The 138959-nt window shown below is 59.0% G+C and overlaps 1 protein-coding gene across 2 annotated transcripts; it reads left to right on the forward strand.

Annotated features, from left to right (window-relative positions):
- Positions 1 to 18475: 18475 nt before the first annotated feature.
- Positions 18476 to 111223, forward strand: LOC113199180 (putative RNA-binding protein 19). 2 transcript variants are annotated; one of them, XM_077795563.1, is made up of 25 exons: positions 18476 to 18614; positions 27078 to 27260; positions 28706 to 28825; positions 28946 to 28984; positions 29214 to 29406; positions 30807 to 31048; positions 32088 to 32168; positions 35010 to 35088; positions 36832 to 36903; positions 37691 to 37894; positions 39190 to 39320; positions 39912 to 40030; positions 40383 to 40479; positions 41407 to 41517; positions 42127 to 42327; positions 44191 to 44311; positions 50033 to 50211; positions 51927 to 51987; positions 54388 to 54467; positions 56082 to 56137; positions 57588 to 57704; positions 91094 to 91199; positions 100306 to 100426; positions 110224 to 110333; positions 110685 to 111223. In XM_077795563.1, the coding sequence occupies exons 1-24, from the start codon at positions 18579 to 18581 to the stop codon at positions 110319 to 110321; spliced, it is 2847 nt and encodes a 948-aa protein (XP_077651689.1). In that variant the 5' UTR covers positions 18476 to 18578; the 3' UTR covers positions 110322 to 110333; positions 110685 to 111223. The 2 variants fall into 2 exon arrangements, with proteins under 2 accessions (XP_077651689.1, XP_077651690.1); XM_077795564.1 differs by having other exon boundaries at positions 30810 to 31048.
- Positions 111224 to 138959: the final 27736 nt, after the last annotated feature.

A 138959-nucleotide genomic window follows, 5' to 3' on the forward strand; every position in this document is an offset into this window, starting at 1 on the left:
GCCCACGGTGCCACGTCACCCATGCACCAGTCACACCTGAACCTAAGGAGACCTAAAACAACTTCCTGCAGAGGACTGGGCCTCAGGAACTCGCCTTGTCCCTCCCCAGTGCTCCCTGGGCTCAGCTCCCAAGCACACACTTCCCCTCCTCCATCGTCTCCAGACCTGGTTCTGAGGAGCCCAGTCCAAGGGGCCTGCCACCTCTGCAGAGAGGGCTGGGGCTTTTTCCTGGGTGATGCTTGGCTGGGTTTGTCCTGGTCACACTGCTGATGCCCGGAGAGGGCAGTCCCCGCTGCTTCCTGAGCTATCCTGCACTTTGCAGCCTTCCTGTGAAGCTGAAGAAGCCCCCCTGCTCCTGTCCCTTCTCAAATAGGCAAAGAAAGAGCCAGTGGTTCTGCACATCCCAGGGCCTGGCTCAGAGCTGCTTGGGTCCGAGCCCTGTGCCAGCCTGGGCATGAGAGAGTGGATATGGCCAACTCCTCCTCCCCACATCCCACTGGAAAGGGAGTGGCCTTTACAGAATCTTATGGGGACAAGAGGAGGGGGCTAAATGGATATTCCCAGGATCCAGAGGTCACTGAGCAACACAGTGAAAAAATAATAATAATCTTCCCTAGAAGTTGGGAACAGAAAATCAAGTTGCCACGAGTCTCTACAAGCATCAGGGAGAGAGAGAGAGATCACTCCGTGTCAGCTTGCCCATACCTGGGCAGTCCCCAACCAATATGCATTTCCTCTGGCTCTAAGATTTGTTTTATGGGCTGTTTTTTTTTGGGAAAGAAGTAGAATAAGGTTTTTGAAATATCATCACTGAATGCTTCCAAGAAGACTCGGAACCCTGAGCAGAGAGGGAGGTGGGGTTGCTTCCCTGGGAAGGAGCCACAGGGAGTCCAGGACAGTCTGGCCAGCTCTGGATGGGGCTGGCCAAGCCCAGGGCAGAGGAGGTCATCTTGCAGAGATGCCAGTGGACCACCCTGGGCAGGGCTGCTCCGCAGGGCTCACAAGTGGCTTGTTCTCTCCCAGACAGCTGGGCACCGGGCTCGGAGGAAAGGTTGGAGACAGCGTGTGTCTTGGCAGAGCCGGCGAGGAGGGTCCTGGAGATAGTCCATTTATAAGAAGGGTGTTTGCATCTCCTGTGCTTATGCAGAAGAAAGCCAGCGTGGACTCCGAGAGGGCTAGAGCCTGGGGGGATTGGAAACGTGGAGAGAGAGATTATGGGGTAGGGAGATGGGAAAGTGGGAGGGCTGGGGGCCAGGTTTCTGCACCTCTTGAGCCGTCAGACAGCAGAGGGAGGAGGGCAGCAGCTTCTGTGCTTGCCCCATGTGACCGAGGCACAGAAAGCCAACCCAGGCCTCCCCTTCTTCCAGGCTGAGCCTTAGGTCAACTGCCACCGACCTACATTTTCCAATACCCTTAGGAGGAACCTAGGTGCATGCTCATTCAGCGGGCCCGATCACCACCACAGAAATACCAAGATGTGACCTGGCGAAGCATGCCACCCACCACCTGGAGGTGACGCTTGGCATCAGGATGCTTGCATATCAGCTGGTGTGAGCCGGATTCCTCTCAGAGGGGAACAACAGCCCCAGCTTGCCTGGAATTCTGCTGGCTTTCAGCCTCTGATGTCCTGCATCTTGGGAAAAAATCTGTCCGTCCTTGGAAAAACATTTTGGTTGGTAAATCATGCTGACTACACACAGAGCTCGCCCTGGGTCTTTTCAAGCACATTGGTGACTCCTTTGCCAAAATAAGTCCCACTCCCACTGTGGCCTGCCTAGCACCATGCTGAGCCCGTCAATGTGGTCCACGCGTGTCGTCGATGCTGTTATCCTGCCCCGCCTCCCCGGTGCACATACCCCTTAACTGCTGCCCGGGCCTCATGCAGGAAACTGACATGGACCTTCCTGGAGAACTGACCCGGGCTGCATCAAGCTAACCAGCTGGAGACGGGGCCTGCAGGGACCCAGGCCTCGGTTGAATGCAGTGGTTCTCAGCCAGGTGACACGGGGCACGTCTAGAGACGATTTCGGATTTCGGTGTCGTGTCTGGGGGCATGCTACTGAACTCAGGTGGGCAGAGGTCAGGGATTCTGCTTAGTCTCCTTCGGTGCCCAGGTTATCCCCCAAGTGTCACTAGTTCCAAGGTGGAGAAACCTCGGTGCAATATGGCATCAACTTCTCTGTCGCCTGATTGATTGACAGACGCCTTCCCTCTTGCTCCCCTCCCACAAATCTCGGTCCTCCCTCCTCAGACCACGCAAGTGCGGTTTGGACCCCAGAAGACAGCCCAGGATATTTAAGAAGAGACTTGGGCTGCTCCTGAGGGATTAAACCCCCTGCCTCCTGTCAGGTTCGCAGGAGCAGAGGCTGACAGGAGGAGTCGCCCAGAGTGATTGATTAAGGAAATGCACCAGGAGAAACCAGCGGAGGATGAGGGAAGAAGACGCCCAGCCAGGGTGAGATCTCAGCAAAGCCTCGGCTTAGCCTGATCCTGTGGGGGAGCCTTGCTCTGTAAATTATAGCTCAGAGCGGGGCCCAACATTCAAGGCAAAGTAGCGGGGACTCGGGCGCTGACCCTCCATGGCTGAGCTTCCTACAAAAGCAGTGCTGGGCTCAGATGATCAATGCTGTCCCCCATCAAGGGGCCATCAGCTCCTGGACTTGCAGGCAAAGCATCTTGTATCCTCTGAGCAGACTTCCAAAGACAGTCACAGCTGCAGCCACAGGATGCATGAGGTCATAGAGCTGAGGATGTTATCCCAGGAGGGGTAAGAGACAGGGACTCCCGGGTGGAGCTCCAACAGTGCAAATCTGCTGAAAACCCAGGTGACCCGGGTAAAACCAATCACCCACTTCTGATCTGCAAAGTGCCCGATTCTGCACATGTGTCCCTCCTCCCCAGGAGCCAGCAGACAGCCATAGTGGGTTGAGCACCCACGAGATAAGTGGGAAGCGTGGTGTGACACCCTTGCCACCAGTGTCTGCCATGCCTTCCCCTTGCCTCCTAAGAGGCTGCAGACGTCTCTCCCTGCTCGTGATTTATTTGTCTCTAAGGTTGTTCATTAAAGGAAGCACATCTGCGCATCAAATCCACCCGGCTTCATCAGCTGAGCACTCGCCACTCCCCGGCAGACAGCCCTGCCTCCAAAGAACCATCTTCGGAATGCTCTTGAAGCCACGCGTGAGCTGGAGGATGCTTGAGAGCATCGGAATTTTCTTTCCAAAATTGGCTGCAGACCTTCATTCTCAGCAGGGCGAATTTCCCGTTCCGTGGGATTACCCAGGAGGACCCGGGCCCCAGGCAAGTGCCAAGACCGAGCACCTCTCCTTGGTGCCATGGAATTGCCGTACCCTTAGGTCTCCTCCTTGGCAAGGGATGCTTCGATAGTGTGCCACAGTGGACGGCTCATGCCACTGGCAGTATTGCCTCGCCATTCTGGAAGATGGACGTGTGGGATCACAGCATGGGCAAGGCTGGTCCTCCTGAGAGCCACGAGGCACGTCTGTTCCATGCCTCGCCCCTGCCGTTGGTTGGCAGACTTGGGCTACAGACCATGTGCCCCACCTCTGCCTTCACCTTGACGCGGGGGTCTCCTTGTGTGCACGTGTCTGTGCCCAAATTTCTCCTTGTGATGAGACACCCGCCATATTGAATTCGGGACCCCTCCTCTAATGTGGTCCGACGCCTTCAAGGACCCTGTTGGGAGGCCCTGGAGTTTAGGGCTTCAACAGGTGAGGATTTGGGAAATGCAACTCCGTCCCCTACAGGTGTCTCACGGCAGGACGGGCTGCCATCCCGTGTTGTCGGGATGATGTTGGAGTGAATGGTGGAGGGGAGTGTTCACAGGACAGAGGAAGGGAAGATGGCCGGGTGACAGACAGGTCAACTATGGTGAGAATGAGCCAGCCCTGGCCCACAGCCTCTGCCGAGCCTCCCGGTGGCACCAGTGTCTCCACACCCTCTGTGCACCTCTTCCTATCCGCCCACACCTGCCTTTCACCCCCGCGTGTTCCCTCCCCCCACCTGGGACACACACACACACACACACACACACACACACACAGATTGGCCCCAGTTCCAGGTCGGCTGCCCCCAGCTTGCTGCAGGTAACACCCTGACCGTGTCGTGGACATTCTCTCTGAAGACTCTGTCCCAAGGTTTGTGGATATCCTGGGCAAGGCGAGGCCCTTGACATCACTCCTCCTGGGCCACAGGCACCTTGACCAACAGAGGTGGGAGCCAACTGATAAGTGCTCCCGTCCTGGGGCCCTGGCAGACACTTCTGAGATGCATTTCATAGGACTCCTTGGGTCCAGCAGAAGAGGCACCGGACGCCTATGGTGTGGCCAGGTCCTCCGGCTCCTGCCCTGATCCTTTTCCTTCTCCGTGGGGTCAGGTCCTACGTTGCTCTCTGTGCATGAACCTTGCCTCCGGCTCTGCTCTCAGACTCAGGCTAAGACCTTCTGGGCACTTCCACAAAAGGGAGTGGGCTTCTGCCTGGTGCCAACAGCACATCCCACCTCCTCCAACCCCCTCCCATGGGGACAAAGAAAGCTTTCAGGGGACAGCACTGGGAGGGTGAGGAGAGGGGGTGGGCAGGGGCTGGGACACCTTCTCCTTCCTGTGAGCTGAGATGGGCTAGGGGCTTGCGGGAATCCCCTGGGCCACTGAGTAGCTCTATTCCCAAGAGCCCTGAGGCTTTCTGCAGCTAGTATTTGGAAGTGGGCTGGTCCTCCAAAAAATAAATAAAGCCACCCTCCCAGGAGCCCCATCCCCCATCCCCATCCCCCTCCCCCTCCCAGGAGCCCCACACCTGCAACCTGACTGGAGGGTGGAAACCCCACCTCGTCTCTCCTCCTCATGGTCAAAAGGGGTTTTATGGTGTGCTGAAGGGCTGGTCTTCCCCACCCCACCAGCCCTGGGATCATGTGGGCGCCTTGCTGGGGTGTGTGCTCTCTGCCCAGCTCTTTGCAGTGTTATTTGCAACAAGAGTTGTGGAAAGTGGGATTGTCCTGGGTTTGCCAGGTACAGAAATGGAGACGAGAAGAACCAGGAACTGTGGGTGCTGGAACCTGCACACACCAGCTTCTCCCTGCAGATCATTGCTCAGAAATTTCCAGAGTCAGTGGTTGAATGTGGCCACGATTATAAAAATTATGCATTAAGGCATAAGATTGCAGCTTCGTAGTTGGGCACCTGGCGATCGCTATACAGCAGGTGTTGTGGTTCAGACATGAGGTGTCCCCCCCAGAAGCTCGTGTGTCTGACAAGGCAAGAAGGTTCAGAGGTGAAATGATGGGGTTCTGAGAGCCTTAACCTAGTCAGCCTGTGAATCCAGGGGCATGGATTAGCTGAGGTCACCCTAGGCAGGGCGGGTGTGGCTGGAGGAGGCAGATTCCTGGGATTGTCTGTGGGGTGAATAGTGTCCTTGTTGAGCAGAGCTCTCTCTGCCCCCCGACTGTCATGTCCTGAGCTGTTCTCCTCCACCAAACTCTTCCCCTGGCACAGAGCAATGGAGTCGGCCGTCTATTGACTGAGACCTCTGAAAACCATGAGCCCCAAGTAAACTTTTCTTCCTCTAAGTTGTTCTTTTTTTTTTAAAGTGAGAGAGGAGAGAGGGGAGAGAGAGATCCAGAGAATTTTTAATATTTATTTTATTTAGTTCTCGGCGGACACAACATCTTTGTTGGTATGTGGTGCTGAGGATTGAACCCGGGACGCACGCATGCCAGGCGAGCGCGCTACCGCCTGAGCCACATCCCCAGCCCCATCTCTAAGTTGTTCTTGTAGGGTCTTTTGGTCACAGAAGCAAAAAAAAAAAAAAAAAACACAACTAATACAGCAGGAATTCCCTCTCCCCACAACATACTCTGTCCCATGGAAAACCATTGTTAAACATTTACCAGCTGAGACAGGAGGATCACAAGTTCAAAGCCAGCCTCAGCAAGGGCAAGGCACTAAGTAGCTCAGGGAGACCCTGTCTCTAAATAAAATACAAAATAGGGCTGGGGACATGGCTCAGTGGTTGAGTGCCCCTGAGCTCAAACCCTGGTACCAAAAAAAAAAAAAAAAAATTGGGGACAGAATGGTGAGGACAGAATTCAAAATACATTCACTCCTCCTTCATGCTTAGCTTCCTTTAAAATTGTCAAATAAAAATTGAACGTCTTGAAGATGTGGGACACGAGTTGACATACTAGACAGCACAGAATGACAAGCACAATCTCATGGACACCTACAAGCTCCCCCTCCCCAGCAACGGGGTGTTGAACCCAGGGGTGCCCTACCGCAGAGCTGCACCCCCAGCCTTTTTTACATTTTATTTTGCGACAGGATCTCGCTAAGTTGCCAAGGCTGCTCCTGCCTCAGCCTCCTGGGCCACTGGGATTACAGGCATGCACCACCACAACCAGAAGTACAAACAAGGGTCCCTACCCTGACTTTAGCCCTGAATGGGGCGTGCACACTGGCTTCCTGGGGCCCACAGCTGAGAGCTACACCTGGTGGCTGAGAACCATGACAGTCCTTACTGAGCACTTGTGCATACCGGGGTGCATACTTGTGCATACTTGGGCAAGTGCTTCAAGGTAATTATCCCATCTCTTCCCACCATAGATGCTTGGACATTGAAATATGCTGAAGAAAACCCACTTTATTTTTCTATTTCCCCCAGTCAAACATTACACAAACCATTCCAAGCCTTTGGAATAGAAGAGCAAAGAAAAATGAAAGCCCAATTCATAGATATCCTGGTTTCTCTTCTGTCACTCTCTGTCTTGAAACCGTCATGTAAACACCAATCCTGGCACTCAGCAGTCTGTCGGCCAGCAGGCCGGAGCAATACCCCCAAAACCAACCTTAACACAATCAGAGGGACCCTCCCCATAAAGATCTGGTCTCCATGCTGCGACAGCTGAGTCTCCCCTCTGCCTGCCTGTGCCTTCGTCACACAGTAACCGCCCACCGCCCTGATCTATCTGCATTTGCTGAGTGCTGAACAGACCCAGCTCCCCTGGTTGCCATCTCTGTGCCCTCAAACGGGTGGCTTGGCTTAAAGGGCAGTGCCTGTGAGCTCCCCGTGTGACCATTCCAGACAGCACTTGCTTGTCACTTGTGTGTGTGTTGGAGGTTATGGTTCCTGGTCAGCAGGGCAGTTCTCTCAGCACGGACAGACGCGGGAGAGGTGGTGGGGCGTCTGGAGGCACCCCCTGAGTGGCCCACGGCCCTGCCTCCACGATCCCGAGCTGCAGCCTCCCCCCTCCCTCCCTCCACCATGGCCCCTGAGAGCATGAGACCAGGGAGGGGCTGATCAATCACAGGACTTTAAAGGACTGCTGGCGTTTGGACACGGTGTCCTCCAGTGTTTCTCTTAGCTACGTGGTAACACCCGTTTGTTTAGAACTCACAGCAAATACATCTTGGAGAGGACTTTGATCCCTGGCAGCTGTGTACTTGTGAGTGAGGCCCAGTCCCAGGGCAGAGAGGACCTGGGAAGGAGGCGGGCTGGGCCAGTCTCTCTCATGCCCTCTGGGCTTGGCACCTCACCCCAGGCCCCACTCCAGCATGCCATGCTTGGAGACCAAAGTGAAAGCAATAGCCCAAGCTCCAATGTCAGAGGGTCCTAGGTTCAAGTCCCGGCTCTGCCACTTTCCAGCTACATGACCTTGCTCCAATGTCAGAGGGTCCTAGGTTCAAGTCCCGGCTCTGCCACTTTCCAGCTGCATGACCTTGGGCAAGTCACTCAACCTCTCTGGGCATCACTTTCTTCATCTGTAAAAATAGACATGATCATAGTTCTTGAAGTCAGTAGCTTGCACGGGTGTAAATGGGATCATGCACTTGAAAAGCCTGGGGTAAGGCAGGAACCTAACAAATCTTTGAATGACAAGACCTTTGGCTGTTCTTACTAGAAAGGCAGAGTAACCCTGTAACTGAAGTGTTACAGACTGCAGCCCTACAAGCTAGCCCCATGACCTGACCGCCTCTGAGTTACTCCCCTCTCTGAGTCTCAGTCTCCTCATCCACAAAAGGGAAATGATAAATCTCTCCCTAAATGAGCTGAGGCAGTACTTTAAAGTGCTTAGAACATACCTCAGCACATGGCGCCCTCTGTAGACATACCACCTCCCTTGCTAGTGTGATCAGCAGCAGCAGCAGCTACTGCTGTGTGACCACAGGTATTGCCCCTACCTCTCTGAGCAGCTTCTTATCAGAAAAGGGTAGTCATAAAAATAACAAAGAAGAAAAAGGGTAAACTTTCCTGCCTGGTAGAGTTGAGGAGGTCATGAAGTAAGATCACAGGGGGCGTGGGGGGGGGACGACAGCCACACATTGGGGTCATCCAAGGACAGATGGTACCACCTTTGCCTCAGTTTTCCACCTGGCACCTCAGATGCTTTCTCCCACCTAGTAATTCTGACACATGGCCCTGAAGGCTGTGGGTGGACAAAGACCCCTTTTCCTGCTGGCCTCCTCCACTGTGTCCCCTTTTTGTGGAGTAGCCTATGGCAGCCTCCTCCATAACCACAAAGACCTGCACTGCCTCCTCCTTCAGGTCCTGAGGTCAGGGGTGGGGTGGAGCCCTCTCTGTCTGCCTGGAGAACTACATTTCCCAGCATGCCATGCAGCTAGGAGGTCATGTGGCTGAGTCCTGGCCAATGGTAAGCAGGTATACCTTGCTGGGACCCTAAAGATGCCTCTGTGGGTGTCTGATGGGCAGCAAGGGCGCCTGCTCCTCCTCCTTGCCTCCTCCTTCCCATCTGTAATGTGGAGACATTGGCTGGAGCAGCACAGAGTATCCTCCATCCTGAACCACCCTGTGTCTCTCCCCCCTCTTATGAGGACACCAGTCCTACTGGATCAGGACTTATGTCCTCATTTCACTTTAATTACCTCCATAAAGTCCCTAATACAGCCACACTGGGGGCCACTAGGAATGCAGTGGGGACACAGTTCAGTCCCTGCTGTCCCCTCTCAGGCAGACAGCTGGACATGTACCTCCACAGCATGGCTGGCATGTTGGTGTCACGCTCCTGTGGCCAGAGAGAAGCCAGGGAGGCTGTGGACAGAGGCTGGCCTCCCCCCCCCCCCCCCGACACACACACACACACAAGCAGGGCCTGGCTGGAGGGGGAGGGAGAGGGGTTGTCTGCGTCCCCTCCCCCTCTGTATGGAATGGAACATGCCTCAAGTTCCCAGAAACTCAAATCCCACAGCTTAACCAAGAAAAAAAGAAATGATGCTTATGAATGCCCCCCCCCCAAAGAACAGCACATAGGAACATTGAGAGGGAAGGGAATCTGCTGAACCTCGAGGTGGCGGGATGCTGGCCGGCCACCACCCCCACCCCCACCCCCCACCCCCCCACCCCCCCACCCCGCTTCACTTTCCTTCTCACACTTGCTCCCAGGAGGCCAGCTCCTGCCCGGGGAGCCCGAAGAAACCACGTGGAGAAGTCATCAGGACATCAGGACACCTGACCAAGGGCATCTGCTCTTGAGACCCGGGGACCACCTCTGCCCAAGTGCGTCCCTGAGCATACAAATGGATGCTTGAGCCAGGGTCACCATCGGGATCCAGACTGTCCCCTGAGGCTCCTGTGGTCACCAATGCCACAGTGTTCAGAGGTGGGGCTGTGGGTGTGACTGGATCACCAGGGCTAGGAGTGGGTGGGTCCCTGGGGACATGGCCTTGGGGCTGAATCTTGTCCCTGGCCCCTTTCTTTCACTCTCTGCTCTGGGCTGCCTAGGGGTAAGCAGCCTTCCTCCCCCTCGCCCTTCCTCCATGATGCTCTGCTTCTCTGCAGTCGGGAAGCAATGGAGCCAGGGCCGAATGTGGAACTGAAACCTTTGAACCCATGAGACTAAATCCACCTTTCCTCCTCTAAGTGGCTTTCCTCAGGTATCTTGTCACAGCATCAGAAAGCTGACTGACGCCATGGCTTTGGGGATAATTCCTCACACAGCCTTTGTAACTAGAACCCTGGTTGTTCTCTCTTTAGAGCTGCTAAAAAGAAAGTACCACAATCTAGGGGACTTAACAATGGAAATGTATTCTCCCACGGTTCTGGGAAGTCCAAAACCAAGGAGTCAGCAGAGCCGTGCTCCCTCTGAAGGCTCTGGGGAGGATCTGTTCTGTGTCTTTCTCCATTTCCTCAATTGCTGGTGGTCCTTGACCCTCCTCACCAAGGACATGAATGCATGGCTCCACTCCATGCCTCTGCTGCCACAAGGTGTCCCCCTGAGCGTCTCTTATAAGAACAGCAGCCATATTGGACTAGAACCCCCTTCATCCAATACCAACCTATCTGAATTTGACTACATCTGCAAAGACCCTATTTCTCAATCAGGACAAATCCACAGACACTGTGAGTCAGGACTGCCAGGTCTCTCTGGGAGAACCCAGTTCAACCCCCTACACAAATAGTCAAGGTAGGTAGGACATTTTGTGGGTGAGCAAACCAAGGCTCAGAGAGGTGGAGTGACACCAGAGAGAGTTGGTGGGGGGGAGGGAGAGCAGCACCCCTTCCCCTTTCGTTGCCCACCATCCCCTCCTGGCATCTTCTCCATCCAGCATGGCACCCAGTAGAGGCCAGGGTGGCTCCGTCCTCTGGCGTCCAGGTGGGTACAACCAAAAGGAGACCCCCACATGGGGTCACAGGATGGGAAGCCCCTTGGGTTGGGTTGTTTGTTGCATGTCTCCCCTGCAGGGCCACCTCAGGCTGGTGGCATCCCTGAGGGTCCCAGCTGCCCCAGATAATGCCCTGTACACGCCCCCTCTGGGCTCAGGGCCCAGGCCCTCCCCTCCCCACCTCAGCACTAGAGATGGCCACTGCACTTCCCTGGGACCGTCCCTGGGCCCTGGGCGCTCTCAGTTTTACAAGTCACAGGGCTACACTTCCTCTGAAGGCCTCAGGAGGGACCATCCTTTGCGTCTTCCCATTTCGGGGGGCTCCCGCCATCCCTGGGGCTGTGGCCCCACCACCCCATCCCCCACTCCTCTGTGTGGCCAATCCCAGGGCCCACCTGGGAGATCCAGGACGATCCCAACTCAGGACCCTTGGCTTCTTCACACCACAATTTTTAGGGTGTGGACAGCCTATGGGGGCCACTTCTCGGGCTCCCCCATTGCAGGGCCTTGGCTTTCCCTTAGGCTGCCTGCACCTCTGGGGGCCATCTCTCCAGCCAAGTCCCTGAAGAGCCCCAGGGGCTGCTTCCCTGCCTGGGACCCTGCCCAGGACCTCCCCTGTCCCCCTCCCCACCTGACCTCCCTCTGGAGCCCCCTGCACTTAGCCGCCTTTGGCTCCTCCAACTTACAGGTTCAAATCTATGTGTGGACGCAGAAATGTTGACCAACTCTATAGCCTGGCGCTGCGTTGAGCTGGGTCCTTCTGGTGAGAAAGCAGGGTTCTGTCTCCCTGCAGCGGCAAAATCCAGAATAAACCTCACCACTGTGCACCTGGCCAGGTTGGGAAGGAGGCTCAGCCTCAGGGAGCCTCCCTGTTCTGCACCCTGGCTTATCCATGGTCCTCTCCCGCCACCTGCTGGCCAAGGTTTAGAACTGCGGGCAATTTTCTAGCATGGTCAAAGGTGGTCTGAGCCCAGATGCCTCCTGGTCACTAAGCAGCAGGGAATATGAGTTGGGGACAGTGGAAACCAAAATCTAAAGCAAGCAAAGAGGCATCGAGCTGGCCCGGTCCATGGCAGCTAGGATGCAGGCTCCAAACCTCGCCTCCTACTCTCAGCTTCATGAGCTCAGGGAAGTCATTACATCTCTCTGCTGAGTGTCTTCATCTGCAATAATTTGTCCCTATATCACTGGGTTGTTTTGAGGGGTTTTTGTGACCCAACAAAATATGATTTTGTGGTTGCTGTTATGGGTACTGTACTGGATGGTACAAATATATCATCTCTAATCCTCGCCACCACCCCGAAATTGGGTGTCAGTGGTTCTGCTTTATAAATGAGGCAAAAAGTTCAGAGAAGGTGACCAACTTACCCAAGGTCCCACAGCATGAAATGTCAACATTGGATTTTGAACCCAGATCTCCCCACTTCCTGTGTCTACCCACATCCTTTCCAGGGCTCTGTATCTCTGAGGATCTCAGGATTAGCTAATTCACGTCACCACGGTGTTCCAGGGTTCACCTTGGCCAGCACAAGGGGAGAGGACAGGTGAGTAGATGGTGGCGCTATTTATTCTTAAAGAAAAGCCAGGGGGCAGGAGGGCACATCTAGGAACAGACCTTAGATGTGACCTTGACGTCACAGCCGCCTTCTCTCCTAACATGGTGCCCACGATGGCAAAGCGCTTGCCCCACAGGGAATGTGTTCAGTGACAACCTTAAGGGTGTGTCTTAACTTCAGTCTCATCCACTAGATAGGACCCCACGGAGGCAGGGCCTTGTCTGTCCGATTGCCACCTCGTGCTCAGTGGCTGGCCATGGCTGCACAGGACAGGTTCTCCACAGTCACCCGAATGAATGAGCAGATTCACTCACGTGTGAAGGTGGTGATGGTCTTAAGGGGACGTGTTCCACCAATGGCCACTCTGTGGTCTGAGGACCTGGGGCTCCAATAACTTGAGAGGAAGCTGCTGCCCGTGGGCAGGATCTGTGGAGTAGGTGGAGGGCAGCGGGCAGTGGCTGCACCTGGAGGCTACAGTCAAGAAACGGACTCACCACAGGCAGCCAGGGTCACAGACGCACGGGGATTTGCAGCCTCCAGAGCCCAGGTCAAGGCACAACCAGCTCATCTTCTTCAAATGAGTTTGGCTTAGCTGGACGCCGCGGTGCACACCCGCAATCCCTGCAGCTCGGGAGGCTGAGGCAGGAGGATCACAGGTTCAAAGCCAGCCTCAGCAAGTTAGCGAGGCTTTAAGCATCCTGATAAGACCCTGTTTCTCAAAATTAAAAAATAAATAAAAAGGGCCGGGGATGTGGTTCAGTGGTGGAGCACCCCTGGGTTCAGTCCCTGTCCCACAAAGAGAGAGAAAGAGAGAGAGAGAGAGAGAGAGAGAGAGAGAGAGAGAGAGAGAATGAGTTGGGCCTTTCCCCAGCCCCACCCTGTGTGATGGACGGTCTGTGGTTTCTGCAGTTCCTGGTGGACATTCATGGTTTCCTGCCACGATCAGGAGGGGCCCCCCATCTCCACGGTTCAGCCCCGGCTGCGCCTATGGGGAGGTCAAGGCTCAGCTGCCTCCTGATCACACGAGTGTGGCCGAGACGGGTCACACCTGGTCTCCTGTGTGAGTTCCCTGGCCAGCTGGGAAGTTGTTGACCTAAGAGAGCCCCGGCTGACACCCCTTAAAGTCATGCAGTTTGTCTTGGGGACAAGTTGACATCACAGCCAAAGACTCATCAGCCAACCAGTCAGTAAACAAGCTAAGGCGAGGTGCAGAGCCCGCCCCCAGGGCCAGGCAGAGCGCTCCTGGGGTCCGTCCACGTCTAGGCCCACAGACCGCCTGCGCCCCTCCTTCCCTGCATTTAAAATATCTTCTAAAAACGTCGCACAAACTGCTTTTGAGTAGGTTTTAGATTGACAAGGAAAGTCATGGGAACGGTGTGGACAGTTCCGGCACGCCACCCCCGTGCAGTGTCCTTAGCTCTGCTCTGGTTCTTAGTCACAGTCAACCAGCGTGGACGCATCGTCGGTCACTAAGGTCTGGTGTCATTCAGATTTCCTTGGGTTTTACCCCGCGTCCTTTCTCTGTCCCAGGATCCCACGTTATGCCGAGTCCCCCCCCTCCCCGGGTCTCCATGGGCTCCTCCTGGCTGGGACGGGTTCGCAGTTGTCCCTCGTTGTTCGTGACCCTGACAGCTCTGGGGAGTGCTGGTAGGTTTTACGGAGTGTCCCTCACGGTGCCGTTGGTGTTCTCATGGGTGGACCTGATGATGAACTTGGGCAAGATGTCACAGAGGCTCAGATGCCATTGATGTGATGTCAAACCAGGGCCACGTGCGGTCACTGTGCCTGGTCACGGTTGACATTGACCTTGACCACTTGGTCTGAAAGGTGGGAGCAGACCCGTCCTGGGACCCCCAGAGGGAGGCAGCCTGGCCAGCCCCTGACTCGGACCCCCTTCCCCTGAGAATTGAAGACTGTGATGAGTGCGGTTCTCAGCCACTAAACCTGCAGCACCCGGGGTCACCCACAGGGTGCCAGGACCAGGTTAGGACAGTGGGGACAGGGGGAGAAGGGGTGGGTGACCGAACTGGCCAGCAGAGTAGACAGGCTGAGGACGAGGGAGGGGTCTCGGGACAGTCCCAGTTTCCTGGGGAATGTTGATCCCGTTCATTTGGCCTGAGACCCACCAACCTGTGCAGGACACCAAGAGTCCAGGCCCGGGAGCATCTCTCCCCCATGGGCCTTTCCCTGGTGGGACGTAGTTCCCTTGGGGACCAGCCCTGACTTCTCACATCCGTGGCAGGAGCTGGCCAGACCTCCCTGGTTGAAGCAGTCCCAAGGCACAGTCCCTGGTGGTGTCCAGGGACCCCTGGATTGTACTTGCAGGGACGGAACAGGAGTCAGGAGACCAGGAGGGCTAATAATAACGTCCAATAACGCGCGCGCTTATGAAGGGCCAGGAACACGGAGCCTCTGAATGGCCCTCTCCTCCCCACATGTGGTGGCCACATTTCCCGGGCAGGCCTGGGGACCTGGAGATCCATAAAGAGCATTCCATTTTCTTTTAATACCTTTCAAACACCTTCTGATTTGCGAATGTCTTTGGGGAAGGCTATATTTAGTCATAGGTTTTAATAAAGGCCATTCATGAGGATATAAAAAAACTTATGAAGCCAGCCAGGGCCGGTGGGCAGCCCCCATCTGACCTCTCATCCAAGGCTCATGCCTCGGAGCCACCCCCAAAAGGCATCCTGACAGGGCCACGGGCACAGAACCCCCCACCCCCCACCACCATGGTCATTTAATTAAAGACATCAATATATAGAAATAGCTGTTGAGTAAATGAACGACCTCGAAACAAGGACCCCCAAGTCATTTCCAGGGTGGAGGGTGTTCTTAAACTCAAACAAAATTTTAATTGACTCATGATAATTGTGCTTTTTGATGGGGTCACCATCAGATAACTGGCCTAGGTACCACCTCAGATATTTACCATTTCTTGGTGTTGGGAACATGTAAAATCCTCTCTCTCTCTCTGGCTGTTTTGAAGTAGATACTTGTTGTCTAGCATGGGTTGTGGAGGGTGCGTTGTTATGTGTGTGAGTTTTAACTGAACAGACATCCACGGAGGTCAGAGGCTGGGTGAGGTCTGGCCTTCCCCAACTTAATCCCCAGACTGATGATGTCACCTTATTTGGAAAAATGGCTTTACAGATGTAATTGAGGGTTAATTTAATTTTATTTTATTTTATTTTTGGTACCAGGGATTGAACTCAGGGTCACTTGACCACTGAGCCCCATCCCCAGCCCTATTCTATATTTTATTTAGAGACAGGGTCTCACTGAGTTGCTCAGGGCCTCGCTTTGGTTGAGGCTGACTTTGAACTCAAAATCCTCTTGCCTCAGCCTCCCAAGCCACTGGGATGACAGGCATGAGCCACTGCATCCAGACTAACTGAGGGTCTTGAGATGAGATCGTCCTGGATTTAAAGCATCCTCAGCCCAGTGGCAGGTGTGTCATCAGAGGTGAGGAGGGACATAGGGTGGACTCAGACATCAGAGAGGAGGGGCCTTAAGAAGACAGACACGGGGCCTGGAGCCATGCAGTCACAAGCCAAGGAGCCCTGGGGTCCCAGAGGCTGGAAGAGGCGATGGAGGGCCCTCCCCTAGAGCCTTCAGACAGCATGGCTGTGCCCATCATTTTGGGATTCCTGGCCTCCAGAACTGCCAGAGAACAATTTCTGTTATTTTAAGCTGCCTGGTTTCAGGTAATTTGTTACAGTAGCTCCAGGGAACCAGTGGGCCCCACAGTCCTTTCACTTAAAGACACAGAGACGTTGTGGCTGCCACATGGCTGTGCGTGCTGTCTTTGGGGGCTTGGAGTGAAAAAAAAATTAAAATTACAAAAGTTTTCTTAGTATGAAGGGTGTGTCCCTCCAGCCACACACCTGCTTCCTGGTCCCCTCCCAAATTCACAGGGCAGAGTCCCACCTTCTAGAACCCCTTGTGGTGACTCCATTTGGAGACTGGATGGTCAGTTAAAATGTGCTCATTAGGACTGCGCTAGCCACCATGGTGACGGCCACCATCCTGATGGGGCTTCTGTGAGCACAAGATTAGGCTGAGATGGGGTGATGTACCCACCACCCGGGCCACACCAAAAGTCACCCAGAAAGGAGGGGAGGGGAGGGGCAGATGTGCCCTTGAAGGACGCAGGAGGATCCGACCTCGCAACCTCGACCCACAGAGGACTGTTCCTAAGTGCACGGGGGCCCTAGCTCACAGGAACAGGGGGAACAGGAGGGACTGCACCCCGTGCTCCTCTGTCCACCCCAGTGACAGCACTTGTCACACACAAGTTAGCTCTTGACTTCAAGGCCATCCTGGGTGCTGCTCACTCTCCAGTGGCCAGTCTCCCGAGCACTGACCTGCTCCTCCACCCTGCTCTGCACCCATGAGCTACCTGTGTGTGCCTGGTGCTCACACAGGTCTCTGGTCTCTGGCTGGCTCAGCCTTTGGGAGGCCGCAACAGGAAACAGGAAGTAAGAGGAAAACAGGACGGGGCAGGGGACTCTCATACCCTTCTGGGACTCCCATACCTCTGCTTCTGTCTTTGCATGACTGAATTCTTGTGTCTCTCATAGGAACACTTGTCACTAGATCAACATCCACTCCGATGACACAGGACCCTCTCATTTTGAGATCCTTCATCACATGGGCAAAGACCCTTTTTCCAAACAAGGTGACAGTCACAGGTGCCAGGGGCCAGGATGAGGAGGTATCTTTGGAAGGGACACCTTCTCCTGGTGCCTGCTGCAGCATTTTGCAAAGACAGATCTGCTCGGGCCCCTTGGGCACCTTGAGGTGGGAAGACCATATGGTCCCATCCGTACCCTGGAATCAGCTAAGTATGTTCCTGGTATCGATATCTGTGTGCTTATGCCACGGCAGATGCATGAGCTCTGTGCATCTGGGACTCAGGGAGGAAGAGATGGGTTCAAGGACACTACGTCTGAGCTGGTCTTGGAGAATGGGGACAGGGGTTGCTTTAGAAAGATACACAAATGGCCCAAAGTTCACAAATAGATGCTCAAGAACAGGAGCCAACAGGGACCTGCAAACCCAAACCACAGCGAGACGTGGCTTTACCCCCACTAAGGTGTCCAGAATGGGTGGAGACCTAGTAAGAAGCCAGAACCTTCAAATGCCACTGATAGGGAGGTCACATGGTGCAGCTGCTGTGTGGCTTGGCGATGCCCCTCCCAGGAATACACCCTGAGAAAGGAAGACACACTTGCACACAAACACTTGAAAGCTCATAGCAGCGTTATCCACACTAGCCACCGGTGGAAACAGCCCAGATGTCCATCAGCGGAGGACTGGGTGATGAAATGCTCTTTATCCGCCCATGAGATATTATCCAGCAGGCATCAGAGGGAAGCACCAACTCACCTTGCTCGCTGATGAACCTCGAAAGCATGATGCTAAATGAAGGAAGCTGGTCACAAACCTCTGCGGGGGTTGCACAGGATCTGCTCTACTTGGAGCGCTCAGCAAGGGATGTGGTTTTGTGTCCAGTGTTGCCCCATTCCATTTGCATGGAATGTCCAGAGGGGGCAACTCCGGGGAGACAGAAAGTGGATCCGTGGTTGCCAGGGCCTGGAGGAAGGAGGAATTGGCCCGAGACAACTAAGGGTGCAGGTTTCCTCTGGGGGGAGGGGATACAGACATTTTAATATTGATAGTGATGGTGGTGGCTGCAAAACTTGGCAAATATACTAAAGACCATTGAGTTGTACATGTTAAGTGGGTGAATTGCAGGGAGTGTGGATTGTACCTCAATAAAGCTGTCAACGACAATCACAACCAAATCTCCGATTTTCTGTGAGGTAGCTTCACTCCTCAGGTCCCCCGTGTCCTGCCTGCAAAATGGGACTGTTCCCAAAATGCACTTTCTACTATTTTCCCTGCAGTGATTAGTGAGGCTTTTTCTCCACCTCCCAAAGGGAGGCAGGGATCCCTAGTCTAGCCCTCATTCTCAGGGCTGTCTTAGAAATCCATGGTAAAGTACAATAAGAAAGGGACACAAAAACACATTCCCTGCTTAGCGCTCCAAGTAGAGCAGATCCCGCGCCACCACCTCCCCCCACTTCGCAGAGGTTGGAATCCAGCGCCCCTTGCCGACTGGGCCACGGCATTGCGCTATCTCAGAGCTGCTTCAGAACCTGCGCCTGCGCAGAATGCAAGCACTCAGGCCCGCCTCTTAGGGGTGTGACCTCCTCCCGCAAGTCCGGCTTTGGCCACGCCCACTTCCTGGTGGGCGGGCTGAGAGCAGGACCACGTGACTTTGTTCCGGCTTGCTCAAGATGGCAGCGCCCACAGCAGCAGCGTGAAATTTGTCGTGGGCAGTCGCTGTCCAGAGGTGCTGGAATCAGAACAGAGGAACCTGGTGCCATGTCGCGACTGATCGTGAAGAACCTCCCAAATGGGGTGAGGAGAGAGCCTGGTGTTGGGAATCTGAAAATGGGACCCTTTAAGCCCTTTATCCCCGCCTAGCACAGAACCCAGCCTGTGGTAGGCTCCTAGCGAAATCGTGCCTGATTAGTGAGTGAAGAAACGGGTGGATAGTTGTGGTGATGTTTCTGGCTGCGGTGTATCCAAGTGGGTCGTCGTTCCTGTTTCCTTGTCGTTTTTCTTGGATAGAGAGGACCCACACCACCGGTGTGGCCAGAAAAACATGCCCCAAATACCAAGCCAGCCTTTTGGATGGTGTGAGAGTGTCTTCTGAACTCCTGTCTCCATCCTTGGGTGTCTCTTTCCCTAGACAGAGAATGTTAGGAGCCGTTTTGTTTTTATTGTGTGGTTTTTCTTTTTTTTTTAAGTTTTGTTTTTTTCTCTTTGTCATGTGGGAGGTGTTTATGCCACACAATTTAAAAAATCAAAACTGGACTGTGGTATGTAAAATGAGAAGCAAAATCTTTTTGCTACATCCTATTCTCCTTCTCTCTGAGAGTACCCATCTTCAAGTGGTTTGTTTTTAGAAGGATTCCCCAGAGGTTTCTCTACATAGCCAGGTACTTTGCTCACCCCTATAGTTGATCACAGGGACCATCTGCTGATTCCCTCTACTATGAAAGATGAGGACTTTACATAATCGATTCTTCTACATATTCTTGTTTTTAACTATCCTGCTCTTTACCTGAAGTGGTATATTTTTAAGGTATGTATTACTGATCCATCTATCAGCTTTTTGTTGGTACCAGGGATTGAACTCATGGGCACTCGACCACTGAACCCATCCCCAGCCCTATTTTGTATTTCATTTAGAGACAGGGTCCCACTGAGTTGCTTAGCGTCTCACTGAATTGCTGAGGCTAGCTTTGAACTCTGGATCCTCCTGCCTCAGCCTTCCATGCCGCTGGGATTACAGGTGTGTGCCGGCTCCCAGCCATCCATCAGCTCTAAACAGTGTCTCCTGATGCTTCACTTAGTTGGATGAGAGTTTCAGCATGGCCACCCTTCTTTTCCCTCCTAGTTTCATTTTGCACCTCAGTGTGGCTTCCTCTCCCATTGTTCATCTTTTTATTCTAATTTGTTACATGTGACAGCAGAATGCATTACAATTCATATTACACCTATAGAGCACAACTTTTTACATCTCTGGTTGTATACAAAGTATATTCACACCATTTCATCACATTCCACCATCATTTTTAAGCCCAGGCCCCCTCCCTTCCCCTCCCACCCCTTTGCCCTATCTAGAGTTCATCTAATCATCTAATCCTCCCATGCTCCCCCTCCCTACTCCACTATGAATCAGCCAACTTATATCAGAGAAAACATTCGGCTTTTTTTTTTTTTTTTTTTTTTTTTTGGTATTGGCTAACTTCACTTAGCATGATGTTCTCCAACTCCATCCATATTCCTGTAAATGCCATGATTTTATTCTCTTTTATTGCTGGGTAATATTCCATTGTGTGTATGTAACACATTTTCTTTATCTGTTCATCTGTTGAAGGGCATCTAGGTGGGGTCTATAGTTTAGCTATTGTGAATTGTGCTGCTATAAACATTGATGTGGCTGTGTCCCTGTAGTATGATGTTTTTAAGTTCTTTGGGTATAGACCAAGGAGTGGAATAGCTGGGTCAAATAGTGGTTCCATTCCAAGTTTTCCGGAATGTCCACACTGCTTTCCATATTGGCTGCACCAATTTGCAGTTCCACCAGCAATGTATGAGTGTGCCTTCCCCCCCACACACACATCCTCACCAACACTTATTATTGTTTGTATTCTTAATAGCAGCCATTCTGGCTGGAGCGAAATGAAGTCTTAGAGTAGTTTTGATTTGCCTTTCTCTAATTGCTAGAGATGTTTTCATCGTTCATCTTGCCTGATGAATGAAAGAATTAACAACAAGCATTAACAATAGTAGTGAGCCCTTAAAGAGTTTACTGTGTGCTAGGCGCTGTTCAGATGTGTTAGTGAAGTAATTCATTTACTCCTCACACAACCCTGCAAGTCGGCTTCTATACCCATTTTAAAAGTGAAGAAACCAGGGCACATCAAGGTAAAGTTATCGGCCTGAAGTCACTCACGTGTGATAACTTATACAACAGTGACAGAATTGAGGCGTCTGTCTGGAATGAGCAGTTCTGACCACTGAACCTCCCGTCTCACTTAGCATGATTGCGTGCCCTTGTCTTAATTATCTTCCAAGAGATAAACATTGGGTCCTGAGTACTTCTGGGGTTGCTGACAGTGTAGACCGAAGTGGACAAGATTTGTTCCCTGCTTTCATGGAGTTTGCAGGGGAAACAGATCAAGATGCAGGGATTGAAGTGTGAGCCGGTGCTGCGGGAGCACAGGGGGCTTTGGTTACTGACCCACAGGGTCAGTGGGGCTGCCATCCTTCCGGAGGCTGCAGGGTCTCAGAGAGGCTTCCTGTGGGAGGAGGCAGAGGAGCACCCTGAGAGTGAAGGGGCGCTCCGTGGTCGCCGCAGCAGCAGAATGATGGGTCAGACTTCAGCGAGGTGTCCCCGTTCAGTGGGGGCGTGAGTTCACTTTTGTAATCTGAGCTGACAGAGCCCTCGATTCTGTAGACCTTGGGCAGGTCATTTATCCTCTGAGGATCCCATTTTCTCCTCTCTAAAATGTGCATAAAAGTCCCTAACTTGGTGATTGTGAGATTTGGATGAGCTGGGAGTTATTATCCAGCTCCTCTGGAGATTTCTTCCTGCTGGGCAGCCTACACCTATGGGCTCCTCTTATTTCAAGCTTGTTTGGTTGTTTGTGGCTGCCCCTGTGCCCCTGGGTCCCGCTACCAGCCACACGAATCTCCTCTGCTGGGAAAAGTCTCTGAGCTGTGAGGGTGGTCCTGGGGCCATGGGGATGGTGGGACCAAGTTCTGTCACATTTCCATGGCTGCCATAACAGGTGGCCACACTTCCTGAGGTGAGACAGTGCGTATTGATTCCCACAGTTTTGGAGGTCAGAGATCTTAAGGTGTCAGCAGGGCTGCCATCCTTCTGGAGGCTGCAGGGGAGAATCTGTTCCTTCACTTTTTCAGCTTCTGGAGGCTGCCTGCCCTGAGTGGCTCCAGGCCACACCCTTTAACTTCAGTCTGCAGAGTGCTGCGGAGCATCTTCCAGTTTCTCTCCCTCTGTTTTTCATTACATCTCCTTCTCTGACTCTGATCTTCCTGATCACTTAGGACCTGGGTAATATAGGGTCCTCTCCCCATCTCAGGGTTCCTAATCGAATCACATGGAAAATCCCGTGTGCCATGTCTGGTGTGTAACCAGCGTCTGGGGGGCTAGGGTGCGGGCATCCTTGGGGATGCTATAAACAACAGAGTGTGCGTACTCCATCTGGTGCTCCTTCTGCCCAGCCTTTTGAAGTGGCTGCTGGGCAGCGGCATGACGATGATTCTGTCCTTGTTCCTAACCTTGTAGCAGCCACACAGAGCACGAGACATCCTGTGGCCCTCGTGAGTCTCATTTCTTCACCAGTGAAGTGAGGAGGGCTTGCCTGAGGGCTGTTGGGAGTCGCTGGGGCTCCAAAGAACTTCCCCATCCCAGCCCCCCCAGTAGAGCCATCCAGTGGTGAGCCCTGCTGGCTCACATGATCCTTACCCACCAATCAGAGTAGCCCTGCTGGTCACATGATCCTTACCCACCAATCACACTAGCCTTCCTGGCTCACATGATCCTTACCCACCAATCAGAAAGCACCCCATGCCAACTGTGAAACCCTTCAACCGTTAAACTGTCATAACTGTCAAACCACCCCACCCCCACCCCAGCTCTATAAATATGTAGAGCAGTTCCTCAGTAAACGGGCATTTTCTCTGACAACGAGCCTTGTTCATTCTTTCATTGGTGTGGAAACCTGGGAGGGGGAATTCCTCCCTGCTTGAGAGCGCCCCCTCTCAAGGCTTGCTGTCCTCGTCCTCTCTTTCTAGCGCTGCTACTACTCGCACAACACTGGTCTTCAGTAGGTGAGTTCCCCCATTGGGATCCACCTTCAGACGGGCTACGCAGGGGCTTTGACCGTGATCTTCCGGCAAACTTCTGACACCCAGTCTGGAAGAGAGAACGCACTCCACCACGACCTTCAGGGTCACGGTGGACTCTCTGGAACCCGGTTCATGAGCGGGGGGTCCTGAGGGTGGAAGAACAGGCACTCCCCTCCCTCCCTCCCTCCCTCTCCCCCCCTTCTCTTTCTTCTTCTCTCTCTCAATAACCACCCTTGTATGAGGGCCTCGTCTTCCCTCCCTGCCGACTCCCCCTTATTAAATTCTGCACACAAGATTGGCCTTACTATCAATTAGACTATCAAAGTCAATGGCCCCCAGGAGGATCCCCAGATCCCGCAGTTCTCAGAGATCTGTTTAACTTCTGCGAGCGCTCGAAAAAGTGGAAGGAGATCCCCTATGTTGAGGCTCTTTCTCTTCTTCGTTCTCACCCTGACCTATGAACCCCCTCCCTACCCACCTCCCACATCGGCTCCATCCAGCCCCTCAGGTGCTCCCCCTGACTTGGCTGACACCTTTAGTGCCCCCAAACTAGGTCCCGCTCCCTAGTCCCACAAACCATGGCCCCCTTAAGAGAGGTTGCTGGACCTCAGGGCATTATCTGGGTACATGTCTCATTCTCTATGAACAACCTCACGCAACTCGAGTGAAGGTTGGGCTCATTCACCACAGAAGAGAGTTTCAGTGGGTCCTCCAGGCTTATAGCCTCACTTATATGTTATTGGTTAATACTCTCCTTCTTGAGAAACGTACCAGAGTCTGGGAACTTGCCAGAGCCCATGCTGACGAAACTGACTGAGTTAATCCCAATCACCCTCGGGGGCCACTTGCTGCCCCAGATCAAACTTCCAACTGGGATTATACACAAGATGGCATGCAGAGTAGGGACCGATTCTAAGCTGGAACAAGGTCCTGCCACCCCCCAGACTGAGAAATTTCAGATGCTTGCCCAGGCCCTACAGGGTGCTTCCTTGGGTCACTGCCCATCACTGGAATCTCCCCGCCCCCCGTGCCTGCTTCAAGTGTGGCAAGGAGAGACATTGGGCCAGGGCATGCCCCGCACCACGCACTCCACGTATCCCATGCCCTAAATGTCAACAACAAGGTCATTGGGGCTCTGACTGTCCTAGATCCTGTAGGAGGCCTATGGCCAGGGAACCCTCCGACCTTCTGGCCATGGCAATTGAAGATTGATGGAGCCTTGGGTCCTTGTCCCCGGCCGTAACGATCAATAGACAGGGACCCAAGGTACGGATTCAGGTGGATAGGTGCAAGGTTGCCTTTCTCCTTGACACGGGGGCTACCTTCTCAGTCCTGACAGAATTCTGGGGGCAAACAGTGCCGTCCACCTCTCCTATTGTCGGGGTAGGAGGAAAGACCATCTATCCAAGAAAGACTCCCCTATTACTCTGTTCCATAGACAACTTCCCATTCTCTCAGACGTTTCTAGTTATGCCTCAATGTCCATTTCCTTTGCTTGGCCGAGATATTCTCTCTAAATGCCTTGGCCCAATGTCTCTCCTTGCCACACTTGAACAACAACATCAACAACAATCAACATCCGGGCTCCTGACATCAGTCAGGCCCCAGAATTGGCCTGTTCATTTTTTCTGGCCCTTTTGGCAGAAGACTGGCCATTCTGCTCCACTTGTGAGGCTGACATGAAATACCATACTAACCTGGTTGACCCGATTGTATGGGATACCCACACCCCCTCCACCATTTCCTGCCCACCAGTTAACGGTCATCTCAAAGATCCTAACACCTTCCCCAATCAGGCTCAATACCCCCTGTCCACAAGCAAGGGGTACCTCCGTCCTGCTCATTCCCCTTACAATACTCCCATACTAGCGGTAAAAAATGCCCAATGGGTCCTATCACTTCGTTCAGGACCTACAACTCATCAACACCTCTGTTAGGCCCATACACCCGGCTGTCTCAGGTCCCCCACACTGCCACCCACTTCTTGGTCATAGATTTAAAGGATGCTTTCTTCTCCATTCCCCTTGCCCCCGAATCACAAGATCTTTTTACCTTTACCTGGACAGATCCCACCACCAGACATTCTCGACATCTAACCTGGACTGTCCTTCCTCAGGGATTTTGAGATAGTCCACACCTCTTTGGACAAACCTTGGCCTGCGACCTCCAATCTTTTCACCCCCAGTGCCCTGAATCCACCTTCTTACAATATCGTCCAGCAAATCTCTTTGCCCACTTGCAGGGAGGAAAGCACCCCACCACAGCCTTTAAGGCTACAGTGGCCCCCAGGGACTCCTTCCTTAGGCAGATTCCTAAAGTCCTAGTCTTCTCACCTTTAAGACTCGGCCGCTAGAGAGATGCTTACCTTCCCCTTCCTCTCTCTTGCCCTGCCTCTCCCCTCTTTCCGGCCCTGGGAGTATTCGGCCTCTCCAGGAATGTCCCGAAAAGCCTTGGCCAAGGTCTCCCACGGCTCCGGCTCCATCCAGGATGAGAGCTTCGACTGTCAGGATTCGGTGACGACCAATCTCTGCAGCTTGAACCTGCCACTTAGGCACTCCTGATTTTTTGGCTCTAGCAGGGACACCCCTTTTGCCAATAAATCAGTTTCCTCCTTCCCTGCATCCTCTTCCCTCCTCCTTACATGGGTAATGTGTCCTCTCTGCCGGTCGACTCTTCCCTATAATGTCTCTTGGATCAAATATAGCACCCAGGCCTGGCCCATTCATCCCTTAGACAACCAAAGTAGATGGCCCCTTTTTGGGTCGCTGGATCCCTCCATTCTAAGATTCTTCTAGCCCTTCCAAAGGGCGCTCAACAGATGACACAGTTCTCCTACTTTCTTGGCCTTAAAGGGATATCGGGCCTCTCCCCAAAAGGCCCAAATAGCATGTAAAGAGGTCACATATCACTCAAGGGAAAAGGGCCATTACAGTAGACAGAAAACAGCTTATTGTATCTATACCTACACCAAAGACCAAAGATGACAGTCACTTCCTCCTTCCAGGGTTCTATCCCTCCTTGTATCTCCTTGAAAATCCTTCCATCTCTTTTTAGTCCTGCTCTCCATTAAACCCTGCCTCCCTCCTCCCATCTTCTCCCTCACATGAAGGGGTTAAAGTGGCAGGGTAAGCTGTCGTTTCCCTCTCATCCATCCCAGAGGCAAAACCTCTCCCACCCAATACCACCAGCCAACAAGCTGAACTCATAGCTGCCTCAAGGGCATGCGAGCTAGCAGAGGGAAAAACCCTCTCCCTATATACAGATCTCCCACGCAGCCATTTGGAAGAAAGGGGGCTATTGACCACCAGAGGGATGGCAGTCATTAATTCCACACTTATTTCTGGCCTCCTACGAGCCTCCAAGCTGCCTTCCCAACTGGGAATAAAGAGAGAAGCAAGCTGATTTCAGAGCCACCCAGGTAGGAGAGAGTTTGAAGAGCAGCCTTAATAGAGAGGGGAGGGAGCTAGATTGGACTAGGAATGAAAAGTGGAATTGAGGGTGTTAGGTGCAGGTCAGGCTGGTCTGCAGGGCATGCCAAACAAAGTTACCTGCAGGATGACCTGGCTTCTCAAACTCTGTGACGGGTTCTTTATCACCTGTTTGCTTCAAGCCCAAATGCCCAAGCCCCCGCTCAAGGCTGAACACTTAACCCCCCTTGTGCCAACAAGGCAGCTTGCAGACCCAGAGACCCCATTAGATTTGGGCTATAAAAACTCCCTGTGCCTGTTCCTTCCCTTTATCATAAAGTTCATTCAGACTCAGGTGGGTAAGAAATTTCTAATCAAGCTTTTAACCAGCTTCTCCTCAGGAATTACCAACTCCTGGCTACTGATGATACCTCCAGTCCAGACCTATGCCGAATGGGCTGACATCATCATGGATCTGTGATGGCAAGGAACCTTCCTTGATCTGGTTCCTGAAGTTATACCAGTCCTCTCTGCACTTCTGGGGGGGCCCCTGACTTCCCTCCTCTCTGATTCTCTCACACCACCCCATCTCAGCAGGAAATAGCCAGAATGAATCAGTGTCCACTCTCATTTAATAACAAAGGGGGGAGGGGATGTTCTGAGTCGCTTGGGCTCCAAAGAACTTCCCCATCCCCTAAGAAGAATTGTCCAATGGTGAGCCCTGCTGGCTCACATGATCCTTACCCACCAATTAGAAAGCACCCTATGCCAACTGTAAAACCCTTCAACCTTTAAACTGTCATATATGTCAAACCATCCCCAGCTCTATAAATATGCAGAGCTGTTCCTCAATAAAAGGGCATTTTCTTCAACAAGAGGCATGTTCGTTCTTTCATGGACCTGACCTGACTGGCACAGCACGCTGCCACCTCCTCGTCTCTGGTCGCCCCTAGAGTCGTGGAGCCCCGGGTTTCTAGTCATTTGTCCCTTTGCTGAAAGACTCGCCAGCTCCTCCCACCTTCTGTTCCAGATGAAGGAGGAGCGGTTCAGGCAGCTCTTCACCGCCTTCGGCACGCTGACCGACTGCAGCCTCAAGTTCACCAAAGACGGCAAGTTCCGCAAGTTTGGCTTCATTGGCTTCAAGTCCGAGGAGGAGGCCCAGGCTGCGCTGAACCACTTCAACAAGAGCTTTATCGACACGTCCCGGATCACAGTGAGTGGGCCCCTGCCTGCCTGTCCAGAGTGTCACCCGCCGCTCCACCTGTCAGTGACACTTGGGTCCCAAGGCTGTCCTTTTTAGGCCCTGAGGCCTTTGGCCTTCCTCAGCGGTTCCCGCTCTTCTGTGTGTAAGACTCTCCCGGAGCCAGTCAGACTCCTGCTGGGCCCGCCCCGGGATCTGGCTCAGTGCGGGAATCACGGGGAAGAACAGGCCTTCTGGAGCCTCGGTGGCACCTGTGCTGCCAGCCAGGAGGGCACTTGAGCCACAGGTGTGCGTCCTCCACTGCCTGACAGCAGGCGCTCAGGAGCCACCGGTCCCTGTCCTCAGGAGCGCTGGCAGACGCAGGTGCTGAGTTCAGGGTGGTCAGTGGGTCAGGGACCCTGGGACAATATGAGCAGGACCCACCCTGTCCAGGGAGGGGTCAGGAAAGTTTCCTGGAGGAGGAGGTCCCACAAGGGTCACCCACAGGTGTTCATTGACATGATAAAACTCCCCAGCCTTTTGCTGAGAAGGGAAAAGCCAAGATGGAGCAGCATAGAGCCCGAGGCGACACACGGCCTCACCTCGCTCTGTGTGGTGTGGGCGTGGTGGCCTGCGGGATCACCCAGGCTCTGGTGGTTCATCTTTGGTGACAGGAGTTGGAGTCACAGCCTTTTGACCTTCATCATAGACTTAAGGGACTGCTGTGGAAGTCCACACAGCCAGGATGTGACCTAATGGCAGGCTCTTTCTTTGGGGAGGATGGTGGGTGACCAGGGCGGCCTTAACTGTCTGGGAGTTGTCACTCCTGGCTCCCAGCAGGACCAGCCCTCACCAGGGTCACTTCTGAGAGTGCGTTGGAGGCTTTGGTCTGGAGAGGTCTGGCTCAGGCTTCATCCTCAGCACATTCCTGGCCCTGGGCCCCCCACCCCCACCCCCTGTCTCCCGTTACCTCGGAGGTTCTCCCAGACCAGCGGAGCTTGCCTCTTGGTCACCAGTGATCCTAGGAGCACAGGCGTCCCCTGCACCTGCCCTAGCTGATCACTGGCCTACATCATCTCATTCTGTCCTCAGAGCCACCATTTGGCATGGATGTTCCTGAGTCCCCAGTCTCTGTCCCTGAGGGCCTGGGTCACCTGGGGCAAGTTGCTTCCCATCTCTGTGCTCCAGTTTTCTGGTCTTGAATTAGGGAGAGCTGTGGCTTCACTGCCCGCTGTCCGGAGGCTCAGCATGTCCATGGTCCTTGCGGGGCACTCGGGTGCTACGTGGAACTCCCCAGTAGACGGTAGCTAGTGTAGTGACATCGCAGAGGACAAAGCCAAGGCGGGGTGGTAGTCCTCTGCTTCCGCTCTACTAGTGGCAGCTGCCTGTCTGTAAAGCCCAGGTTCCCACGTGCTGAAGGGCGCGACCCTCAGGACTGTGGCTGTCACAGCAGGTGACAATCGTCCTTTCTCATGCAGGTAGAGTTCTGCAAGTCCTTTGGGGACCCAACAAAGCCCCGAGCCTGGAGCAAACATGCTCAGAGACCAAGGCAGCCTGAGCAGCCCTCACAAGGCTCCGTTCCCCCGGAAATTAAGAAGGTATGCAGGTGACCGCGCCAGCACCCGGGCTGTGTGGGCAGGCGGTGGCTGTGGAGGGGTCTGCAGTTCCATCTGCCCTCCCCCTCCCATGTGGCCCTCATCCTCTGCCTCTGTTTTTAGAATGACAAGAAGAAAAAGGCCCCACGTGAACTGGAGCAGGTGAGTCTGTCCTGTTGACCGAGAGGGCGGGGGCAGCTGGTCGGAGGGGTGCAGGCTGGTCCAGAAAGCAGAACCCACATCTCAAGTGTCCTGCCGTGTCCCTGTGGACTCGGGGTCCACTAGAGATGAGGGGGATGCTCGCCCTGCGGGAGTTCGCAAGACCAAGCCCACCCTGAGTCTCCTCTGCCTCTTCTCCTGTGTTCCTGCTGCCTGCCTCCGTTGTCCCCAGCTGAAGGAAGACACCGAGTTCCAGGAGTTCCTTTCGGTTCACCAGAAGCGGACACAGGTGGCCACTTGGGCAAATGATGCCCTGGACACTGAGCTCCCAAAAGGGAAGAGAAAGCTGACCAGTGACTACCTGAACTTTGACTCCGATTCTGGGCAGGACAGTGAGGAAGAAGCTGCCGAGGAGGAGCCAGGAGGTGAGGCTTGGGCACCGCGCCTGTGCACCTGTGTCCCTCAGCTGCAGCCCTGTGGCCCACCTACACCTGCTGGCAGGCACTGGCTGCCCCTCCCTCAGACACCAGTCCTGGGGCTGTCCAGACATGGCTCGGGAGCTTTCTAGTGGGGGGATGAGGTCACTTTCAGGCAGGTCTGCCGTGACTGCTCCTAGTCACTTGCTTGTCAGTTAGCAGTGTTCGCCGATTGCATGCTGCATGCTGGGCTCTGGGGACATGGCACTGAGCCGCAGACAGGAACTATCAGCTGTCATTGTAGTGAGAGCAGAGCACCGGGGACACATCATGGGGTCATAGCCGCTACAGAGAGGAAGCAGGAGAGCTTGGGAGGGAGCTGCCGGGGAAGGCCTTGCGGGGTGGGTGAGTCTTTGTCCTCTCAGGCTCAAAGAGTGCAGGAGCAGTTGGTGGCTAGTGACCGGCTACATCACGGGGTGGCAGCTCTGGTTGGGGGTCAGTTGGGCTAGCTGAAGGCAGAGGATATGTATGTAGCGTCACCTGTGCACCTGGCAGGGTTTCTGTGCTAAGCTGCGACCTGGAGGACTTGTGGGACAAATAGCCAGGGACAGAGAGGAGGTTGCAGACCCGGGCACAGCATCACAGGGACTCAGGACAGGGGAGCACACGGCTGCAGGACAGACTGGCTCTGGGCACTGGGGCAGGGAGGGTTGGGCCCAAGGAGCTCACACAGGCCTGGAGCGGAGGGGCTGGGGCTCCATCCTCAGCATCCAGAACTCATGGGTGGGGGTGTGAGGCTAGAAGGACAGTCGTGACAGCCGTGCAGGCACACTCCTCCCTCCCGGCTGTCTCTGTAGCACCCCTCAAGAGCTAGCATATCACCAGGTGTCCCCTGTAAGCCGTTCACACCTGTGTGCTTCCCGCAGGGTAGCAGATAGCAGGTGAGTTAGCCAGGGGCCAGCACTGGAACTGGGCTGGGGTGAGGTCCTAATGTTTGGAGTGTTTGCTGCCTAAGTAGATGATCGAGTGTGGCTGCCACCAGGGTTATGTGGGTGGCCCTGTGAGATGATGGGTGGGTACCCTAAAGGGTTCACTGTAGAAACGGTTCTGCTGTGTAAGTGCTTTCTGTGGCATGTGAAGCCCCTTAGTGTACATGACACAATTGGGAAGGTGACTGATGACTGGGAGGGGCCATCCAGGGGAGAGTCTGGTGGCGGCAGGGAGCCATGAAGCTGTGTGTGTGGCACGGGAGCTTCACCCTCTCACGGTGCCCATCAGAGGGTTTATTGGGGCAGTGGGCACCAGGGCCCTGGTTGTGGTCAGGCCATCCCCCAGGTTTCCAGCCCTGTGCTGCCCGAGTCTCTGGCTGCTCAGGAACATGACCTCCTCCCCACCCCCTGCCCTCTCAGCAGAGCAAGGCCTGGAAGCTAAGGCGGCTGCCCAGCGGGAGCTGTCGGACATGGAGTACCTGAAATCCAAGGTGGTGGCAGCCGAGTCCTCTTCCTCAGAGGAAGAGGAAAGCGAGGACGAAGCCGTAAACTGTGATGGAGGCAGTGAGGAAGAGGAGCCCCCTGCCGCCCCTGACCAGCCGGAGCAAGGGAGCCCAGGGGCCCTGCCTGGGAGGGGGAGGCCGCAGGAGCCTGGAGCCCAGGTATGTGCCTGCAGGAGGGACAGCGGGGGTTGTGTGCCTGTCTGGGGTTGTGGCCCCACGGCTGGGGATGTGACGTGGAGGAGAGCCCAGCAACCCACCACACACTCCCTGATCCTCTGGGCTCATTGCCTGCTACACGGGAGGGGTGGCCTGCCGGGGCTCTGGGCACGAGTGAGGTGGTGACGGCTGGGTTACTTGGTGGTCAGTTACAAGGCAGGCAGGTGTGGGTGGGCTCCTCGTTGATGGACAAACCTGCTGTCACTGGATGCTGTCACAGTCGCTCATCCGACAGTCTCCTGCCTCCATTTTATAGATAAGAAAACTGAGGCCCAGAGAAGGGAAGTGACAGGTCAGGCCGCAGGCCTGGGTCTGCCAGGCTGTGAGGTTGAGATTATAAAGGTGGACGCAACCCATGAGGACAGCCACCTTGTCTCCCACTCGGAGTCCACTCCTCCGGACACAGAGTTTGGAAGTGCGTGCGTCCCAGTCCCTTCGGTGGAAGCTCCAACAAGAGGAAGGGGCTCCATCTGCTGCCTCCTCTTCCCCTTGCTCTTCTCCGCCCTCCTTTCTAATGCCCACCCTGTCCCTGTCCAGGGAGGTCAGAGGGTGAGGGGTTCAGCTCTAAGCTCTGACCCTATGTGACTGCTGGGTCCTGAGGGTGCTGCAGCCCCACAGGCCTCTCTGATCCTCATCTGGAAGGGACCTCATCTCAGCGCCCATGTCCTTCACCGGGCAAGTGGACATGAGTGGTAGCAAGGGTCTCTGCCCCGGGGCTCCTCCCATCTCCCCAGGCCTTCGATGGCCTGGGACACTGCTCTCCCGGTCACGGTGCCCTGAGCCCTGGCTGCAGCCCTCAGAGGCAAATGGAGACCCCGCAGCCGCCACCTCCACCTGTGCCTGGACCCTGAGCCCGTTGCAGGCACAGGTGCGGCACTCTCGTGCTACCCTGTAGCCTCCACTCCTAGAGCTGCCATGTCCCAGTCTGTCCCCTGCCACCACTGCCCCAGGGAATCCACTGTGGTCGTTTCTCTTTGTTCAGACAGAGAAACCAGCAAACCAGAAGGAACCCACCACGGCCTACACCGTGAAGCTACGGGGAGCCCCGTTCAGTGTCACAGAGGTAGGTGCTCTGAGGGCTGACAGATGACATCTTGGGCATCCTCAGGGAAGGAAACAAAATGGCTGCCTAGAGCTAAAAAAAAAAACCGCTAGGGGAGCTTGGGCCAGGGGAAGGCCAAGTGGTCAGTGAGGTCTCTGTTGGGAGCCCTCATCCTGCTGCCGTAGGTGCAGCCGTCTCAGACACAGGTGAGGGCATAGGTATTGCTGCAGCCCGGCTCAACACTATTTCCAGAAACAGGCTGCAGGCCAGTCAGAGCACGCGCTGCAGCTAGCTGGCTCTAGGTCTGGGCCAGCAGAAGAGCCTGTCTTCATTTCCCTCCTGTGACGGTCAGAGAAGCTCACTACAGGAGATTCTAAAGGACACAGCTAGGTGACTAGAACCTGAAAGTCACCTACAACTGGGATGACCACGTGGGTTACCGTCCACACTGAGCTGCGAGCTGGGGTGTAGCCAGGTGGGGTGCCAGGGTGCAGGTAAGGTTACTGCAGGTCTAAGGACTAGAGCTGGAGGTGCCAACTGTCCTTGGCACAGTGGGCAACCCTGCTCAACATTCCTGTGTCCCACCCAGTGGCAACCACTGGTACTTTGGGGACATGCCTTCTTAGATGTTTTTTCCTGTGCACTGACACTGGTCTGGTTTCTCATTCCCATTTTGGTTTGCAGCGTCCCTGCAGCAGGACCGTGCTTGCTGCCCACCACTGCCTTGTTGTAGTCTTCCTTACTCAGGAGACGCCTTGATACACTTTCCTGCTCTCCTAAAGTGGACGTGGGAGCGACTTACAATTTTGTGCTGTTAGAAATACTGAAGCAATTACTTGTGATTAGGGTCAGATTTTTTGGGGGGTGGGGGGTACCAAGATGGAACCCCAAGGCACGTAACCACTGAGCCACATCCTCATCCCTTTTTATGTTTTGAAACAGGGTCTCACTAAGTTGCTGAGGCTGGCTTTGAACTTGTGATCCTCCTCCCTCAGCCTCCAGAGGCACTGGGATTACTGGCCTGCCCACTGTGCCTGGCCTAATTAACTTTTTTTGAAGAAAAAAATGAACCCTTGCCCTACTCCTCCTGATAAAATCAGGTCCAGATACATCAAGGATTTGAGCTGAAAAAGTTTCTTTCTAAGCAATTTGTAAAGTTTCCTGGGAAAAAAGAAAAAAAAAATGGGTTGATTACCTACCTACCAGCCCAGAGCTCTGGAAGCCAGCAGCTGTCGTGAAGTCACAGTGGTTCATGCCTAACAGAGGCAGGAGTCTAGTGTCTCTAATTTACAGAGATTTTTATGAAGGATTTATGACCCAACAGAACAATAACACAAAGAACAGAAGGTTTTCAAAGAACAAGAACTCGGGTGGCCAGTGCACATGTTTGGATTCTGTCATGATTATCAAAAAACAAAATCAAAACTGGAGGTCACATTTTTCACTTGCCAAAATGGTACGCATGGTTCATGTTTGGCAATAAACATTTTCTTGCCTTTTAGAGGGCTGCATGGAGCTGCCTGGCAACATTACGGACATCCAGGCCTTTGCGGAGCTGGTGCCTGGCCAGGGCTTTGCCCCAGGTGAATCCCGGCACACCAGAGCCTAGATGCGGGAACGTTCTTGCAGCCTTCCTGTTATTATTTATAACTCAACGTGTTGATTTGCAGTCATTGATAAGAACCAAAATCCACATCAACCCCGAAGCTCCATTTCTGGGGAAGTGGTGTGTCCGTGGTTCTCAGAGGGGAGTGGTCTACCCCTGCACAACATCTGGCCGTGGTCAGAGGTGCTCTTGATGGTGACATCTGTGGGGGGCTGCTGGCCTCTAGTGAACAGAGACCAGGTGTGCCGTGTAAGCCCTGCCAGACACAGGACAGCCCCCACAACAAAGAGTCACTAGCCCAAAATGTCACCAGTGCCAGGTTAAACCTGGGTTAATTCACAGGGACAAGTGAAAGTGGTGTAAGATGACGTATCACAGCAAAGAACATGATGACAGGGAAGACGCCCAAGGTGCCACGGCCAGTAGAAAAGGCCAGGTGTGGAGCAGGACATGGCTTCATCCCCAGAGGAACCTAGCTGTGTGTGACCCACCATGCTGGCTTTTCCTCTGGGGAAGGTTTGGAAAGAATCTGGTAATTGCAAACTTGGATGCAGTAATGTGAAAGCTCAGAACTTGGCTGGGCTTATTCCTCTGACCTGGAGCGCCCGGATGTGTCCTTCTGTCTTTCTGTCACCTTGTAGGACAAGCCACGTCAGGGCGGGACCTCAAGGGCTTACCCCAGTGCCCAGTTGGGAAATGGATCTGCGGCTTTTGTTTTACATAAGGAGCCAGGAAGAGTGAGCTGGCCTCGGAATTAGGAACCAGTTTGGTTTCCTGATTTGTACTTTTTAGTATTTGTTAGAATTTCACACCCTGAATGTTCACATATTTTTTAAAATGTGTTTAAATCTCACACATGTCCAGAGAAGGGATTAGTTAAGAAGGTCAGAGGCCTCCCTACAATGGAACTTTAGGTTTGTCACTGTGATTAACGTAGACAAATATCAGTGCTTTAAAGAGAAGTAAGAAAAACCAGATTTAACCCCAAGTATTTAAAAAAACAAAAAACAACTCCTTAGGAATAAAAGACCAGATGTAATGCCTTAAAATGCTGCTGCTACTATTACTATTTTATAATTACGTTATTCGTTCTTCTTCAGTTTTTATTTCCCAGTTTTTCTTACTTTTGGTGGAGGAGAGATGAGTGTGACTTAAAGGAAGGAGAAAAACCGTGATCTTTTCTGGTCCAACACTTTGCTCTTTATCTCTGCATAGTTTCTTGGGGGACTGATAAGGGGCAAAACTTGTCCTTGCAGAAAAATGTCCTGGAATTCCTGGCTCCCCTGAAACCAGTGGCCATTCGAATAGTGAGAAATGCACACGGGAACAAGACAGGTAAGGCCTGGGAGCTGGGCGGATGTGCGGGGGAGGGCTGGCCACATGGTTGGGGAGGTCCCAAAGCAGCCTTGTTCCTTCTCCTCCTTGGGGTCCTCAGTTCTGTGGATGTGGCTAACTGGTCAAGATGCAGATCTCTCTCATACCTGCCTCTGGAGCCTGGCATATAGTGTCAGAATTCTCTCCTCCACTATTCTAGTAGGTTCCCCTGTTCTGTTCAGATAGATGCCCGCAGGTCTGGGTTTGCTGGGCTAAGTCCATGGGCGGCTCTGCCAGTGGGCAGTCCCCTACCTCTCTGCACATGCGTGGTGTTGCCCCAGACCACATCTCCCCAGGTGTCCGCTCCAGGCTGTGAGCCTCCTCCCTTGGCCTTGGAGCCCTGGGTCTGGCTGCCTGGAGGCAGTGAGCATGGCTGGAAGAAGGTGGATCTGGGAGAGATAGCCACCTGCCCAGCCCAGGGGCCAGCTAGGCCAGAAAGCCGTAGGAGACCAGTGGCAGAATAGCCACATTTCAGAGAACCATGCTAAGGCTCTGTGGCCACTGGGTGTCTGGACCCTGGGGTTGGGAGTGTCTTGGCAGGAAGATGCCACCTGGGCAGAGTGGTCAGGTCTGGCCAAGCTGGCACCCATGAAGAAAGGTGCCTCTTCGTCGGGGTGGTCCAGTGCCCTTGCTGTGTCGGGTCTCGTCCCTCCCCAGCTCTCCCTGATGGGAGACTGATGGTTCAGGCAGCCGTTTCTCCTGGAGCTCAGCAGAGGGCAGTGTGAGGGGTGGGGGACAGAGCCCCTGCCCAGGTTCACAGCCCAGCCAGCCACTTAGGAGCCCTGTGACCTGGGACAGGAACTCAGCCTCCTTTCCTTGTCTGCATAAGGGGTCAGACCTGTCCTGCAGTTGGGAGGGGTCAGGGTCAGCCCCGGACGGTGTGAGCACTGGGCACACTCGGAGTGCAGCTGTTGGTGTTGGTCCTGGTGGCGGGGCCACCGGTTCATGGAGCCTCAGAGACCAGGCAGGGAGCCAGGAGGAAGGTACCTGCCTTGTTGGGCTCAGGGACAGCATCTTGGAGGCCCTGGAGATGGAGAGAGCCAGCACCTAAGCATGACGCTGTTGAGGGCAGCAAATGACCCAGGTGGAAGTGTGGGGGCGGAAGCTGGGCTGGGCCCTGGGGCTGCAGTAAGAGGGGGAGCCTGGGCCCAGTGGAGGCTCGGGGCTTAGGACAGCCTCAGGTTTAGAAAGTCCTGCTGGCCAGTGCAGGGAGGGCCACTCGCAGCCGGAGGCAGTGGAGGCTTTTGCTTGTGTGGGCTGTGGGGGAGGCTGGGGGAGACTTTGGTGGTGTAGACGGGGTGCTGCTTGGTGGCTTCACGGGTCGAGGCCCAGTGAGGTGGAGGCTGTGGAGGCCTCTGCACCTGCTTGTTGCTATGTAGTCACGGCCTCTGGAGCTGTAGGCAGGGTGGTGTGGACGTGACCCTCCAGTGCTGGGCTGGGTCACAGCGGCCATCGTGAGCATTTCTTCTCTGCAGAACATGGTCAGGGAAGGGGTGAGGCTGGGAGGGAGGCAGAAGGGGCCTGGTTTTTGCACCTTCACCCGCAATGCCAGGTGGGTGCTGAGTGCTCCTCCAAAGGGTGGCCAGGTGGGGGGTCAGCCTGTGCCGTGACGGCTCCCGCTTTCTGCACCTAGCCAGGTGCCCACGTCCTCTGACTCCGAACGTTGGCAGGGCTGGCAGTTACCTTCTCATGGTCCCCTCTCAGGGTACGTCTTCGTGGATTTCAGCAGCGAAGAGGAGGTGAAGAGAGCCCTGAAGTGCAACCGGGAGTACATGGGTAAGGAGGCGCGGCGCTGCGTCCCGGGCTCCCTGGCTCCCGCATGGGCCCTGGCTTAGGTACTTGTGCTGAGCGTCCCCTCCTGCCACACGCTCTGGGCACTGAGGGTCCAGCAGCAAACAGATAGAGGGCAGAGAGGCAGGCGGTGCTCGAGCAGGTGAGGGGCACATGACCCTGGGACAGCACCAGGCAGGCAGGGTACGAGGCTAGGGCCAAGGAGGAGGAGGCAGGTGTTCCCCAGGGTGGCCGCCAGGCCTCAGGGGCACGTGCAGCCTGGGGTGAGCAGCAGGCCTGCCTAGGGCGTAGGGTTGGTGGAGGTGCAGCAGGTGCACCGTTCCTGAGCTGGGACGTGGTCCTCAACCCATCTGTGGCATGGACGCCTCCCGGGGCAAGTGTGTGGGGAAGACAGAGGTCCCCAGGAGTCCTGCCAGCGAGTCAGGTGGAAGGTATTGACTGAGTGCTGTGGTGCAGGCAGAGGCAGGGGACCCCTGAGCCCTTTGGAGGCGTGCGAACAGGTAATCGTCCAGGGTGGCTGTCACAGGAGCCTTTCTCAAGACAGAGCAGCCAGGAGTGCCTGAGAGTAGGCCAGAGCCCAGAGGGATGTGTCCCTGTGGCTCCCGAGGGCCAAAGCCACGTGGCAGGCCACACAGGGCCCCAGAGTATACTGTTGGCCGTGGCCCTCCTCAGCCAGAGCGTCTGGCGGGCAGCAGTGAGAGGCCTGGGTCACCAGCCAGGCCTCTGGCAAGGTCTGGGCCTCCCCGGAGCCCTGACCCCTCCGCTCGTGCAGGTGGACGCTACATCGAAGTGTTCAGGGAGAAGCAAGTCCCCACAGCCAAGGGGCCCCTGCAGAAGAGCGTACAGCCCTGGCAAGGCCGGACACTCGGGGAGAACGAAGAGGAGGAGGATCTGGCCGACTCCGGAAGACTTTTTGTGCGTAACCTGCCCTACACGAGCACCGAGGAGGACCTGGAGAAGCTCTTCTCCACCTACGGTAGGACCTGCTCCTGGGCAGCCCCCTCCACCTCCCTCTAGCTCTTGGCCTTGGACAGTGGCCCCAGCTGGGGTCTCCTCATCTTAGAACAGGGCTTCCTGACCCTCCCTGCTGCAGATGTAGGACATCTTTTGCTCTCTGAACTTGAACTTGAATTTTCTCTTATTTCTTTTCTTTCTTTTTTTTTTTTAATGGTTCTGGGGATTGGACGAAGGGGCGTTGTACCACTGAGCTGCATCCCAGTCCTTTTCATTTTTTATTTTGAGTCGGGGTCTTGGTAAGTCAATGAGGCTGGCCTTGATCCTCGTGCCTCAGATTCCCAAGCCGCTGGGATTACAGGCACAGCCACAGCCACGACGCCCACAGAGCTGGGATTCTCACTCTCTCTCCAAGCACCAAGCTGGAGAGGTGGAGGCGTTTTCCTGGGCTTCCTTGGCTGCTCGGTGTTGGGATCCAGCAGACACACAGCCCCCAGTGCCCGCAGTACTCCTCTGCCTGGGAAGGCTGTCCTTACTCGTCTTCCATCCAAACCGAACTACAGAGAGGAGGCCACAGCCAGGGCCCTTTGTTCTTGCCTCAGTCTTTACTTCTTGGACTGGGAACTTGCAGGCCTGTAGTTGTGCTCGGCCACATGGGGCTGAGTCTGGAGGTGCTGCCCGAGCCCCTGTCTCTTGGGAGGCTGGCCTGGACGTGGAGCATCAGAGACAGCGTGACGTCCACAGAGGTCCCACACGGGACCTGAAGGTCTGGCCATGCTGTCCTGCTCCCCAGGTCCTCCCACCCAGGCTGGTGCCCTGGCCACACAGCAGTCCATAAGCTCCAAGTGCCCATTTGGGAAGAGGAAGACCCACAGAGGGGACGTGGTCACACCTGGTGTTCAGAGTGTCCACTGCAGACAGTGTCCTCTGAGTAGGACAGAATCACAAACACTTCCGCGGCACTAAGTGTAGCCGGTGCTGGGTAGTAACCTCACACTGACTCTTTGACCTTCGAGGCCACCCTGCGCTTGGGGACTGTTGTGCCATTCACAGGCGAAAGGAGGAGGCCTGAGTGGGTGAAGTGACCGGCCCAGGGCAGGCTGCACGTGAAGCGGGATGGAGCCAGGTGCCCCTCCTCCCCCACTTCTCTTAGTAGGCACGAGGGACTGTGAAATGACGCCCTTGACCTTGGGCCTGGTGGCTGAAAGCGCAGCTGTTCTGTGTTCGTGTGGCCGACCCCTTAGTGCCCTGCCCTTTCTCACCCTGAGCTCAGGCCCAGCTCCAGCTCCAGCAGGCTGACGCCTCCCCTGTCCTCAGGTCCCCTGTCCGAGCTCCACTACCCCATCGACAGCCTGACCAAGAAGCCTAAGGGCTTCGCCTTTGTCACCTTCATGTTCCCTGAGCACGCAGTGAAGGCCTACGCAGCCGTGGACGGACAGGTGTTCCAGGTGAGGTGGCTTGTGGGCACCGGGTCACTGAGCCTGGCGATGGAGAAGGCCAAGCCAGGTGGCTGTATGCGCAGGTGTGCATTCACATTCTGGGTCCCAGGACCCACAGTGGCCAGCCATGTGGTCGCCTCCAGTGAGCTACTTGAAGGGAAGATGCTGTGAGAGGGGAGCTTGCTGGGGTGTGTGGGTGGCCCTGAGGAACCAGGGAGCTGCTGCTCTCCCAGTGTCCCCATGCCGTGTGCCCAGGCCCATGCCAGGCCACCTCCAGTGCTCCTCCATCCATCTGCTCATGGCTTATTGGTCTCGCGGGCACCAGGCCAGACTGGCCCCTGCCGTGTGCAGCTCACAGTATCACCTGTGCAGGGTCCACTAGGGGGAGTCGGGAGCCGTGGGGTGCTCACAGAGGGGTACAGTCCCCTTGGCGTGGCTGTGTCGGGTGCCCCCAGCCTCAGCTGGACGGAGAGTGACCACGTGGCTTTCTGTCTGCCGTCCCCATCTCCCATCAGGGCTCAGTGCTGAGTCCAGCTGGCTTATGACGAGGGGACAAGATGGGGGGCGGGGCTCCGCTCACCTCCTGCTCTGTCCCCTCAGGGCAGGATGCTGCACGTGCTGCCGTCCACCATCAGGAAGGAAGCCAGTGAGGACGCAGATGTCCCCGGGTCGTCCTACAAGAAGAAGAAGGCGTCTGAGGACAAAGCCCACAGCTCCAGGTCCTTGTCTGCCCTGCGTGGCCTCTGCGCCCATCCAGGCTCTGCCACCTGGGCCCTTTCCCTCTGTAGGGTGGGGCCTTCAGGGCCTCAGTGTCCTCGCTAAACATCGGGAGAGTGGCACTGTGTCAGCATAGGTTCTGAGGTGTCACCAAGGGCTGGGTCCCTGGCACAGGGCAGATGCCGACACTTGTCAGGGCTTGGGTTTGCGGCCTCACTGCAGGCCGGGTGCTCGCCCAGGACAGGAGAGCTGGCGGGGGGTGGGGAAGGCCGGCGAGGCTCATGGCAGTTTTGGTGTCTGCGAGAGGCCTCTGTTGGTCCCAGCCTGACCCGTTCTGCCTGCCCCTGCCCTCAGCTCCCACAACTGGAACACGCTGTTCATGGGGCCCAGTGCCGTGGCTGATGCCATCGCGCAGAAGTACAGTGCCACCAAGAGCCAAGTGTTCGACCACGTAAGTGAGCCCGAGTGTCTTGCGTGCGCTGAGTCCACAGACTTCCTTCCAAATGCTGTCCACGGTCGCCCTCTGCTGGGGTCGATTCAAGCAAACCCTGGAGTGTTTTTCAGCATTTGGTTCTGCCCATTAGCTGCTTTCTCCATTGTCCTTTACCCTCCTCACGGCACTCGGGTCGGCGCTGACCGTTGGAGGTAGAAGGCCGGCCCCACATATAATTGTGAGCGCCCCAGTGGCCACGAGTGTACAAAGAAACAGGCAAAACTAGTCTTAACGAGACACCGTATTCAACTTGATGTCTAGAGCCTCCTCACTTTGACGTGAGCAAAGTAAAAAGCCACACTGTGGTTCCTCCCTTCATTCCACCAATCCACTGTATTTTGTGGGTAGCACGACCTGGATCTGAACATGCCACACTTCAGGTGCCCAGTGGTGTGGTGGCTTGTGGCTTGTGGGCTGGGGTGAGCAGCTTGGCCTGAGTTGGATGGACAGCCAGAGGGGCTCAGGCCCCGCCCATGCCCTCTGAGCACTGGGGCTCAACAGTACCTGGACAGAGGTCCCACCTTGTAGTGCCACCTAGAGGAGGCAGAGGAAGAGAGGAGGGTTTGGGGGAGCTGTGGCAGGAAAGTGGGCTGGTGGGGAGGTGACAGAAACAAGGACTGCCTGTAACGGGGTCAAGGTCAGTGCATGCAGAAGCCCCGGGGCTGCAAGAGGAGCCACACAGAGACCTGCCCACTGCGGGAAGGGAAGAGCCCCAGGGTGGGCGGCGATGCATGGCTACGGAGGGCAGAGAGCTGGTGTAGTGCCAGACCATGGTCCCCATCTCAGTGTGGGTGGGCGACAGCACCCCGAATCCTTTCCCCACTGGGCCTGCCCAACTGGGTAGGCCCTGCCTGACGGGCCCGGCCTCCTCTCCTCTCCCCATAGGAGACCAAGGGCAGCGTAGCTGTGCGCGTGGCCCTCGGGGAGACTCAGCTGGTCCAAGAAGTGCGGCGCTTCCTCATCGACAATGGCGTCAGCCTGGACTCTTTCAGCCAGGTAGGTGCCCGCTGCCCTGTGCCCCCACCTCTGGGGAGTCGACTGCTGCTGCTCCAGAGCTGTGGACGGCCCAGGGGAGGCTGGGGTTGTCGGTGGGTCCTGTGGTGACTGGATCCAAACCAAGGGCTCAACCTCAGCGTTTCCCCTCCAAAGGACAGGGACAGCCAGCTCCTGGGGGCGGTGGGCTGCTCCTGGGGGCATAGGCTCCTCGCCGCTTCTGCTTCCCACGCCTGTGTCTATAGGTGCTTCCCACGCCTGTGTCTATAGGTGGTCTGCAGTGCCAGGAAGAGCCCTCTACACTGAGGTGCCGATCTCGATTACTGCCCAGCCTGGGAGGTCCAATGGGGCTGTGGTCAGTCACTGTCAGGATCTGGTGACTCAGCTGGGGCTGGGATTCAACCCCAGGGTTCTCACTGGGCACCCTAGGCCTTCGCCCTCAGCAGAGCTGCCTGTTGGTTGTGGAGCCAGGGAGTGGTGCCTCCTGGGTCCTCCAGCTGCCTGGCCACTGAGCCCCCAGCTGTGCACCTTGACTAGAGGCCACCAGGTCATTGCCAATGTCCAGCTGAAGAGTCCTGCTGCCGTCACTCACGTGGCCTCTCCTCCCTGTAGGCGGCAGCAGAACGAAGCAAGACTGTGATTCTGGCCAAGAACCTCCCAGCAGGCACCCTGGCGGCTGAGCTGCAGGAGACCTTCAGCCGTTTCGGGAGCCTGGGCCGCGTGCTATTGCCCGAGGGTGGTGTCACTGCCATCGTGGAGTTCCTGGAGCCCCTGGAGGCCCGCAAGGCTTTCCGACACCTGGCCTATTCCAAGGTAGGCCGCTGGGAGCTGCTGCGGGGAGAGGGCCCGGGAGCTGGTGTGCCCACTGCCCAACACGGGCTCGGCCTGGCTCCACCTTGGTGCTGGCCCACCCCCCCCACCCTCCCTGAGGGCTCTGCAAGAAGCACCCTGGGCCCCTGCCCAGCTCTGGCCGTCCTTGGCCTTCCTTTCCTGCCCAAACTTAGCTGTGGCGCCGTCCTTGCCTATAGTGAGCTGCGGCCGTCCTGCTGCAGGGCTGTCCATGTGTGCACACACATGCATCTGCAATACGGGGGGTGGGGAGGGACCTCTGCAGCGCCATAACAGGTGGCCTAAGACCACACAGTCACCTGTCGCAGAGCTGACAGTAAGGCAGGCATCCAAGAGCAAGGTGTGGCCAGGGCTTCCAAGGGCTCTGGGGAGGACCTGTCCTGCCTTTGCCCACTGCTGGGCTCCCGGCATCTGGCAGCTCCCTGCGCCACTCCTGTCCCTGCCCTGTCTTTACGTGGCCTTCTTCTTGGTCCCAGATCCCTCTCCTGGGCTTAGAGCCCACCCAGATAACCCCAGACCATCTCGGGGTCTTGATGGTACTTGCAGGGGATGCAATGGTAGGTTTTGGGGGTCTAGATGGCCATCTCTTGGGGAGCCACCTTTCACCCACCACAGGTCATTTGTCTGCTAGGCCCCTTGGTGCTTTGCAGGCCGTGGTCCCCAGTCACCCGCAGGTAGGCCTTCCTGGACCCTCCAGCCCTGGGGGGTTCCCAGCTGGGGCCCTGCCCACTGCACCATCAGGGCTTGGTGAGAGCCTGGCCTGTGAGACCGCGGTGTCTCTGGTGGCCCGGCCAGGAGCCGTGTCTGGACTGCAGCCGCCCCTTCCTTCCCCGCTGCTTCAGGAAGGAGTCCCCATCACCAGAGTGGACGATGGTGAAGGCACTGTCCAAGCGCAGCCTCCCCTTTGACTCTGACAAGTGTTTTCTTCACTGACCGCTCCCGTCAGCAGCCTCGACTGAGGCCCAGTGACCTGAAGCCACATACCTCCTAAGTGCCACCGCCAACTGTCTGACCCCCAGGCTGCTCCCTCTCCCTCCCGAGCATGTTTTTTTCTTTTTTTTACCAAGGATTGAATCCAGGGGTGTTTACCCACTGAGCTACGTCCCCAGCCCTTTTTTATATTTTATTTTGAGACAGGGTCGCACTAAGTTGCTTAAGGCTTTGCCAAGTTGCAGATGCTGGCCTCAAACTTCCTATCCTCCTGCCTCAGCCTCCCAAGCCACTGGGATTACAGGTGTGCACCACTGTGCCTGGCTGCTTGTTTTTTGTTTTTTTTTTCCCCTGGGCATAATTAATCTTTGAGGCTTGAATGCAGTATGAAATTTGAAGTGTCCCAAAGGGTGTAAGATGACAAGTCTCCCTCCCACCCTGGCCTGTAGCTACCCAGGGGCCTTCTACTGAGGTGGCTATTAGCAGTGGCTGTCTCAACCTTTTTTAAGAAACCCCTGGCACACAGGTCGCCTCTGAATGGCAACACGAATGCTCTTGGCTTTGCAACCCGCTGACTTCCCCTGGAGCTGCCCTGTGCCAGCAGTTCCTCTCCTTGTCACATTTCATCCTCTGACTAGAGAAAGCGCACAGGGCGCCAGGAACCCACCGCAGGTCAAGGCTACAGAGACGTGGCCTTTGCCTCTCAACCTGGGCCCGAGTGTTTTCCTCAGGCACCCAGAGCACTTGGGGTTCTGGGCTGCGCGTCTCCTGGCTCCTCTGCCCTGCCGAGCACCCGTCTTCTCCACCCTGGAGCGCGTCATCTGCACATGGGACTGAGTCCCTCTCAGCTGTGTCCCGTGACAAGGATCCACAGTGTTGGCACCTTTGCCTCTGCAGTTCCACCACGTCCCCCTGTATCTCGAGTGGGCTCCAGTTGGCGTCTTCTCCAGCACAGCCCCACAGGGGAAAGAGCCCCAAGAAGCATCTGCGGAAAAGAACATGGTGGAGCCGGAAACCGGTAAGAACTGGTCAATGTCTTGGGCGGGAAGGCGAGGGGTGGGCGGAGAGCCAGGAGCTGTTCAGCAGACCACTGCTTTAGGGCTTTGTTCATCCACAGACCAGCGGGTCTCGGTCTCTGATTATGCAGGTGTTAAAACAGCCCTGAAAAACAGCATCAGAGCCGGGTGATGAGGCCCACGCCTGTCACCCCAGCAGCTCAGGAGGCTGAGGCAGGAGGATCCTGAGTTCAAAGGCAGCCTCAGAGAGACCTGTCTCTAAATACAATACAAAATAGGGCTGGGCTGGGGCTCAGTGGTGAAGCACCCCTGAATGCAGTTCCTGGTACCAAAGAAAAAAGAGATCAGAATTAGGAGTGCAAAGTAATGTAGCGGATTTTTAGTTTGTCAGCTAACGGTTAAGGAAGAAAACCTAGATCTCTTCATACCCAGAAGAGCCCATGAAAGCCCAGAGCTCCATAGGGGCTGAGGGGCCGGGGGCCATGTTCTTGGAGTGCCTCAGCGCCCTCTGGTGTCCAGCGACTGCACAGGCAGGAAAGGAAAGACCAATGTGTGTCCCCAGCCACAGGGGTGCCAGCCCCCTGGGTACCCCCTCACAGTGGGGCATTGGAGGCAGGATGAGGTTTTCCTTCAGGACTGTGGTGCACACTGCAGGTCATGGCTTGGCCCTGGCCCTCGCCCCGTCAGGATGCCAAAACCTGAGACCCTCCCCGTCCCCCAGCTGCCCCTAGGAGACAGGCAGCTTCCCATGGAACCACGTAGTCTGGAGACCACGACCACATCTTAGAATAGACACCTGGAGGGAGGTTCTGAGGACTGGGTTGTTTGACCCAGATGTTAAGATTTGACCTTCGGCCCACCCCCCCCCACACACAGGGCTTCTAGTTGCTAAGTTTACCAAGATAAGGATTTTCCTCTTAAAGATAGACCATCTCTTGTTTACTACCTTCATTGTTCTCATATATTTACAAAAATTTAAAGTGTTTTATGGTTCTTAAAAAAAAAAAAAAAGTAGAGGAGTTGTCTCTGGCCAGTGTCAGTTGGATTCCGCGGCCTTCTCTGAGCACAGGCCTTCCGCCATGCCCATAGCTCATGTCCACTCCCCGTGGGTCTTCAGGACTGGCCATCTGTGCGACGTGAGGTGACCGCCCCTTGCGGCTGGCTGCTGCCTGAGTTTGTTCCCACCAGAGGGTCCACTCCACAGCAGCATCTGCCTTGCAGACCACATCACCCTGTGGAGTGCCAGGCCCTGGGAGTGACAGAGGGCAGAGTGGCACCTGCTCCCTGCCTGCTGGCCTGCCCTCCACGTCCTTCCACTCAGGTGCCACTGCTGGGGAACTGGCCACCATGCTGGTGACGTGGGCAGTGCTGTCCTCGGCCCCCGCTCTGGGACTGGGCTGGTTGCCTCCTCACAGGGCTGTTTCTGACCCTGACAGAGAGAGTGGTGCCCAGGCACCCTCCTGAGGACGTGGGAGATGCAGCCTGCTGGCCACCGACACCCCCACGTGGTGGGAACACCTGTCTGTAGCCGATGGCTGCTGCCCATGGTGACCAAGACAGGCGTGGCATGACTGTCCGCAGCATCTCTCCACTGGTCACAGGTGGTGTCATATGGGCCCTGGGGGCATACAGGCTCTTGAGCATGAACAATGGCTTCTTGGCACCTGTGTCCGGACCCTTTCAGAATGCTCCTCTGTCCCCGGTCCCCCGTTTGGTTTTGAGGTCCTGTCCCCTGTCCTCAGGTCGGTGTTGAGTGTCCTGACAGTGTCCAGCCATTGGAGGGGCTGGCTTCTGCTCACTGGCTGACAGAGGAGGCCTCAGCCTGGATCTGCTCCAGGACGTGGTGCGACATCCACCGCTGGGCTCATGTCACCTCCTGGGTCAGCGCCCTGAGCCCGTCTTTCTCTTCTGACCATGTTGCCTACACAACCCCCTGTCCTGATCCCCTGAGCTGTGCCTTCTCCCCTGCAGCTCCCCACCCCGCTCGCTGCCTGTTGTTCCAGATGTCATCTTCCCCAGGGTGACAGGAGGGGGACCCGGTGCCATGTCTTGGGCTGGGCAGGGCAGGAGGGCAGCTGTCTCAGCTGTGCTCCGCTCTCTGTTCTGGTCTCCAGGGGGGAGGCCGTGTTATCTCCCCACCACCAAGACCTGCACCTCCAGATAAAGGGCTCCGGATTCCGGGGGGAGGGGGGGTTCCTGGAAAGCTGCTGGTGACTGATAACAGCCCTGCCGGCGGCCGCGGAAGCCCAAAAGAGGCAGCATGTACATTCCGCGCCTGATTGTAATGAAGCCGGAGCCTTGGATCTGCCTGTGTGCCTCTGCTGGTGGAGCTCCTGCCCTGCTCCTGCTCTGCACCGTGACCTGGCCCCTCAGCTCCCTTCCTGCGCAGGCTCCTGGTGACAGCAACAGCAGACATCTGCTTGAGCTCAAAGCCACTTATTTTTTCCTTTTCTTCTGTCTTCTGCCCGAGGCCAGGAGTAGAAGTGCTTTGTTCAAAGACCTTCGGCTTCGTGCTCGGCCCTGGGCCATCTCTGCACCTCCCTGGACCCCAGGGTGGCCTGCAGTGTGGTTTGGCCTGGTGGCTCAGGAACCACAGGTGGCCAACAGGGCCACTGTTCACAGCATACAGAGGGCAGGGTTGCTGGCCTGTAGGGGAGGGGGGCAGGGCTCCCCGCCGACTTGCCGCTCAGAGTCGGGGACTGCAGTTTCCCCTGGCTCGCAGCTCGGGCGGAAGGGGTGATGTTCACAATGGAGCGTCACTTCTCAGGTGTCACTCAGGTCCAGGTGCTGTCACGGTGGCCTCCGTATTAGTGCTGACGGTCATCCTGCGAGCAGGCACTTGGTGCTGGCCTCATTCATATGTGGAGAAAGGAAACCCAGAGGTTAGTGACCTCCCAAAGCCAAGCCCATGGAGAGAGCCAGGATGTGCCCTAAGGCTCTGAGCCCTGCGGCGTGAGGAGTGTCCACTCTGAGCCAGTCCTGTGGTGGCACAGGTGACTGAGTCAGACTGGGTCCTACCTTCAGTGAGCTCCCCTTATAGTTGGAGACCCAGATGCAACTAGTAAGGAAAGTGGTTTCGGGATAGGATAGGGGCTATGGAAAGAGGACTCCAGGGGGCCATGGTGGCTACTTGAACTAGTGTGCCCAGGAAGAGCTGTCTGAGGGCAGGATGTTTGGGCTGGTACCTGGCAAGCAGGAACTAGGTCTGAAAGGACAGAGGGAGCGAGTGCAAAGGCCCTGTGGTCGGCATAGGTCTGGCAGGCTTGGCAATCGGTAGAGGCCAATGAGGTCAATATAGAGTGGGGCAGAGGAGATGGGTCAGGGATGAGGTTCAAGGAGCAGGACTGAGGGGCCACTGTCAAGGAAGCCACTCTGTTGTCCAGTGGCAGGTGATGGTAGCCAGGCATGAGAGTGAAGTAGTGGACACTTGTATTTAACAGCTCAGCACAGTACAGGGGTATGTTAATGAGTGTCTGTGTGTGTGTGTGTGAGTGTGTGCTTCTACTCCAAGTTATAGGAAAGGGTGCGAAGGCAGCGCAGCTCCACCACCAGCCCAGGCTGTGCTGGTAGTGACAGCAGGGTGTGGTCAGTGCGGTGTGGTCAGTGCGGCTCACTGTGCTTTCTTCCCTGCTTGCCTTGCCAGCCCGTGCCCCGCCTCCTCTCTAGGTCCCAACTCCTCTCTAGGCCCCGCCCCTACTGTCTCTAGGCCCTGCCTCCTCCTTTCTAAGCCCTCTTTTTCAGCAGATCTCTAAAGACTGTGAGGCGCTCTTGTAGCTCTTCCAGGCTCTGGGGCAGTTCCATGGGCAGGGATGTCATTGTGGGCATGAAGTTTCAGGGAGGAAGTGGATGTCCCTGGAACTGGCTGGGCCTGTGTGTTGGGAAAGGCCGGGCATGTGGAGGCTGGCCTTCATCTCCACCAGCTGCTCTTCCCAGGGTCAGGCAGGGGTGTTTGTCCACTTTTTGGAAGGTGGTGGAGGCCCAGGCCAGGCGAGCCGCACTGGCCCAGGGGACAGACAACAGCCAACCTCAGAGTCCCCTCCTGGGCTGGGGCTGAGGGCAGCTGACCTGCCAGGGGAAGGACCATTCCTGAGTGTCCCTTCCTGAGGTGCTGACTGACCCCAGCCTGCATCTCAGCTCTGTCACTAAACCCTAGCATCACGCCCCAGGCGGTGCCTGTGACCATCTCGCTGAGCTCTTAGAAGCCAACCAGCTGCTGCTCCTGGCCCAGGCCTCAGGAGGAGTCTACTCAGCCGTGCCAGGGGCCCTGGGCTCCTCAGGTTGTCCCTGTGAGGCTCCCAGTGCCTGGAACCAGGCAGGCCCCTGGGACAGAGGGGGAACGGTCATGAGTCTTTGCTGAGGTCTCTGAGCAGAGAAGGCACCAGCTCCTGCCTAGTACAGAATCCATGTGCCATTGGGTGGCCAAGATCGCACACAGGGTTTCCCATGTTATTCTGAACTTTCCACTTCTCTTGGAAAGTCTGAGCCTCAGCCGTACTGAGTTGACCTCCCCAGGTGGCACAAGCTGGCAATTACCAAGAAGGGCAGTGGTGACAGGCCCAGGCGACAGCCACCAGAATCTTGTACTGTGTGGTGACCAGCAGCCGTTCTGGAGCCTGACCCTGCTTCTGCGCGTGCATCTGCGCGAGCTCACGGTGTTCTCGTCAGCGCAGGACAGATCTGACTGGGATCACGCTGTGCCTTCTCGATTGTCTTGATTTTTAGGTCACAGGCATCTTCCATGTCCTTCAGCATCCTCAGCAACATGGTTTTATTTTTATTTTTTTTTAATATTTATTTTTTAGTTCTCTGCAGACACAACATCTTTGTTGGTATGTGGTGCTGAGGATCGAACCCGGGTCGCACGCATGCCAGGCGAGCGCGCTACCGCTTGAGCCACATCCCCAGCCCCAGCAACATGGTTTTAAATGATGACATATTATCCCAGCCTCCGGTGGCCTCAGTAGTGTCCTATTTGTGACTATGTAGTGGCCCTCCTGTTTTTCACAATCACAAAGTACTCTGAAATCCTCGCATATGGATGAAACCCCTCTTATGCGCGTGTATGATCAAGGGATATTTTAAACCCACTTTCAAGGGGTTTTAGAATCCTCTGAGTTTCCCATTCTGTAATTCTTGAAAAGCTTCAAGATGCAGTTTAGTTTGAAAGTTCACTGTTTTTTAAAGTAAAAATAGCATCTTGATTAGGTTCATGGTTAAAAAACATAGTTTCCATAACAGTATATTTTGAAGTTCAAGTTAGGGTGGCCTAGTCCTATCTAGGGCTCCATAGTTTTGGATTTGCGTTTCATATTCTCTTTAAAACGGGCGGGAGCCAAGTGCGGTGGTGCACGCCTGTGACCCCAGTGGCTTGAGAGGCTGAGGCAGGAGGATCTCAAGTTCAAAGCCAGCCTCAGCAACTTAGTGAGGCCCTGAGCAATTCAGTGAGACTCTGTCTCTAAATGAAATACAAAAAAACGTGTTGGGGATGTGGCTCAGTGGTCGAGTACCCCTGAGTTCAATCCCCAGTATCCACAAAGTAATAAAATGAAACGGGGCAGACACAGGACATTGTTTCCCCTCGCGCTCTCGTTGCTGAAACTGGCATAGTCCCTCCTGCAGCGCCCACGGAGCATTACCCCTTGGTCCAGCAGGTCCTGTGCTCTGGCCCTGGCTCTGCTGGGTAGACGTGGCTCACTGGGCTGTTTGTTTGTTGTTGGGGTCAGTGGCTGATGGTGAGGCCCCAGACGGTGAGAAGCCAGTGGAGGAAGGAGCAGAGGCCCCCACAGCCAAGACGGAAGAAGAGGAGGAGGCAGACGAGGAAGAGGACGAGGAGAGCCTTCCAGGGTGCACTCTGTTCATTAAAAACCTCAACTTCAGCACCACGGAGGAGACACTGCAGCAAGTGAGTGTCTGCCGGGTGAGGGCGGAAGCGGGTGGTGGGCAGCTCCCATCTGCAGATGCAGATGCTATGTCCGTCGTGCTGTAGGCACAGCGCAGGGGGCGGGACGCCAGCCCTTCTGCATGCCGCCTGGGCAAACCGAACCTGGCACAGGGCAGACGCTCCCCAGATTCCCTTTAAGGAACGGCTGGCAGCCGGCTCACAGCCAGGAACTTGTCCTGGAAAGGATGTCGGCCAGAGGACGGAGATAATTGGTTCTGTTCCTTTCAAAAGGTCCTTTGAGCTGTGAAATCTGTGGAGGGTTAAGCAGTGTCCACCAGGTCAGCCTCCTGCTGTGACTGTCCCTGGGCCGGTTAGGAGGTCAGCCATGGCGGCAGAGAGGCCAGGCCTAAGCAGGCAGCATCAAAGGGCCGCAGTCCGCCTCAGCCACCGACATCCACGCCTGGCTTGGCCTCTAGAGGTGCAGCTAGCAGTGTCTCAGGCAGGTGGCCTTGAGTCTCTGGGGCCAGCTGTGGTCCTTGCGGTGTCACAGTCACTCCTGGCGTGGTGTGGGACATCAGGGATCAGCATTTCTCAGTGATGCGCAAACAGCAGCTCAAGAGCATCCTCAGTAGTAAAGGCCCTGGAGCTGAAGGCCCAGCCAGGACCATCTAGTTCAGATTGGAGACTGAGCTTCAGAGAGGCTGCTTCACTGTCCTGAGGTCACACAGCTCATTAGAAGCACCCCCAGCGCACAGGACTCCTGTCCTAGCACCTGAGTGTGGAGCAGTGATTGGGGTCAGTCCTCTTGGGTCTGGATCCTGGCCTCACTCCTGCCAGTGGGCGACTCCTGCAGTCTGTGCCTAGGTCATGAGACATGAGTAGAAGCTTCCCGTTGGGTGGTTTGAAGGTCTGACTGGGACAGTGAGACCCTGCAGTACAGGGCCCCATGCTTGATGCACCTGCCTCCTGCGAGTGTGTGCGTTGGGGTCCCCACTCCTCCTGCTCCCCGTCGATCGCCTTGTGGACAGTACTGAGTGCCTGCCTGTCTTTGGTCCTCAAGATGCAGGCAGAGCCACGTGGGGCTGGCCCCAGCCGGGCCCCATGGAGACAGAGAAGGGAAAGGGAAATACAGGGTGGGATGTGACTTAGAGGTTTTTGTTGTTGATGATGTTGTTTGTTTTTTGTTGTTGATGATGTTGTTTGTTTTTTGTTGTTGTTTTTTAATTATTTTGGCTTTAAGCACTGAGGGCAGTGAGGTCAGGCCTGGGGTCAGTAGGCTCCAAGTGTCCAGACTGACACCCGGCTTCTGCAGCGAACCCCTCAACGGCTCTGTGCCCCAGTTCTTCCTTCTATAAGTGAAGCAAGAACCAGCCTAGCTGCCGCCTCGGGAGGCCTGGGGGACTGGCCATCACTCACCCCCTCAGAGTGACCCAGGTCTCCACAAGGCAAACTTGGGAGGACAGTGTTGGGCAGGGCTGCGTGGTGGCTCAGAGCCTGGCTGGCAGCCGAGGTCCCCAGGCCCTCAGCCACCCATCTGAATGTGCCTTTGGGGTCACTGGATGGGTGGGTGGTGTGGGAGCCTGGCACAGGCCAGTGCACCGGGAGCAGCACCAGGTGGCAGTCTGCATGCCTCCTGGTCCCCGTTCCTGTGGTGGGCGCACAGCCCATAAGGAGCTGCGCCTGCGCGGGTGGCGGGAGAACCTGGGAATGCAGGGGCTGCGTGTTCCTCTTTCCAGGTGTTCTCCAAAGTGGGGGCCGTGAGGAGCTGCTCCATCTCCAGGAAGAAGAACAAAGCAGGTACCCTGTTCTCGTGGAAGGACGCGGTTCTGGGAGACCACACGTGGCCGGGGTCAGGCTTGTACAGAACAGCCCCTCCTCTCCTGGAGACCCCTGCTGTGCTGTTGGGGAGGTCGCAGGCCCAGGCTCTGAGTCAGAGCCTTCGCAGGCCCTCAGGTGGTCCTGAGCTGTGTGCGTGGTGGGCAGCAGCAGCACCCAGCAGCACCCATCAGCACCCAAGGCCTCCCTTGTTCCCATGACCTGGCACCCAGGAGATCCTCAGGCGTAGCAAAAAGGATCGATTATGGGCTTTCCTCTTAGTTCTAAGGGAAATGACCCCGATGTGGAACTTCTAGAACATTCCATCATGTCGGTAATCCTGCATCTCTCTGGCCAGTAGGTAGTGGGCAGGCACAGGCCCCCTGGCCCCTCTGTCAGCACTGGACCTTGTCCTGACGCTGTTGTCCTCTGCCCACGTGTTGTCCAGCCCTGAGTCTTCAGAGCATGAGCAGGGACGGTCCTTTGTCCTTTTCACAGCCATGCAGTCCCGTCCAGCAGCCTTGGCCTTGCAGAATTGGTGGTGTGAAGTGTGAGTCAGCCCGATACCGTCCTGGGTGCCTGTGTGTGTGGCCACAGTGTCTGCTGCTCCTTCATTCCCAATAGGCCCTGGGCCACCAGGCAGTGGGCACCCAGGACAGTAGACCAGAGGAGATGTGGTCCCTGTCCCCAGGCACCCGCAGTAGCAGGGGGACATATGTATGAGCTGGTGGCTTCAGCACAGGAGGCTGTACCAGGAGGGCCATGGCAGGACTGTGGTCTCCAAGTCAGACTGGGGTCTGGAGGCAGGGAGGCCAAGCAGCCTGGTGGCAGAGGCTGAGGCGGGAGGTGCCCTGGAAAGGGGGGCTGACTCCTGTTGAGAAGTGGCTTCTGTGCCCTGCAGAGGTTTGGACTGTGGCCTGGTGGGCAGCCACCGAGAGTTTTAGCAGACACTTCTGTGGCATAGAAGTTAGAGTCCCTTGCCTCCGTCTGCTCAGGTGCTGGAGCAGAGGGCCACGCCTGAGGCCTTCATCGGCAAAGATGGCCTGCCTTAGGGCTCTGGAGGCCAGAAGCCCAAGACCAGGCGTTGGCAGCAGTGGCTCCTTCCGAGGGCTGGGCGGGGAGGGGCGGCCTGTCCAGCCCTCCCTGGCTGTGATGGTGTCCCTGTGCCCACAGGGGGTTTCCTGCGTAGGCCTGTCCTGGGTTCGATCCCCACATACCTTTTGAAGGTCACCGGTCCCTGTGGCTTAGGGCCCACCCCAATGACCTCGATTGACTTGATTATTGATGCAGAGAGCTGGTCTCAAGTGAGATTCTGACACCTGGGGTCAGGCCTCGAGTCAAGACCCAGGGGCCCATGGCTCCACCCCTGTCGTCCCTGTTCTTGAGCACTTCAGACCAGTTTGGGACAGGAGGAAGGGCAGCTAAGTGCCACATTAGTGGTAGGAGGGTCGAGGCCTGGGGATTCCAGGAGGGGAGTCGTCCCTGAAGTGCAGCAGGTAGATCAGGCTGGACGCACCGTCCACTCTGTGCAGGTTACAGGGACACTGCCTGTCCCCGCGGTTCTGAGCCACGTTGGGGCAGTTCTTGGCGTTCTCTAGTGCGCCCTGCCCTGGGTTCCTGTCCCTCTGGATGCCAGCGCAGGCACAGGTCTCAGTGCAGCAGAGGTCCAGGTGGGAGCTAGCCAGCCAGGCTCAGGGAGTCCCAGGCTTTTGGGACCCACCAGAGTGCCCCAGCCCTCAGAGTGCAGTGTGCAAAGAACAAAGCACCCTGTGAAGTGCGGGGAGGATGGGGGGGGCAAAGACACAGGGAGTGTGTCAGAAGGTCAAGGGGCAGTGGGACACCTTGTACTTCAGTGCCCGTGGGACCCCCGCCCCTGCATGTGTGTCACACACACACCACACACACACACACACAGAGTCAGAGCAGACGCCCCTGGGATGGGCTGCTGGCGCTCCTGCCCTCCCACCTCATAGTGGGGAGCCAGGTGGAGCCATGGCTCTTGGTCCTCCCCAGGGGGACTTTCTATCTGAGACCCGGAGCCAGATGGGAGGGTCCAGAATCCCCGCCAGGAGGCAGCCCTGGGTGCCCGACAGCCTTTGGGCTCATCCCGTGCACTAGGTGCTGCGGGGCTGTCCTGGTGGAGGGCCCCCTGGTCACCGCGGTGGTCATCCCTGTCAGTCCTGCTCCCACCCGAAGGCGGGACTCTATGATGAAGTTAATCCTCACGTCAATCATTGGTTAATTAACAGTCCTGAGCCTCAGGTGGCGGGCTCAGGGGAAGGCTAGTCAGAAGGTGGGCCTGGAGAGGAGCCATGGGGCGGGGGGAGCGGAGGTCCTGGGCTCACTCTGTGCCCCACTGGCTGGGGGCTCCCCCTCTTTCAGGGGCGCTGCTTTCCATGGGATTTGGATTTGTGGAGTACCGGAAGCCGGAGCAAGCCCAGAGAGCCCTCAAACAGCTGCAGGTAAGTGGGGCTCCGAGCCGCGGTCCACAGGGTCCTCGGCAGGTGGCAGGAGCTGTTGGCCTCTTCTGCTGGGGTATCGTGGGCGCTCACGTCCTGCTGGCCCGTCCTTCCAGGTTCTCCAGGGACCACGCCCAAGAGAATGAAGAGCCTCTCACCCTCCAGGGTCTCTGTCCTTCATCTGTTCCCCTCACACTCCTTCCCTGCGGGCCTGGCTTCTGCCAGGCACCGGGCTAGGCTCGGGGAGACCTTCTTTCTGGGGGGAGACAGGCAGTGGGGCCATGAACAAAAACAAAAGACCAGATTGTGACAAAAGCTTGGATATGGGGGATGGGGACATGCTCAGTTGCTAGAGTGCTTGCCTCGCATCCACAAGGCCCTGGGTTCAATTCCCAGCACCACACACAAAAGGCTTGGATAAAAATAACTTTAGAAGTGGGGCTACCTAAGGTCGTGTGGGCGAAGGGGGCCTCTCTGAGGAGCAGATGGTTGAGCTGACCCTACTGACATGAAGTCAACTGCACAGAGACTTGGTGGGAAAGTTGTGTAGGAGCCAAGAACAGCAAGTGCAAAGGGCCTGTGGCAGGGACTCTGAGGTTAGAGTAGGCAGAGTGTGTGGTTGGGTCAGGTGAGGTGAGAGGTGTCCAGGACTAGGTTCACAGGCCCACTTAAAGGACTGGAATCCAACCTGAAGGCTGAGCAAGACTCTGGAGGGTTTGGAGCACACAGACAGGGGTCTCGTTTGTCCTCTAGGACGTTCTCCAGCTACTGTATGCAGATGGGATGAGAAGAAGTGGAGCAGGCAACCCTGCGGTCACTAGAGCTCTGTAGCCTGGACCAGGGTGGGGGCAGCAAAGGTGGTAGAAGGGGCTAAGAGAGTTTGGACAAATCCACATCCTGTGCCACTGCCTGGGCCCAAGTCCTGGGATAAATGGAACCCTAAGCAGGAGGAGGGAGCTGTGGCCGCAGGGAGCACATGGCCTGGGATCTCTGCCACCCCCTGGGGAGCCGCTCTCGCTGGCAGTGACCGCAGCTCCTTCGCTGAGGCCCACGTGCCAGGGCCAGGGACCCGGAACAGCTCTTCCTGGCCCTTGTCCTGCTCCTTGTTTGGCGCCTCAGACCCGGGTCCTTCTTCCTCTCGCAGTTCCTGAGGTTCTGCTCGGCTCCGTGGCCCACAGACACACACTGCTTGGCCCCAGCCGTGAGCACATGTGTGCACCTGGCTGTGTGGGCTGTTTCCTGGGAGACTTGAGGACTTGCAGGATGGTCTTGCTCAGGCACCAGCTCTGCCTTCAGGGATGAAAGCCGCACTGCTTCAGGTGCAGGCGCTGGGGCTGGGTTCTCAGGGCTGTGGACACAGCAAGCAGATAGGCCCTGTGGCCTTGAGTGCTGTAAAGGTCAGGGTTGCCACTCGGCGTGGGAGACATCATGAGCCTGGGTCTCTGTGGCCGCCAGCTGCTGAGCCATTTTGGGGAGGCCCCTCTGTGCCTTCCGTCCCCACCCCTCTGCCAGGGAGCAGGCAGTCTCCCACCCTCTAGCCACGGCCCTGCTTTGGGGACAGGCAAGGACACGGTGAACAGTGAGGACAGGGGATGAGCCGTGCTGTCTCCTCTCCAGGGTCACATCGTGGACGGCCACAAGGTGGAAGTGCGGATCTCAGAACGAGCCACCAAGTGAGTCTTTAGCACCTCCCCTTTCCTATGACGCCCCTGTTCTTTCTGTCCCTGGAGCTGGCCCCCCAAGGGTGTCTCATCCCTTCCACGTCCCACATCCCTTCCACGTCCCATGTCCCTTCCTCCTGCCCGCCACCCCCCCCGCCCTCTAGGGTTCTTCCTGATTGGGGTTGGGGGTCTTCGCCACATCTGCTCCCTGCTGAGCTGGGACAGTGCTGGTGACATGGGGGATGCTTGATGCACCTTCTTTGAACCCCGGGGATTACGCATCGCTGGAGGTTGGCCGAACCTCTCTGGAGGCCGTGGCCCTCGCCCTTCTGTGCTCTGGGGCGGCCTTCCTCGGGCTGGACAGCGGTGCCAGAGAGGCCTCAGCAGGTGGCAGGTGGAGACAGACTGGTTGGCCCAGCGACCCAGGTGTCCAGAGTGCGAGGTCTGCTCCTGAGCGTCCTGAGCATATGTCCTAGTGAGCCAGCGCGCTCTGTGGCTCTTAACGAGGGGGCACGTGTCATGTGCCCCTGCGAGCCTTTATCATCAGTGTCAGTGTCACCCACCTGCCTCTGGTGTAAAACCTACTGCTGCCAGCAGTCTGGAGCTGGGGAAGGCATTTATTTGGTGATTTCCAGCAAGTTGGTCGTTTATTGTGGACGCCTGTGCTGGGCCTCCTTAGCCAGAGGAGGGTCCGGCCCAGGAGGCTCGCAGGGTTCCTGAGGGGGACGTGGGAGCCCAGACCTGGAGCCCAGAGCCTCAGGTTCTTATCCAGGGACCCGCTACATGGGAAGGGGCCTTGGCCTGTAGAGTACAACGTGATACCCCCAGGTGGCGCCTCTAGCATGCGCCTTGCCTGTGAGCACCCAGCCGGGTGGCCATCCACCCAGTGCCTTGTCCCCAGGGCCAGCCCGAGGCAGCCTTGCCAGCTGTTGTGGCCTGGCCGATGTTCACAGTCATTTTTTTTCTAAGCTGTGTTGAGCCCTGTTCCCCTGGATGGCATTTGCTTGTGGGATTTGCATCCTGGGGACACTGCTGCTAGAACCTCCTGCCTTGGAGGTGCCCCGAGTCCTGTGTCTGGCCTGGAGTCATTTGCCACGCGTGGCGGATGGCGAAGTGCACTGGTCATCCCTTGCTGCATGACGGACCCTGGGACCTGCAGCTTCTGCAGTAGCAGGTTCTGTAGTCAGGGCTCGGCAGCCCTGTTGGATTCTGGCTCAGGTCTCCGCTGGGGCTGCAGTAGGTGCCACCTGGGTCGCAGACCCTGGAAGGCCCACTAGCACTCAGGACTCGGCCTCTGAGGTGGTCCACACAGGACCATGGACGGGGCCTAGGCCCTCACTGGGGTTTCTGCCCTGGACGGCTCAAGTGTTCTTCCAACATGGTGGACGTCTTCCCCAGGGCAAGGCCCAGGAGGAAGCTGGAGGGTTGGCCAAGGTGACCTGTACCCTCCCCTCCTCTCTAGGCCAGCCCTGACCTCTGTCCGGAAGAAGCAGCTTCCCCGGAAGCAGACCTCATCCAAGATCCTGGTGCGGAACATCCCCTTCCAGGCTGACCGCAGGGAGATCCGCGAGCTCTTCAGGTGAGTGGCGCCGCAGGAGGGTCGTGGTAGGCTGAGCAGGGCGGCCGCCAGCTGGGCTGTCCCCACAAGCCAGCACTGTGAGGTTCAGAGGTCATCTTCTGGATTTCCTTGATTCATCTCCTGTGACCTCGGAAAAGTCAAAACATCCTTCCTCGGGTGGCAAGGGGGCAAGCAAGTGGCCCCCTGGCTACCCAGCAGCTGCAGGAGGTGGGTCAACATCGCTGGTGACCCCAGGCACCTCTGCTGAGGCTTTGCCCGGAGCTGGGTCACCAGACACCGGCCTCTTGACCAGAGCTCTCAAGGCGTCCTCCTATCTAGCCGGGAGTGGATCCCTGGGCTCAGTGGGTCCTCACAGGATGCCCTCCCGAAAGGCAGCAGACCACCTGCCTCCTGCTAGCACAGAGCCAGGCGGGGAGGAGACAGCGGCCAAGTGGGTGGGGGCTGAGGGGACGGTGGTGGCCCACACTGATGCCACACTGGAGTCTGAATTTCAGACCAGGTCCTGTCGCATTTGGAAGGAGGACCCGGCCGTCCAGTCTTATGGGGATCTAGCAGCTGGCTCCATGCTGCACAGAGCAGAGCCATCTGCGAGAGTGACCACTGTACACCCTGCGTCCAGACTTGGCTGGGGTCTATGAGCGCTTGGGGTCTGTCTGTACCATGAGGGTGACCATGGAGGGTGTCCCTCCCAGGCCTCCGTCTTTCAGCCTCTCTTGGTCACATTTTGCATGAAGATAGGAGAGCAAAGTCCCTAGAATCACCCTGTAGCGTCTGGCAAGGCAGACCATGTGCAAGAGGAGACAAGGAGTGACCTGTGTGACTGTGCCCTCAGGGCCCACTGTGGGTGGGGATCCACTCCTGCTCCCGCCCACCCTCCCTCATCTCCAGGCTCTGCTGGCTGGAGCTGGTCTGGGCAGCAGGTCTCCCTTGGTCCTGGTGCCCTGCCTGGCAGGATGGGGTCACGACTTGGGGGGTTATTTCCCTGCATGTGGAAGGAGCTTGAGGTCATGAGTATGGTGAGGGCCGTGGCGCGTGCGTCTGCGTGTCTCCACTGCTTCTGCTTCTTGAAGAGTCCAATTTAAGACCCGCTGGATCAGCACAGGCTGCTGAGAACAGCATGTGTTGATCAGAAAATAATGTCCCTGGGAAACAACAGTTCCTCTTGGCTCCGTGGTGCATCTAGGTGACACTTATCCAGGGAAACAAAGGCGGGTAGTGAGGGCGGAAGGACTTCTTTGATCTCAAGCTCCACGCCTATTGTAGGAGACCAGGACTTAGTGTCCCCTGAACATAATTACAGGGTCCCCTCTCTGCATTGTCCTGGTGGAGTTTTCCAGACCTGGGAACCAGGCCCTTCCCTCTCCCTGCTCCCTCTCCTGGCCTCCTGGGTGGCACTGGCTGATGGTTTGAGGCAGTTCTGAGTGGCGGACAGCAGGGGTCGCTGTGAGCCTGCTCAAGGACTGAGGCTCCTCCAGGAAAGCCCCAGATCTCAGACAAAGCCACTGGCCAGCAAAGGTCACCTGCCAGGGGAGGACCTCAGGGCTGGGGGACAGTCTGGTGCTCTGCGTCAGGCTGGTTCTGCAGGCTGCCCTCCCAGGTGTAGGAAGAACCACCAGCCCCCATGTGGCACGCTCTCGGTATTGTGTCTGTGCCCAGCGCCTTCTGTGCACCTGTCCCCCTGTGCCACATGCAGCCCTGTGAGGGAGGAGCGGCCACCGTCCCCTACACCCGCAGGGAGACTGGAGACGAGGAGGGCAGTCCTGCCTGGAACCCCACCACCATGATGGCTGAGGGTTTCAGCTGGTCTGACCCAGAGCCGGGCTGGGAAGGCTCCTCTCTGCCACCCTTTGTCTTCCTCCCGGGTCTGGAAGGGCCTGTCGTCCCCTGGTTGGTCTGAGTGGGGACGCTGTGCCTCCGCCAGCTTGTCGTTCTTACCAGGTGTCGTGTGGGGACCACGTGCCTCTGTTTCAGGCAGCCCCAGGCCCTCCACGGCCCAGAGCCTATGGAGACTCGGGAGGGAGCACACGCAGCAGGCTCCCCGGCCCCAAAGGCCTCGGCTGGGCCCCCCAGGGCTCTGCCCTCTGCACTTGACCACGCTGTGCTCCCACCCGTGAGTAGTCCAGCCTTGGTGATGCCCAGACGGGCGCCAGAGGCCCTGCGGACCCTTACTTCCTTGGGGTCATTGTGGGCGGCTCAGGGACTGCTGTGGGAAGCTCAGAATCCACACAGAGTCCGTGGAGCAGGCTGGGCAGAGCGGCCCCACCCCCTGCCCGGCCACTGGCTTCCTGGGCCTCGGTTTCTCCTGGCTTCAGACCGTGCAGAGCTCATGACGCAGGCGCCGTGGTTCCTGATGGTGCAGGGGCGACCTGGTGGTCCTGCGTGCTGGGCCAGGCTAGGGGACTGGGCTGTTTCCGTCCTCGGGTCCCGTGGTCATCAGAGCCTGCGGGTTGTCCTCAGCCCCATTTCCCAGTAGGGAAACCAGCTCCTGAGCCCGAGTCCTGCCCCCTCAGGCCTCAGGTACCTCAGACTGTCACCCTGCTCCTCCCTCACTGCGTGGCCGCCCTCCTGGGAGCTGTTCAGAGGTTGCGATAAGATCAGGCACCTGGCAGGAGCATCAGGCTTGAGGACCTGCCAACAGTGTCACCCAGGGCAGAGCTATTGGTGGCAGGACCGAGTCCTTCCCACTTGCCTCCCTCTCTAGTCACGTCCCACCCTCGTAGCCTCCCAAGCTGCCTTGGGCCAGGCTCTAGGGAACCTGCCCTCAGTTCTGTTGCCCCTGCCACCCGCTCAAAGGCACTGTGGTCACAGCTGGGGGCCCCAGACTCTGCAGGGCCCCAGCACACAGTGGCTCCAGCAGACTCCACCCCACAGCCAGAGCAGGGCAGAAGGGTCTTTGGCCCCCCAGCAGGTGCCCAGAGACCTACGTTGCTTCAGATTCCTAAATAAGAAAGGAGGTTTGTTCCAGATGTCCCTGCCTGGTCCACCATGTGCCCTTCCCTAGTCTCCACCTGAAAGTCCCCCAAGCGGAGAGGCTGTGGACTAGGGGCATGCTGGGCAGGCTCTGGGGCCTCTGCCCTTGGGCACCAGCCCCTGTGCGCAGAGCTGAAGGACTCGCTGGACAGGTCTTGCTTCTGCCCATGTTTCACATGATGGCCTTCCATACCAGGGCACTTGTGGGGACGATGCTTGGACGGAGGTGGCCAGGACTGAGGGCACTTGGGAGGCTGGGCTGGGCATGTCCCCATGCTCTCGTTCATTGTCCCTGCAGCCCAGTGTGCTAGGAGTGCTGTTGGATACGGTTCTGGCCGAGGCCCTGGCGCCAGCAAAGGTCCCTAGAGGCCTCATCCCCCTGTGTCAGTGGCCTTCCTTAGGGTGGCCTTGCTTTGAGTCCTGGTTTCTGGAAGGCAGTGGTCTCCCTCTTCTAGGAAGGAGGTTCTGGGACACAGCTGGCCCCTGGGCAGGTGACCGCCTGGCCACACAGGCCGTGGTCAGGGTTCTGCTCCGGCCGTCGTAGAATTCTTCATTGTTGAACGGGGACCTGGCCGTGCACCAGGCTCCTCCGTAGGTCCCTTGGTCACCTCTGCTTGTGGCCCTGGAAGGATCGTGGCTCCTAGCCCCGGCCGCTCCCTCTGCCCTGGGCAGTGTTTCCAGCTCTCAGGGCCTTGGTCTCCTGTCTGAAGAGGGAGGGGGAGCGTTCCTAGAGCAGGAGGCAGAGACCCAGCCGTGGCCAGCCCCAGAGCCCCCACACACGGCTGTTCCCCTGGCTGCAGGTGGCCGCCCCCGAGGAGCAGCTTGCTGTGGGCATCTGGGAGGGGGCAGCATTCTCGGTGGGGTTGTGGGTGCTATAGAGTGATCCGTATTGGAAGGGCCAGGTGACAGCTGCTGTCCTCCCCGTGTTCTTCCCTGTCATTTTACAGATGTGGAGGCTGAGGCCTGGGCACTCTGGGCTCCCGGGTCCCCAGCTGGTCACTGTAGGACCACAGCAGGAGCCCAGGTACCTGGGTTTTTCTGGACCCCTGTAGGCCCAGAACGAGTTCCTTAGCCTCGATTTCTCCTGAAGGGGCCCCTCTCGCTGCCCATCCTCCTGGGAGGAGCCACAGAACATAGGGCTCTTGGGTCATGCAGCGCCCCACAGAGGACGGGCATTGGGTCCCCAAGACCTGTGGTCCCTCTTGGGAAGCACTGTCCTGAGGTGGGCATGGCTGGGCCCTCTGTGTTGTCACCTGACACAGCTGCAGGGGGCGCAGGTGCGGGCACCAGTTGGTGTGCGTTCTGCTTGGGTGTAGACAGTGTCTACCCCGACGCTACATGTCCCCGTGCCTGCCACACCCCGTCCCCAGGAGCAGCTGCGCTGTGGCTGATCTCCAGCTTCTTGCCTGCGTCTGTGTGGTTCATAAGTGGGTCATCCCTCGTCTGAGGGGCCCTCAGCCCTGCCCCAGGGGTTCCTCTCTGGTCTCTATTGCTAGCATTTTGGCCTCTCACGTTTCTGGCTATTTCAGAGTGAGAACAGATGATGGGGGTAAGTGTGCCTGGCCCATGTGCGGGTCTTGGTCGCACCTTCAGCTCGGGCGTCGCCAGGCAGGTGTGGGAAGGGGAGCAGTCCTAGGGGTGCAGGGTCAGGCTGGCCCAGGCGTGGGGGGCACGGCTTTATCACTCATGGTTCTCGGCTCAGCCTCTGTGAAGGCCAGTGACTCACGAGGTTTCCAGACGTCGTGAGCCACATGGACCCTGCGACGGGTCTGTGGAACGCTTGCAGGCCCTTCGCCCGGTTTTTAGAGTTCGCTTTTCTGATTCATTTTCCTTCGGATCTTCTCATTACTGAGGTGATTTACGTGTCCTCGGTCCCAGTCCCGGGGATGTAGTCCGTGGCTCCCGTCCCGTGGGCAGCTTCTGCCACCAGGCGTCCTTTGATGAGGAGGCTCTTCATTTTAACGTCGTCACTGTCATTTCATCTCCTGGTTGGGAGGCCCTGGCCTCCTCCCTGCTGCAGACCCCAGGCCCTTCCCATGTGGCCGCACTGTCCGACCTGAGTGGATCCTGGCACGTGGCGGAGCTGAGATCAGAGGCAATTCTTTTCCATGTGGCAGTCACTCAGCCCAACGTCATTTTCTCCCAGGTCACCTTCCCTACCCTGCAGCACTGACGGTGGCGGGGGTCATGTGGCTGCAGGAGGGTGTCACGTGGCTGCAGGTGCGGGCCTGCATCCTGCCTCTGTTCTGGCTCTGCTGTAGTGGCGCCTGGCATCATCCTCATGGTGGCCAGGGCATCAGTGACCCTTTGCACTTCCCGCCATCCTTCAGCCTCACCCCTCGGGTCAGCGAGAGCGCTGGAGGATGGCCCCTGAGAGCCTCAGTCGCTGGCCGAGCTGACTGTGGCCTTGGCTGGTGGCATCTGTGTACGGGGGTGCCAGGCACTTTGGAGGCACATTTGCAGATGGCTTCAGCCAGGCTGTGGTGGGGAGAGGAACCGGGGTGATGCTGTGTCCTGTGCAGCCAGCAGGGTGATGTGCCACAAGTGGATGGGACAGCCCAGGGAGGTGTCAGCGTAGCAGAACATGAGCTGCTCAGTCCCTGTCCCCACATCCGCCCTCTTCCTATTGTAAGACCCCAGACAGACCAGCCATGGTTATGGTGCCAGGGCTGCGCTCTGCACCATGTGCCTGTGTCTGGGCTGCTGGTCACCTCGGCCAGAACCGCCGTGTCCCCCGGAGCACTGCCGATGCTCCTCATCCTCACTGGCACATCCTACCTGTGTGACAGGCCCTGTGTGCGCAGCCCCTGCCCTGCTCTTGCCGCGGCCCCTGGGGTTTGTGCTCAGGATTCCACGTGCTCTCCCACGGAACCTGGGGACCCAGGGCCCAGGGGTCAGGTGGCCTCCCTGCTCCTCAGCCCTGAGAAAGGCTCTGTCCTCACCACTCCATGTGCCAGGTGGCACCTGTCCAGCCCCCTGAACGTGCCTGTCTTCAGCCGTCCCCTGAGGCTCAGCTGGACACAGAGCTTACCAAGGCCAGGCCACGATGCTGACCACGTGCTGCTTACTGGGAGCTCAGCCCTGCCGGCCCACAGCGCCCCTCTTGCTGGCAGGACCAGAGCAGTTTGAGGACAGGACGGCCACCGGGAAGGGAAGCGCATTGCAGGGCAGCCACACAGTGCCACTAAGGACAGGGCCCAGGACAGAGGGACGAGTCCATGCCCAGCATGTTTTTATTTGGAAGGAGACCAGGAGTTCAGGCTGCCCCGGTTCCCATTAGCCAGCTGTGCAGTGCAGCTGGGCAGAATCCCACTCCTCGCCTCCCTCCTGGCCACCATGCCGGGGCTGGCTCCTCATGCAGGGGGAACAGGGACTGACCAGGTGGCATCCGTGGAGAGGACCTGGGCTGGACACCCTGCCAAAGGTGTCCGGGTGGCTGCCTTGCTGACTCGGCAGAAGCTGCCTGGAGCCAGCTTGGCGCTGGGGAGTGACACGCACATTCCCGTCCTGCAATGTCTGGGACACAAGTCAGTGGGGATGGGAACATGCCTGGGACGTGCCAGAGCTGGGTCCTCGCACGGTGCTGTTGGGAATTCAAATTGGCACAACCATTCAGGAAGGGAGTGACCATGCCCAACCCCAGGACCTGGGATTGCTGTCTCGGAGTCGGCGCCAGAGAAGTGATCCCTGGCGTGCCCACGGAGACAAGGGGCATGTCATCCAGTCAACGACTGGGTAATGATCATGGCCACCCGTACACGGGAACCAAGAGGCGCTGACAGCTCGTCAAGCCTGGAAGCCGGTGAGCGAGAGCCACACAGACCCAGCTGCACGGTCTCGTTTAAAGAAAGGTCTAGAGCAGGCAGTTCTGGAGCCCAGACGTGGCTCAGTGGTGCTCCGAGCTGGGCAGATGACACTGGGGGACAGCTGAGGGTTCAGAGTTGGTTTGGAGGTGGTGGGCTGTGGTGCTGGCCACGCACTCTGGAAGCTCGCGGACACACTGTGTGCGTGGGCTGTACGAGGGGCGGCTCCTGCCTTAGGAGTTGTGGTGCCCTGAGAGGAAGCAGGGACGCGTCCCCGTGTCCTCCGCAGCCCAGAGTCGGAAGCAACCCAGGTGTCTTGTCAGGAGCACGGCTAAAGACACAGGTGCTGCTCAGCCGGGGAGGAATCAGCCCTTGTGCCCCATGGCAGCTTGGGAGCTCCCCGAGAATCACCCAGAGTAGAAGCACCCATCCCAGCCAGGGGCGTGCTGGAGGGTCCTTCGGCTAAGGCTCTCTAAGTGGCCAGAGAGAAGATGGACAGATCCGTGGGTGCCAGGGCAGGGAGACACCCGTTGGTGATGTCCCTCCGTCTGCTCCAGGCTGAATTGTGGGAAAGTGTCGTGGGCTGAGGGGCCACCCCACAGGGCGCCTGCAGGACTGGGGGTTTGGGATTGTGGGGGCGCTGGCTGCTTTCCATTGTTCGGTTGTGCTGTGGTCTTGTCCCCTCCAGAAGCTGGGAGGGGTCTCTTCCCTACAGCTCCTGTAAGTCTGTGGTCACACAAGAGTACAGGCTTCAGGCCAGGGGCCCTGGGGCACGCCATGTCCCAGTGACCTGAGAGGCTGAGGGAGGGAGACTGCGAATTTGAGGCCATCCTGGGCAACGTGGCGAGACCCCGACTCAAAATAGAAGAGTAGGAAAGGGCCAGGGAGGGAGCCTGGTGGCAGCGTGCCCCAGGGTTGATCCCCAGTGTCACCAAAAGAAGGTTAGAAAAGTTAATGTCCCAGACTGTAAGACTGTAGGTGAGCTGCTCGGAAAGGAGGACAGGGGCAGCGAGGGACAGCTGTCTGCTGGAGATGCCCAAGGAGGCGTCCCCCACGTGAGGGGCCAGGCGCTGCCCCCACGTAGCATGTTGCTGTGGGTTTGGGGAAGGGAGGACTCTCGGCTCCCAGGGCAGCACAGGTGCTTAGCTCTAGGTCAGGAGGACATGCGTCTGCCACCAGAGTCGGCCGGGGGACCGAGGCCATGGCAGATCACCCCGCCCGCCCACGTGGGCACGAAAACAGCCTGCACAGGTTGTCACCTCGACACCGACTCACCACGCGGGGAAGTAGCAGGCCGACCTCAGTGTGAGCGAGTTGTCCCGGGACCTGGTGTCACCTGGTGGGTGTGCGTGGGCCTGGGGCAGCAGAGCAGTGGCAGGACACCGAGCTCCGCCTGGGCTCAGTGTGAGGACAGTACGTGTGGCTGTTCCCAGGCCTCTCCAGAGGTCTGCCAAAGGTCTGTTCCACGTCCCTCCAGACCCTGGCCTGGGTCACAGGGTGGGCACACCCATTTAGGATGCAGGACACAGCCTGAGGAGTTGGGGACTCGCTGAGTGACCACTCCTTCCATGGAGGGGCTCAAGTGACTCTATTTCAGGGTCTTTGTGCTGCTTTTTAATGATCCTTCCTCTGCCTACGGACATGCCCACCAAGGTCAGGGGTGGCACAGTCCCTGCTGCCAAGCCATGACAAGCACCGCTTGTTGAAGGCAGATACCCGGGTCATCTGAGTCACCATTTCTCTTGTTGTCCTGTCCTTCAGTCATCAAACGCTGGCTGTTGGCTTGGAAGGAAGCCAGTGTGATTTTTCCAGTGACTTGTGCACCAGCCAAGGGAGGCAGGAGGCAGAATTCTAGCCCAGCTCTGCCCTGCCTCTACTGTGTGTCCCCAGGCAGTAATATGACCTCTCTGGGCCTGTTCATTGAGTGAATAGGAAAGGGTTGAGCTAGGCCAGCCATGGCGGATAGCTTCTGCCTCCTAAACCAGTGCAAACCGACCAATCGTGGCTGCCTGGAATCCTGTATTGGGGAATCCTGAGGCTTTTCCCACTGCAACAGGATTTTCCCACTGCAACAGCATTGTAATTGGTCAGTGATGTCTTCACGACCAGGGAGCCGCATCTTAGGGGAGCAGCCCCAGTATTGGCCTAGGAATATGGTTATTTCCCTGCGGTGAGGCTGTTTCCTCCTACAGACTGACATGGGGGCAAGTCCAACAGGGCCGGTGCAGAACCTGGCTCCCCTCCTGGAAAAACAGGTAACGGACCCCAGGAGTGGAGAAGGACGGTAGCCATTGGTCCCCTTTTCCCTTGGAGAACTGGCAGCGTCTCTCCGTGTAGCTGACGTTCCCCAGACTCCATGCCTAGACTGATTCCAGGTGGGAGGCAGACCCTCAGACAGTGGAAGGGCACCCTGGGAGATGCGCAGGGCTGGGGTGGCATGTGTACCTGCCCTTCTTTCCGGCTCCAGCTCCGGCGGCTTCCGCACCTGCCCCCTCCCCATTCCAGTACAAGGCTTCTGCTTTGTCCGGCTGCTGGCAGCTCGTTGCTGGAGTGGATCATTGTGGCCTGTCCCCACCTCCTAGGTGCTGGAAGGCAGCGGCGCTCAGGACAGCGGGCAGAGGTCTCTGTGGCAGTAGCGTGGTCTCCCCCACATCTTCGAGGTCCCCAGGGCAAGGTGATCTCCACCCTCGGCCTCTTACCCACAGAGGAACTCACCGAGCTCACCGAGCATCTCTAACACGGTGGCTGGGCCAGCTCAGGGTCACAGGAGCAGGAGAGACTCCAGGAAGGGAAGGGACCATCTTGGTGGGCGCGGGGTGCAGCTCACCTCGACAAGACTCCAAGGGCCGGGCAGGTGGTCGGCGCCACTTAGTCCTCCCTGGGGACTGTGGTGTGGTGAGCGGCCGAGTCTGGCTACCGTGAAGTCCAAGGGGGCAGAGCACAGCTTGCTGCTCCCACTTCTAGAAGGCACCAGGGCCGAGCCTTGCCACCCCTCAGTGAGGCCGGGTGACCCCAGGAGAGTCACCTTGCTTCCCTGTCCCTCCGGGAGGGAGCTCCACTCGAGCTGGGGCACTCCTGTGGCCACGGCCAGCTCAGCGAGCAGTGTGGAAAGAGCCCTTTAAAGGAAAGGACCGTCGGGGGTCCGCCCCACGGTGACAGTGTCAATATTCTTGTCATGGCGTTACTCACCCATGGACAAATGCGGAACTCGGAGTCCACTGGCAGCCTGAGCTCTTGGTTCTTTGAGGACTATAAATGCAAAAGACATTTTCAAGTTAAATATAAACAGAATTTAAAATCAATAAAATTCAAATTAACGGCATTATTTTAGCGTGACAGGCGATGCTGTTCTGCAGAAGCTCAACTCCGGGTATGGGCTGTGGTATCGGGAACGTGGCCTCAGGTCCAGGTCCATCCTCTGGTGGGGGCTTTTCATGGGTGACACCAACAGGGGGCTGTGCGTGGGGAAGAGAGCCCTGCGGGACGCAGTGACACCGGCCAGAGACTTTCTGGCCAGGGCAGCATGACCGGGCCCCTCTCTTCTCAGTCTTGGCCCATTGCCGGCTCCACACAACCATCTTGATCCCTTAAAATACAAGTCAGCGCTTGGCAGCTCTTGCGAGTGGGCAGCGACTAACTTTGGGATTGGGTGTGAGGTGCTCCGTTGTCCACCATCTGGTTGATCTTGTTGCGGAGCTGATCCCCCTTAAGACAGGCTCCATGTGCTTGGCTGGCCCACCATGCTCTCCAGGTCAGCGTGCCTGTGACTCGGCCAGGCTCACGCGTTCCCGGCGCTGCTCTGTCTTCACAGTGGCAGGGGCCCTGAAGCCCAGGGTACTGGGACATCCCCCTCCTCCCCAAGCCCAACAGAGACACTGAAACCTCACAATGTGGTCTTAACACACGCACATGTTAAAAACTGGACTGTGTAAAAGAAACATGGAGAACTTCAAATTGACCTACCATAAATAGCAAATCCCCAGCCCCACCCACCATGACCTTCACACACATATCATCAAAGTGCGCCAATGTGTCTGAGAGGCAGCAGGCCCTAATTAGAGAAGCTGTGCTATTAGGCTGGCTCTACCTTAGTCCAGATTCTGGGTCCAAGATGCTTGTTAAGTCTACATAGACCTGTAGATCTTTTTTGCCACCAAGCCCACTTGTGGTTGAAACGCTGCCGGTCCTGATGCAGTTCACCTATTGGAATTGGTCAAATTGCTCGTTGGCCACGAAGGTTAAACGAAGCTTCTGGCGCTCTTTAGCATGTCCTGTCAAGTCTGTTTGCCTGCAATGGGATGTGGCCAGGGGCTCTGGTAGTGCAATCACAGGAGTCGAAGGAAGAGGTTGCTCACTGGAGAGAGGAGCTGTTAAAGCTGCAGGCTTTGTGCTAAATCAAACACCAGCTGTTAGCTGGTGATTCCATGCTGTCATCTGTGGGAGTGGCAGCCTCCGGAATTGTGCAGTGTGATCAACCCACATGACCAAACACGGCAGCCCTGGGAGTTCGTCAGATCAGTGGTTTTGAATCTTGCCTCCTGCAGCTGTCCCGGGCAGACAAGTCTCGAAACACTGACTCTCGGTGTCTGCATCTGTAAAGCGGCGCCCCCAGTAAGTGCTTGCAGGATGCAATAAGGTCATTAAAAAAAATGGAAAAAAAAAAAAGAGAGTAAAAATTAAGTGGTTCACCATTAACTGTTTCTGTGGTTTTCAAACTCAGTGCCTCGGCACCTTGGGTGCAGAGAACCAGGCTGCCACGCAGCAGGCGCTTCAGATGCTGGAAACAGCCACATCTCTCCAGGTGCTGTGACTGCCACACACCGCAGGTGTTCCTCTGGCTGAGGGATGCCACGGGAGCCTGCCCTGATGCCGAGAGTACCTCCACACACGGAGCAGGCATGGGGCCTCGGCCTAGCGCTGGATGCACATCAGTGCTCCGTGAATAGGGGAGGACATCCGTGCTGCTGCCGGGTCCCCATCCTGGTTGATGGCCAGGTTCCTCCTGTTCCTCCCACCCACCCTTCACCTCCCTTCTCTTGTAAAAGCATCTCCAACATGTCAGAAGTCGGATTTCCGGCAGGCTTCCTGCAAGTGACTCTGGGGTGTCAGGGACCTCCCTGACAGGAGGCTGCAGGCTGTTCTGTGACTTGCTGAAATGCTCCTACCTGCCTGAGGGCCAGGGCGGGACGTGGCTCCTCCCCTGCAGGGGCCACAGCCTGAGTGGCCTAAGCCTGTGAGGCAGACAGTCCACACCATGACACCCCTGGCCCCTTATCGCTGCACGTGGTTGGCCCGTCTCCTGGAGGCCCCTGGCCTTCCTTGCACCAGGTGAGCTGCGAAGCCCATTCCACGGAGGCGGGTGGCCCAGGCCCACGATCTAGCTGTTTGGATTCCCTGTCTCCTTCTGCCGCTTGGGCCACCTTGGGGATGGGAATGCTCCATCCGGCACGTGCGGCAGGTGCGGGCTCTGGAACACTCCTTGTGCGGCCGAGCTGCAGAAACAGCACTTTAGCTCAACTCTATCGTAACTGCGCCCTGTACTGAAGCCCTGCCATGCTCCTGGCCCACACAGGTTCTCACACTCTGCTTTCTCCCTCTCTCCACATACCCCCATGGACATGCAGGTGTGAACATGGAGAGCCATGGACAGGGTCACATAGGAAGCTGAAGACACACGTATCTGCATGTGTACGTCTGTCTGTCTGTCTGGTGGTGGAAGAGGGGGCATGAGAAGGGTGGGGGCTCCAGGTTGGGTGCAGGTGGGATTCCCAGTGCCAATCATCAAGGCTGAGCTGACCTCGCCCGTGCTCTGGTTCTGCTATGTGTACCAAGCAGCCCCTTGAGAACTCTGTGACTAGAGAGAGGCCCCGTCTGCACTGTCCAGTACAGTGGGCCACTGGCCCCTTATGCCTCATGAGCATTTGAAATGTGGCAACTAAGCCTGAGGAACTGAGTTTTAATTTAGTTTGAATTTAAAGAGTCTCTCTACTGCTCTGTGTATTGCTATAACAAAATACCCAAGGCTGGATAACTTGATAAAGTAAAGAGGTTTATGTGGCTCATGATTCTGGTTGCTATAGGGCCCAAATAGCATGGTGCCAGCCAGCATGCTGGTGAGAGCCATCTGGCTATGTTCCAGCGTGGCAGAGGGTAGAGAGGGCACTGTCAGGAGGCACACACATGTGAGAGGACGCAAGAGCGTGGGGGAGGAGCCAGGCCCCCTCTTGCGTCAACCTGTTCTCCAGGACAGTGATATGCTCCCAAGACCACCGCCCCACAGACCTGCCTCCGTCCTTCCCCAGGGTGGTTGTGACCTGGTCACCTGCACTCAGTCCCTCCTCACAGTCCCAACCTTTTAGTACTGTGACCTTATAACCAAGCACCCAGCACCTGAACCTTGGGGGACAAGCTACCCTGACCCATAGCCAAGGCCACAAGGCAAGGGCTGCCCTCAGCACAGATCAAGCCCCTTTGAACCACCCGTATCCTCTGATCTGTCACCTGCTTCTAGAGTTTTGTCCTTAAATAAGACGTGGCCACCTTTTTCACATGCAGGGATCTTGCCTGAAGGGCTCTTTGTGACAGGGAAGGGGACGCCATAAGTGCTCGACTGAGGAGGCCGAGGGGCTGAGTAACTCAGGTGGGGTGACAGGAGGGGAGAGGCTTCCATCCAGCAGAGGGGACAGGACAGGAACTGGGGTGGTGGAGGTACCCACCAGGTGAGCACACCTGGGGGGATGAGGCCAGTGGGAAGCGCTCCCCAGTGGTGGCCCACGTGGGCCCCTTCACCTGCCCTGTACTGCTCCTCTGCCAGCTGTCCCCCAGCAAGGATGCGCGTGCGCACCAGAAGGAGAGCATTTCTTCCCAGCAGGACAGCTGTGTGTCACCTGAGCATGGTGGCCAGGGCGGGCGTGTGTCCTGAACTCTGTGGTGCAGACTCAGACCCAGCGGCTGGCTCTCAGCCCTGCTCCACGCCTGGTGTCCTCTCCCGAGGCCTGCAGCCCAGCCTCCAGCTCCAAGCCGGCCCTTTTTACACAGCCAGGACGGACCGCGCTGTCGGGACTTGGCCCAGCACTTTCTGTCATTCCAGGGCTCTCTGGCTCACGGCAGAGCCCAGAGTCTTTCCCTGTTAGCAGGGATAGTGTCACCAAGGTGGTGGCTCAAGCCGGGGTGGTCACCTCACAGATGGGAGACAGCGCTGGGAGAGGGAGGTGACTCGCCGGAGGTCTCAGGGGTTTCCTAGCTGGTGAGGTGAGAGCCCGGCCTATGCCAGGCTGCACTCTGCATTCCTGCCCTGGCTCAGGAGCGGGGGTCTCCACGCAGCTGACCGCTCCCATGGCCGCAGGCTGCAAGGGGCTCTGGCCCTTCCCCTGCAGCATTGGACTGCCAGCTCGGCTCTGGAGTGAGCTGCTCTGGCCTGCAGCATACTTTAGGGGAGCTCACTGTGTAAAGTAGACTCAGTGATGTAGGCCCAGTCAGTCAGCATGCACATTGTCACACGCAAACCAGGTAAGCCAAATGTTGACCCAACCTAGAGATGGAGGGGTCGAGGCTCCCTGCAAGGAGGCCAGGGGGGAGGAAGAGGGAGGCCTTTGAAGAGATGTAGCCCCAGGAGCCTGGGACAGTTGCGCTCTGTGGCCTGAAATGTGCATGACATCCCTTTGTGGCTTTCCACCCCGGCCTGAGCCACCACCTTGGCTCAGCAGCCCCTCCAGCCCTGAGCCATCTGCGTATCAGAGGAGAAAAGCACCAGTGGATTTTTTTAGTGTCCCTTAACCTGGATGGGCACTGTGTGCACGTGTGGAGTGCGCACTGCTGTTTGCAGGGCACTGTGCCCTTCCTCCCTCTCCAGCGGACACTCCTGGCCCAGCCATGAAGTTGAGCCTGAGTCCCCGCCGCCTCCAGCCCAGCCCTCTCCTTCCCGGAACCGCGGAGGAGTGCTGATGCGCTGGCTCAGTGCTCCAGGGGCTGCTTTGTGCCTTTGGGAACACGCTGAGCTAGTGTGGACCTCCCTGTGGGAGAAACAGCCCAAGACTCTGGAAAAGAGTTGGCTTGACAGGAAACAGCCAGCAGTGGGCAGTGGGAGGGGCAGGCGGGGCCAGGGTGTCCTGGGTAGGGCCTCCCACACTGGCCCTCAGGGGCCCCCAGGGCTGTTTCCTGGCAAAGGTTTATCTCAGCAGCTGCATCCTGGGGTGGCCACATCCCTTGGGGGATGACCTCAGACCAGCCCCCAAGTCCCAGCGTCCCCTCCAAGGGACAGGGCATCTTCCTGGCAGAGTAGTCCGCATCTGGCCAGTTGGTCTGTGGGTTTTCAACCCGCATCCCCAGGGTTGCTGCAGCCTCTCTACGCATCCCCGAGGCCCCTGCCGCACCCAGAGCCAGAGGGCTGCAGGACGGCGCGGCCACTCAGGAGGAGCCATTCATTTGTATCTCATTTTCGAGTTATTATCGAGCTGCCGCTTGTGAGAGTGTTTTGACAGCAGCTGTCAGCAAGGTGCAAGCGGCTGCCATCGCCTCCGATTGGCTGAAGACACCTATGGCAGCCAGAGGAATAATGGCCAGGCCAGCCTGCCGCCAGGGGGAGGAGGCAGAAGGGAAAGAAAACAGCTCAGGCCGCCCAGCCCAGCGTCATTAGCATTTTTCTGACTCCAGCTTGAGAAGGCAGCCGCAAAAGACTGGGATTGTGTCTTGTGTTTTATTTAATTTATTTTATTTGAGGTTTCGGGCAGCCGGGGAGGTGGGAGGAGAGAGGATCCATCCAAACAACCGTTTAGGCTTGTCAGAGTTCATTTATTGAATTAGCGAGGTGACCGCTCAGGGCTCCCAGCTGCCTGGCTGCTGCCCCCAGGGCGGGAGCTGGGCGCTGGTGACGGAGCTGGGATGCTGGAGCGGGTGCTCAGGCCAGGGAAGCAGGATGCAGGAGCGGGGCGCTCCGATCAGTGATGCCCTTCCCTCTCTCTCCCTCCCTCCCTCCATTTCTCTCATTCCCTTTTTCCCTCTCCCCCGCTTCTTAACTGAAGTGCAGAGGGACACACTTGCTTCCTCCTTCCCTGAAGATTCTTCTCTATCCATAACATAAACCATCCCCGTGCGTTTTGCCAGACACAGTGCCACTGTGCGCCCAGGCAGGGGCCTGTGGGGCGCTGGGAATCGCTGCCTTTCACCTAAGAGGCTTAAAATTCGTTGTTTGGTTGGTTGGTTTCGTTCTGTTTTTAAGTATGAAAAAAACCTTCAGCGACACCAGAAGGCAGGTACCTGGTGATGGGGACACACTCTGTCTCGACCGAGGGCCCGTGGGGGTGCTTTGCCACGCACACACAGCCGGAGAATGTTGGCACGGCACGAGGAGACCATGTGTCGCTCTTGTTTCCACCCAGAAGGTCCCCGGCAGCAGCTCCGTCCCCCCGGCAGCAGCCGTCTGAAGCCCCTCTGCCTGGGAGGGCTGGGCCTGGTCTTCCTTCCTGTCAGTACCAGAGAGCTGAAGGGGGACACAGTCAACCGGGTGGTCAGCCGGGCCACTTGTCGGGGACATGTGGTGACAATTAGGGTTGTCATGGCTTGAGAGGTGCTGCTGACCTCTAGGCAGGAGCCAGGGGTGCTGCTGAATGTCCGTCGACATGCAGGACAGCTGAAGTTGGCGCTCGAGTCCGTGGGAAGGGGCTTTGTCAGCGGAGGGGACAGCAGCGAGCTTTGAGGCTCCGAGGTTCCGAGTGAGGTGCGGATGGCATGGGCTATCTAGGGCATCTGGGGGGAACGGCTGCTGCCCAGTAAACCCAGGAGTATTCCTGGTCATTGCAACAACCAAAACTGGCCCCACAGGTCCCCCCCCCGGGCAGTGCCACCCTGTAAGACCTGCCACCTTTATTTATTTTTTCTTCCGGGAAGACTCTGTACTAAATGCCAGGCCGAGTTCCCATGCATCCCTTTTTATGTATAAGTGACAGTCCCCCCAGGTGGAAGTTTACCTCCACTTAAGAGACAGAGAAGAGAAGCTTGCAGAGGTGACATCCCTGTTGGTGGATGATCCCCAGGGAGCCCGGGTTTCCTTATCTGTCATGAGGCCCGATGCCCATCCTGCTATTCCACACATGTCTCATGTGCAAGTGAAGGAGGTCTGACTAGGGAAGGTGTCAGCATGAGGAAGTTGTGACGGTGTCGTACCTGGAAGAAGTCAAATCCTCGCGCGTAGTGAAAAGCTGGGGTCACCTTCGGTGGGCTTAGCTGCCATGGGGTCAGGGACTTGGTAGATCGAGGCTGGGTGTGGGCTGACATCTGGGGTTACAGAGCGGAGGCAGATGTCCTTGGACTGATGTGGTGGGTGCTGCTTGTCGTGTCACTGAACACGCTGGGGACATGACATGGTTGCAAACCCAGTCTTCTGTCACGGTCAGGTCTTACAGCAGGCCTCCAGCCTGACAGTGAAGCCCCGAGTCTCAGCACAGTTCCTCCTGTACGCCCCTCCAGCCCCTGTCTCTCGGAGCTGGCTGGGCATCAAGGTGGCCTCAGGGACTTGTAAAAAGTTGGGCTCCGGTGCCACCAGACCAGCCCAATCAGAACCCCTGGGTGTTGGCGTTTCTTAGGTGCTCAGTGCCCCGCTGACCCACGCAGGCACGTCGCAGCCCAGGGTGGGACGCTCCTCCATGGAGGGCAGGTGGCGAGGCTCTGTGTGGTGGGTGGCAGTGCCAGGCTGCTCAGCTCCGTGCTCTGCACTCAGAACAGAAGACGGTGGGCGAGCAAGCGGCCGGGCAGCTCCAGCCCTCTCTGCCTTCAGCGATGTCATCTTCTTGTGTCATAAAATGCTGTTCTTGGGATTCTGCAGCCATTAAAACGTGAACGCCCTCTCCCCGCAGCTGTGCCAAGACGGGCTGGGTAGTGTCAGCTGCGTGTGCTCTGCACGTGCGCCCCGTCCCGTCCTGTCCAGCGCAGAACAAGGTTCTTGGGGGAAAGCAGGCGTCCTGCCCTGAGCCCTGCGTGTTTCCATGCCAGTCACCTCCCGCCTTGGGCTTTGTGGCCCTGGTGATGCTCGTCCCTCTCTACCCATGTCAGAGGACACCCCAACCTCCTGGCCTCCTGGCCATGTGCCCCTGAGTTGTCACCTCCCTGTGCCTGGAACCATCTCTTCCATGCAGATACACTTGTGTCCCCCTCCCCAGCCTTTTTGGTCTCTTCAGATGTCCCCCCCTCAGTGAGGCCAGCACTGAAAAGGCACCGTGAGCCTCCCCTGAGGGGAAGTGTCCTCCTGCTCTCCCCCCGGGGCTGATGAAGAGTCTGAGGCCCAGTGTCCCCTGTGGGCCTGCAGAGCTCCTCTGCCGTCCCTCCTCCCCAGACGGTGCTCGGTACATGGTAGGCACATGCTGTGGGCTCAGGGGGACAACGCTGAGTGCAGGGACAGATAGATCCCTAGGGTTCCTCGCCTGAAGAGCTGGCAACCCAGCCCAATCTGACGGGGCCTCCACCAGAGGAACAAGGTGTCCATGCTTGACACAAGACAAAGGAGGGTCTGGGGCAGCAGTGATGGATGTGCCTACCCCGTGAGCCGCTGTGGCAAGGTCCAAGGTGGGCGGGGCTGTCGGTGCTGGGGCAGAAAGGCCCCCGCGCAATGCTTGATGGGCACTTGTTATTTTAAGTCCTGTAAGGACTCTGTGCCTGTCCGAACCTGTCCAGGTCTGTCACTAGTTCAGGTGGCAGAGCTGGGGCAGGGGCATCGGGTGGTGAATGTTTCTGAAAAAACTAAAAAAACAAAGAAAAATTGCAGAGAATACTGAAAGAAGCTATGTTTTGGCCCCAGACAAGTGTGTCTTCCTGTGTCCCTGAATGCCACCTGCTTCTCTTACCCAGTCATGATGACCAGAAAGTCTGCAGGCATTGCCAGGTGTCCTGGGGGATAGAGCTGGGGACGGGACAGAGCCGCCCTTTGTTGAGAACCATACACTGTTAGCGGACAGTCCTGGGGGAGGGTTCATGTGTGTGCGCACGTGTGCAGAGCCTGCAGGGGGAGGGTTTCATGTGTGTGCACGCGTGGGCGGGGTGTGTGGACACGCTGTGTGTTGGTGGCTCTGTATTAAAGCCGGGAGCCCCGCTGGCTCCTCCAGTTCATCCCAGGGTTGCCAGAGGTTCTCCCCCCACCTGCCCATCCCTGTCAGGGAGAGTCCCGTCTCCGTGGCGCGTCCTCTGTGCGCTGCCCTGCTCCGCCCTGGTGTGCAGGTGTTCTCAGAACTGGTCGCCCGTGGGCAGTGAACTTGGGAAGCTGGGTTTCTTGGCCCTTTGTACACACGCCTCTTGTTAAAACCTCAGTTCCCAACAAAGACACGAGGCTGCGGGTTCCATTGAGAGTGGTGACCTGTCTGTCCTTTAAACCGTCACATCTCAGCACCATGCCTGGCACTTAGTAGGTGGGCAGGGAAAATGAGTGCCATGGTATGGATCTGAAGTGGCCCCAAGGACCCCTGTGTTACAGGCGAGGTCCCCAGGCCATGGCCCCAGGTGAGGAGGTGGTGGAAACCCTGAGGGGTAGGGCCTCGGGTGGCGGAAGCCACCAGGTGTGTGCCCTCCAAGGGCACTGTGGCACCCTGCCTCTCGTTTGCCTCCCTGTGGGATGAGTGGCTTTGTCCACCACGTGTGTCACCCAGAAGTCTCCCACTGAAGCCTCCCAACCTGGGAGCCAAAGTGAACCACTCCCTCTGCACTGCTCGCTCCCAGGGGCACCCCTGCTTGACCTGGCCATGCTCCTCGGTGGCTCTCCTGAGTCCCCCCAAGCCCGCATCCTGTTCAGGATGCACCACGGCCAGGACCCTTCCCTCCTCCAGGTCTAGTCTGAGACACCCGGGCCTCCAGGGGAACCTCCCAGCCTCCAGGGAGCCTGCCCCTCCTTCCGCCTCATAAAGGCCAGTTTGAGAAGCGGACTTGTAATATCCCCCGTGGAAGGAGAAGCAGAGGGTTCTGGAAAAGCTGTTTCTGTGAGCGCTGGCCAGGTGTCCCCAGGACCCAGCTGGACCAGAGCTGGTGACCTGCGTCCTGGGAGGCCAGAGGCTCAAACCAGACAGACCTGGGTCCAGATCCCCACTCAGCCCTGCTGGGTGCACGGCCCTGTTGGCTGCCAGCCTGGGGTGCTTTGTCTCTTCCTGGGTGACGTCGGGGCACCTCGACCCTCCTGGTGGTGGAGGACTGAGGTCAGGATCAGACAGGCTGTTGGGACACTGGCTCTGCCATCTCCAGTGCTGACATCAGGCACACTTGTGCCTGCCTCGTGCATCTGTCGTGAGAGCCGAGGTGAGTCTCAGCCCAGTGAATGGTGACCCTGGACCTCACCGTAGGGGACCAGAGGGGTTGTTCCTTCCCGTTTTTTTTAAGTCAGTTTTATTTTGTGTTTGCTAAACTGAGAGTGGCTTCGCTGAACAGGAAAGGGACCTTCTGCCCGCCCTCCTGCAGCAGCGCAGCTGCCCGGCCCAGCAGGCGCCCCTCCTGGTGGCCCTCTCTTCTGGGCGCTGCCTGAGCTGGACAGCACCCCCTCCTAGCCTGGCTCCGTTCAGAACAGCAACGTGGTCACCATTGGTGGCTTTTGCAGCCTCAGGAGCCTCCTTGACCCCCAGGTACATGACACCCTGGGAGGGTGAGGCCGAGGGGCCTGGCGAGGCTCTCTGTGGGCCTCCCTAAGTGCCCACCTCTCCCCAGTGCGCCCTAAGTACCCGATTAGGGGAAGGTGACCGCTCAGGAGTGAGGAGCCGAGGCCAGCTGGGTTCCAGGGTTCCATGAGCAGGATCAGGACTCAGGGTGTTGGGCAGGCGGGCTGGGTCGGTGCATTGCCCCAGGGTCCAGTGGGAGCAGGCAGCAAGATGAGCTAGGATGGGGTGGACATGGTTTCTGCAAGGCCAGGAGAGAATGCTCCACTTCGTGGCCACATGGCCTCTGTCCCAGATGCTCTGCCACCACCGCCCAGAGCAGCCACAGACAGAAAGAGGCCTTTGTAAAATTTTATGTGCCTGGCATGCTGAGTGGGACAGCTTGGCCTCGGTTTGCCAAACCTGGTCTGAGAGCGGCTCGCTCCTTCTCACTCCTCCTTGTGTGAGATGGTAGTCGCCACCGTGGTGCTGACCATGTGGGCAGAGGAACTGGGCCAGGCAGAGCCCAGGAGATGCTGCCCCCTGCCACGTGGGTCCCCACCCCACCCCCTTCAGTGGCCCACGCGCCTGCCTGTGCTCCCTCTGGGCCAGTTGAGCTGAGCATATCCAGAGCGTGGACACCACGGTCCTCCTCCCAGACAGGCAGGCCGAGGCCGAGCGAGACAAGGTGGCCGGCTGTCCCTCCTGTAGGCCACTGGCCCAGTGTGTGCCCAGCCAGTAGGTGTCAGGCTGGGCCCCACTACCAGGGCAGTGCCTCCCATGGAGGTCCAAGGCACCACACCTGGGCCAGAGCTTCTGTCCAGGGTGCTCGAGCCCCACCAGGGCCATGAGGGACCCCACTCGCTGCTGACCTTCCCTGTGCTCCACCTCGGTACCTTGGTCTCCATACCCCAAGCCCTACCTGGCCCCGAGTGGGTTTTCTGTCAAAAACAAGGCCCCACCTATGTAGCCATGGCCACCCTGGCTGTCCAGGGGATGCCCTCACCTCCTCCTCCAGCCCCTGGGGTCCCAGGGCCCCACTCCTCTGTCCCATGACCCAGACTGCCACAGGCCGGGTGGAAGAGACCTTTGCTCTCTGCTCTGCTGACCGTGCAGCCCCAGACCCCGTTTTCCTCTGGGGTCATTTAATTCAGTCCTGCGTCAGTTGGTTTGGCCCCAAACAAATGGCCCACCCCACAAATCCATCTCCACCTCTCCGCGCACCTTAGGCCTGGCCAGCCATCCCCAGCCCTGCTTGTTTTATTGTTGTTTTCCTTCCCAGACTTTCAAAAATAACATTTGTCCCCACCGGGGAGGGCTGCCCTCCACCCGCCGCCTTGGCAGGCTCAGCAGCATGAATCACGCTGCGCACCGCCCGGAGAGCCCCCAGGAGGGCCTCCAAGGCCTTCCCTGACCGCCTGCTCAGCAGCAGGCCGGCTCTCTGGAAGCTCGAGGGTCGCAGCCTCCCAGGCACCTGAGACAGCCCCCAGGCTGCACCCCACGGGACTGGAAAAGCGGCCACCCCTGTCCTGGGACTTCCCACCAAGATCCGGAGGCCGTGAGCCTTTCCCAGCCGTGAGCAGAGCCAGGTGGCCGCCTGAGACCTGCATGGTGAAGGTGGGGACATCCAGGCCTGGGGGGCTGCATGCTCTCCTAACGGCAGCCGTTGGCAGGAGCCAGCTCCTCAGAGGCTGCCTCCGTGTGTCCTCTCCTCTCCCACCACCGCCGCCGCTTGCCTGGCAGCTCCCAGTGACCGGCAGCTCCCACCAGACCAAGGCGCGAGTTCAAGGGCAGAAAGCAGTGACTTGCTCACGGGCACAAAGTAGGGAGCCAGGGACTTCTCCAGCCCCGACCTTGGAGGAGACCCCTTGGTGCCTCCCCAGGAGGATCTGGGCCCCACGGAGGCAGGAGACAGCACACCCAGCGCAGCATGCCAGGCACAGCGCCCCCTCCCTGCGCCCCACACCCGTCTCTGGCCTTGAGAACCTGGGCCTGAGGGACCAGGAAAGACCAGCAGCCTTCAGTCGCTCTGTCCATCCATGCTGACAGGTGTTCTCACCGCACCTGCCACGTGCCAGGCACCGTGGGCTCTGTTTTGGGCACTGGCCCTGCAGTAGCCCAGGGGAGATGTACGGTGGGTGATAGGACAACACGCAGTAGAGCACAGGGCGAGGGCATCAAGGGAGAAGCAGAGAGGACAGCGTAGCGCATGTCCTGTGCAGGTGGCTGCCTGAGGGGGTGACCTCTGCCTGCGCTCCTCAGTGCGAGTCTCCCAGCCTGGGGCAGGGGTGTGGCCCTGGCTCTGGCACAGGCAGCCCTGCTGTCCCCATCGTGTCTCGTCTCCCACCACTGAAGGACACATTCCCCCATGAGTGACTTGTCACTTCTGCTGCTAGGCCTCAGTCCCCACTGACAACAGCAACCGTTCAGTGGAAATCCCCCTAGAGTGCTCAATGCCCTTCCTGCCTGTGCAGAGACACCCGGCCAGGCTGCAGGACAGGCGCGTTGTCAGAATGTTGAGGTGGCCCCTGCCTGTCCCTGGACCAATGTCACTGGGCTGCTGGGCTTTCCCAGGTACCTTCATATCGTGTTTTGGGGTTAGTTTTCTTTTCTTTTTTTTTTTTTTTTTTTGTCTAATTTAGTGGTCAGCAGTCTCCAGCTTATGTGCCGATCACCTGTTTTTATAAATGGAGTTTTATTGGCACACGGCCATGTCCATTCATGTACATAGTGCCTCTGGCCACTGTCCTGCTGCGGTGGCAGCGCTGAGCAGTTGCAAAGCCAAAACTCTCAGCAGTCCCACTCTTTATGGAAAAGCGTGTGCCTCAGTCTCCTGGTGGCTGCCGGTCACCCCTTCTTGAAGCTTTCCACCGCCTACCACGTTAACCGGCCTCAGGGACCAGGAACTGGGCTTTCGGCTGGGGTGGGCAGGGTCAGGGCTTCCCTGCAAGGGACAGGCAAAAGTTGGTGTGGGACTTGGTGCGGGGTCACCCTTTCTGTCCTTCTGGGTTACTTTGCTCCCAGGGGTGGCAATGGCCACACATGGGCAGGCAATGGGAGCTCATGAGATGACAGTGTGACTGCCTTGCTCCACGGCCTGTCCCCTGGGTTCTGGGAAGCCCTGCAGACTGGTCTGGATGCTGGGGTGTCATTTGCTGTGCTGCAGAGAGGACAGCACCTCAGCAGGTGCATGCTGCTGTCAGGACTCCCTGGGCTCCCAGGTGCCTTCCTCCTGAAGAGGAAGTGCAAGGTGGTGTCAGTGACGGGGACTCTGCCTGCCCACATGTGTCCTTCAAGATCCCTGCAATGCAAGCCTATGATCCCAGTGCCTCGGGAGGCTGGGGCAGGAGGATCACAAGTTCAAAGCCAGCCTCAGCACTTAGCGAGGCCCTAGCAGCTCAGTGAGACCCTGTCTCTAAATAAAACTCCAAAGGGCTAGGGCTTGGCTCAGTGGTGGAGGGCCCCAGGATTCAACCCTGGTACCAAAAAAAGAAACTCTACAACACTCTGTATGCTTCCCAGAGTGCTCTCGGCCTCTGTAGCTCTGGCTGCTTCCCTTCCCATCCTCCTCACTCATCTACAGGCCAGCTGGACTCCCTGGTTGGGAAGACCCATGCCCTAAGCTGGAGTCAGGCAGCCATGCCTAGTTCAGGGGTAAGGCCCACGGGGAGCAGCGTGGTACCACAGTGACGTGAGGTCCACATTCAAGTTTTGTGCATTGAAATGGATCCCAAAGAGGAGAAATGGAGGAGCCCTTTGTCTTTGTGCCAGGCAGAGAGTGGGAGCCCAGCAGAGCTTGCCGATTCCCAGAGGCAGTGTGGCCGTTCTAATCCAGCCTTCCCGGGGAGCCTGGCTCAGGCTGAGATGTGGGGGCCAGGGGCAGGCGCCCCGCTGTTTGGGCCAAACTGGATGGTCTCCGTGCAGCCACCTGCTGTTCTGGGGGGAGCTCACCCCATTTCTCCTGCCAGCCACCACATGGTTCCACGTTCCTTGGACCCACTTCATGGCAGGAACCCCCAGGACAGCCTAACGAGTGTTGGGGCCTTCAGGTGTGGGGGGTGTGGAGCGGCCTTGGGCCCAGGGGCTCAGCCCTCAGAGGTTCTCCCAGGGGCAGCAGAGACAGGGGACGGGCCAAGCAGCGGGAAGCACAATGGAGACAGTTGTAGCCACAGCTGGTGACATCTCAGTCTTTCGTGGTCCCTGGGATTGTCCTAGAGGTGCCACACATAGTGGAGATGACAGGAAGTGGCCCATCTGCCGCGATGAGGCCCTGAGCTGGTTAAGCTAACAAGAAAGGGGCCGAGTTTTCTCACCTTTCTTTGTCATCTCTGTCCTTCCTCCTCCCAGACACTTGTGGTGGGTAACAACACCAAAGGGCGCTGGGGTGGTTCTGAATGGCCACCTCTGCCGGCCACGTTCTTGCAACGGCCCCATTAGCCTGAACCATCCGCTTTAATTTCTTGTGATGGGATCAACCCTGCTGGAGGCACCCAAAGATGGGTGGTGCGGGGGACAGCGTGGGTCTCACTGACTCAAGCCACGTAGGTGAACCAGAAGAGAGGGCGCCCCAGGGGTCTCCGTCTGCCCCGGGGAAAGCAAGGGAGCTGGAGCTGTTCCCAGACCTGGCTCAGCCCTGAGTCGGGCCACGGCGTGCCTCCTGGAGACAGTTCCTGCTAATCATAGGACATGTGCGTGAGATGGAGAGCTGTCCCCTCTGCAGCAGGCCAGAAGTCACGTCGCTGCATTGGCCCTCTTGAGCCGTGTCCCTCTTCTATCTCACCTCCTCCCCTGGAGGTCACCAGGAGAGGTCACCTGTGCCCAGCAGAAGGACCTGGGTGGTGTCACTTGCTTGGCACCAGGACCTTTCCAGGGTTAAGGGCATCAGTCACAACAGTGCCCACTAACATGACTCCTGACAAGGGACAGAGTCTGGGCGCAGTGAGGTGACAATTCCCCTCTCACAGGTGATTGAAACTGAGCCTCCGAGGGGTGGCAGCAGCTGGGTTGCCTGCAGACTCTGGGGCTTTTGGTGCTGCCGGGACTCGCCCCTCAGGGTCAGAACCAGACTCCTGCAAAAGCCACCCACACCAAGACCTATCCCCTTTGCATGTTGTGCGTGCCTGCCAGAATGGCCATCTATCTTCTTCCTACCTCCCACGTGCCCCAAGCTGGGTCCCGGGGCCTGTGGTACCCTGAGAGGTGCTGGGGGTTCTGGGCAGTGGGGCTCTGCGGCCAGCCGAGCTTGAGGAGCGCTGCGTCTCCTCTCGCTGCTCCAGGGGGACCCAAGCTGCTCACAGCCAGAAGGACTGATGAGGGCGGCAGGGACATGCGCAGAGCCTGACATCAGCCATGCTGACCGCTTCCCAGGTGGTCAGCCAGCTCCCTTCAGGGAGGGCCTGAGAAGCACTGGTTTAAAAGAATCATCTTTGATATTCAAAACCCACTGTTTACGCTCGTCTTCACAGAAGGGCAGCGCTCGGCTTCAGCAGACAGTGCTCAGCCTTCACTGCTGCTGGACCCTCTGCCGGGCTGGGCTCTTCCCCTAGAGTACAGGCTGTGGCGCGCCGGGGTCACCACCCAGCAGCCTGCACCTGGCAGACCTATTAAGCAGCCTAAGCTGTGGCTTTTCTATGCACCAAATGGGCCCCGGCCTCCCTCCCGATGGCTAGGGACGGCTTGAGAGTGTGCTTGGGTATACCTGGCACGGTGCCTACCCAACATGTGCCCTCAGGGAGCCAAAGGGCAGCTCCAGAGAAGGTCCTCAGCAGAGCCAGTCGGCAGCAGGGGAGGGCATTAGGGTTTCCATTTCTGTTCAGGTTTTTATCTCATCCTTCAAATCTGCTAATTCTAAACCTTTAAAGACAGGAGTAGACGGGGAGCCAGCTGCACGCACACGGGACGTTTGTGAAAGCGTCTGCCTTGGGGAGCTACGCGCCCTGAGCTGCCTCACCAGAAGGGCACCCAGCCGCACGGGAAACGGAGGCCACTGGCTCTCAGCCAACCCCACAGGGCCCCCCATTGTCCTTGCCAGCACAGAGCTTGGTGCCGGCTCACGGGGTTTGCTCTGGGGTATTTGCCAGGCGCATGCAGGGTCCACAGTCACCAGACCACACTGTCCCTGCTGCGCAAGCCAGGCCCGGCCACAGAGGTGTGAGTGCCATGCAGAAGGTCACTGTGGCAGGGCCCTGCGTGTCCTCATGGAGCTTAGAACCCCTGAGAAGCCACATGAGAATGGAACTTGGTCATGGAGGTGGCTGGCAGCTTCTTGTGTTTGGTGACACCGTGTTTTGATGGCGTGGTTCTTGGTGGCCATCTGAGGTCTCTCCAGAAGGAGGCTGGGTTGCAGGCGGCTTCTGAAAAGGGGCTGCTCCAGAGCCCCTGTGGAGAAGCAGTGGCCCTCAAGGCTGGCCCTCAGCTGGGGCCTGTTGCCACCCCAGAGCTGCTGATGCAGAGCAGCTGGGCTGGGGTGGCACGTCTCAGATGAGCTCCCGGGTACTGTTCGTGCTGTTGGCTTGTCCCCTGCATGTCCCTGCCCTGTCCCCCTCGGCTCACCTCATCTTCCCTCAGGCCTTGGAGCCTTGACCTTGGACAAGGCCAGCCTCTCGCTGCTCTGGCACAGCCCAGTGTCCTTCCACACTCTGTTCTTTTTCTGTTGTCCCTGGGGCTGGGGTCTGAACCCAGGGGCTCTGTACTAGGGAGCTGAGCTACATCCCCAACCCTTTCTATTTTAGGGTCTCTCTCCAAGTTGTTTGGGGCCTCACTAAGTTGCTATGGCTGGCCTCAAACTTGTGATTCTCCTGCCTCAGCCTCCGAGTCACTGGGATCACAGGCATGCACCACTGTGCACATCTGTCTTTCTCTTGACCCAGAACTGCCCCAGGGTCACCCAGCTGGTGCTGGACAGAGCCAGGCAAGGAGCCTCGCCTTCCAGTGCCAGGTCCCCTCCACCAGAGCCTCAGTCTGTCTGAAACACGGCCCCGGCTCCGATTCAGAGATGCTGTTTCACTCTTAGCCCTGGGACTTCTCATCTAGAAAACGAGAGGGTCACGCTTGCCTGGCAAGGACTCCGGGAAAGGCTGTTGAGGGAAGCTGAACACTGTCCTCTGCGCCTCTCTCTCACTTTCCCAGAAAACAGGCCGTTTTCAGTCTCCAAGAAGCAAAGATGAGAGGGAACATGGCTGAAGGTGGCCAGGTGGCCCTGCGCAGGGCTCTCCCTGGCACAAGCAGTGGGTGAAGGAGAACTGAGCCTCAGAGGGATTCTTCCCGGGAGGGGGCAAGCAGGACCAGGGCAGGGGCCGCCTCTTTAACAGGGCTGTCAGCGGCCCTGTGCACACCTGGCCAGGGCTGTGTGCGTGGGCCACGTCCTCTGCCACCAGACGGGCACGGTTCTCAGCTCCTGGTGAAAGCTCCAGGGGGCCCCTTTATTCTTGCTGCGATTTGCTCTGACTGGAGGAGTAAAGGCAGGCGCTTTGGGGAGGTCCTGGTAGCAGCTTGTGGGTCACATCCGTGAGAGAGCATCCTCCTCGGCACAGGTCTGGACAGCCTGCCCCCTAGTGTGACCCTGCCTGCTCCATAGCGCGTGGCCTGATGAGGCGATGCACAGAGGACGGGGACCCAATGCTTTGGGAGAGCCGGGTAGCCCCGGGTGCCGCGGCCACAGCAGTAGAGGAGCCCTGCTCAGCGGGGTCCTCTCTATGGCAAAAGGAGGGGGAAATTCACTCAGGCAGCCATCACACATGACAAGGTGGCTGGCGGGACGGAGGCAGCGTGGAGTGGCAACGAGCTGTCCCTGGGGTGCCCCTGCAAAGAGGCCCCGGGCACGGGCAGAGCAGGTGAAGGGCCCCAAGGAGGAGGATCACCGTGGTCCTCACAGTGAGAGGGGAGGGAGCGAGGAGGCAGAGAAGAAGGCAGGGCACTTCAGGTACCACTGCATCCCAAGAGACAAGTTCGAGATCACCAAGGGCGCAGGAGGCCTGGGAGCCTGGGTGATGACTGGCCCAAGTGTAGGAGGCCCAGGTAGCACAGCCCTTGGAGCCCATGGTGGGGATGAGGGCGGCAGAAGCTACCTGCTGGGGTGAAGGGGTGGGTTTGCCTCCAGGTGTCCCATTGGCCTGTCTCCCTGCCTGCCCCAACCAGGCCCCAAGCCACATAGGGGCTCCTTAAGGAAAGGGGGCCCCAAGACAGGACGCTGCCAAGGGCCAGCTTACCGCTTCCATTACCCAGGGGAGCTTTCTATTGACCCACAAGTTCTCGGGGACAGGGAGTGGCCAGCAAGGGTCAGGAACCCTCCACTGCAGACCCTGGCGTGGGATTGGGGGCACCCGGGTCCTCGAGCATGTCTGGCCCGCAGCTCTCCCCCAGACGCAGGGTCCCTGGGGACCAGTCTAGGCACTGACCCTCCGTTGACTTTGTCCTGGCACCTGGCGCTCTTGGGCAGCCTCTATAAACCCAAGGAGCAGGTGCACGGGCCCGGGGACAGCCACTCACCTTGGGCCCAGCTCTGCTCACTGCTGCACGTGGTCCTCGGGCGAGTCTGCACCCCTGAGACCAGTGGCAGCTCCCCGGTGATGTGGCTTCCTTCTGCCTTAGTTCTCTCCACCTGGAAATGGGCATGGTGCCACACTCAGGGGGGTCCAGTGCATAGCCACCAGGCACTGGCCCATACAGGGCTCAGGGGACAAGCCGAGCAGCCTGCGTGGTCGTGTGTGCCTCTGGTGTGCTGGGAGATGGTGGCCGTGGCATATTTGAAGGGCTTTTAATGCCTGGAGGTCTGGCTGGGGTTTCTCCCCTTCGGCCTGTTCCTTACCCCACCTCCCTGCCCTGCCTCGGGTGGACCAGACTTGTTCCGTGGCAGTGCCTTGGCGCAGGTGGGAAGCGGGCACCCGCAACCCACGTGGCTCGCGCTCAGCTGGCTCCGATTCTGCCAGCAGATCCAGCGGGAGATCAGGACGCCTGTCCTGAGTCAGGGCCCAGGCTCCTTAGGATGCGCCCCTGCTCAGTGCCACATGCATGCGGGGAGAGGCGGTTGGGCCTGCCTGGCACCTGCCCGCTCGGCCTTCAGCAGCAGCAGAGCAGGGAAAGATGGTACAGTGGCTCTGAGGGCCCCCTCCTCCTGGTGCCTCCTTCCCAGCCCCTTGTTCCCTGGGGAGGGCACAGGTGATTCGGCCCTCTTCACTGGCACCTGGGCTGCAGGGCAGGTCAGGGCTGCGTCTTGCAGAGGGGAACCCACACCACTGTGGCAGGGCACACGTGCCTGTGTGGGCCTCGGGGCCTGTGTGCAAACACGTTGTGCACACCAGCTTTTTACCAGGCCCGGGCCCCTCCCACCCCACACACCCACAAGAAATTAGGAACATGGCAACAAACTCCAGTTGTCACAGACCCACGAACCACCACCAATCACACGTCCCTGGCATGGCGGAGGGGGTGGTGTGCGCGTGGGGGAGTAATTGGTGAACCTGAGGTGAATGAAATAATTGGAAAAGTGAGGTGTGAGTTTGTTACCGAAGTGCGAGCGCCGTGGAGGAGGGCTGGGGGAGGGCTGGGGGAGGGAGGCCATGTTTAAAGGCCCGGCCTGTCCTCTTCATTCACAGCTTCGGATACAGTAATTGCTATTTTGTGGTTTCTATTATCTTCACAGTGGGGAGCAGCCTGGCTGGGGAGGAGGCCGGGGCCCTGCCAGGTCCCTCCCCCTGGGACCTGGCCCTGCCCAGCCTGTCCCCAGTGGTGGCCTTGGCCCTGGGAGGTAGGTTCCTGCAGAACTTCCTTCTAAAGCTCCTTCCAAGGGCTTGGGACCTGGCGTCAGGCCAGAGCCTCAGAATGGCCTGAGTTCGCGTCCCACTTCTCTCCCCAGAGCTAAAGGTGCCTCATCGATTTTTCTCCCTGACCTTTCTTCTCTCTTTTTAATTCTCTTTCGATATCTCTGTGATCATTAGCATTGGCCTTAGGATATCCCACATGGTCACACGAGTGCCCAGGGCCATTTGCTGTCCCTGTGTTGTTCCAGGACAGGAGCGGTTCTGGGCTTTGGGTCCCAGGTCCTAAGGACTTGGCCAACAGCCTTCTCTCTGGCCCTTGGGGTTTTAGGTGGTGTCACTCTTGTCCCCAGATGCCCTTACCCCTGAAGATGGTATGTTTCAAAGACCAGCCCTGGCAGGCACTCCTTGATGGCTGGCACCGTGGCAGCAATGATGACATGCTGAAGCCTCAATACATTTGGTGCTGAAGCCAGACATTTCTGGAAGTGTCTGCAGATTTCAAAAAGTTCCTTCTAAGATCTAACTCCAATCCTCCAACTCTACCTTAGCCTGCTCCCTCTCGTCCTGTTAGTAGAAGAAAGAACCTGCTCACCAGAGCCACTTCCCTGAAGCTGCCAGGGTTTTCAGACACAGCTTCCATTGGCCTGCAGAGGGCCGTCTGGAAGCCCCAGGCCAGGGCTCCCTGAGGCCCCCAGCTGAGTTCTGTGGTGGACCCAGAGTGTCCCTCTGTCACAGTTCCCCCTGCCGAGCTCTGCAGCACCTCTTCCACTGGCCTCAGAAGCCTAGCTCTGCCAGCCTGTTCTCTCCACCTCTCACCCTCTCCAGACCCCCGGCTGCTTGCCATGCACGGGGCGGCCAGCTGCCACTGGGCTGCAGGGGGGCGGGCGAGCGCCGTAGGCTCCCTCCTCCGCCCTCCCTTCTCCTTCTCTCCCTCTCTCCCTCTCCCTCCGTCTCTCCCTCCGTCTCTCCCTCCATCTCTCTCCCACCTCTCCCTCTCTCTTTCCCTCTCCCTTCCCCCATTGCTCCCTCTTTCGTTCTCCCCTCTCCCCCTCCCTCTCTCTGTCCCCCCCTCTCCCCCTCCCTTCCCCTGTCTATCTCTCTCCCTCCTTCCTTCCTCCCCCCTCTCCCCCTCTATATATCCCCCACTCCCCCCTCTCTTTCTCTCTCTCTCTCTCTCTCTCTCTCTCTCTCTCTCTCTCTCTCTCACACACACACACACACACACACACACACACACACACACTCACAGTCTGGCTCATCAGAAACGAGGGCTGAGAGACCTGGGCAGAGGTTGAGGCTGCACAGGGCAGAAGGCTGTGGGCCCCGCTGGCACAAGTCAGGGTTGGCACCGGAGGGCAGAAGGTTCAGGCTGTCCCCTCTCTTGCCCCCTGGTGTTGGGCAATCTCTGAACTGTGGGGGGCTTTCCTGGCCCCCTCGTGGGCCTCCTGCTCATGTCAACCTGGCCAGGTCGGCTCCTGACAGTGGCTGGCAGGGTGGCCACACTGTCTGGCCCAGAATCTAGGCCTGGACGCTCGTTCTCCAGCTCTGCCACCCTGGGGATGGGCTGCTGATGAGCATGTCTGCACGTGCCCCTCGTCCCCTGTCTGGGAGGGGAGGCTGCTGTCGCCTGTTGGCTGGCTCAGGTTGTCTCCAGGTGTCCCTGCGGAGCTTGCTGCAGATGCTGTGGTTCCCACCATGCAGGGCTGACCTCCAGCCCCGGGGAGGCCGAAGACAGACAGGCGTCCACCCCACAGCAAGCCCTGGCCTTGCAGGTGGCTTCCAGTCATGTCTTGGGGACATCAGAAAGGGCTACTGTGAGCTAATGGGGACTATGGCTGGGTCGAGGGACCAGGCCCTCCAGTGCTGGACCCGCAGGCTTGCCCACAGACCCCAGTCCTGTGGCCACCACACATGTCATCCCTGAGGTCCCTGTGCCTCTCTGAAGAACTGGAGCCAGAGGGTCAGGTATCTGAAGGGGCCCAGCAGAGAACTCCTCACCAGCCCCATGCGAGGCGCAGACCTGAGAGGGCGCCTGGCTGTCATGGGATACGTTGGCCTTTAGGTGGCAGGATAAAGCAGGTTTTGGGGACTGCACTGCTTGTTCTCCAGACTCACCTTCTTGTCCCACCTGCCTGGCCTGTGTCCCCAGCCCTCACCCCCTCCAGAGGGACAGGAACCTCCTCATAGCGGGAAGATGGACAGGCTTCATTCTGGTTCCTCCTGTCCCCGGGAGGCTGGCCTCATGTCCAGTGCCATTCCTCGTCTGCACAGAGGAGGTGCCAGGAGGGGCCGGGCTCCGGGGAGCTGTGAGGAGACGTGCGGATTCATTTTGAGGCCTCATAAGGCAGCATCTGCATGCTGTCCTGCCGGCAGAAATCGGGCTGGCAGATGCCTGGTCATGCCGGCGGCCGCGGGTTAACACCTCGGATTCAGCTTATGTCGTTTGAGGAGGGCTGACGGCCTTCCCTGTGTTGGTCCCTGGTCGGTCTTTGGCCCTGAAGCATCCTGGACCATCGGGGGCATGTGGGAGCCAGGGGCCGAGGGTGTGTGTAGATTTTCAAATGCGCCAGCCCTCTCTGCAGAGCCGCACGTTAAATATTTATCGACAGCAATTTGTGCGTCTGTAGTTGATAAACGGACACTAGGAGGGGGCTGGGGTGGGCAGGCGAGGAGAGGGCCAGGGAGGCCCCGAGGAAGCTTGGTCCTTTTGTCCTGCGTCTCTGGGGGGAGCAGGCCTCAGGGTTGGCGTGTCACCTGTGTGATCCCTGCGACAGGAGGGCCGTGTTCTCAGCAGATCGCTGCCTGGCTTTGGCTCACAGATATCAAAGGACAGCTCAGGGGAGGGGACGTGGTGTGGAGGAAGGAGCTTTGTGTCGATCCAGCGCAAGCTCTGAAGGCACCTCCTAGGTGCCAGTTCTGGGAGCCGCTGCTCCTGCTCACCTGCTCAGCCTGGGGCTCCCGTGCAGCCAGCTGGACCTGGACGTGGACCAGGCCCCACACCCAGAACCTGGGGCCTCTCTGGCCTGGCTACCCAGGCACAAGCCTGGGTCCCCCCGGGACTGGCTTCCCCGTCAGGAAGGGGAGGACGGGGTGCCCCAGCCGGCAGCTTCTTGGAGTGGAGCTGAAAATGACCTCCCCGTGTGAGCCACCCTGGGCCTGATGGGTGTGCCGCGTTGGCCTGGGTGCACGTGTGACCATCCTCCAGCCACCCCACCCTCTGCAGGCCCCTGCGCTCAGACCCCATCTGCTTCTGTCCACAGCACCTTTGGAGAGCTGAAGACGGTCCGCTTGCCCAAGAAGATGACCGGGACAGGCACGCACAGGGGCTTCGGCTTCGTGGACTTCCTCACAAAGCAGGATGCCAAGGTGAGACCCTGGGGAAGGCTTGAGGCCTCTTCAGTGCAGCGCACGCCACTCCCGAGCTTGTGTCCCTTTTCCTGATGGTGCTAATTCATGCTGCACTTCAGGAGGGAATGCTCTGGGTTTGCGTCTGTGACATGGGACAGGGCTGCTCCCTTGCACCCACACAGGAGCCTGGGCTGCGGGTTTCCCAGGCCTCTGCACACCAGAGAGGGCTCTGCCATCTAGCTGTCCCCAAGATGGGCAATGTGCTGTGTGGAAAGGTGCTCAGAGAGAAGAGCAGAAGGTGCCAGGGGCGGCCCATGGGGACACGTCTCCCCATCACGTTCACGCCCCAGCCAGGCTGTGGCTGGTGCTGGTTGTGCGTGGGAGGCAGCCCCGGTGGGCCCACATGCACACTGTGTGCGTCCCTGTGGCCTTCCCGCCAGGCTTGGTTGGCTGGTCAGAGGTTTGTGGTGCCGAGGACTCGACCCAGGGCCTTGCATGGGCCAGCAGGGCTCTACCACTGAGCCCAGCCCTGGCCTTCTGAAGTGGGGCCTCTGCTCCGAATTTGGGTACAAGTTGGCCCTGCTGTGGGTGCCGGGTTCTCACCTGCCACCAGCAGGCGTCCCCGCTGTGTCCTTGATCACTGCACCCTCAGCCCCGAGCTCCAGAAGAAAGGTGCCTGCAGGGCCATGGCCATGGACTTCCCTCTGGGAGCTCTGGCCTCAGCCCCCTCGAGGTGAAGGGAAGCCGCAGGGAGGCTGTGCTGGTGGCCCTGTGCCCTCCGCCCTGGCGGGGAGTCCTTCAAGAAAGCAGGAGCTTCTTGAATGCACCGCGGCGTCACGAGGGTCCCAGTTAGGGGTCAGCGGGCATGGAGCCCAAGGTGCAGCTCCGGATCAGCCCCTGTAGGCCCTGGGAACACCCCGGAGGGTCCTGCCAGCCTTTGTCCCCAAGCCTTGCACCAGGTGCCTGGGCTGTGACCACGCTCGTCTGAACGCCTGCTCCTCCCTCCTGGGCTGGCAGTCTTTCAATGCCTCCCGTCAGGGTCTGAGGTGCAGCCCTGCGGGCAGCAGGCCAGGGGTAGCACGGGAGGCGGCAGAGGGCAGTTGTGCGGCCCGGCAGGATCACCGATGGCCGCGCCCACCCTGCCTGGGGGCTGCGGGTGTGTTTCCTCCGTGGAGCCTGGCGCTGGGCATAGGTGTGGCTCCACCGGCTGCTGGTACCAGGCGAATGGGCCTGGGAAACACCCCAGCAGGCTGTGGCCAGCAAGGGAGATTGGCACACAAACCACGAGGCCAGACTGCCAGTCAGCATCCCAGTGCTACGTCGCCGCCATGTGAACGTGGGCCAGCGGCCCGCTTTGCGCCTCCTTCCCCTGTGGCGTGGTGGCAGTTCCTTGCAGAGTGGCCTGGGGCCTGGGTGCCGGGTGTTCCGGGAACAGGCCAGCCCGGCCTCCTGTTGGCCATGAGGGTGATGCAGGGGTGGCTACAACGGGGTGACCCAGGGAGAGGTATGGGGAAGGGCAGGGAGCAAGATGCCCCCTTCTAGCCTGAGCTGGGGTCACCGTGACACGGCACTCGAGTCTGGAGGTGGCGGCTGCTCCCCACCATCCCTTCCCTGCCTCCATTCCTGGTTCCTGGAAGAAGGAGGGAGGCCCCCTGGCCCTTGGGGGTGCCTTGTCCCACCCTCTCCTCCGCCAGCAGCTGCTTCTGACCCCCATGGGCCTGTAGCCCTTCCCTCCCTGCGCCGGCACAGGCCCTCACCGTCCCCACACCTAATGAGCCACTTCCAGAAAGTGCCAGCCACAGCTCTTAAGAGACAGCCCCTCTGTCTGCCTCATGGGGACAGCCGCCTCACTCCTCCGTCCTCCCGGCCTGTCTGCAGTCCAGGCGGACACCCCACCCCAACCCAGGGACCATGCTCTGTAGTGGGCGAGTGACTCCTGCTCTGGATGCTCCGAACACCAGGCCAGCTCACAGGCATGGGCCTGAGGAAGGGCCCTCGGAGCCAAGTATCCTGTCACCTCCCGAGAGCAGCCTCCTGGCCCCGCCCCGGCCACACTGCCTGAGCTGCCGCCCAGCAGAAGCCCTGGGGCCAGTCCTGCTGCAGAAGCCCCGCCAGTGTGCAGGCCCTGACTGCATGCCCTCTGCAGCTTGCGCAGCTCGGGTGCCCTTCGTGAGGGGCAGCAGGTGGTCACTGGGCATCTGCCACTTCTTATGTCAAGAGGCTGGTCCCAAGAGATCCTTGGACAGGGGGAGAGGATCAGAGAAGAGGGAAGGGAAGGGCAATCCAGGCCTTTCTTTCTTCCTCCATGACAGGCTCGGGGGACAGGGGCTTCTAAGAGGAATCCCAGTGGCCATTAGTGACCACACAGCCAATGGGGACCTGGCTGGGAGCCCCTGTACAAGTGGGCACGTGGGCTGGAGCCGAGGCCATGGAGCTCTCAGGCTTGTCGGGGACCAGGGGTCAGCTCCAGGTCAGCACTCCCCCAGCAGCTGCCCGTCCACTCACCTGCCCCAGGCAAGTCCCACGGTGTCCCTTCCCCTCCACATCAGTCTCCACAGTGGCCCTGAGCAGGGGCTGCCTTTGTCATCCTTAAACAAGGAAAGGACTCTGGGTCCTCTGTCCCTTCTCCAGAGACCCAGTCCCACTTCATACACGAGGGGACTCAGATCTATCGGCCCCTCCCCCATCAGGCACGCCCCAGACTGGACAGAACCCTGGAGAGGGGCCCCCTGAAGGCTGCAGGGGCTGAGCTCAGAGCACCCAGGCAGCTGGGAAAGATGGGGACAGACAGGCACCTGTGGGTGCCACCTCGGCACGAGACGTGGCCCCTCACGCAGGGCACCTGGGACCCCAGGGGCGTCTCTCAGCAGCTCCCTCCTCCCCCGGGTCCTGCCCCGACTCCTGGGAGCGCGAGCTGAGCTCAGCCGCCCCGTGGAGCCTGGGGGCCGATGGGCAGCCCAGTCCCAGCTGCTTGATGCCCTGCCACGGGCAGGCCCAGGCCATCCACCCTTGTCACAGGCTTAGTGTCCGGAGCCCTTCCCACAGGAAGCGGATGGCGAGCTGGCAGATCCTCCCAGCACAGGACATCTTAGGAGCCCTGATGTCCCCAGCAGTGAATGCCAGTCCCCCGACAACGCTGGTGTCAGCTAGACCTCCAGGTGTGAAGACCCAGCGTTTTTAAAGATCCTCCCCACATCATGCCAGGGAGCAGGACACGGGGGCTGAGGGGCCGAGGGGGCATCACAGGATGCCCAGGACCCACCCGGACCTGAATGCAGAGGCCTCCCCAGGTCCTGGGCCACTGCTGCCCCCAGGCACGGGGAGGTCTCTGATGGAAAACACTGGCGGGCTTCCAGAGTCCTGCATTCAGCAGGATACACTGGATACCACAAGCGTCGTGTTTTAATCCTAGCAGGACTCAGGACGGGGCAGGAGGCCTCTGCGCCTGGAGACACGGAGGCCCCAAGGCCTGCGTCCTGCTCACAGGCCCACAGCCAGGGCTTACTAGCTGGGCACAGTGGTCCCTCCCGCCTCATCTGTGGGGTCCCCTAACCCAGTGCCATCTCTGTGCCACCTCTTAGGGACACCTTGACAGAGGCCAGAGGCTGTCCCTGGGAGCATCTCTAAGAACAGCCTCTCCAGCCCCCAGAGAAGGGGTGGCATTCCTCATGCCTCCCTGCAGAGGCTCAACCTCCCTGCCTCCCCCTGGCCAAGCCTGAGGCCAGCCCAGGAACCAACCCACATGTACTAGGGCTCCCAGCGAGGTCCCCATTGGCTGAGTGGCCACCAATGGCCACTGGGATTCCTCTTAGAAGCCCCCGTCCCCCAAGCGGTCATGGAGGAAGGAAGAAAGGGCCACGGGGAGGGCAGCCTGGGGAAGAGCGAGCTGCTCGAGGTTCCTCCTCCTCCCCGGCCGCGCCTTTGTACTTCTGCGGCTGCAGCTGTTTTTATTTGCCGCCGCTGCTGTTGTTTTAAAAGGTCTATTTTCACATGGAATGTTATCCAATTAGCAGAGCAATGTGTCGGCTTAAATAAACACGCGGGGGAGCCGAGCGCCATGGCGGCGGGCGCTGGCAGCCGCCTCCTCTCACTGTGGAAGACAGCGCGGTCGACTGTGGGGTCCTCCAGCTGGCGGCTCCCGCGCTCTCACCACCCCCCCCACCCCGAGCCAGGGGTGGGCACCGAGGGAGCCACAGGGTGCAGGCCCCACGCCTGCCCCCATCCCAGGGAGCTTGGAGCAGGCTTCTCCCAGCCCTGGTCACCTTAGAGTCCACTGTGGGAGGGAGATGGTTTGGGAGCCACAGGCTGGGGCCAGGCCTGTGGGTATCTGTCTCAGAAGCGCACTCCGCCACATGGTGTCATTTCTCAGAAGGGCCCATAGTCACTCTTTGTTGTGCACAGACCCCACAAACCGGGAGATATTTCTCCCTCCATGCAGGCCAGGAGCGGTTGGCAGGGGTTGCAGGGTTGCTGAGAGGTGGCTCTCAGGACCTGGCGTGTGGGACACAGGGAATGGGTCTGTCCCGGAGCACCTACCGTACTCACTGTGGGGGGGCGACATCAGAACATCCCCCAGAAGTCGGTGGCCCTGGGCTGATCCTTAGCCAGCTCAGGGGCAGGTCACTGCTGGCTGGGTTCACGTTGGCGTGGCCTGTGTTCCCTCGGGCTCTGCCAGGACAGCTCCCCAGGGAGCCGGAGGGGCCTGGAGGGCACCCTGGGCATCAGGACAGGATCCATGCCCGGCTCTGCCCAGGAGCCAGGCAGCCCTCACAGCCCCGTGGGACTGAAGTCCGCCAAGGGCGTGCAGTAGGGCTTTTGTTGCTGGGAGGAGGAGAGTGTCCCCAGGGAGGCTGTGGAAAGGTCAGGCCTGCGGCGCTGGCAGCTTCCAGGGCCTCCTGCTCTTCAAGATGGCCATAGTCCACCTGCACCGTCACCCTACACCACTGACGTCGTGGGGTTCGGACAAGGTGGCGGGAGACTTGGTTCCCCAGACCTGTGGGCCGTGCCCCACTCAGAGGAGAGCCAAGGCCAGGATTTCTGGGCAGCTGTGGTCAGTGTGCCCAGGGGCTGCCATTCTCCCAGGGCTCAAGTTGCTGCCTAGAGAGGAGCCCCACCTGCCCTCCAGGAGCTCAGGCGCCCAGGGAGTCAGGGTCCAGGGTCAAGGTCAGAGCACGCAAGCACGCACATGGCTGCAGTTCAAAGGCAGACAGGTGTGTGGGCCCAGTAGAGCTGAGGGACTCACCAGGGACCAGTGATAGTGGAGAACTGTCACCTCACTTAGGCAAAGGACCCTTGGAGGAAAGGTGAGGGCCAAGAAGGAAGGAGTGCCCACCTTGTCCCACCTGTGAGCTGGGCCCTCATCACTTCACCTGAGCAGAAACCCGCGTGTATGAGCCCTGCCGTGGGGCCCAGGAGTCACCTCCTACCGGGGCGGGGGTGGGGGGGGGGCGGCGGAGGGTAGTTGGGAATGGCCAGCATCCGCTGTCAGAAAACCACAGGAAGGGGCTCCCAGGGACAGGGTGGCCCCCCGTGGCCTTCTCTTTGCCGACGACTACAGACTCAGAGCTCCATCCTGGACCTTAGTCTTGCCCAGCAAACTAGCGGGGGCTCGGTCTCTCGATCCTGCAGCATGGGTCACAGTCCCCGTCCACAGTCGCGCACGTTGGGTGCAGTGCCAGACCAGGGCTATGTGTCCAGTTAGGGTCCCAGACTCGCTCCCCAGTGCTGATGTGCTCCTGGCCTGTCCCGTCTTGGCGGGCTGAGGGGTGAGGCTGCAAGGGATCCGGCAAGAGACCCTCAGTGAGAAGCCACGGTCCCTCTGGGTATTTATTTTCTGCGCACAGTGCACCACTGAGGTGGCAGGGACACAGCGCCTTCCCTGCAGGGGTCAAGGCCAGGCCCGGGAGTAGCTGCCAGGAGGAGGCCAGGTGTGCTAGGCACTGGGCAGGCGTCTGCTGCAGCCCGTGGGAGAAGGGCGGGGCCTTCTTGGTCTGCGGCAGGTGTGTGCGTGGGAGCAGCTTCCAGAGCTTGAGCCAGGGGTGGGACGTGGAGCCACCGAAACCCAAGGAAGGAGGAAGCCAGCCTGTGTGGGTCCTGCGTGGGCCCGGCCCCTTCGCTGCAACGGAAAGACAGAGTCCTCTCTGAGCTGGGGCCGAGTGCTCGCAGTTCCTCGAAGCCAGGAGATCATGACACCAGGAGAGCGTCAGCCCAGGGCGGGAGGCAGCCCAAGGGGTCCTCAGTGGGGCTGAGCCGCAAGAGCCCCGAGCCCTGCAAGGGACCAAGGCTGCTGGGCACAGGCCACCCTGAGCTGACCCTAGGAAGGTGGGGACGTGGCCGTGGCCCAATGGGCTCAGCCTAGGAGGAAGCAGCTGGCAGACCTGGCCTGTCACAGGGGACCTGCACTCCCCCGCCCTGCCTGGCACCTTCCTGTGCCTCGGTGTCCCCTAGAGCCTGGGCCGTCTTCTTTCTCTGTGCCCCCCCTCACCCCCGCAAGCTGCCACCCAACACATTCTCATTACGGTTCTTCAGTGAAGCCCAGTCACTCCGGATTATCCAAGGCCAGATTTAGCCTGGAATCAGTGTCCTCCCCGCTGCCTGCAACATTTTGAGGCCACCAGATTCCAGCCACCAAGGCCGTGGGCACCCGGGAACGCAGCCTGACTTCCCATTAACCTGCGGGGATGGAACTGGAGGATGGTTCTGCTATTTTTGGAGAGCCACATACTGTGTGCTAACTGTCACACAGAGCTGTGTGTCAACCTACCATTGCCCCTGCTCTGTGGTGGCAGTGAAAAGTCCAACGCACAACAACAGCGGCCTGCAGCAGGACCCTCCCCATTCACTGCTGCTGCCTTTCCTTTCCACGGGCAGAAGCTGAGACTCAGGGACGTTAAGCAGTTTGCCCAACATCACATAGTGAACAGGGATTTGAACCCAGCTAACCAGCCACAGAGCCCATCCCAGGCTGACCAACACCCCTCCGTGAGCCTGAAAGCCTTTCAAAGAGAGGCCATTATTAAGTGCCGGAGGAGCTCAGAGGGGATGGAAACAGTCAGGGGCAACGTCAGAGAGCCAGGAGACGGTTTAGGGACCCACACCAATCCTCCAGGCCCAGGAGTGAGAACTGTTTCCCAGGGTAAGGCGCGCACACGGGAGGCCACAGGAGGCAGAGGCTGGGCCTGTTGGGCCGCCTCCCCGGCTTCCTCGCCTTCTTCCAGGTTGAGGCTGAGAATCCAGCAGATGCTGCTCTCGGCCGCCCCCACCCCCATATCCCAGACGCGCTCCTCAGTGACGCTGGCACCAGGATGCACCGCCACCATGCCAGGCTCCCCATCAGCTCCTCTCCCCCCTCCAAGCCCCGCTCCCCCACCAGGCCGTTTCTCTTCCTCGCCAGCTGAGAGCGTGTGTGTTTAGAGCTCGGAATGGGCCATTTCGGCTCCGAGTCCAGATGCATTTTTATATCCGCCTGGAAAAAGCGCAGAGGCTCTGCTGGCTGCCAGGAGGGTTTTTAAATTAAAGTTAAAAAAAAGGGAAGACGCAGTTCCCCGCACCTGTCCCTCTTCAGAACCGCACGATCCCTCTGTTGGCCACTTGTGCTCAGGGCTACGTTCTGCCCCTCCCGTCCCTCCCTCTCCCGGGTGGGCACTGGGTATCTTGGGTGAGTTCTGCCCTCAGCCCCTTCACAGAGGTGACCAGGTAACCAGGGCGGGGCAAGGTCCGGTGGTGTCACCACTTGCTTCCTGGGACTGTGGGACGAGGTTCCTGCCCCAGGCAGCTCCACCAACCTCAGGGCACCCTCTGTGGGCCCCAGAGGCTGTGCGTCCACAGTGGAGGTCAGCAGGGCCGGTCCTTGGAGGACCTCCGCGACATCCACAGTGCCTGGCGTCCTCGGCTTGTGGCCTCGTCACTCAGCCTGCCTCCATGCAGCGGACCCCTGGTGGCACAGCTCCTGCCGGATGAGCGCCCACCGTCCTCCACTGTCCCTGAGCCCTGGGGTGGCCCCGACACAGGTCAACTGTCCAGACTCCTCGTGGGTGAGAGCCAAGGCCTTCCCGGCTTCCAGGCGTCTCGGCTCAGGGGAGCAGGAGGGACAGAACCCGCTCTTCGTCCGGTCCCAGGGCTGCTGTCCAGGACCCAGTGCAGAGCACTGGCCCCTCTCACTCTCCAACCCTGTCGGGGACACCTGGGCCTGGGCCTCTTCAAACCCAGCACCTCCCTTATCTCTGCCGAGAAAAGGATGAGGTGACATCAGGGGCACAGAGAACTGACCCTGGGACCACCCCTGTGAGCCCCACCCTGTCCTGGGACTGTTCACGTCACCTCTTCTGTCTCCCGAGCCCCGCGCTGGCTCACACTGATGTTTCCATCCAGAGACAGGGATTTGATCGCCCGGATCATGAAGCTGTGGCTCACGCCTGCAGTCCCAGCAGCTCTGGAGGCTGAGGCAGGAGAATCACAAGTTCACAGCCAGCCTCACAATTTAGCGAGGCCCTGAGCAACTTAATGAGATCCTGTCTCACAATAAAAGTCAACAGGGCCGGGGCTCAGTGGTGAAGCACCCCTAGGTTCAGTTCCCAGGACCCAAAAAGCAGAAACCCTACAGGAAGCCTTCCTGATGCGGTCCTGCACGTAAAGTCAGGGAACTGGGCCGAGTGTGGAAGTCCGAACAGCAAGGAGGGAGAGGAGGAGCGTGTGCCAGGCCCCCAGCTGCAGGGCCAGGGCTGGGCACGGGCAGTGGAAGGGCAGGGGACTCACAAGGAGTCAGCAGAAACCACAGGGGACTTACTGAAGAACAATGTGGAAGCCAGGGCCACTGGGGCCCACAAAGGAGAGTGGCACCAAGTGACACAGGGCTGCACAGTTGTCATGCGGGGGAAAGATGGAGCTGGGCTTCCTGTGGCTGATGGGCGGGGGGCGGGGAGCCTGCTAATGGAGCACCTTGTGCATAGGGTGCGTAACGCAGGAGAGAGGCCCTAGCCAGGCGCCAGGCAGCCCACGCAGGCTGTGATGGTGCTCGTGCCCTCGCAGCGTCCCTGTAAACAACGACTCACGGACAGACCGGCCCCAAGCCCCGCATCATCAGGCCTCAGTTCTCAAGCACTGCCTTGTCTCTTGTCCCTTGCAGAGAGCCTTCAATGCCCTGTGTCACAGCACCCACTTGTACGGCCGAAGGCTGGTCCTGGAGTGGGCAGACTCCGAGGTGACCCTGCAGGCCCTGCGGCGGAAGACGGCCGAGCACTTCCACGGTAGGAGGGCGTGGGGACTGGGCCTCAACCGGGGCTTCCTGGAAGGCAGGAGGGGCTGGGCCTCAAGAGCACCACCAAGGCCCCCCGCACCCAGTGCCGGGCATCACCCTCCTGTCTCCGTGGCAGGAGGCTGGCCCCTGGAGGCCTCCCTTTCCTCTCGGGTGCCTTCACTTTGGGGCCAGGTGACAAAGGACAGGTGCCAGCTCTCTTTCCCCTTCTGGTCTGTTGAACGGGTCATCTGGCAGGGAGTGCAGACCCTCTCCCTTCTGCCTGGGGAGCCAGGCTCCCGGATGGAGCCAGGACAATCCCTCCTGTGGCCAACCATGGTGCTGAGGTGCCTGCAGTCTTCCTCCTTGTCCTGGGGCACGTGCCTTCCTGTGTCTCTGCCTGTCGTTCAGGCCCATCCTGGGGGGCAGCTGAGGGCCAAGGGGACCTGGAGCCAGGAGCAGTTGTTTGCTGCTGGCCAGGGAAGCTGGGGCTGGAGAGCAGGGCCTCTGACAGCCCACTGGACCCCAGAACGTCCTCAGAACCCAGCGGCAGCCGGAGGCCTCGGGTGTGGCCCACCTGCCAGGCCTACAGAGGCCGCCCTGCCCGACCTTGGCTGCCCTACTCCACTGCTCCCCCACGCTGTTTCCCAGACCCAGGCAGGGCCTGACTGTGCCTCTCTGTCCTCTGTACCATGGTGTCTTGCCCCTTGGTCCCTCTTTATCCTGGACGCCTGCCCTCCCCGTGCCTCTTGTCTCTCGCCCTGTTGTGGTGGCCTCTGTGGTTCATTGTCCTCACGGAACCCACGCCGCCCATATGGGGCTGTTGTGCCCATCTTTGTGGGTCTCGGGTTCCCCTCTGGGTCCCTGATGCAGGCCAGGCCCTCGCCAAGGCTGGGGACATTTGAGCCAGGACGAATGTGAAACCAGAGACACAGAGGCCAGCACATAACCTCGATCTCAGTAAGTCCCCAAGTCCTGACGTGCAGAAAAGGAACGTGTCCCTATCGACAGGCATTGACAGGCCTGAATGCACCGTCGGCAAATGTTTGTGTAAGGGACTGTCCCTCCCCTGCCCCCACTACTGCCCTGGTGGGAGAGAAGCCCGGTTAGTAAGCTGAGCTCCACGGATCAGCCCTGGGGGTGGCTTAGCCATAGGGGCCGATCACAGCCCTGCCATGAACCCTGCGGGATGCGGTCCCCACCCTCCACGGCCTCTGAAGTGGGCGTTTTGCAGATGGGAAAACTGGGGTCACCCACCCGCGAGGTGACTGTGACCCCTGGGACCTTCAGTTCCCCACCCGACTAGGGCACTGGGGTCCTAGGCGCAGGCCACCGCCAGGCAGGGTGTGTGCTGTGTGGAGCCTGGCGACAGCCCTCCCGGCAGGGCCATGTTCCCTCTGTGCCCTTTCCTGTGGGGAAAAGTACCCAGCTCATTGTGTCAAAGTCACATTGTTCGGAGCCTGCAGGCCCTGGCAGGCTCTGGGCAGGCGGGATCCGTGCCCAGTTCCCTCCCTGGCCCTGGCCCTGGCTTTGGCCTGAGGTCTGCCAGGAAGGTACTCGGAGCTCAGGGGGAGGCTGCCGAGCAGAAGCTGGACAGAGGACTCCCGCGGAGGGAGCGGAAGGCAGGCGTCTTAGCCGTGACACTGGGGCCAGCGAGCAGTCCTCGGGGACAGTGGGTGGCCAGAGCAGACGAGTGGGGTCCTCACTGCAGCCCATGCAGCCAGCCTGAGGCACCCGAGTCTGCCCTGCCCTCGGCTTCTGTTTCTCAGCCCAGCCGCTGACCTGGGTGGCGTTGTGGAGACAGAAAACCTGAGGGCCCGGAGCATGCAGCCCCCCCTTACCAGCCTCCCTCATCCCCAAGGAGCCCAGGTGAAGGCCGGCACCTGATTGGCAAGCTGTGTGATGCTCGTGGTCACTGCTGGGCAACTAGCCTGTTGGGCCTGACGTGGGCCCGGGGGCTGGCTGTGTGCCTCCACAGGCATCAGCCCTCACGACCCTGGTGTTTCCCGCGTGAGGTGGGGAAGCCAAGGCACAGGGAGGGCAAATCACTTGCTCAGGGCCCCCAGCAGCTGATGGCAGTCAGGATTCAAGCCTGGCTTTGAGCCACCTGCTGACTGAGCCTTGGTCGCGGGTCCTCATGCCTGTCCCCTGACCCGGCGTGCTCATCTTTGCTGTCTGTGTAAGGGCTTAGGTGGCCCTCGCTCGGGGCTTGGAGGGGAGGGTGAGGATGCTCAGCTGCACTGTTCCTCTCATGGCCACTCCCGCTTTCCCCACCTCCCGCCCAGCCCGGCTGACTGTGGGCAGAGGGCGAGATGCAGGAGTCCTGCGTCCTCACCTGGAGGGCAGCGGGGTAGACAGCAGGGAGTGGTGCCCAGGCTGGCGCTCCACCTGGTCACCTGCATGGAGCCAGCAGCCGAGCCTGGCGCATAGTAGGAGCTCCGTACGCAGCAGGACTGGTCAGGTGGAGTGGCCACTGTCCTGCCTCGTCATCAGCTTGGGGGACCCAGAGCTCAGACCAGGCTGCCTGTGGGTGACCAGGGGGGCCAGTTTCCACCCGACCCGCCCTTCCAGGGACACCCCGCCTCGCCACCGTCCCTGTCCCCGCAGGTGTGAGAGCCCCCCTTGCATCTGTGAAGTCCAACAGCAGGGGCAGGTCCTGGAGGTCACTTTGAAAGGTGCCCCGCGTAGGCCAAGACCTTGACCTGGACAGTAGAGCTAAGGGAAGGGACAGCCCCGGACGTCCCCCCCCGTCCTGCCCCCTCTCCCCTGTCCCTCTTCCCTCCCCGGCCTCTCACCCACTGGGTGAAGTGCGCTCTTCAGACCTCAGGAGTCGGGGCAGGGGTGGGGGCAGGGAGGCAGTCAGAGGAGAGCCCGCTGCTGCTGCTGCGTCCTTTTCTTCCCACGTGTGTCCCAAGCCAGTAGGGTCGCAGCATCGAGAAGCTTCCAGGGCCTCCCTCCGCGGGCCGCGGTACCTGCAAGATAACATAATGGTGGGGGACACACCAGCTGGGGAGGCAAACAGGCTTTTATTGGGCCGGGAGTGAGGCTGGGCCTCCGAGGTGTCTTACTCCAACTGGGGAGACCGATGGGCTGCGGTCAGCACTGTGCCTTTCCCCTCCGGAGCCAGGAGCGCAGACATGACCCACGTGGCAAGTGGCCAGTGCCTCCCCGCCCGCCCGAGCAGGCTGGGCCAGCCAGGCTGGAGACCCAGCGCTTCCCTGGGGCACTGGGGAGGCTGTCCTGGCCAGGCCTTGGCCTCCAGCACAGAGCCAGGGAGGGGACTCCCACACCAGCCTCATTGTCCCCCAGCGTCCCAGTCTGCCCTCCCTCTGGGGACGAGGCCCTGTCTGTGGGCCTGTGGGCCCTGTGTCCAGCACAGCTCCCGTGCTGCAGGGCTGCTGGCGTGGTGTGGACGGGCACCAGGCCAGCACGGGGCGACCAAGTCCAGCATTGGCGTGTGCTGGCACCACCCACTGATGCCCCCCTCGTGCCAGGGGCACCCAGCCCGGGCTCCCTCGGCCTCGCAGCTGGCACTGGAGCTGTTTTGACTGAAGCCATGTGCTCCTGCCTGTTCCTTGAAGCTGCACCGACCTGAACACAGGCGGCCACCGGACGTTCTGTTTCCGTTCGCTCTCGTCCTGGGGATTGAACCCGGAGCTCTGTGTACCACTCGGCTGCGTCCCCAGCGCTTCCCATTGCTCTCTGGAGGTGGGGTCTCTCGGCCTCTTGTCCAGGCTGGTCTCGACCTTACAGTCCTGCCTCTACCTCCCAAGGCACTGGGATTACTGGCATGCGCGTGTGACTTCTTAGTAGAGGCCTTTGTCAAGGACCTACTCTGTGCAGAGAGGAACCCACAGCGGTTTTACATTCTGCATCTCAGATGTGAGCCTCACGACTCCCTAGAGAGAGGTGCTGTTCCAGTTTTACATAGGTGCAAACTGAGGCCCAGAGAGGTCTCCCAGCTTGCTTGAGGGCACACAGCTCTGGACCCAGTGGAGCAGATAACCCTTCTCAGCATGCCTTAAATTCCAAGTGCCCTGCTCTGGCCAACCCAGGCTCCCAGTCCAGTAGGGAAGCAGTTGAGAGTTTGGCTCCCCTTCCAATAGTTTTATTGGAAGGCAGCCCTGCACATCAGTGCTCTCAACTGCAGGGGCAGTGAGCAGTTGTGGCAGAGACCTGTTGCCCACGAAGCCTCGGGTCCTCGCTGCCTGGCCCCTCACTAGAAGTTTACAGCCGCGAGGCTTTGCAGGCTGGCTGCCCTTGCTTTATCCAAAGGCCCCTGGTGGCCAATTCCTCCTAAAATGACCGTCCTTCCTCTGCGTATAATTCTGGAACCTCCTACCTGCCTCCCCTGCCCTGTCCTGCCCAGCCCCAGGCCCCTGGCTCTGTTTCTCGCTCTACCCACCTGGTTGTCCTGGTACTTGTGGGCACAGAGCTGACCCTGGAGCAGGACAGAGAGATGTGATTACCATAGTGACCAAGTCCTATGCGGGAAATAGAAAAGGTAGACCGCATGATTCACTCTGTTCCTTGGGGGACTTACAGAAACCTTCCAGGGAGGCACCATTTATCTGATTGGAAGGGAACCACAGGTGCAAAGGCCCTGAGGCAGGAGCCTGTTCAGAGCAGGCCTTAGTAGCTGGAGAGCAGGCCCAGCGTGGGAAGTGGTAGGAACAGCCTGGCTTTCACTAAGGGTGCAGTGGGAAGGTCTGAGAAGGTCTGAGAAGGGAGGCGCGTACCAGGGCCAGGCTCACACGGTCAGACCTCCTCCTCGCTGCTGTGTGGGGTGGTGTTAGAGAGGCACAGGGTGCAGGTCGGAGTGAGGACAGTAACCAGAGCAGGGCCGGGGGTCAGGAGAAGCAGGTGGACTGTGTGTTTCTGGAGAAGGTAGCATCGCTGACAGGCTCCTAGGGCAAGAGGGAGAGCAAAGGCCATGCCCAGGTCTTGGCTCCGGGTCCCCCAGCACCATGGGCCCACGAGAGGAGCCCCTGGGAAGCTGGGAAGAACAGGTGTGTGGTGGGTTTCTGAGCCAGCTGGGTTCCAGGCACCTGTTTGGCCACCTTGGGTATCACCAGAGACATGCGAGTCGGAGCTCACAGGAAGTCGGGGCTGAGGGATGAATGTGGAGCCGACAGCATGGAGGGGACATGTGGAGCCCAGCGGCTCCCGCAAGCCCTCCCAGATCCAGTCACCCACAGGACAGCACGCTTTCAGAAGACCAGGACCAAGAGAGCCTGGTGTCCTCACGCCAGCCCTCGCAGATAGGCCTCCTTGATCTTGACCGTGGAGACATGATCATCAGGCTTTAAAATCATGGTCAGGAAATTTCTAGCAAGTATGTGAAGTCACAGGATTTATTATTCAAAAGATCCCTGTGTCGTGGCTCACCCAGCCACCTCAGGCTTCCTGAGAGCCGCCGCTTTCAGGCCTTGGCGCGGCCCCGCAGGAGGAGGGCAGAGGGGACCCTCCCAGGCAAGGAGGGCGAGACCAGCAGGAGACCTGGGCTGTCCCCACTCCTGTGGCCACCGCGGCCGCTGGAGGCAGAATCAGGAAAATCAGAGAGGAATTGTTTGGGTCGAGGCAGCGCCTAGGCAGGGTGTCTGGCTGGCCGTGGGGACTCTGGGGGCCCAGAGGCCAGCTGGAGCAGGTGCGCACAGCCACCCACCCCCAGCCCTGAGCCTCGCTGGGTGGTGTTTGGGAAATATTTCCAGGCGCTTCTGCAGTATCCTGGGCACGCTCCGCCCTCCCCTGGGAGCTCCTGTCCGTGCGGCGAGGTGCCTGCTCCCAATCCAGCTAAATTGTTATTGACTTGTGTTCTCTGCGCTCCGCAAACATTTCACTCAGCTGTCGCCGGCGAGGCCAGGGTCCCTGCTAGGGCTAACGGGGAAGCCAGCTGTGCCGGGCCATCTCTTCTGCTCCTCCTCATCGATCACAGAATTAAACTGACAGGAGGACTGCGGGCGGCCGGGAGGGGCAGGGGCCCATCCAGGATTGGACGGGAGTTTGGGAGCCTGGGGACCAGAACGCTGGAAACGGGATGGGAAGGAGGTTTGGCCACTGGGGGTGGGGGACAGGGATCTGGACTGCAAGCTGGCCAGGCCAGGAGGGACAAAACCACGGAAAACGGGTTTTATGACTATGTAGTGACCTTCTGGATCAGGGGCTGCCGGATGGTCCCAGCCGAGGGCCCCCACAAATCTGAATCTCACCTACAGGTAGGAAAGCCAGAAAGACTTTGAATTAATGACCAGTATTTTACTCTTGAGAGATTTGGCCTGAAAACCAAGATTCTGGCCTGTATTGGAAAATCGAGTCTGGCCACCTGGTCCCCCATAGGGGGCACTTGGCCTGCAGAGGGGGCCCCCCATTGGTGGAAAGTGTGAGCCTCCCCTTGGCCTCAGTCCTGAGTCCTCCCTGTAGCCGCCCCAGGCTGTCTGACTCCACCACCCCACCACCTCGCCCCCAGGGAGATCTGCCATCTCCTGCCCCCACCCAGGGCCTTCAGGGGCAGCAGACGTTGACTCCAGCTGATGAGCCCTGAGCCCTGAAGGACCTCAAGGCCTGAACAGGTGGTGGGTGCCCTCCAGCCTCTCCTGGCCCACCTTCCTTGCCCCCTGCAAAAGCGCCCGTCACGGGGAAGCTCCCAGCCCTGTCACTCTTGCGAATGCCCAGGGGACCAAGCCCGAAGGCCCCAGGCTTGGCCCGCGCCCCCTGCCCTGCCTCGGGATAAGCTCTTGGTGATCCAGGCTGGGCGTCTCCACCCACCCTTGAGCACCGGTCTCTTGGTGGCCAATCCAGTGTCCCAAACCCCTGCTTCCCAGGATGTCCCAAGCAAGCTCACCAGGCCATGCTGGGTCAAGGAGCCAGAGCCCCTCACACCCAGGTAGCAATGGCCGTGCTTGTGGCCTCGTGACCCCCGTTGCCCACCCCCAGGATCAGGACACAGGCAGCCTGGCTCCCCGCTGACTCCACCCTGTGCAGGTGCAGCCACCACCTGGTCTGTCCTGCACCTTTCCTGTGGCGTCCCCCTTCCTGAAGGAGTCAGGCTGGTGCAGCCCACCACAGGGCACATCCTTGGGCTTAGTGGGGGAGAAGGGCCTGCAGTCACATGACTTCCCCAGAGCCTAGAGCACTGCCTCCTTATCTGAAAAGTGGTCACCAGCTCATGGGATTTCTACAGGAAAGTCACACAGAGCCTGCGGGTACCTCGGGGGCTTGGTCCTGATCTGCACCCTGCAGCCTTAATTTGGGCAGCTGGGTCCCTTGCTGGGTGCTGCATAACCCCTAAGTGGCCTTGCAGGTCCCCTTGGTTTTACATTTAACATTTCCTCAGCACCTCCTGGAGCTGCCCTGGCCTCAAGGCCTTTCCACCTGTCATTGAGTCCTCTGTGGGAAGTGTTGTTACGGGTCTATCACTGCAGGAGTCATGCAGGTGGGGCAGAAAAGATAGGGACCACCAGGGGGCAGAGCTCAGCTGCCCTCCGCCAGCTCCCTGATCCCCTGCATGGCCCCAGGCCAGTGGTTCCACTTGCTCCCTGCCCTGTCCCCAGCATGAGCCTGGTACCCAGCAAGTGCTCAATAATAAATACCTGCCATGGCCGACTAAAGGGGACCCAGGAGGCCCAGGAGACCAGCAGAGCAGGTGCTGTCCCCTGAACAGACGGGAACCTGCTCCTACTCCAGGAGCCCCTGGAAGACCCGCCTAGCGGGGCTGCAGGGTTGAACCAGAGAGGGACCCGGCAGAGCACCGCACTGAGGGGTGGCCAGCCAGCCTCCTGACCAGACAGCATGGGTGCCTGGCCCACAGCACCACACCTTGTGTCCCGGTGCCCAGTTTCCCCAGGGGCGGGGATTGCAGGCTGCCGGTGGCCCCCATACTCAGGATGGCAGGCCCCTGAGTCTGAGGACTGGGGTGCATGTCCCAGCCTGGAGTCTGGCCCTGCCACCTCCCCTAACTCGCCCCCTGGGGCTGGTACAGCAGAGGAACCCTGCTGGACCAGGGCTGCGGGGGAAAGGAGCTGACGCACAGAGGAGACTGTCCCTGCCACTATTGCCGGGCTCAGGCCGAGAGAACAGAAGACACTGGGGAGGTGAAGTCGGTGCCCACTGCTGCAGCTCTGGGACCCCTGGCCAGACTTGGCCAGGAGAGCAGGCCTCGGGCACCCTCTGCCACCGGCAGCCATGAGCGTGGGCGGCAGCCGCAGCCTGTGTCCTCACCTTCCATTTCCTGGTGCCTGTAACCTGCCCACGGATCCAATCTCAGAGGCCATTGTGCACCTCAGAGGATGGCGATCAGCACGGCCCTGGCCTTGAGCAGGGGCAGGGAGGGGGAGGAGGCCGCCAGTCCCGCATCCTGTCCCCAGTCCCGCATCCTGTCCCCAGTCCCTCTCCTTGGCCAACAGTGACGGTGCAGCCGCTGGGCCCTCCTCCGCCTCCCCGTGGGCAGCTCAGCGTGTCCCCACCTGAGCCCACTCGCTCACCCCAGGGAACTCGGGAGCCCACCCAGTGCCAGGAGCTGGCTGGGGATGCAGAGGTGCACAGGACAAAGGAGGCTGTTGCGTTGGTGGGCAGGGAGCTGGGCGAGGGCTCCAGGTGGGCACCTGCTGCAGCCTGGGCCAGCTCAGGCGATGCCCAGAGGACGTGGGGTCTCTTAGGTGACAGGTGCCTGGGGCACATGTTCAGAGGGGTCCCAAAAGGTTGGGGTTCCCAGAGAGAAGGTGACAGGGGCTTAAGTGTGGAGTGGACAGGAAGGGCCACGTCCCCTTTAGTGACGGACAGTAAGACAGGGGAGATGGCTCAATCAGGTCCCCCTGGGCCTCCAGAAGGGCACCGAGATGTTCCACCCTGGGCCAAGCACTGTGACACCACCCTCGGGGAGTCCCCAGGCCAGTGTGGAAGGAGGCCAGGGCTCTGGGGGGACGAGGCACCTGCAGACTCAAGAGGAGGAGGAGGAGTGGGAGCACATGAGGTTCTTCAGGCTGCCTCTGTACAAAGAAAGCCTTAAATTGAGTGAGGCTGCCCATCAATGAGTGGTTAGACTAGTAAAAGGACTAACAGAGTAGAGCCCAGCTTCCCTGCCCCGTTTCCTAAGTGGAGGGCCAGGGAACCAGCACCCCTGCTCCGGCTGCTGTGGTCTCCTGGCTCTTCTCTGGCCAGCACCAGAGTCGTGAGAAGCAGAGAGGACGTGACTTACGTGTGACTGGAGGTCAGGTCCACGCTCTGCCACTTCCTAGTTGGACAGCCTTAGGCCTCCCGTCTGGTTCATTCCCCCCCTGCACACCTACTGTGGGCCATTAAGAGGAGCAGGGCTGTGGCACGAAGTAGGTGCTCCGTCAGGGGGAGCCTGCATCAAAGCCCAAGCCAGATGTCCCCGCTTCTCCAAAGCCGCTCCTCATCCTCACTGTGCACCACCACTGGGGTCCCTGGGGTCTACAGCTGTGCACCCTGCGTTTATTGAGCTCCTACTGTGTGCCAGCCACTTCCTACTCCATTGGCGTCTGGTCTCCAGTCAGAGGAGTGGCTTCTGCTCGTCTCCTCAGCCCTGGCGCGTGCTTGGCTGCCTGGGACCTGGGGGAGGGGAGGGAAGGAGGCCCACGGGGGTGGGGGTGGAGGCTGGAGAGGCTGGGGCTAGAGGCCGCCTGCCCTTCCCTCTCCTCACGCCGCCTCCCCTCTCCCCTCCGTCCCTCCTCATGTCCCCTGCCTCGCCTCCCCTGCTCCTCCCTGTGCATGTCCCCTCCTTCTCTCTGTCCTCCTGGACCTGCGTCTCCCCGCCCCCCGCGTCCTCCTCTCGTGCCATCTGGGCTCCCACAGAGCCCCCGAAGAAGAAGCGGTCTGTGGTGTTGGACGGGATCCTGGAGCAGCTGGAGGACAGTGACCATGAGGGTGACGAGCAGACACTTCAGCTGTGAGCTGGCACAGAGGTAGGTGGTCAGGGGCCGGGCTGGGACAGCCCCCCCCACCCCTGTGCGCCCGACCTCACAGGTCCAGGGTGGAGGGGGATAAAGCCTCGGCCCAGGGCCTGATGCCCACATGTGGGCATCCTGGTGGCAGGTGCCTTGCGGGTGACATTGAGCACACAGCTACACTGTGCCCCGGGAGCAGGGGCAGGAGCCACACCAAGCCAGGACCCTGCATCCCCAGCTCAGTTGGGAGGACCCCTCCTAGTTCCCTTGCCCCCCTGACCCCGATGCCACCTCGTTCCCTGGTGGTGGCCCATGAAAGGGTCAGCCACGGGCTGAACAGATAGGAGCCTCTGTCCTTCCTCCCACCAGGGCTGCCGTGTGAGAATCCCCACCTGTGTCTGTCCAGTGAACGGTTAGACTAGCAGAAGAACTAACAGAGCAGGCAGCCCAGAGCTGTCCACATCTGTGGGACCAGGAACCCCGGATTCCTCCAGGGACACCTCCGAGCAGCTACTGAGGCCTCGGACTCCACGCCGAGCCTGTCACCAACGCCAGCAGCGTCCACTCCCAAGCAGGGCTGTGGACACATCACAAACCTCACTCCTGGCCAGCAGCGACCCCAGGCTTTGCCCAGAGCCAGGCACCTGCATGTAGCGCGTCTGCTCCCGCTGCAGCCCGAGGGGAGTTCCCATGGCAGGGCCGCACCAGCGCCGGCCAGCGGGCAGACGCTGCCCAGCAGAGACAGCCAGGCAGCAGCCTACACCTGAGTCCCAGCAGCCACCCTGGCCCGTCGACCACAGGCCCGGGCACCCTGGAGCCGCAGTCGTTGCTCTGTCATTGGGAGTGACCACGGTCAGCGAGCCGAGGAGTAAAGCTCAGGACGTTCCCGCGCTTCCGTCTGCTTCCTAATCGGGACCGCTGGGCGGGGACCCGGGTGAGCCCAGGGCCCCTTGGGCTCTCGTCAGCTCGCTCTGTACGTTTGTGGGGATGAGGTTCCGGTCCTTGTCCAGTGTCCAAGGTGGCCTGGGTCTCGAGCAGGGCACTCGGCTCGCTTCCCGGGCACAGGCTCCGCCCAGTGGCCTGGCTCGACCCTGGGCGCAGCGGGGACACTGGACCCAGGGCGGCTCCTGCCCAGCGCCACCGCCCCCTCGTCCCCTCCTTGCTGCTGAAGCAGGATAATGGGGACGGTAGCCCCGTCGTGGAGGCCAGAGAGTGCCGGGCGCCTCTCCGGGGTCCCAGTGCGAGTGAGGGCTGCTGGCAGGACACAGGCCAGGCCTGAGTGACCCCGAGTCAGGAGCAGAGCAAGGAGAGCGCGGCCCCAACCAGGCCTGCTCAGAGCCGCGGGGGCAGTGGGCATGCTGGACACTGTCCTCGGCCTGGCCCAGGCCCTGCCTCCCGGCCTCACTCTGCCAGTGGGGACAGACCCCTAGACAAACAGGAAGTCACTCCCCACGGAGGCCCCAGGCTGCCTGGTCCCTGGCCTCCGTCACCCACGAGGACCCCCCTCTGCAGGCAGCCAGCATGACCTGCTGGCACCGCACTCTGGACCAGGCCGACCCAGTCTGACCCCCCTGGCCTCCCCCCACGAGTGAGGTTACCTCCTGCCCAGGCCCTGCCTGGGGTCCCTATCCACCCGCGTTGTTCCTGTTCCCCCTGAGCCCATCTAGATGCCACCAGCACAGATAGCCCCTCCCGCCCAGCCTCAGCCCCGCCTCTGTCCCCGGGCCTGGTTCCCAAGCCACAGCTCTGGGTGCAGGGGACAGGCTGGAGTCTGAACAGGGGCCTGAGTGACCCTGGGCCTGGGCCCTGAAACACGTGCTCCGGCAATTAGGAAGCCCCGGATGGTTGTGGCTTTTGTCCCCATTGCCGGGGTTACTGGAATGGAGTCACGGAGCCAGTGTGAGGGGGAGCCGGGCTGGGGTCCCCCTGCCAAGAGGAGGGGCTTCCTCACCCTCCCGAGGGGCCAAGGCCAGGAGCCTGCCTTGTCCAGTGGGTGCTATTGGGTGGGGAGGCTCTGCCATGTGGCAGGAGGGGTCAGTACTGCTGTCCCTGGGAGCAGGTCAGGGAGTCTCCCGGCGGGGGGGGGCAGGGTGGAATTAGAGGGACAGCGGGACAGTGGAGGGAGAAAGCCCTGAGGTGAAGCCCAGGGTGGCAGCTGGGCAGGGCTGGGCTGGAGCAGCTGCGGGGCCTCCTGACCCCGAGGTGACCAGTGCAGGGCAGGAGAGGGTCGTTCCTCCATCAGGGGCCTGTGACCTTCAGGGGTCAGCGGGGAGCCAGGAAGACAACCCTACTGTCCCTGGGAGGTGAGGGCCAGCGGCCTTGGAGAGCTGGGGGCTGGGACAGCTGTGTCCCTCCCTCCTCCATGTGAGCCTCAGGTCTGCCCAGTGGGGGACTGGCCACCCTGTCCTGAGGGGCAGCCCTGGTCTCTAGTGCCACCACCGCTCCCAGCTCCTTCCTGCCATTGTCACCCGTGGGCCACTGGCTCTCAGCCCATCCGCCTGCTTCACAGCAACTCCCCTGCTGTGGCGGGGATGGAGGTGGAGCTGGAGGGTAGCCAGTGGTCGCCTGGGCACCAGAGAGGAGCCTGTGGAGTCTGGGGGGCAGGGCCAGGCAGTGGCGTGGCCCCGGCTTTCCGGTCAAGACCCTCAGCCCATCTGCGAGAGGGAGACAGGTGGTTGGGCAGGGGCTTGGGGAAGGGCAGGGTTGGGACAGTGGCAGCCCCGCCGGGGGGGTCAGAGCAGACGGGCCCTGATTTAGAAGACGCCAGTCACAATGTCCAGGGGCTCCGTCTCTGAGCCCAGTTTTCCACGTTTTCAAATAGGCATAAAAATCCCAGGCCCAGGGCACTTGCTGAAGGATAAAGAGGAGACCGTGGTGGACGGCAGGCCTCCGCCTCAGGAGTGCTACCTGGTGGGGGGTGGTTATTAATATTAGTTACTGTTGTTGATGTTAAGTTACTGTTGAGCGAGTCCCGGAGACTGTCCCTTCTGGCTTGTGACAGGCTGTGCTGGTGCAGAGGCGGGGCAGGGCCATGTGCCCTGGAGGAGCCAGTGTCTGCAGGGCCTGGAGGTGCCCCAGCCCAGGGCAGCAGACCGGCTCTCGGCACCCGCTCGCTCCTTGCACAGAGCCCGCGCCCAGCCCCAGGTGGGCCCAGCCCCTGGGAGCAGGTGCCCTCGAGTTGCTGTGTCCCAGTCTTAAGGCCAAGTGTCGCAGGGGACGGGGGCAGCATTGTCTTCGCTGCCTAACTTGGGCACACTGGGTCAGCGCTGTGGGCCAGCCTGCAGGGGCACATGTAAAGGGGGCGGGCAGGCGCTGGGCGAGCCCAGGAGGGAGTCTCCTGCCTTCTCCCCAGCACGCACACAGGCCCGCCGCACCCCGGGCAGAGGCTAGAGTGTCCTGGGTCATGAGCACAGGCCCATGAGACGCAGCAGGGGGAGGACAGCCCCTGCCACCTGCAGGTGGGAGGCTGGCACAGGTGGGCGGAGCCATCCTCACCCTGGGCTCCATCATTCCACCCTGGCCAGATGGCCCCTGTGTGCAGGGACTTGAGGTCGCCCCGCCCGCCTCGGTGAGTCTCCTTGCTGGGTAGACACAGGGCCATCTTGGCTGCAGGTCCCCAGTGAGTCAGGCGGGAGTTGTCCTCAGCGGCCCTCATTCGGCAGCATCAGGACGGGACGGGATTACCCGGGCTGGGTGCGCAGGTCTTGGTGAGCAGAGCTGAGCTCGGTTTCAGCACCTAATTCAATTTGTTCTGCCGAGAGTGGAATAGGAAATGGCTGCCAGTCAGACCTTCAAAGCAGGGAAGGGAGAGGGCGCCTGCTGAAATTTAAATTTTAATGAAAATGACTTTAACCCTTTGGTGCACCTTGTGGGAAAGGCGCGCCCCTCCTTCCCGTGGGCACTCCGTCCGTCTGCCTGCTGGGATCCACTTAGAGCATCTGGTTGTCTTCCAGCCACATCTGTGATGAAAGCCTGGCACAGCCTTGCTTCCTGGTGGCCTGTCCCCCACGCTGCCCTGGCTGTTGATGTGGGCGCCTCGCTGCAGGTGATCTTCCCAAGCTCCGCATGGGACATGCCTGGCCCCTTAGATGCTCTGGTGACACCTGGTGCCCCCTTGCTGCCTCCAGGCCCTGTTATGTCATCTGTCCCATCCCTCTGATGTAGATAGGCCCTGGCACTGCAGTGCCCGTGACTGTGCAGGTCCCGTCTTCCAGGAGCTATGGGGGGCAAGTCAGTGGGACAGGTAGAGCAGCCTTGAGAGGTGGTGGCCTTCCCACCCAATGCTGCTGAGGGCAGACCTGGTGCTGGCAGGGGGTCTCCTGTACAGGCTCCACCATGGGTGCTGGGCCTGTGGCCTGTGGCAGGAGATAGCTTCCACCTGCAGGAACCAGGAGAGAACCGGACAGCAGTGGCTCCCAGGGAGGTGCCTGTGGGCGAGGGGTGGGCAGACCTGGACAGAGGAAGAGGAGCCCAGGGCGTGGGCTGAAGGCTGGGCCAGGGGAGCAGGGCCGAGGCCAGCACCCCCACCGGGAGAGCGCTGGGGAGCAGCAGAAGGCGACGCTGGAGGCCAGCTCTGGGCTTTAACTACTGTGGGTTGGAGGCGACCAGAGCCATCAGGTAGAGACCCCTGGGCAGGTGAAAGTCAGGGGCGGGGCCTGGACGGAGGGCACAAGGGGAAGCTGTCCTTCTGCTTTAAGAACTAAGAGGCGCAGTGGGGGACCCAGGCCCTAGTAGGCCACCCAGCTGGGTTTCAGGGTCTTCGTGGTTTATTTGCTAGTATTCTTTGCCGCACTGGGGATGGAGCCCAGGGCCTCGTGCATGCTGAGCACCCTGCCTCTGAGCTGCACCCCAGCCTCCAAGCCCTCAGAGGGACTGCGAGCCCTTTTTCAAAACAGAAAGTCATATAGGAGCTCGTTTTCCCGATTGCCGCAAGTGCAGATCCATGGCTGACTCGTCCAGTCCATGGCTGTCCCCCGCTCCAGGGAGTGCCAGTGAACTGGGGGGAGCATTAGGAATGTGACTATAACCAGACAAAGGAACAAAGGAGCCTGACTGAAGTCCTGGGGCAGCAAGCACGACCCACGGGCCAGACGAGCTGCAGTCTTTGTGACTTGTTGGGACGCAGCCGTGCTTATTGGTGACGCACTGTCTGAGGCAGGTTGCCGCATGGCGGATCGAATGGTCCAGCAGAGGCAGGACGCACAGCCTGCCAGACATCCCCCCTGGCCCTTTGCATCCAAGGTTGGGCCCTGTCTCAGCCTCCAGTTTGACAGATTGGAAAGCCAGACCCTGAAATGTCAGGTGCCTGTCTGAGGTCGCTGCAGCTGAGCTTCTCTCTGGCTCTCGCCTCCTGGCTGCCGGCTCACCTCGGGCCTCCTCGCTGCTCACCCACTGGCAGGGCCACTCTGCAGCCTGACCTTGACCTGCTCCACGACCTCTCTGTGCCCAGGTCCTCTCTGTGGTGCAGTGGGGTTGGGGCATTGAGTGGGTGGTACACCGAAGACCTGGGGAGGTGCCTGCCACACGGGAGCTCTACTTGGCTGCTGTCACCCACACCCCAGCACAAAGGCTATGCCCCACCTACAGGCAGACTCTCTTCATCCCCCCCTCCACCCCCGGCCCCTGGGAGGCTGGAACATTCCAGCTCGATCCCCAGGCCAGGGTCTTCTGAATCTGCAGCCCAACAGAAGAGACTGCGTCTCATTATGCCTCGCCAGCAGCCAGGGCCTCGTCCCTCCCGCTCCCTTAATGAACCCCACTTCCCCTAATTGCAGCTTTCATGAAAATGATCCGCCGGGGCCGCTGCGCCCCAGCCCTGGGCTCGCGCCAGCAGCAGATCTTCCTCCTCCTGCGCAGATTTTCAGGCAGCAGCTGCTCCTGCATCCTGGGAACTGTCGGGCCTCGTGGTCCCACTTGGCGCCCCGCACCCACAACATAAAGCAGCCCCACGGCAGCCCCTCCCTCGGTTAAGTCTTGGCAAGGTCGTGAGATGGGGCTGACTCTCCCTTTGCACAGGTGAGGAAACTGAGGCTCTGGGAAATGAGCGGACCCCCTGACCAAGGTCCCAGGAAATGCAACCAGAAGGCGGGTCTCTGACAACAGCGGATTGCTCTGAGCCGGGGACCCTGGGTGGTGGCCCCCAGGGAGATAGGTCAGGGTGCGGTCAGCTGCTGTGCAGACCCAGGGGGTGTGCACAGGGTAGGGGGTTTTCCCCCAAGGGAGGGTAGCTTGCCTGGTCTGACAGGGTTGTGTCACAGGACACAAAAGTTGGTCTCCCTACACGACCCAGAGGCTGCCTGCCAGCCAGCACCAGGGGGAGGGACATGAGCCGTACCTTTCGGGACACAGCAGGGAAATCCTCACATGCCTCCTGCCCACTGCCCTATGGCCAGGACATTCACATGGCCGAGCAGAGCTGCAGTAGATGGTGGGAAGTGGAGACGACACCCAGAGGACATGGGTCCGCTCTCGGGAGCTCCTGGGGCTGCAGAGCGAGCAGGAGAGCAGCGTTGTGGCGGGCCCCCTCCACTGCCTGGGCTCTTCTGGGTGCTTTCAAGGTCAACCTGACCTTGATTTCCACCTCTTGAGCCGACTTCAGGATTTAGCCACAGAAGCAGGTTCTAGAAGTCCAATGCAGTCAGCAGTTCCCAACCCTCTGACCCCCCAGAGCCAGAGCTGGTCCATGGCAAACCCCAGGGCGTGTGGGGACACAGGGAGCCAGGGGTCCCCCGAGGGCTGGGGAGCAAGACCCAAGTTCACCTGCGCTGCCGGCTCCATCACAGTGGCCAGTGCACCTCGGGGTGTCCCCTGCACAGCCTTTGCTGTCCTTGGATGATCAGAAGGGCCTGCACTAGGTGTGTGTGTCCGTCTTCTGTGACCACGGGAACAAATGACTCCACCCCAGTGGCTTCAAACAACAGAAATTCTCTCCGGGTCAGGAGGCCTGAAGTGTGGAGTCAGGTCGTCAGCGGGCTCGAGGACCCGCCCTGCCTCTTCCCCCCTGTGCAGACCCCAACGTCAGGGGGCGTTCACTGGGTAGGGGTCCTCCCCCAGGTGACAGTCGGAGGTGAGCTGCCTCCTCCATCCCAGGTGTCCCTTGGCCTGTGCGCACACTGCTCCCGCCCCTGGCTCTGTCTTCTGTGGCCCCCAGGGTGTCCCTCCACCTCCCTCACCTTCCCCTCGTAAGGATGTACCTCACCCCAGGAGACACGGTGACCCAGGGCCTTGGAGGGGTCATCATTCGAGCCACTGTAGTCACCCTGGGCTTGCTGGGCACCCTGCAGGGGCCTCCTGTCCGCCAGCCCTGAGCCAGTGGCTGGAGAACTGGTGATGGGTACAGCAGAGTGGCCCCTGCCTCACGGTGCACAGCCCACCCGGGGGCTGGTCAAGGACCAGGTGATGAGGGTGCCAAGAGGAGAGGGACGCGTCAGTGGCTGTAGATCCCAGAGGAAGGTCAGGGAGGGCTTCCCAGGTGACTTCTACACCAGGTCCCAGAAGGTCAGTAGTGGCCACACTGAGGGTCAGCTTTACCCCGGGGCAGCGGGAGCCCCCTAAGGTCCACAGGCAGGAGAGCAGCAGTGCCCAGCTGCCGGGGACTCTGCCTCCTGCCCCGCACCCTGACATCCAGGGGCGCTCCTCCCACCCACCGTGGGCAGCCCTCAGCAGGGACCCCGCCTGGCAGAGCACAGCCCTGGACAGTCTGAGCTGCAGAGTCCTTGCCTAATGTTTGATCCTAAGTGATGGGTGTGCAAACTAGGGAGGCCTTGACCTGCAGGACTGAGGGGGCGTGGCGCTCACTTGCGCTGTCACTTCTAGTTATGTAGTGAGAGACAGAAAGTTAGGTGTCTGCTTCTCGAGCAGGGGACTGGTTCCAGCGTCTGCACCAGAGGAAACACAGGAATCCATCCCAGCAGTGACCTTCACTGTTAGGAGACGTGCTTGAACCAGGCACCAGAAACCAGGTGGCCCTCACAACAGCTGGAAGCCCTGGGCTGATATCCCCATGTGACAGAGGAGGAAACAGGCTCAGAGAGGTGGTGACTTTGCCCAGGTACAGACACCAGGCCACGTGTGCCAACTGGATTCGTTTTGATGGAGTCAAGACAAAATTCTGCATGGAACCAAGCGTCCCATTCCTGTCCCCACCCCTGGTCTTTGTGTCCTGGTTTTGGGTACACTTTTATGAAGCAGACGTGTATGTTCTGCCTTAGGTTATCAAACTGTTTGCTGTAAGCATTGAATATACTTACTTTAAAACAGTCGTCATAGAAACATTTTCCTCAAAAATTTTGAGCAGCTGTTCGGGAGGCTAAGGCCGGCACCGACGCTTTGGAGAGTAGCCAAAGCTATGCCTAGAGGGAAATTCATAGTCCCTTAAATATCTACCTGAGACTTCCAGATCATCTTCTGTGTGTTATGTGTTGCCACAATAGTGTTGCTTAAAAATCGCACCCTGTGGTTCCAGGCTGTGTTCATTCAGGACTGTGGAGGTGGGTGGAGTCCCCAGCTTGGCCACTCATGCTCCAGCCTTGGGCTAATGAGGCAGCTTTGTGCCTTGGCTGGGCCCGCCCCATCTCGGGGCTACTCTCTGCTGACCTGGCCGCACCTGTCATCTAGAGGGTGCTTCCCTGCCCCTCTCCTCTAGTTACCGCCTGTTGGCCCTTCAGGTCTCAACCCCACTCTGAATGGTCTCCACTGTAGCCCCAAGACCCAGGTGCCCGCCCTCTGGGCTCTGCTGGGTCTGGCACCACTAGGCTCCTCCTCCCTGCACTGTGGCCTCTGGACTGTCACCAGCTGTCAGCTCCTGGAGGGCAGGGCCTATCTTTGCTGGCCCCTCTGTAGCCCCTCACCTGTCCCCTTGAGAAACAAGGCATTCAGAGGCTTTTTGTCCCCCAAACCAGGAAGATTCTGGGTGAGAGTGAGCCCAGCCTCCCCCATGACCTGTCCTCTGCAGGAGCATGCGTACTGCGAGGTGACCCAGATGGTGCTCCTCAGAGTGACCGTGACATGAAGGCAGAAGGGCCTGTGCTCTCCGGCCACCCTGCTTGGTTACTGCTGCTGAGTGGACCTGGAACTACCTGCAGCTGGCCAGTCGGTGACCCCGGGCAGCCCATGTGCTCCTGCCCACTCGCCTCCCCACCCCAGCCTGCCCAGATGCTGCAGACTGGATAAGGTGCCTGTCCCCAGCTTAAGAGGTGCCCCAGGGTTCCACGACAGCTGGATCTGGTTCATCCCAATCCTCTCAACTCCGTCGTTTCAAACCCCATTTTCCCTGGGAAACCTTTGAATTGAGAAATCTGATTCTTGGATTTAGCCTCATTTCTCAGCGTCCTGGTTCCTCTCCAGTCCCCCAGGCCAGCTGCCCTTGCTCTGAGTGCTAAATCAGGGAGGCCCACCGCCCTGCCTGGCCCCCATCCCGAGCGGTGGCTGCCTGGCTGCCTCATTCCTGGGGGGACTGGGAATACCAGCTCCTCCTCATTCCAGCCCCCAGAAGCCGCTAGCCTCCAGTGTCTGAAAAGCAGCCCCAATTCCCAGTCGCTCCCCTGGCTCAGGCGGGCCATCTGGGGCCTGCGCACGCCCGTTCTCTCCTGCCTCTGCTGGCCCCAGCCGAGTTCCAGTGCAGAGGGGTCAGGAGATGGGGCCCAGCCAGAGCTGACATTTCACAGTTGATCCCAGATGCTTGGGTCACGTCTCATCTGAGAATCTCGGCTTCTAGAGCCAAAGCCAGCAGCCCCCAGACAAGATCACCCCTGAGGAGCCCAAGTCCCCAGGTGAGAGATGAGGCTCTGCCCTTCAACCTGGAAGCACAGGCTGGGAACTCTGCCTGCCTGGGACCTGGCCCCTGGGTTCCCACGAGTCTTTGCACCTGAGGGAATGACACCGGCCCTCCTGGGGCCTTGACAAGGACCCGGGCTGTGCACTGAGCTCCGAGGGGAGCATCTGAACCCCTGTCCCATGGATTTGCTGAAGTCCAGGCCCCGTGGACCCATCCCCAGACCAGTGGTGACACTGTGTGCTGTGGAGGGACAGCACTGTGTGCCCTGGAGGAGGGGCCAGGCCTCCTCCAGAGCAGGTGATGAGGAAGCTCCGGGAAGCAATGTTCTGGCCATGGGGGGGGGGGGGGGAACGCACGCAGTCCCTGCAGGGGACACGGCCAGGAGCCCCAGCCCCTCATCTCTGTCCCCACCCCGCGGCAGAACCCTGCTGGCACCTACAGGGGAGGAGCACCATCAGCCAGGGCTGCTCCCAGGCCACCCTTGAGACCCCCTGAGGCCCCAGGCCATGTGTGAGGCTGCTTGTCCCCTGTCCTCGGCCAGCATCCTGAGGCGGGGACGCTCACGTGCAGCCAACTGGGGCTTGGCTGAATCCACTCTGAATATCAATCAGGCCGCCATGCACAGCCGGGGGACCCAGACTGACTAATAAGCAAAGCTTTCACCCCAAACTGGGCCTGGGGAAGGGGAGCGGCAGCACTGGGCAGCCGCCAGGTGTGGGCACGACGTGACCGGAATGGGAAGACCCCCAGGAGCTGCCCGCCACAAGGAGGCCTGTGCCCACGCCCGTACTTGCCTGGGGACCACCAGGCAGCTTGGGGAGCAGGGTCCCACAGGCAGGCGGAGCCAAGGGAAGCCTTCAACTCGGTCCTGCCTGCGAGGGGGACGGAGGGCACGGGGTTCCTGGGGGGAAGGGCAGCGCCATCTGGGCAGAGGCGGGGGTGCGGCCTCTGGGGAATGCTTGGTGCCCACCCTGGGGTCTGGCTGGCGTGTGCCATGGGGGAGCCCTGCAGGGTCCTCCACACCCCAGCCAAGGGCCAGGGTCACCTCTCCAAGCTCCTCCTGACCACAGCTGCTTGCCCGACCCGCCACCCCAGGAGAGGTGGGCTGCCTGGGCACCCTGCCCCAGGAGAGCCAGGACCCTGGGCACCCTCATCCTCCCCGCAGCCAGGACCGCAGGGGACTTGAGGGCTGCCATTGGACAGCTGGACCCCAGCACTGCTGCTTACCAGCTCTGTGACCTCTGAAGAGCTACCGTGCCTCGGTTTCCCCTTATGTATAATGAGTTGGGGAACAGCCATCTCGGGAGTCACTGGAATGACCACGTGGCTGTGTGGCCCCGGCCAGACGCTGTGCCTTTCTGAGCTGGGTTTCCATGTGTGAGAGGGTGGTCACACAGTGGGCCAGGTGTGACCCCATGAGTGGACTCTGAGAAATGCCACAGTGGTGTTTGGACTCAGGTGAGGCCGGTGTTTGGGGCCCAGGTCATGCTGAGATCAGCTCAGGTGGCCCGGCCTCTCCCTCCTGCACCATGGAGTGGCATCTCCCTCACCCTGTGAGGACACTCTGGGCCTGTGCTCCCTTCACAGAGATGGACCCATCTACTGTCACCACCACCGTGGGAGGCAGATGGTGGTGTCCCAGACAGGGAGATGGCTCAGAGAGGTGCTGTGCCACTTCCAAGACCACACACTCCCCCGGGCAGGATGGGGATTAGAGCTGGATAAGTCACTCCCAAGCCCTTGCCCTGGACCACCGCATGGTGACACTGGTGTGGCATCACACATCTGTGCATGCTCCCAAAGGAGCCCTGATCTGTCCCTCGGTTCTAGAGCCCATCAAGTAATAGGATTCAGTTGGATGCCATGGCACAGATCTGTAATTCCAGCCACCCGGGAGGTGAGGCAGGAGGATTGCAAGTTTGAGGCCAGCCTCAGCAAGACCCTGTCTCAAAAGACAGGAAGGGCCAGGGTGTGGCTCAGAGGTAGAGCAGCCTGAGGTCCACCCCGGTACAAGAGGGACAGCAGACTCCCGACACACTGGGAAGCATCTCGTCTGAGCTCGCGCAGGCCGCAGCCAGGCTCCCGCTCCTGAAAGATGAGCTGGCCAGAGGGGCCAGCTCCACCTGTGGGGAAGGACGTGGGCCAGTGTCCTCTTTCCTGACCAAATGTAAACATGGAGGGACAGGCCAAGCTCAGCAGGGAAGCCCGAGGACCTGGCTGCGGCCTGCCCCGCCCGCCCCTGGGAGCTGGTGATCATGTCCAGCTTCTGAAGAGTGGGGATCTGTTGACTTAGTCAGTGACTACTGAGGGCCGCCAGGCAATGGGGACAGAGCAGGTCCCTATCACACCCCAGTGTGACAAACATCCAGTAAGGAGGCAGACATCCAGTAAGATCTATGTGAGGAGGCTGAGAGAGGCTCTGGACGCTAGAGCAAGACCAGGACAGCCTCGCTGACGTGGGGTCAGTCGTGCCACCGATGTCATTGTGTAAGGACAAGCCAAGAGGAAGCTTGCCAGGGGCCTGTCCACACAGTGGGTGCACACAGTAAGTGCTTAATACACGCAGCCTGTGCAGCGGGGCTGTTGGCGCTGTTCTCTGTTCTCCCATCGGTGCTTAGGCTGGCGCTGGGTCAGCCGGAGGCACCAGGCAGGATGGCCAAGGTGGCAGCTCTGAGGCCCTGGGCACCCTCCAGCCACCTGCCACTCCTGCTCCTGTGGACGTGACCTCCAGGGGACTGTGGCCCCGTGCCCTGGGAAGGCTCAGCCAGGACCCCGGGCACTGCCCCCTGCCTGCTGGTCTGGTCCTGTTCCCCTCCGCGTCCCCTGGTCGCGTTCTGTGTCCATGCACGGTGAAGGTTGTCCGCAGAGCTGGGGCCGCCTGTGTGACAGCGGGCAGTTTCTCATTTTCCCCTCGAGTGGTTTCACGGCCCCTTCAACCCGCAGCGAGGGCGCAGGATGAGAGCAGGCCCCAGGAGCAGAGGGGACCTGGACCCTCCCTGCCCTGCCCCCACCAGAGAGAGGGTAGGTTTGCCACACTGGCCCTGGCTATGGCCCAGGAGTCGGGAGGAGTGTCACCAAACACAGGGGCACACAGCCCCAGCAGCCCCTGGGGACTCCTGTCTGGGAAACGGGGCAGCAAACTGCACAGACGCCCTGTTCCCACAGAGGTCTGTCCCCGGGTCGGTTCCCTGAAATGTGGGGTGTGGTTCAGCCTTGGAGTTCCTTTGTCCTCTGGGGTACTCCCAGGCCCCCGCCTGAGTCTGGTCACCTTTCCCCTCGGGGCTATGGGAGACCCGGAGCCTCCCTTGCCCAAATTCCCCGGGACAATGCCCATCCGTGACATGTGGGTGGCTCTGTGCCCGTTCTCCAGGATCAAAACTGAGGCTCAGAGAGGGGTGGTGACTTGCCCAGGGTCAGACAGCCCCAAAATGGCAGATTTCAGGCTCTAAATCTGTCTGATCACAAAGCCAGTGCTCTTTCCAGAAGGTTCTCTGATGAGCTGTGGCAGTTGTGACATCAGCTTTCCTTGGGCTCTCCAGCCCCACTGCTGCCAATCAGCACCAGGATCCAGGAGAGAGGTCCTGCCCCACCCAGCCCGTGGGTGGCCCCTCTGGGTGCTTCCCCTTCCCTCTCAGGACCCTTGGCCTGACCAAGCCCAGCTCCTGGGAGCCTCAGAAGATCAAAGGCACCGAGACTCCGCAGAACCCGCGTCTTCCTCCTCAGTTGGTTCCCTGACGCCCCATCTCCTCCCCAGCACGCACCCCCCAGAGTCCTCTGTGTTGATTTGTTTATGGTCCCTTCATCCCTCCCCCAGCTAGAAGGTTCCATGAGGGTCATGTGTTACCTTGGTCCTGGTGACCCAAACTCAGAGTGACAGAGCCCACGCTCCCCGCCCTGGGCCACCAGAGCCCTGTGAGGGGCGTCATCTTGCCTCCACTTCACAGAGGAGAAAACCGAGGCCCGACGGGCCCAGCACCACTCGGTCAGCAGGGTGGAGGACCAAGCGTCCACCACAAGGGCACCCACACACAGAGCCCCCAGGGCCCCTGGCGTGACAGGGCCATCCTCCAGGAAGGAGGGACAGCTGGAGAGTGGCAGGAAGCGTTGCCTGCAAAACAAGATTAAAGGGAAGAAAGTTGGGCAGAAGTCGGGGTGGGCTGTGCTGCTGGCGGGGTCCCTGTCCGCCGCCCAAGCTGCCCAGGGAGGGCTGGTGGCCGCGGGGCCTGGGCTGCGCTGGCGGCAGGGCCTGGCTTTGTGGAAGGCAGGCTGAGATCCTGCCTTCTCTCTGATGGCCCGAGTGATTGACACTTACAAATTACCCAGCCGAAAGTGTCGAGTCTCTGACCCCTGAGTAACATCTTTGGCAAGCTCGAGATTTCCAGCATTTTGTCGTCTAATTACTACAAATCCCTTGGAAATTCACTGGCTGGTGAATTTTTAATGCGGGGCAATTTCAATGTGATGCACAGCCCAGATGGGCTCCCGCGTTCTCACCTCTCTCCTCTCCTCCTCTCTCCGACCCTTCCCCTCTCTCTCTCCCCCCCACCTCTCTCTTTTCTTTTTTTGGTCTCACAAACTTCTGAGTGAACTCACAGGACCCAGGAGTTGGGCAGAGCTGTTGCAAAGTCCCCTCTGTCTGTCAGGCAGCCGCCTTTGGCCACGTACTCTCAGACCAGGAGCCTGCAGAAGGCCTCTCTCCTGCACCCCGTGTATGGCTGGTGTCCCCCCGCCCTCTGCACATTGTCCCCAACCAGTGTCACAAGCAAGGTACACCAGTCAGCCCCCTCCTGCAGGACCCACCTGGCTGGTGGTCACTGTCCCTGGGCAGGCAGGCTGGTGACTATCTGCAAGGCCAGGGACATCACTCCACTCTTGGGGACAGCGAATGTTTGGCCCCTCCATACTTTAGGTCCCTGAAGAAGGCTGCCCAGAGCCGAGACATGTTTGCACATGGAACACTGACACAGCCGCCGGCCCCTCCCACCCCAAGGAGGACAATGGGGTCTTCAGCCCAGAGGAAGCCAGACCTGCCTGGATCCTGCAGAAGCAGAATGATCTCCAAGCCCCAAGTGGGAAGTGGCCCCTGGGTGAGAAACGTGGGTCCCCTCTCTGGAGTCACCCATTTCTGCATGGCTTGAACTCTTCCCTGTTCATTTCTAAGCTATTGTGTGTACATCCAATTCCTATTTCTAAAAGCAAAAAAAGAAAAAATGCCTTCTAAGCTCTGTACCCAGACGGCCCCCAGGAGGCCTTTCCTGCTGATGGGTCTGAGGTCCCTGGCCCTGTGCTTCCTGAGGTGACCCTGGGAGAAGAGGCCCCTCCCACTGCCCCGCCCTGCCCAGGAGCGGGCCCTGCCTTTCAGCTGACTCTCTCACACGTGTAGGCAGCTGATAAACCCCTGGCCCCTCTCCCCAGGGACCCTCTCTTACAGGAACAGGTTGTACCACAGCGACCACCGCAGACGCGTCTCCTGTCGACGGCGGGGGAGGCGCTGGTCCTCTCTCCTCTTCTTCGGATTCCTCCTTTGGTTTTGAGGTCGCACCTCTGCAGAGAAAAGGCTCCAGCTTCCCCGACTCTGGCTGAGGCCGGGATGGATCCCCGGAGCTGCTGGCCCAGGCATCACCCATCACCCACAGGTGTCCCCTGGGGCCACCAGACCTGCCACAGAGGCGGGTCCCGCCCTTGTGCAGAGCAGGCTGCTTTTGCAGTGCCTGACAGCTGCCCTCTGCACCCAGAGACTCCCCACCCCCGGGGGCTGGAGGTGGCCATGACCTCCTAGATGCTCAGAGGTGGGGCTGGAGAAGAACCTGGTCGAGGACGGCTTCCGAGGAGCAAGCGTGAGCTGGGCGTGTTGGCACACACCTGTGATCCCAGCGGCTGCGGGATCGCGAGGCAGGAGGATCGCGAGTTCAAAGCCAGCCTCTGCAAAGGGAGGCCCTAAGCAACTCAGTGAGACCCTGTCTCCAAAGAAAATCCAAAACAGGGCTGGGGATGCGGCTCAGGGGTCGAGTGCCCCGGGTTAAATGCCTGGGTCCACCGATCTTGCATCACCGAGAGGAGAAGGCTGGTCGGTCCTTGTGCATAGACAGGAAGGACACCAGCCTGCTGCTTGGGGAGGCCCAGGAGGAAACGGGATGGAGAACTGCGTGGGCTTTGCCCAGAGGCCCTGGAGGGGATCCACACAGCACCTTTGCAGAGACTGGCCCCTGCTTATCACTCCACACACTCCCACCCCCTCGGTTCTTCCTTCCTGTGTAACTGATGCGCTCCAAGCCCAGAATATTCCAGGCAAAAATGGAGTAAAGGAGGGTTTGCAGGGGTTTGGGAGAGAGACGTCCTGAGCTGGCAAAGAGGAAAGACTGGTGGAAATGACCTCAGGGAGGTGTCCTGAGAGGGAGGCCTGCAGCCAGGAGCTGCCAGGGTGAAGAGGGTGGCCCAGGGCTGCTCTGTGGCAAACCCATGTGTGCTTTGTGTAAAGCACAACGTGGTCCCCTCCATGCAGTGGCCCAGGTCACAGAAGCTAGTAATGTCACCGTCCCACTTGACAGCATCTCTAGCGCTAAGAAATGTCAAGAAAAAAGTCGGTGTAGACCTCATTCAGGGAAGAAAAGGCACGTTTTGGAGGAGGTGGACCTCGAGCTTAATCAAGTGGCGAGGGGAAGGATAAGCAATCTGGCGTGGAATGGCATGAACGGAGGCACAGAGGCAAGCGAGTTCAGTGGCGAGAAGGGCGCTAGCCATCTCTCTGGGCCTAGCCCAGCCCCGGGGGAACCCCTCGCTGGACCATCTACTACTCTTCCCCTCATCACACAATCTTTTTACGTCCCCCAACTATCAACTGCCACTCTGCATGTCCGCCTTCTGGTTCAACCATAAGCTCCCAAATATCACGATTGACATCACTTTCAAACCTCACTTGGGTGGAGGGAGGCCCCTGGGGCTTTGCTTTCCTGCCTGTGCACCTGCTCGCTGCCCTTCCAACTTCAGCCTGTGTGACCAGCAGGAGGCGCTGGCGGGCGGAAGAAGCTGGTGCGGCCCCTGCCGGTGATGCGCGGTAGTGCGCCCTGCACCCTGGTTCCCTCGTGGAGGCCAGGGCTCCAGACCACCCGTTTGCACTGCAGTGAAGTTTCTCAGACTTCTTCTTGACTCTGTCCCTCAAGGAGATTTTTCGTATTGTTTCTTCCTAATCCCTTTCCCCTGTGAACCTAATGCCACAGAGACCCTGAACACCTACTATGTTCTGTTTGCATTTGCGCTTCATACATAAAAGGAGTGAGGCTGGCCTTATCTCCAGGAGACAGTTTTTGCCCCCTGCAGGGGTGGTGTCCACCCCACTGAGAAGGCGTGAGCTCTGGGTGCCAGGACGTCTGTCCCCCACCAGGCCTCTTCCAGGCAGAGGCAGCGATGGCTACAGCTGTCGCCAGCCCCCAAGGTGCTGCGTTCTGCTCTCTGGGGTCTCTGGACGCGCACGTTCATCCCTTCATCGAACCCTCAATACCAGTCCTTCCCGGTAGAGATTCAGTGACTGTGCCCAGATCGCACCACAGGAATGTTCTGGAATGTTCTGGAAGCAAGGGCTGAGGGTTGGGAGCCATCCTCAGAGGCCTCTGATGGCTGCCCTTCCCGCTGGAGGCTGGAGCCCTGTATGGCTTGCTCGTCCCTCTGTGGCCAACGGCCCTGCAGCCCTGGGGCCCAGCACGGGGGAGCCCCAGAATCCGTGGCTGCATCTGCACTAGGAACCAGCCTCTCCCACGGCCACTGCCTCCCACGGAGACTCATATTCGCCTTCCTGTGGCCCCTGAGGACGGTTCTCTGCATCTTTTCCTCATGGGGCATCTCTGCTCTCCCTTGGGACCTCTCATCTTAACAATGTCACAAGCTCACTCTGATGACAATGAGGCTCTTTCCTGCCCAGGAGCCATTATTTGCCTCGTTTCTGCTCCCACATGCATCTACATTTTCTCCCTTTGTAATCATCTCAGTTTTCTGCCCAGTAAAAACCCGTAATTTGGTGCCTCTCTTTGGTGCAAAAAGATCCACTAAAGGAATCCGCTCCCTTGGAGGATGGCAGGAAGGGGCGCCCCCTGGTGGCCATACTCAGCGGCTCCGCCATGAACTGCAGCAATTCCGCTCTGGCCGGGGACTTGCTGGGAACACCAGCCTTGCCCATACCCCAGCGCTCGAGGTTTTAAAACTGGTGTGTGGGTATGTTTTGCTTTAAGCATGAGAATTGTTTTCCCAAACAACTCACAAGATGTGAAGCCCAGGATCCTGGTCTGATTAAATGCTGGGTGGGAAGGGTGCATGCCGACCCTCACTCTCCTCCACCCGAGGTCCCCAAATGGAACAGAGACCCCACTTCACAGTCTGTTACTCAAAAACTAATAGCTGATGTGTTCTGGACTCTCTGTGGATACAGTGCACTGTTTGCTAATTTATGTGATTTTTTCTGCAGGCTGCAATAGGTTAACTGAGCCCATCTTACAGACAAGGAAATCCCAGCGACTCGGGAGGCTGAGGCAGGAGGATCAAGAATTCAAAGCCAGCCTCAGTTACTAAATGAGGCCCTAAGCAACTTAGTGAGACCCTGTGTGTAAATAAAATACAAAGTAGGGCTGGGGATGGAGCTCAGTGGTCGAGTGTCCCTGAGTTCAATCCCCAGATCTGAGAGAGAGAGAGAGAGAGAGAGAGAGAGAGAGAGAGAGAGAGAGAGAGAGAGAGTTAGTTAATGAACTTGCCTAAGGCCATATAATAAAGGTGGTGCTGGGTGAGGATCAAACAGCTGAGGGTGGGTGTGTGTGTGTGTGTGTGCATGCGCGTGTGCATTTTTAAAATTTTGGTTTTGCATGGAGAATTCTGGGAAAATGGAGACCAAACCCCCTCAGCAGTGGTTACCTAGAGAGCGGGGAAGATAGCTGGATCTGTCCTTGGTGAACCGCTTCTTGTAACGTTTGAAATCTTAAATCAGAAAGAGAAAGTAGATCAAAACAGACCTCTGCTTTGCCAACCTGTGGAAGGCCCCGACATGCCTGTGTGAAGGGGGAGGGGACAGAAATGTCCAGAAAGCCACAGACTGGGCACCAAGAGCTCCCCAGGCACAGCCGACTGCAGAGCCAGGGGGTGCTGGGTACCTGCCTCTGTCCCAGGATCCTCTAGGTGGGCACCCACAGGAGGGGACCTTAGGAACACTCCCCCCCATGGGAAAAAAAAAAACTCTGGCAGGAGCCTCCAGTCCCAGAGCCAGCTGGGCTGGGCGCGGCCCCCCTGGTGCTCGCCACCCTCCAGCGGGTGCGAGCCCACCCCCCCCACCCCCGAGTTCACAAGACGGAGATTCTCATTTTCACCCGGGAGACAGCCTGTCTGCGGTGGCTGCGGCCAGGAGTCGCCTTCTACGTTTTCCCTGAATGACAATTCCACCCCTTTTTTTTTGTAGCTGAGAGTCACCAGCTTGTCCAGATGGGGAGGGGCTGTGCCGTGAAGGGACAGGAGGTGATTTCTCCCCGGGTCGCGACATTCTCACTTGTCATCGGTGGGCAGGAGAAGTGGGGAGGGAGCGTGAGGTGCCGGGTGGGCGGAGGGCGGGCAGCCCAGGCCATCACTGTCCCCACACCCCCTGGGGGGCCACCGTCCTCCCCACCAACAGCCAGACACGCCCACTTCCCACTGGGGCTCAGTGTCCCCACCGAGGAGACGGGTAAGAGCTCCCTCCTCTGCAGGCCACCTGTGCCCAAGGAAGCTGCAGGGCCCGGGCCAGGAGAGTGGGCGGTGCAGGAACTGCATCCTTGGTCACCAAGACATAGGAGGCCAGCAGGCTGGACGCCCCAACAAGCCAGGGCTCAAATCCCAGGGCTGTGCCTAGGAGGGCTGGGGCCACTCACACCCTTGTGCCGGCCTCAGTTGGGCCATCTGTACGAAGCAGGTTGTGACACCTCTTCAGGCTGCTGGGATTGGAGTCACCACGTGTGACCTACCCAGGGCAGGGGATCACAGGGGCCCCAGGCTCTTTCAACCAAGGGCTCCGTGTGAAAATGTCTAGTTTGGGGGCCAAGGAGTTAGGCAGCCGTGGACAAGACATAAACAAGTGGTGTCCCCTGTCCTGAGAATGCTGGGTCACAAACACGAGCTATGGTGACAGGGGCCCAAGGCCTGAGGGAGCAGGAGGAGGCCACCCCAGCAGCACTCGGGAGCCAGCCTCGCCCCTGGACGCTGCAGCATTGGGCCTGGGGAAGGGAGGGCCCCGTCCCCTCTCCTCAGGGTGGCACTAGCGTCCTCCATGACCTGTCTCCAAGCACCTATCTGAGGCCCCACCTCCTGGCTGGGCTCTGTGACCTCCCCTGAACTTTGTCCCTTGATGTCATTCCTGGTGAGAAAGCTCTGCCTGTTTTCCTGGCTGGACAGTTTGGAGTTGACCTTCAAGAGTCGGCGCAAACACCAAGAACGTCCAGAGAGCTACCTAAAGCAGAATGGCAGATACAGAGAGCCCGCGGCGCCCCAGTTCCACTCCTGTGCCGAGGCGGACATCACTAGTCCATCAGGACGATCTCCCCACTTAGGCGGCCATTCGGTCAGGCTGAGTGGCTCTGGCGACGAAAGCTAGCTGCCATCCAGGCTGGACGGGGAGAGAGGATGGCCGCTCCGGGGCTGGTTTCTGCAGGAGTCCTGAGGTCTGAGACAAAGTGTCTCCAAAATCCTGTCACCACGCCAGGAACTTGCCAAGAGCTCCAGAAATGGGGGCTCTCGTGGCCACCGGCTCCACCTTGGGCTCCTAATGGCCTCCTTGGGAAGCTCTGTGCTCAGACGGAACAGGGTGGGTCCTGCAAATCCAGAGAAGCTCCGGAGGGGGAGGCGGTGACCAGGAGCTTCAGAACCCCGCTCCCCACGTGGGCCAGGAAGAGTGGGAAGGCCCAGCGGCCATCTTCTCAGGGGCAGGGTGTGAAAGAGAAGGGGGCAACCCCCCACGGGGCTCCAAAGGCCTCCTGTAGGAGCTTAGCGTCTGCTGTTCCCTCTGCCTGAAATGCCCTTCCCTGCCCTCCCCACCTAACCGATGTCTGTCATCCTGCCCTCTCAGCTCGGGGGTCACTTCCTGGACATCTCCTTCCTTCGATTCCCTCCTTGAAACCAGACTGAGCTGCGGCTCAGCATCTTCTCCTCCATGAGAGCAGAGAGGGCTGTGTGTGTTCATCCCTCCTCTGACTCATGCATTCAGCAAGTGTTTAGTGAGGACCTACCATGTGCCCGGCTGGATGGCTGGGAGGACCCAGGAGCAGGTGACCACTGAGGCCTTTCTAAGGGAATAAAGGCAAGGAGGCAAAGGGAGGGGGGCGTGGGAAGAGAGGCAGGCGATCCAGAGGGAGCTGGACGTCATAGGGAAGCCCCTGGAAGCTGTATCAGTCAGCAAATGCCCAGGTCATGCTGGGAAACAAAACACCCCGATACTTTGTGGCTTCAAACTAGCCACCAACATCCTATTGACAGAGTCAAGTCAGGAGAGCAGCTCGGACTCAAAGCTGGGAAGCGAGTCCAGCTTTCAGTGGGACGGGCTGCAAAGGTTGCAAGCAAAAGGGGCGGGCCCAGCAAGGGTCAGCGCTGCAGCCACAGACGCCAGGTCTCTGGGCACCACGTGGGACAGATGAGGGGACAAGAACTGGCAGGCAAGGGTGGAAAAGGGGCCAGTCTGTCCCTCCTCTTGGGCTCCTGAGTAATCACACAAGCCAGGAGCTCAGTCTCTGATGGCCTATGCAATGGGGCAGGATGGTGGTGGACCCCTCCGGCTGAGCAGAGTGGACTGCAGGGGGCCGTGGTCCCTCCGCGGGCCCATTAGGAGCCTCTGTCCTCCCCACGGAGGGGAGACAGGCCTCCATCTCCAAGTTTAATTAAGAGATCTGCCTCCCGGGCTAATCCTGTTATCACTGCCCTGGCTGACCACAGGGGAGGCCCGGCTGACCACAGGGGAGGCCCGGCCTGCAAACCCTGAGGGCCTGGCGGGGCCTGAAAGCCGGAATCCGCAAAAGGGAGGGGTGGAGCCGAAGGCCAGCTCCCCCAGGGCCAGGATGCCCGCTTTTCAGAGGTCACACAAAGGCCCAAGCTGGGCTTCAATTCCATCCCGGGAGGGGGTGGGGGTCCACTAAGAAGCTTCAGGCTGGGGTGGACTTTGGCTGCTGCCCATCTGGGCACCACATTCCAGAGTGAAAGCCTCCAGGCACCCCACATTCCCTGCCCCCACACTCCCTGCCCACCAGGGGCAGAGGGCGGAGGTGGACTGTCCCTCACCCAGGCGCAGGGTTCTGGATGGGTGGGGCTTAAGTTTGGCTTCTGTATTATATCAGCCATCTCCTGTGTGACTTCAGGCATGTGACTTCACCTCTCTGGGCCTCATTTTCATCTGTAATTCTTACACTTACCGCGGGGATAATTGTCTGGATCCCTGGCCCTAAGCCCTGAATTCCTTGGAAGCAAGGCTGGGTCTTAGACACGGGCCAGGTTGGGGACACCCCAAGTGGTTTCCAGGACTTTACCTGTGTTGGCCTGATGCTGTCCCTAAGGAGTGGTCTCAGTGGTCCCCAGCCCTGAGGAGGTGACAGATTCTGAAGGGCAGGGGCTGCTTGGGGTAAAGCCTTGGAACTGGGGAGGGGCAGAGCCTGCGAGGTGGGGACTTGCCAGTGTGCCCTTTAATGACCCTGGAGTCCCCGATGTCACCAGCAGGTACCAGCGCTTTCTGCTCACCCCTTGGTGACCTCAGCACCGGGTGTCACCCGACAGGTGAGGAAAAGGTCACCCACAGGCCATGTGCAGCTGGGAGCTGGTCTCAAACCGGAGTCCAGCTTCACAGTGGCCCCTGCTCTTGCGTCCGTCTTCCTGGCCAGAGAGCCTCTCAGAACCTCTGTTTTCTCATCTGCCAGGTAGGAAGGATCGATCTGTGGTGCCTCCCTGGGGAGGACAGGAGGATGAAGCAGCTGTCCATGTGTGATGGTCAGGCACAGCATGTGGGCAGAGCAGCCTCACCAAGTGCCAGCGGGAGACCAGCGGGTTTGGCTTCTGCCACTGTGGTCTTGAGAGGTCACCCAGAAATGGCGGCCCCAAAGCACTCCATAAAACCCAAGTGGTAGTTAAGCCAGGTTCTGAGTGATCGGGAGTAATTAGTGCACTTCCCACAGAGAGAAGCCCAAATGTCAGACAGTGCCGGGGCCATTAACTCTCTCCTATGCTGGCCGCAGGTCCCACCTCCCTGCTGACCTTCTCCAAAGCGGGGGTGGGAGGGGCCCGTGGGCTGGGATCAGGCGGGGACCAGGAGCTGGGCTCTGGGCTACGCAGGCTCCAGGCCGACCAACCCCAGCTCGGCCTCTCGCCAGGAGGTTTGGGACAGCCTGTCCCTGTCGGGTGCACGGGGCTTCCCCCAGGGTGCGGGGCCACAGGGGGGGGAAGGGGCTGCTGGCTCATCCCGTCCAACCGCGGGAACGGTCAGCTCTGCCCACTGGCACTGCCAGGAGCAGGTCACCTTGCCTGGTAGACACAGGGTCCAAAGGCCAGCCCCGTCCCCGGGCAGCAGTGCCCCGTCCCCACGAGGTAGCAGGCTGAGGCTGGACCTGGAGGAGACCAGATGCCTCCCCTGCACACGCAGTCACCCTCAAAGACTTGGGGTGACCCCTGGTCTCAGGCTCTGCCTACGAGGTCTAATGAAGATCGTAGGTGCTCAATAAAGGCTCGTTGAATCCACCCACTGTCTGTTGTGCCAAGACCACCGCAGGGGACCGTGGTTATGGAGAGTCCAATGGGGACAGACCTGAGTTCAGATCCTGGCTCTGCCACCCACCTGTGGCTTTGGGTGTGGCCCTTTCTTCTGAGACGGCCCTCCTCCTCTCCAACATGGGCCTGACCTCAGCACCCTCACAGGGTGCTCGGGGACTGGGGTGTCATTCCTGGATTTGATCACAGGAGGTGCCTGCGATGGTTCCCATATGATTTGTCCCTTCCTTGGTCCCCAATGTGGCAGTGTTGCAAAGTGAGATCTTTAAGAGATGGGGCCTGGCAGGTGGAAATTAGGTCCCAAGGGCACTTGGGACTGGACTGGTTGGCACAGTCCTCTCTTGCACTCATGCCCGCCATGTGATGGACCCTGCTCTGGAAGCTTGATAAACCTCTTTTCTTTATCAAGTACCCAGCCTCAGGCATTCTCTTACAGCCACACAGAACAGACTGATACCTATTGGGCCTGATGAGTCTGATTCTCACGTATGATGCAAACACATTTCCTCTGCTTGTCAAGGGCTGGATGAGGCCACATGTGAGGGAGCTTTTGATCTGTACTGAGATAGAATAAGATGTGTATAAACTCATCCCAGTCCGTGAATTGGGCCAAGCAGCCAAAAGGAAAAATCCCAAAACCCAGCTGCCTTTGAAGCAGTGAGGAAGGCTGTTTCTTTTGTTTCTTTCTGGGGCTCTTTTGGGGATCCAGCATGGAGCTTTTTTGCCTTTTTGGTAAATTCATCTCCATGTTCTAGCAAAGTATTCCATCCCCTGGCATCATTGATTGGTTCCAGGAGGGGCATTTGGCCTGGATTTGGCCAATCAGAATATTTCAGCCCCTAGATACTCTGATTGGTTCTGAGATGGGCACATGACCAGGCTGGTCCAATTAGAACTAACTGAGAGCCATGCTTCTGATGTGATTGGTGGAGAGAAGTCTCTCATTATTCTGTGACAGGGAGGAAGGAAGAGTGGGGGACTTTGGGGGGCTCTGGTGCAGAGCCTGAGAATGAAGTCCATGCCCAGGAAGCAGCATCAGGGAAGGAGACAGACAGACAGACACACACACACACACACACACGCACAATTTCAGCCTCTGGATCCAGCTGAGCCTGAAGCCATCCACTCCTGGATTTTCATTACTTGCAATAATGAGTTTCCTTTTTGCTGCATTTGGTGTGGGCTGAGTTTCTACCGCTGCAACTGAAAACCTCTGTCTGACACAAACCTCAGGTTCAGTTGCAGTTTTCCTAGGGGACGCTTTCTTTGTGTCACCATGTGATGCCATTTCCAAGCACCATGCAGAAGAGCAGAAAGATCCTCCAGCGTGATGTCAGACAGGCCTGGGCTGGGATCAAGGCCTTGCCCCTCCCTACTTACCCAAGACCCTTGGGCAAGGGATTTTACCTCCCAAAGCCTCAGCTACCTCATCCATAAAATGGGGTTTCCACCTCCCTCTCACTGTGTGATGCAATGGGAAGATGCACGCCAAGCCTTAGCATGTGCTGTTCCTCCCCCAGGAATACCCTTCCTGGCTCTGTGCTGACTCTGCCTGCGCTCATCTTTTCCAAGGTAAGGGTGCTTTTGTCAGCGCTCCAGACCTTGCTGGCCAACGTCTGTCACTCCACAGAATTATGACAGGCAGGGTTATTTGATTACTGTCCCCCTCTCACCCTGGAGCGTAGGTTCTGAGGGTGGAGAGAAGTGTTGGATTTTACTCACCGCAAAGTCCTGGGACCTGTGTGAGGGTGTGAAGTTTCTGGGGCACTGTGTGTGTTTGTCAGCTTGCCATCGCTATAACAAGTTCCCGAGATAAATCAGCTCTTTGAGAGGAAAGGTTTGTTGGGCTTGTGGTTTTGGAGGCTCGGGTCCATGATCAGGTGGCCCAGTAGGTTGGGGCCTGTGGTGGGCAGCACTGGACTGCAGAGAGTGTGGCAGAGCAGGAGGGGAGGGAGGAAGAGGCAGGGCTAGGATCCCCTTGGTGGCCACACCCCCCAATGGCCTAAAGGCCTCCCAGGAGGCCCCGCCTTTTAAAGTGCCACCACCTCCCAATAATGCCAAGGTCTGGGCTCCAAGTCTTTAACACACAGACCTAGACTATGGCTCTAGGATTCTGATGCATGTCCATGTGGGTTCATTTGAGCCAAACCCCAGTCTCTACGGGGTTCGTCTGAGCCAAGTAGATGGCGGCAGCTGTGTGTCCATTAGACAGGGAAAGGTCATTGTTCATTGTGTCCAGGAAGACAGGACTGATGACACATGGAGAAGGGGACTTCAAAGAACCCCTGGAAAGGATGAGATTAAAAATTCAGAGAAGTTGTGCTGCCCTGGGTTCTGCGGCAGAGAACCCTGCGTCTATAACTCAGCTCTGCCCGGACGTGCTGTGTGGCTTTGGATAGGTTTGATGCCTCTCTGAACCCATTAATAAAACAGAGATGGTCATCTCCGCTCCCGGCACTGGGAGAAGACAGACTGAGTGCAAGGCCTCCTCCTCCAGTGCCTGGCTTTCTTGCTGCGGGATGAGGTGGATCCCCAGAGGCTGAGCCTGCCTGGTGAACCAGAGGCCAACAACCAGGCCACCATCCCCTGGCGCTGATCTGTGGCGGCTGCTGTTCTTCTGTGGCTTCCGCATTCGTGTCATCAGCAGGGACGTTAACGTGATGTCCGAGGAGACTGCCAAGTGCCCGGCACCGTGCACGAGGGAGTCTCACCCCCCTTTCAATGGCGTGTCCTGGCTGGGCCACCGGCTGACCCACCCCAATTAGGTGGCTCTTGTGTTCATATTGACACACAAAGGAGCCAGCTGGCGACCTCTGACCCCACCTCACTTGGGATCACAGGCTCATTTTGGCCCCAGCCTCAGCCCTGAGAGCTGGACGCGTAATCTCCTTTGACACCAGAAGCAGCGGGCCTCCCCCTGACCTCTGCTCCCTGCCTCCTGGATTTCCGCCTTCCCTGGGCCTGATGGATGTCATGTGGCCTGCGTGTGGACAAGCCTGGACCCGGGGAGGGGTGGCCGAGAGCGGTCGGGAGGGGCCAGGCCAGGCTTCTGAGGGAGGAGGGCTCACAGTGGACGCCCAGGAGGGAGCCGGGACAGGCAGGAAGTGGGGCCACGGGGGGGGGGGGGGCAGGGAGGGGACGGAGAAGGAGGAGCGGGGTGGGGGGGGGGGACAAGGAGAGCTCTGGTGGGGATTTGACCCACTGCGCTGGGCTCACAAGGAGTGAGTGAGTCTTGGGACCCTGTCACCTCCCCACCACGACTGGAATCAGTGGCTTTGACCCACTGTGTCCTCCCCAAACCAGCCCCGGTCTGAGCCCCGTGTGTCCCCAGTGCTGATCTCAGTCCAGCTCAGACCCCGAACCGGGGGATGCCTGGGGGGAGTTGCCATGGCAACACATTTGCCGGTGCAGAGAGAGAGCCCTGCTGACCAGTGCCCAGCCCCCGGCTGACCCTGGAGGAGGGGGCAGGAACTGGCAACAGCTCGGGGCTGGCGCTGGGGCACTTGGCTCTGGACGTGCCATCAAAGGCCAGTTCACCTCCGGCCGGATCTCTTGGTTCTCCATGTGACCCCTGCGGGTGCAGTCCCTCTGGGAGATGTCCCCTTCTGTTTTCCTTGGGCTCCTCCTTCTGCTGCTGGGGGGTGGTGAGGCTGGGAGCCCTGACTGACCCCTGGCTGAAGCTATGTTCTATGACCAGCCTGGGCTCAAGGGTGGGCCTGGGGTGGGGGATGAAGGAAGGGTCAAAAGAACAAAGTCTGGAGCCAGACTACCTGGATGGGACTGGCCCTGACACACGCTGGCTGTGTGATTTTGAGTCAGTCGCTGGACATCTCTGGGTCTCAAATGCTCATCTTCAAACAGGCCTTGAGCCCTAGGCACTTGGCTTCCTGAGTGAGGATTAGATGACATAATACACGGGACTCCTGAGAACAGTCCCTGGTACAGTGCCCGTGGACACCGCCTTCACCTACGTCTCCCCTTCCTGGGCAGAGAGGGACACAGTTCTGGCCACGGAGACTTTCAGAGAGTTCAGCCAAATTGTCAAAGAGTGCCAGGATTGGATATTTGGGGAATTAGAAAAGGAGGTGCTTTTTAAACATAATCTGTGCAAGGAAGGAGGCCCCCGGAGGTAGCAAGCTGTGGGTCAGGCTCACCCCAGCCTTCCCGGACACTGGGCACACAGGGGCTGGGCACAAACTCATTTCCACGATCTGGAAATGCCATCGATTGTAAAAGGCACCCTCCATCTGTTTGGTCGTAGTATTTCTAACAAATAAAAGTGGGTGTTATTCACATAATCAAAATGTTAAAAAGAAAAGAAAAAAGAATTGATCTTAAAATTGGAGCAATAGGTCATCAATAAGCGGTAATCAATGGTGTAAATGATGAAGAGATGAGCCACTGCGGAGTGACTCGATGGAGAACAGGAGGTGGCTCCCTCTGGTGGCCAGTGCTGCCCTCAGGCAGAGTGCATCTGGGAAGGCTTCCCGGAAGAGGGGACCTGCAGGAAGAAGTACAGGGGGCGGGGTCTTGCTCCTCCTCCCCCTAGGTGACGGGAGGTAACTCCACCCTCCTTTAACAGGCTCCAGGACCAGAGCAGACACAGGGCCCAGGCCTGGACAGTCTAGGACTATGTGAGGCTTGAGACACAGGTGCTGGGGGCAAAGAGGCCTGGGCTCCAACCTCAGTGCTGCTGCTCCCTAGCTGGGCAACACCAGGCTGATGACTTGGCCTCTCTGAGCATCAGGTTCTTCTCCCAGGAAGTGGGGAGGACACGGGGGGGGGGCGGGAGGACACGGGGCGGGGGGAGGACACGGGGGTGGGGGCTCCGAGATCAGGCGTGCATGGAATCATGAACTAGGAAGTGCTTCCTAAATATTAAATACACAACAATCGGGTTTCTCTTTGTTTTGAAGTTTGGAAAGTGACACACGAGGAAACCGAGGCACCCAGAGAGCAGCAGCCACTGGACTTCCAAAGAGAGGACACACAGGTGGGTGTCGCGGTTCTGCAGAGGCCCCGCACCCTGAGCTGGGGTGGCATCTCACCAGTCCTTCAGAAGGATGAGACTGTCTGTCCCCGGCGGGGGTTTCAGGGGGCACCCCTAAGGAAGGCCCCGCAGCAGG

Source organism: Urocitellus parryii, chromosome 3 (assembly GCF_045843805.1).
Source record: "Urocitellus parryii isolate mUroPar1 chromosome 3, mUroPar1.hap1, whole genome shotgun sequence".
In the NCBI taxonomy this organism is placed as follows: Eukaryota; Metazoa; Chordata; class Mammalia; order Rodentia; family Sciuridae; genus Urocitellus; species Urocitellus parryii.

Bases quoted from the DNA above. Each gene is read 5' to 3' on its own strand.
- LOC113199180 (XM_077795563.1), top strand. From the start codon at position 18,579: ATGTCGCGACTGATCGTGAAGAACCTCCCAAATGGG. The intron at 40,480-41,406 runs GTAAGTGAGCCC...CTCTCCCCATAG, and splicing joins AGAGCCAAGTGTTCGACCAC to GAGACCAAGGGCAGCGTAGC. The intron at 56,138-57,587 runs GTGAGTCTTTAG...CCTCCTCTCTAG, and splicing joins ATCTCAGAACGAGCCACCAA to GCCAGCCCTGACCTCTGTCC.